The sequence below is a fragment of the Somniosus microcephalus genome, chromosome 2 (genome assembly GCF_052327205.1).
Source record: "Somniosus microcephalus isolate GS21.2 chromosome 2, FLI_Smic_1.0, whole genome shotgun sequence".
In the NCBI taxonomy this organism is placed as follows: Eukaryota; Metazoa; Chordata; class Chondrichthyes; order Squaliformes; family Somniosidae; genus Somniosus; species Somniosus microcephalus.
The window spans coordinates 40,527,463-40,671,641 of NC_140988.1; the positions used below are offsets into that span (position 1 = coordinate 40,527,463).

Sequence of the window (144,179 nt, forward strand, 5' to 3'; positions counted from 1 at the left end):
ATTTCAAATTCAGTTGGAGGGTGAGAAAGTTGTATCTCAAACCAGTGTCCTGATCTTAAACAAAGGCAATTACAGGTAGACTATCCTTTATCCGAAAACCTCGGGACCAGCCGTGTTTCGGTTTTCGGAGAATTTCGGATTTCGGAAAGTGGGTCGGCGGGGGTCCGCGGGGGGGTCGGCGGGGGGTCGTGTGCACGACCTCCCGCCGACCCCCCTGCGGACCCCCGCCGGCCCCGACCCCCATCGGCCCCGACCCCCCCGCGGACCCCCGCCGGCGCCGACCCCCCCGCGGACCCCTGCCGACCCCGACCCCCGCCGACTTACGGTCGGGGTCGGCGGGGGGGGGTCGGGGCCAGCAGGGGGGTCGGCGGGGGGTCGTGCGCACGACTTACGCTGACGCTCAGCGTAAGTCGGCGGGGGTCGGGTGTCCGCGGGGGGGTCGGCGGGGGTCGGGGCCGGCGGGGGTCCGCGGGGGGGTCGGGGCAGGCGGGGGTCCGCGGGGGGGTCCGGGCCGGCGGGGGTCCGCGGGGGGGGGGTCCGCGGGGGTCGGGGCCGGCGGGGGTCCGCGGGGGGTCGTGCGCACGACTTACGCTGGACTTACGCTGAACGAAAAAACTTTCGGTTTTTAGAGGGTTTCGGTTTTCGGAAGTTCGGATAAAGGGTAGTCTACCTGTACAATGGCATGAGGGCTGAACTGGCTAAAATGGACTGGAAAAATAAATTAAAGGGTAAGACAGTTGAAATGCAGTGGCGGACATTTAAGGAGATATTTCATAACTCTCAACAAAAATATATTCCAGTGAGAAAGAAAGATTTTAAGAGAAGGGAGCACCATCCGTGGCTAACTAAGGAAGTAAAGGATGGTATCAAATTGAAAATGAAGGCATACAGTGTTGCCAAGATTGGTGGGAGACCAGAGGATTAGGAAATTTTTAAAAACCAGCAAAGGATGACGAAAAAAATAATAGAGATCAATTATGAGAGTAAACTGGCAAGAAACATTAAAACAGATAGTAAGAGCTTCTACAGGTATATAAAAAGGAAGAGAGTAGCTAAAGTAAACGTTGGTCCCTTTAGAGGATGAGACTGGGGAATTAATAATGGGGAACGGGGAAATGGCAGGGACTCTGAACAAATATTTTGTATCTGTCTTCACAGTAGAAGACACTAACAACATCCCAATAATGGATAATCAAGGGGCCACAGGGAGGGGGAACTAAAGACAATCACTATCACTAAGGAAATAGTACTTGGTAAAATAATGGGACTAAAAGATGACAAGTCCCCTGGACCAGATGGCCTGCATCCCAGGGTCTTAAAAGAAGTGGCTGCAGAGATAGTGGATGCATTGGTTGCAATATACCAAAATTCCCTGGACTCTGGAGAGTCCCAGCGGATTGGAAAACCGCAAATGTAACACCCCTATTTAAGAAAGAAGGGAGACAGAAAGCAGGAAACTATAGACCAGTTAGCCTAGCATCTGTCGTTGGGAAAATGCTGGAGTCCTTCATTAAGGAAGCAGTAGCAGGGCATTTGGAAAATCATAATGCAGTCAAGCAGAGTCAGCATGGTTTTATGAAAAGGAAATCATATTTAACAAACTTGCTGGAGTTCTTTGAGGAGGTAACGAACAGGTTGGACAAAGGTGAACCAGTGGATGTGGTGTATTTGGATTTCCAGAAGGCATTCGATAAGGTGCCACATAAAAGGTTACTGCATAAGATAAGAGCTCATGGAATTGGGGGTAATACATTAGCATGGATAGAGAATTGGCTAACTAACAGAAAGCAGAGAGTCGGGGTAAATGGGTCATTTTCCAGTTGGCAAAAGGTAACTAGTGGGGTGCCACAGGGATCGGTGCTCGGGCCTCAGCTATTTACAATCTACATTAATGACTTGGATGAAGGGACAGAGTGTAATGTAGCCAAGTTTGCAGATGATACACAGATGGGTGGGAAAGCAAGTTGTGCAGAGGACTCAAAGAACCTGCAATGGGATATAGACAGGCTAGGTGAGTGGGCAAACATTTGGCAGATGGAGTATATGTGGGAAAGTGCAAGGTTATACACTTTGGCAGGAAAAATAAAAAAGCAAATTATTATTTAAATGGAGAGATCACAAAATGCTGCAGTTCAGAGGGACCTGGGGGTCCTTGTGCATGAAACACAAAAAGTTAGCATGCAGGTACTGCAAGTAATCAAAAAGGCAAATTTCAAAGGGGTTGGAGTATAAAAGCAGGGAAGTCCTGCTACAACTGTACAGGGTACTGGTGAGACCACACCTCGAGTACTGCATACAGTTTTGGTCTCCTTATTTAAGGAAGGATATACTTGCATTGGAGGCAGTTCAGAGACGATTCACTAGGTTAATTCCAGAGATGAGGGAGTTGACTTATGAGGAAAGGTTGAGCAGGCTGGGCCTATACTCATTGGAGTTTAGAAGAATGAGAGGTGATCTTATTGAAACATATAAGATACTGAGGGGGCTCGACAATGTAGATGCAGAGAGGATGTTTCCCCTCGTGGGGGAATCTAGAATGCGGGGGCACAGCTTTAGAATAAAGGGTCGCCCTTTTAGAACTGAGATGAGGAGGAATTTCTTCTCTCAGAGGGTTGTAAATCTGTGGAATTCTCTGCCCCAGAGAGCTGTGGAGGCTGGGCCATTAAATACATTTAAGGTGGAGATAAACAGATTTTTGCAAGAGAGTGAAGGGTTATGGGGAGTGGGCGGGGAAATGGCTTTGAGTCCAAGATCAGCCATGATCTTATTGAATGGCAGAGCAGGCTCGAGGGGCCAAGTGGCCTATTCCTGCTCCTATTTCTTATGTTAACACTCAAGTACATGTGGAGAAGAGGCTTCTGGGGGCGAGGGGGGGGGATCTCACAGTAGCAGGGGGATTTCGAGGCAGAGGTGGAAGTAAGCGGTCTTGGTAGTGGATAGAATGTAACATTGAAGAATATCTCTAGGTTGAACAGAAGAGAAAAATAGCCTAGTGGCCCCATAAAGGAAAGAAAAGGAAATAAACTTAGCTGAAGGGCCTATTCTGCTTCCCAATCCCTTTCACGCTTGTCTTCACCTGGCAGTAAAGCCACGGCTGCTTTCCCACTTGGGCTTAAGTTAAAATCGCTGTCGGGGCCTGATGATGTCATTGGGCCCCAATTAGCATATGTGAATTAGGACCCCATTGGCTTTGGGCAGGTGACTTAACTGCCTGTCCAGAAGCGTCCGTTGAAATCGGAAAGGTGTGGGATCCGGGTGCCTTTCCGGCAGGTAAGTTTCCAGGGCATTTTAACTGCCAACCCACCTGGTTTCTGCCAGGCAATTAAAGTTAACATCACCCACCCCCGTGTTTCCCAGCGAAAAAACTGTTACATAAACTCAAAGTTAATGATTTTCCTCTAAACAGAATGACAAGTATTTCGCCTAGACGTTCCTTTCAATATAACATAACTCAGTATGAGGATTACGGTATATCAGCTGGGTTCAACTTATAGTAGTCATCAATTTCAAAGATGCCAATATTTAATTGGCAAAGTTAACTTTTATAGTCTACATTGCAAGGTAGCATTGTTCGGCTTCCAGTATTAAGCCAGTTTTACACTGCCGCTATTTTAGTTTAGATTCTAAGAACCATGAATTGGCTCAGTTGCTTTCATTTACGCCGTTAGATCCAGGTCCCTTATCCTGGCAGATAACTGGTAGACAAAAACTGATTTAACACCAGGATCACGGAGCTAGATTTAGTAGTGTAGGTGCCAATAGCTGCCTCACAGAAGCTCCAAGAAGCTGAACTAAAGCAGCTTTAGAAATTGTAATTACCAAGTTTATTCTTCCTATATAAACCTCCTTACATCTGCACTTTCAGTGGGAGTATTTGTGGAATGGCAGACTGCTACTGATAGTTCGGTCTGAAGGATTTAATAATACATAATGCTATTGGCATAAGACTAGAGAAAGAAAACCCTCTACTTGGATTTATTGCTTTTTCATTCCTGTTCTAAGTACCATCTTAAGCGATGATTTAGCCTCAATTGAAAGAATTAATCCTTTATTTCAGCCCATAACAGCATCCACTTTCAACTGCGACTGTTAACTTTGAATTGTAGCATCTCAATCTTCTTAGTTTGGGTAAGTTTTGCTCGAGGTCTCTGTTCTCAGCAGGTTGCGTGTTGCTACTCTCATCCTGAAGGGGTTTGTTCACTGTTCCTCTGATTATTTGCGACTCCAACTCTTTCAAGTAAAATATCACAGCTACTGGATGCAGTATAACCTGATCTTTGCTATTGGAAGTTCAGTTGATTCTTCTGAGAGTGAATTATTCCAAGTCGTCTATCATGGGTGATAAATAATCCAGCATGGGTAAGGACTTCATTCTCAGCACAGTCCTCCAATTTAGTTGGTAAAGTTCCTTAGTCTTCTGTCCTGATCTTTGGCTCTTGATCACTCTGTATAAAAGGATAAGACTACTAATCAAAGAATCTATGCATTTATTATTAATGTTACTTCTGCTCCTGAGTCTATCAAGCCTTCACAGTCCATAACTCTGAATTTTTACCCTCACATGGAATCTCACTGCTCTTCATGATGTGAATTCCTCAATATTGTCTGCTTACATCCGTGTGATCATTTCTCATCTTCCTTCACTTTTCATTCATAACATATTCACCAAATGTCAATTATTCAGAAGCCTTATTAATATTCTCATCTGTTGAAAGCAGTTGGACCTGGATACCTGTCCTCACTTAAGCTCAAATCTTCAACTGTTAAGAGAGCATCTGGATCAATTCTACAGAAGAACTGGTCACTTGGGCATATAATTCATCAGTAGGTCAGCACACCTACCTGTCTGGGTAGGGTTGCCTGTGCTTAGTGATGCATTCGTGTTTGAATTTTGTGTACTTTGGGGAGGTGCCATTGCCTGCTGTGACCTTCGTTGTCCACTCATATAGAAACATAGGCACAGGAGCAGGCCATTCAGCCCCTCAAGCCTCTTCCGCCATTCAATTAGATCAAGGCTGATCAACTCCATTTATCTGCTTTTGTGGCTATATCCCTTGATACCCTTACCTAACAAAAATCTATTGATCTGTCTTGAAAATTTCAATTGACCCAGTATTCCACCAGAATGTTTCCTGCCCCACAAGAGGGAAGAACACATTGGATCAAGTCTACACGAGCATTGTAGACGCTTATAAGGCCATTCCCTGCCCCCACCTTGGGAAGTCTGACCACCTCTCCCTGTTTCTAGCCCCGGCATACAAACCGCTCATCAAAAGAGTGAGAACATCAGTGAGATCAGTGAAAGTATGGCCAGAGGGGGCAGTCTCGGAGCTTCAGGATTGCTTCGAACGCACTGATTGGGGCATGTTTGCCCATAATGACATCGAGGAATACGCATCCACAGTGCTATTCTACATTAACAGTTGCGTCGAGGTCGTCACGACTCATAAAAATATCAGGACATACCCCAACCAGAAACCCTGGATGAACGGAGAGGTCCGCTCACTGTTGAAAGCACGCGACGCAGCATTTAAATCTGGTGACGCGGCGGCTTACAGTGCAGCTAGGACCAACCTAAAAAAGAGTATCAGGACTGCCAAAAGGAAACAGACACTGCGGATAGAGGACCATTTCCACAACAACTCGGACCCCCGGCGCATGTGGCAAGGCATCCAGTCCATCACTGACTACAAGAGCAAAAACACCAGCCCCCCCGGTTAGCGATGCCTCCCTTCCGGAGGAGCTTAACAACTTCTACGCTCGCTTCGACAGGGACAACAGGGAGCCGGCTACCAAAGCCTTGCCACCCCCGGAAGACCAGGTGCTCACTCTGTCGACCTCCGATGTAAGGGGTGTTCTACGTGGAGTGAACACACGAAAGGCTGCTGGACCGGATAGCATCCCTGGACGGGTACTCAAGGAATGTGCTGATCAGCTGGCTGATGTCTTCACTGCCATCTTCAATCTGTCATTGGCCCAGGCAGTAGTCCCTACATGCTTCAAGACCGCTACCATTATTCCTGTGCCAAAACAAACGGCTGTGACGTGCCTGAACGACTATCGACCTGTCGCACTCACACCCATCATAATGAAGTGCTTCGAGAGACTGGTCCTGGCTCACATCAAAGCCAGTGTTCCCGCCTCTCTTGACCAACACCAGTTTGCCTATCGTGCAAACAGATCAACGGAGGATGCAATCACAACTGCTCTACACTCTGCACTGAATCACTTAGATGGTAAAGAGACCTACATCAGAATGCTGTTCATAGACTACAGCTCAGCATTCAACACTATCGTCCCCAACAAGCTGGCCACCAAACTCCACACTCTTGGCCTGAACACTTCCCTCTGCAACTGGACCCTGGACTTCCTAACAGACCCCAGTCTGTCAAATTAGGTAACCACACCTCCCCCCGCTGACCCTGAACACGGGGGCCCCACAAGGATGTGTGCTGAGCCCCCTCCTCTACTCCCTCTTCACCCACGACTGTGTGGCTGTTCATGGTTCCAACACCATCATCAAGTTTGCGGATGATACCACGGTAGTAGGCCAGATCACCAACAACGATGAGTCAGCCTACAGGGAGGAGGTCCAGCATCTCGTGAAGTGGTGCGCCGATAACAACCTGGCCCTTAACATCAAGAAAACCAAAGAAATCATTGTGGACTTCAGGAAGTCTAAAGGCGGAAGTCACACCCCCATCCATGTGGTGGAAAGGGTGGACAGCTTTAAGTTCCTCAGAGTCCACATCACGGAAGACCTCTCCTGGTCCCTCAATACCTCCTCTCTGGTGAAGAAGGCCCAGCAGCGTCTATATTTCCTAAGGAGGCTGAAGGGATGTAACCTGTCACCCCTGATCCTCTCTAACTTTTACCGCTGCACAATAGAGAGCATCCTGACGAACTGTATCACAGTATGGTATGGCAGCTGTAGCTACTATGACCGGAAAGCCCTGCAGCGGGTAGTCAAAACTGCCCAACGCATTACCGGCACCCGGCTACCGACCATAGAGCACATATACCAGAAACGCTGTTTACGGAGGTCACGGACCATCATCAAAGACCCTACCCACCCCAGCCACAGTCTGTTCGCCCTCCTGCCATCTGGGAGATGCTACAGATGCATTCGCACCCGTACGACCAGATTTAGGAACAGCTTCTTTCCCAGGGCTGTCATCCTACTGAACTCCACAAATAAACTCTAAAGCCTGCACATCTGCCAATGTACTTTATTATGGTTATGTTTATGTTAATGTATTACAAGCCAAATGTATGTTGAATGTTTAAATGTCTTAATCTAAATGTACACTCTCGGGAGCCGCAAGCCTACATTTCGTTGTACTGCACTTGTGCACTAACAATGACAATAAAGTTGATTATTATTATTATCTATAGCTTTTTGGGGAGCCCAAGTTCCAGATTTCCATTACTTTTTGTGTGAAAAAATGCTTCCTGATTTCACTTATAAATGACCTAGCTTTAATTTTAAGATTATGCCCGCATGTTCGAGATTCCCCCACCAGAGGAAGTAGTTTATTTGTATCTACCCTTTATCATTTTAAAGACTTAGATTGGTGCATTGTATAGTTTTTGATTAGAATGCATGCTTAAGTTTTATATGATGATATTCCCAGTTTTCTTTTTGTGCGACTGCATTTTTTAGTCGCATAGATTTGCGGGTTTGCAGGGAATTGCTGTCAGATGTGTCAGCAACTTGTACAATCGTTTCTCTGTCCACCCTATTGAATCACTCAATCATTGAATTGAGATATTTTAAATCATCCCTCAACCTTCTAAACTCATGGAATTATAAGCCACATTTATATAACCTGTCCTCATAATTTAACCCTTTAAGCCCTGGTATCATTCTGGTCAATCTGCGCTGTACCCCTTCCAAGGCCAATATACCTTTCCTGAGGTTTGGTGCCCAAAACTAAACACAGTGCTCCAGATGGGGTCTGACCAAGGCTCTGTACAGCTGAAGCATCAGATCCTCACTTTTGAATTGGGATCCTCTTGAGCTAAAGGCCAACATTCCACTTGCCTTTTTGATTACTTTTTGTACCTGAGCACTCCCTTTGCTCCTCCACAGCTCCTAGTCTGTCACCATTCAGAAAATATCCTGATTTGTCTTTCTCAGATCAGTGGATAACCTCACAATTCCCCACGTGGAACTCCATCTGCCATAGTTTTACCCACTCACTTAATCTGTCTATGTCCTTTTGTAACATCCTCCTCCCATTCACACAAATCACTATGCCTCCTAACTTAGTGAAATTTGCAGAATTAGATATACAACTCTCTATTCTTTCATCCAAATCATTAATATGATGTGGTGAAAAGATGAGGCCCCAGTACAGGTCCCTGGGGAACACCACTTGTCACATTCCACCAATCAGAGAACGAACCAGCGAACGACTTAGGACTTGTTATAATGTAACATCCTTCCTCTTTCCATTTTTCTCATTGCAGCCTGGTTATCTTGTAGTTGGTTCTAGTTTTTGCCTCTTCTCTTGATAAGAATTTATATTTTGGCACTACTGGCTTGCTTAGTTGAATTTCTATGGACTGTAACATCTATACCTCCTGAATTAAAATTCTTATTCCCAGCTCCAAGTATCCCCAAAATAGTATTCCAATCATTCTGATTTTCCTTGTAACCTGGGCTACTAAGAACTTTTTCATGGAAATTGCCCTGATACTGTGACTGATTATTTGAATTATCAATTGTACTACAACCCTGGTTATCCATATTGGCCGTTGATTGCAAAGGTTTTGGAACTCTGCCTCTCTCTATGTAATAATGCAGGTGCAACGGTAATGGTGTTTATGTCAACTGGTGGAATTATTTCCTGTTATTAAGTAGTTCCTATGAAAACCACACAGCAGCCACACTTCATGAGTTTCCCCATGATGGCATTGCTGGAGCAATCCTCACTGATTTGGAACAGGGTTTTTTTTTGTGAACATTGGAGAGCAGGTTATTGCGGAACACCCTAGCAAAATCCTTCTCCTCCTCCGCTCTGGCTATATGTCCCTTGCTGCAAAATATATGTGATCAAGTAAAAGGTTTATAGTTAAAGATGTTTGGGTAATCAATCCTGTTATGTTTTGTATAGATTGCTTTTAAGACTGCCTCATCCAACTATTAAATCCATTACATATTCCCTTTGCAGCAACTCGCATATCTCTGGATGTGTTTGCTATTTATGACTTGTTCTACCCATGATTGTGTCATAGAGGCCACATGGGAGATGAAAATCCTTAGTTTTCACAGATGTGAGTTAAATGTTCAGAAATAGAGTTTGTGAAATACTGTAGCATTAATATTTGGAGATCCCTTCCTTTCCACGGATCTTCTCTGTGAGGCAGGGATTATGCATCAGCTTCTGGAAGGTCATTTAATTTCCTTAATCTAAGCAGAACCATATAGACATCCATTTTGGGAATTAAAACCTCCTCACCCTCCTGCTGGACAGACAGGACATATGAGGCAGTCAAGGTAAGGTATTAATGTGGTAAATCTGATGCTTACATCATTGAGGTACATCTTAACCAGGTAGTTCACATCATTAATACAGAAGCAAAATACTGCGGATGCTGAAAATCTGAAACAAAAGCAGAAAATGCTGGAATTACTCAGCAGGTCAGGCAGCATCAGTGGAGAGAGAAACAGTTAATGTTTCAGGTCGAAGACCTTTCGTCAGAACTAGAAAAAGTTAGAGATATAACAGGCTTTAAGCAAGTACAGAGACAGCGAAAAGGGGTAAGGGAGGAAAGAACAAAAGGGAAGGTCTGTGATGGGAATTTCAGAATCATCACCAACAGCTGCCATCCCAAAAAATGGGGGCAGAGGTTCCACCTCCTACACTGTTCCAGTGAAGCTTAACTTAAGCTTGAGAAACAGCACCTCATCTTTCGATTAGGCCCTTTACAGCCTTCTGGACTCAACATTGATTTCAACTATTTCAGATCATAACCTCGACCCCTATTTGTTCGGATGGCAGCTGTTGGTGATGATTCTGCTATTTCTATTTACACCTTCTCTAGACCCATCTTTTGTTTCTTTACTTGTCCCATTACCATCTCCTTTTGTCTTGCACCATTATCCCTTTTGTCATTTAATCTCTCCTGCCTTCCACCCTATCACAGACGTTCCCTTTTGTTCTTTCCTCCCCTCCCCCCTTTCCCTGCCCCTGTACTTGCTTAAAATCAGTTACATCTCTAACTTTTCTAGTTCTGACAAAAGGTCATCGACCTGAAACGTTAACTCTGTTTCTCTCTCCACAGATGCTGAGTATTTCCCGCATTTTCTGTTTTTAGTTCACATCATTATGTTTGTTCATCGTGGAATGGGGACCTCCCAGTGAGCCTGATATTTATTTTGTCTCACTAAAACTAGAATAAACATTATCTGGCCTTTCTGGTGCTGTTGTGTTCTTGCAATATGGTCACGCTAGACTTTCTGGTGACCTTAAGTACATTTCAGATTCTTTAGTAGATAGCTAAAGTACTCAGAATATCCCTCCTCAGCCTGAGCTGATACTCTACCTACCACATTCTCATAATTGTCAGGGGAATTCCTTTTGCTCAACAGTAGTTGCAAGCTACAATATAGAACAAAAACAACTTGCATTTATATAGCATCTTTAACATAGGGAAACGTCCAACAGCACTTCACAGGAATGTAATAAGACAAAAATTGACACCAAGGCAAAAAAGAAGATATTAGGACAGGTGAGAAGAAGCTTCATCAAAGAGGTACATTTTAAGGAGGTCTTAAAGAAGGAGGTGGAGGCAGAGAGGTTTAGGAAGGGAATTCCAAAGCTTATGGTCTAGATGGCTGAGGGAATGGCCACTAATGGTAGGGCAATGGGAATGGCCAGCATGGGGGCCAGGAAGGGAAGTCGGGTGGTCAGCAGTTTAGTAGGAATAGGGTCGAGAGAGCAGGTGGCAGGTCTCATGGACAAGATGAGCTCAGCGAAGGCTTGATACAAGATAGGAGAGAAAGTAGAGAAAGATGTGAGTTCAGGGATAGGGCGGGGGAGGGGGAACTTGGCTTGGTGGGCTAAGGGAAGGGAGGGATGTGGTACAGGCAGCTGAATGGATGGTCTCAATCTTAGTGACAAAGAAGTCCATGAGTCTCTCACACTTGCTGTTGGAGGTGAGGGTGGAAAGGGCAGGGGAGAAGATTTTAAGGAGATGGTTTGTGGTGAAGAGAAGCTGGGTGTTACCTTTGAATTCCAGGATGATCCTGGAGTAGTGAGCAATTTTGGCAGAGGAGAGGAAGGTGATGGATGGCTAAACCAGTTGTGGTGTCATATACGTTGAAATCTGCGCCCCTAGGACTTAAGGGAGTGAAGATGGGGGTTGTACCAGGGGGAATGACCAGGGTTGGAGAGAATAAGGGTTTTGCTGGGGACAAGGGCATCAAAGGCTGAGGTGAGGGTGTGATTGAACAGATTTATAGTTGCAGAAGTATCATGGCGAATGGAGGGCCAAATGCTAGACAGTTGGGAGTTTGAAAGTGAAGTTGTGAGTGACTTGGGGAAGGGTTTTTGCAAGGGAGAATGCAGAAGGAAGTGCGGTTAGAAGGGGGATGTGAATGGTGAGGGATACAAGGAAGTGATCAGAGATGACCGTGTTGTGTTTGAGACGATGGGAATAGATAGGCCATATGAGATGGCAAGGTCGAGGGGGTAGCCATGGATAGGAGAGTTTATATGGAACAAAAGGTGGAGGACAGGGGGGTAGTGAACTCAGAGGAGCGAGGGCAAGGTGAGTTGAAATGGAGGTTGAAATCACCCAGGATGATTATATACTTCAACTAAAGTATATAATTATTTTCGGGAGGGATTGATTAACCTTTGATTTGATCAGGTCGTAGTTATTCCTTTTGTGCTGCAGTCAATGTCACAGCCGTTTCCTCCAATGGACTGTCGTTGGGTTCTACAACTGTTGAAGGACTTTCAGGTTGCTCGACACTGTCAGCAGCAGGGACTTCGACCTCTTCCGTCACTGACTCCAAGGCCTCTCCACTGACTTCAGCCACTTCAGGAGACTGGACATCATCTGATTCTAATCATAGTTCAACACAGCCACGTCAAAACATATCAAGACACAGAATGAGCCATGCTTAAAGAGAAATTTCACCCCAATCAGGATGATGCAGGGCTGCTTCTAGCAGAATCTACAGTAACACAAGGGAGTAGATTTTGATGTTGCGCGATAGTGTAAAATGGGTGATAGCGAATAGGCAGCCCATTTTACATCTCCACCGATTTTTATTTCCATTGAAGTCATTTTATATTATCGCATAAAGTCAAAATCTACCCTCAGCAGTTTATTCAAAAAATGAGGGCAATGCGCTGCATGGTCTGGTTCTAAACCATACAGGCCAGAGGTCCCATATTATCTGACCTCAGCCAAAGCAGTAGTTGGGCACAAAAATTGGCTTCAGCACCAGTGGGCCAAGAAGAGTAACAAATCATCCAGGGTTCTGATCCTAATCACTATCCAGTGAATCTTGCTGGGAACTGAATGTGTGTAGGTGTCAGGTGACCAAGGATCATAATGAGCAGGGATGCCCTCTACAATCTAACAGCCTATCACTATCCAGTCTACAGTCACACAAGAAGAATGGCCACTGGGGCAAGATGTCACAGGACACCATGTGTCAATGGAACTGTGTCCTAGCACGACTCAGCATCCAGAGGAGATGAGGGGAGCGGGCAAATGGCGGAGGGGGATACATTCAGCTTTCAAAAAAGCCTAAATGATATGCTTCTAATTCTTTACTCACAACTTTCATTTAAATGCTTTTGCTGAACAGATTTTCAAGCTCTTCCCCTATTGCAAATTAAAAAAAAAATTTTTTTTAAACATCATTGACCATAAGTAAACAGCCATTCAGGAAAAAATAATTCCCTATGGGACTGGAAGACAAAGACAAGAGGACTACCCCTGGCATCCAGTTTTGTAGATTGATTCTTGCCATTTTAACCTGGAAGGTGTGGGATAACAAACAAAATTAACAAAATTCTGAAAAGGAAATCAAAATTCTACATTTTTCATTGCATTTGCTGCTATGGTTAAAATCAATGATGGAGAATCCAAATACTGAAGCTACTAGTTAATATAAACACAGAGAGAGGAGAACATAGACAAGAAGGAAGAACGAGAAGGATTCACCCTCAAAGTGCCCAGCTTTGCTCAAACAAAATCAAGCAAGAGTTTAGCCCCGTTCTGAAGCACACTGGAGTCACACATTACCACAAATGCAGGGACGGGAGGAAAGAAGAAATGTAACAGGATTCAATCTGAACCTCCCAGTACAAGAAGAATGGAAGCACTTTACTGCTACTTTTCCTTTTCAAGTATAGGAAATATCTCTGTTATCTTTTTTGATCTGATTTGTTTGTAAATTTTCCAAATTTTAGATTTTTGTTCCATTAGATGGGTATTCTGCTGCTTCTCGATATCTGGATTCCAGACTAACCCACTGATATCCTGCATACATTAATATCTCAGTTCTGAAAGGTTCCTGTTGACAGTGGGAAAAGGAGGAATGCCAACAGGAGCATCGAAGAGGGACCATCACTTGTCAGGTGTTGCTGGTGCACTGACTGTGATTTCATGTGGAAGTACAACATGTATGTACTGTATTGTTGACCTGCATGTGTGTATCTATGTGTATACTTCAATGTGCATGTATATGTGTGTTTGTGCATGTTCATGGGGCTTGATTTTTTAGAACATTTGCAGCTTTGAAGGTAAAATTTCAAAAGCACATTTGTTCTAGCTTGCAGTATCTGTTTAGCTTTGAGCCCCGCAAAAAAGGCTTCTTTGTGAAATAGGTCAAATGTGGCATTTTATTCCTGAGTGCACCTCACTGCGCCCCCCACCCCCGCACACACAGCTTTGGCTCATCTACTCCCTGGAACATATGGATAAAGGAACCACTTATGTTCTTTTAGCGGCACATGAAATGACCTTGAATAACCTTGAATAAGATGTAACTGAAAGGACTAAGGAGTGTTTGGTGACCCAAACCTAAAGAAATATTCTTATATTTTTTCACCTCAAGTTATTTTTAATTTGAACATACTCCCAAAGGGAAGATGCTGGTCAACTGACAAAGTACTTGCCAGTGGAATGAATTTTGTTTCCTTCCTGTATTCTAGAAAAAACCCAGTGTTCTTCATCAATCCAATTCTTTTTTGGCCAATATACAGCATATTAAAGGAATCCACTATCGCACACCCCAGTTTCACTATCTGAGAATAGTAATCTCAGCTCCCAGCTAAAGCCATAAGATGGAACACCTTCGAGTGAGGATCAGTGCTTCATCACCAGAAAGAAGGAAAAGTTGTCAAATCCCCAGTCAACCCATTCACAAAGATGAAACCTCTTGTCAGACTCCCTCTGTGGGGAACTCTCTGATATCCCTGTTGGATTTATTGGTGACTATCTTATATTTATGGTCCCTAGTTTTGGTCTCTCCCACAAGTGGAAACATCTTCTCTACATTTACCCTATCAAACCCTTTCATAATCTTAAAGACCTCAATAAGTCACCCCCTCAGCCTTCTCTTTTCTAGAGAAAAGAGCCCCAGCCTGTTCAGCCTTTCCTGATACTGTAGTTATAACCTCTCAGTTCTGGTAGCATCCTTGTGAATCTTTCTTGCACCTTCTATATCCTTTTTATAATATGGAGACCAGAACTGTGCACGTTGAGGATAGGACTGGACCCTCCCACAGTCAAATAACTAAACTCACAAATGAATAATGGCATTGCAGAAAGTGTCATTTATTACACCATAGGGTGACACTGGGGTTACTTTCCAATTTCACCGCCCAGGCAGTAACCTGGTTGAGTGGATTGCCTGGCCTTTATATAATTTTAATGGAATGAAAACTGGATGGGTTCTACAATGGGCGGGCGATGCACTCTGCCACGTTATTGCCCAGGCGGCAAAGTTGAAAATTACCTCCACTGAGTGGAGATCAGGCGCGTTTCCATTGGGAAAGCGGAAAGATCAGAGAGAGAGAGAGCTATCCTGGGACAGCCATAATATGGCACTGGTAGACTTGGAAGTAGGTCTCCAACCTATCCTTCTAGTTGCACATGGAATGCAACAAGAGGAGAGAAAAATAAAAGAGCTACTTGCTGAAGTTACACCTCTCCCATGTGGTTTGTTTCTACTGACAATACTTGTTTTTCCTTCCAATTTACTCCCTTTCCCTCCTCTCCAGAAGGCATTATGTCCTTGATGAGGTATGGCTCCATGGGTACCGCTCACCCTCTGGTACTTCTAGTGGCCATTATTTATGTGTGGGTTGACAGATTATTTGGCCAAAGATTTTTCAGCTTCACAACCAAGCCTGATATGTCCTCTTTTGGTATCCATACACATGCACTTCCATAAGCGATTGCTGGATTGTGATCAAGAGTGATGACCCTGGGCAATTTTCCCCAGCCTAATGCTGCAGTACAAAGGACAGCTATAGCATTTCTACTGCTTTCTAACTAAAATCAGCTGATTCAGCATCATCATAGAATCATACAACACAGAAGGAGGCCATTCGGCCCATCATGCCTGTGCCGGCTCTTTGAAAGAGCTATCCAATTAGTCCCATTCCCCTGCTCTTTCCCTATAGCCCTGCAATTTTTTCCCCTTCGTGCATTTATCCAATTCCTTTTTGAAAGTTACTATCGAATCTGCTTCCACCACCCTTTCAGCCAGTGCATTCCAGATCACAACTCGCTGCGTAAAAAAAATTCTCCTCATCTCCCCTCTGGTTCTTTTGCCAATTATTTTAAATCTGTGTCCTCTGGTTACTGACCCTTCTGCCACTGAAAACCGTCTCTCCCTATTTACTCTATCAAAACCCTTCATAATTTTGAACACCTCTATTAAATCTCCCCTTAATCTTCTCTGCTCTAAGGAGAATAATCCCAGTTTCTCCAGTCTCTCCACATAACTGAAGTCCCTCATCCCTGGTACCATTCTAGTAAATCTCCTCTGCAACTTCTCCAAGGCCTTGACATCCTTCCTAAATTGTGGTGCCCAAAATTGGACACAATACACCAGCTGAGGCCTAACCAGTGATTTATAAAGGTTTAGCATAACTTCCTTGCTTTTATACTCTATGCCTCTGTTTATAAAGCTAAGGACCCCATATGCCTTTTTAACAGCCTTCTCAACTTGTCCTGCCACCTTCAAAGGTTTGTGTACATAAACCCCCAGGTCTCTCTGTTCCTGTTCCTGTATCCCCTTTAAAATTGTACCATTTAATCCCATGGGCCTCCATTTTGCTAACAGGCCTATTTTGTGGTACTTTATCAAACGCCTTTTGAACGTCCATGCACACAATCTTTCAATCCTCCTTGGATATGGGTGTGGTGCCAGAGGACTGGAGGGTTGAAAATGTTACAACCCTGGTTCAAAAAAGGGGAGAGGGGTACCCTCATCAACCCTCCGTTACTTCATCAAAGAACTCAATCAAGTTTGTCAGACATGATTTGCCTTTAACAAATCCGTGCTGGCTGTCATTTATTAATCCATATTTTTCCAACTGACAATTAATTTTGTCCCGGATTATCGTCTCTAAAAGTTTCCCCACACCGACGTTAGGCTGAGTGGCCTGTAGTTACCAGGTTTATCCCTCTCCCCTTTTTTGAACAGGGTTGTAACATTTTCAGCCCTCCAGTCCTCTAGCACCACTCCCATATCCAAGGAGGATTGAAAGATTGTGACTCGAACCTCCGCTATTTCCACCCTTACTTCCCTCAGCAACTTAGGATGCATCCCATCTGGACCGAGTGACTTTTCTACTTTGACCCTCTTGGAATCAAACATGGGCCCTTCCTGGTCTGTGTGACTCAGCAACTCACTGGAGAATTTCATTCAACTATTGAACTAGCTGCACTTTAAGCATTTTAATAGTTTGTGCAAGTATTTAACCTATTGACACTGAAGACATTTCTATGACTAACCTTCAAGTTACTGAATCATACCAATATCATGCACATCACATAACCTCTGAACTTCCTTCTTTGTATTATAAAACCAAGCTGCCAATATCGGCTGGGCTGAAAGGAGTGAAGGGAGCTCAGGCGGACAATATAGGGGTAACCTTATGAGTTCCCACTTCTCGTGGGGACCATTAAAATGCAAAACTGTGGGCAGTGCTTGCCGAATTTCAGATACGTGCTGCCGATGGGCAAGGGTCTCTGCAAGCAGCACAGACTCCTACAATTACCCTTATACACTGTCATTGTTCAGTTAGTTATCATTGTACCAAGAGAAGAAAATGTTGTGGATTCTGTGAACAACAGACACTGTTTCATGGATATCACTGGATCCATAAGATCATTCCTAATGTGAAACACTCTTTATTCTATTTAATGCGCTTGTAATACAGTTCCTTATTATAATCCCCATAATTTGCTCATTCTGTACATATCGTTACTCAGAACTGGGACCATGGAAATGCCATCTGTGAAATGTAACTGGGCATGTTTGAATATTGCAGTAATGTTAGATTTGATAGAATGGAGCTTTGCTCAACTGCCTTTGGTGGTTCGGGAAACATTTCACAGAACATTTGTTTAAGAGATTAAATAAATAAATTGTACGAGTCTATGATAGTGCAAATTGTACATGGTCTATGGAACGAGTTCAATAACAGGCCTTCCTTTGTCCCAGCTTTAGAACAGATTGACCACACCAGCTCATAATTTCAAATTTGAGGTTTTATTATTAATACTGGGCCATAATTTGCTGTAGCAGGGCATCTAGCGGCTGTTAGTTAGATTTGCCCCTGCACGTTTAGGTTTTTAAATTTTTTGTGTGACAAGTTGCTGAAAGTGCGAGCTGATAGTGTCGCAGCGAGGGAAACCGGGCATCTGGGACCTGAGTGAACAGGGCAAGCAACTGGGTATCTCCTTAACCAATCAGATTGAAGGATTGAGAAATAAACAGCGCAAGGACTGAGAAGGAAGAGTAAGTTAGAGTGGGTGAATTCAATGTTAAATCAGGTAAAGAAAGAGAAATAAAGAAAGAGAGGGAAAGAAAGATTGGATTAAGAGAGAGAAAAAAAGACTGAAAAGAAAAGTAAAAGTTAAAAAAAAACTACATTTTACATTTTTGAAATCTCCAACAATTAAAACCTGAAGGAATGAGACTCCACACTTAAAACAATTAATTTTCGGTGCCAGAGAGGTTGACTGGCAGTAATTAACACTTATCATGTTGTTAAAAGGGTACTTAGATTGGAAAGGACAAGACTTAGCTTTCTGTGGCGAGTTTAGTTCGTATCTACCGTGCAAATACAGCAACTTCACGCCATTCAATGCATTTCAATGGTGAGGTAGACAGTGAGGTGCCGTTTTTGCAAAGCTAATGGGACAGCAACTTTTGGATATTTGAGTTTAACCGCGCATCTACCCCTCGCCTGAAGTTGCTGTAGCATTTGCACATAAATAACGGCGAGAGCCATTAACCTCAACATTATTTTGACAGCAAAATCTGGGCTATTATTATTCTCCACACAATTATTATCATTATACAGTGCAGTTGTAACAATTTAAGGCTTATTGTCTTCTTGAACTATATGTACAGGATGATGAAACCCCATACACTGACATATGTAGGTAAATATTTTAACCGCCCAACATAAACAGCATTTCCATAGATCAAGAAAGCTACCAACAAATTCTGCATAAATTATATTTTTTATATTATATATGTTACATATACTGTATATTATATATATATATATCAATACTGAAATTAGGTTTTTAAATGTAATATTAAACTGGTTTGTGCAACAGGTGTGAAGGAGGGCATATTAACACATGCGGAAGACAGTTCAAATATCCAATTGGAAACTCTACACATGCTCACCCTGAAAGCCACAGATTGGTGAGTAAGGATTAATTCCTAAAGTGCTCAGTGTGTTAGTGCTCGTAATACAAGCTGAAGGTTATTAGTCTGTTATTGTAAAAGAATGCTAGCTAGGGAAATCTTCAGCGAAATCAAGAGAAGGTAAAATAAAGTACTGTTCTCCCATTGTCAGCCTACTATGGCTCCATTTCCAAAAATTGTTTAAAAAAAAAAGATCCACACAACGCACCCAGGATTTATCACATAATCGAGGAAAATGATCACACTTGCATTATAAATAATTTTCAAATGCAGCAGAGTAATTATGAAAATATACTGAAGTTTTGTTTTGCATTACAGGAAACTGTGTGCTATCCGGCACCGACGGGACCGAGCTGTTGCCGTTCTCTCAAAACTGCCGGACAATCCAGCGCTAATGTTGAAAGATACGGAAGCTTCTGAGCTCCGTATCTGTCAACAAACCCTGTTGCTTAGCAACAGCTTCTAAACAGTCCAAGCGTCTCTGTAGCGTCTCTGTAGCTTAGCAACAACTTCAGCAGACCTTGCAGAGCTTGACTGTTGAGGGAAAAAAGCAATGAGAAGAAAAAAAAACTAACGAAAACGGCACCTGATTTTTGCCGGTGGCTCGAGCATTCCGGACAGTTAGCCTCCGGATAACACAAAGTTTCCTGTATTTGTAAAATATTATTCCACAAACATATATGGTAATCGAACCGAGGTATTTTTCTGCGTTTATATCATAAGAATATAAATTGATTTCAAAATAATATTCCAAGTGCTGATACAATTACAATAGATCCTCACTGTTAATTATCCAGTCAGTTTGGCTTATGGATATTTTCCTGTTTCAGTTTTAGCCAATGGCATATCCTCTATTTCTTTGGCTACATTTATTTAGGACATCATAATATTTTGTTAAGTCTAAAATGTGTGGAAAAAATGTTGCATAAACTTATGCTTTAGGTAAATTCAACCTCCGTAGGCCGACAAAAGGGACATCCATCTATTGAAAGAGAGATAAGCCTATGATATACTTCTACTGAAGTATATGATTTCTGGCTGGAGAGGTTGGTTAACCTTTGGCTGAAGCAGGCGGTAGCAGAACTTCTATCACTTCCTCTTCCGTTGTAGCCTTTTCCTCCAATGGGCTCTCGTTGGGTTTTACGACTGCTGAAGGACTTTCAGGTTGCTCGACACTTTCAGCCGCAGGGACTTCGACCTCTTTGGTTGCTGACTCTATGGCCTCTCCACTAGTTTCAACCACTTCAGGAGACTGGACTTCATCTGATTCTAATAATAGTTCAACATAACCACGTCAAAACATATCCAGACTCAGTATTAGTTATGCTTAAAGAGGAACTTCACCCCAATCAGACTGATGCAGGGCTGCTTGCAGAATCTAAAGTAAAACACGCGGTTTATTCAAAAAATGAGGGCAGTGCGCTGCATGGTCTGGTACTAAACCATACAGACCAGAGGTCCCATCATGAAATCCCAATCTGTGCTGCATTATCTGACCTCAGTCAAAGCAGGAGTTGGGCCCAAAAATTGGTCTCAGCCCCAGTGGGCCAAGAAGGAGAAAAAATCAGCCAGGGTTCCAAACCTAATCGATATCCAGTGAATTTTGCTGGGAACTGAAGGTGTGTGGGTGTCAGGTGACCACAGGATCATAATGAGCAAGGATGCCCGCGACAGTCTAACAGCCCATCACTACCCAGTCTACACACACACAAGAAGAATGGCCACTGGGGCAAAGTGTGTCAATGGAACCATGTCCTAGCACGGCTCAGCATGTAGAGAAGGCGAGCAAATTGGAGAGGAGGAGGGAAATTCTGTTATACAGGTAGACTACCCTTTATCCGGACTTCCGAAAACCGAAACCCTCTAAAAACCGAAGGTTTTTTCGTTCAGCGTAAGTCGTGCGTACGACTTACGCTGAACGAAAAAACCTTCGGTTTTTAGAGGGTTCCGGTTTCGGAAGTTCGGATAAAGGGTAAGTCGTGCGCATGACCCCCTGCCGACCCCCCCCCCCCGCGGACCCCGCCGGCCCCGACAACCGCCGACCCCGCCGGCCCCGACAACCGCCGACCCCGCCAGCCCCGACAACCGCCGACCCCCCCGCGGACCCCGCCGGCCCCGACAACCGCCGACCCCGCCAGCCCCGACAACCGCCGACCCCCCCGCGGACCCCGCCAGCCCTGACAACCGCCGACCCCCCCGCGGACCCTGCCGGCCCCGACAACCGCCGACCCCCCCGCGGACCCCGCCAGCCGCCGACCCCCCAGCGGACCCCGCCGGCCCCGACAACCGCCGACCCCGCCAGCCCCGACAACCGTCAGCAGGACTTGGTGTTCTGATTTTGAATTTTGCGGATTATGCAACCCCACTAAACACAGATCCTTTGCAGAAATCTATTTACTCACTGAGTCACCTGGGTTACTCCAATCATTTTTCATCTCTAACACTGTTTGTGATGAGGACAAGAATTTGCAAGATCAGCGTACAGTTTTGAATGCACCACGGCCTCTCGGACAGTCAATTTCTCACATCAGGCATGACGTGCACTCCAAAGCTCAAGACTAATAGGATCCACCTTCCACAAAGATTTTACATTTAAACCAGATCTCCAGGACCACGGGCAAGTCATATACTCACAGTGTGTCAGAATGCTAGATTAAAAGGAAACCAACCGCCGGCCCCGACCCCCGCCGGCCCTGACTGACTTACGCTGAGCGTCAGCGTAAGTCGTGCGCACGACCCCCCGCCGACCCCCCCCAACCCCCCCCGCGGACCCCCGCCGACCCACCTTCCGAAATCCGAAATTCTCCTTTATCCGAAACTCGGCTGGTCCCGAGGTTTTCGGATAAAGGATAGTCTACCTGTACTAGAGATAGTCGTCCAAGGTTGGAGGACTTGTCCTGCAACACAATTAGGTGCTGAAGGAATGCCACACCTGAAAATCTCCATGGCAAACAGCACTGCATCACCAGACAATTTACACACAATGATGACTGGGGTGAAGTTTCCCATCAAAATCAAAAGCATGAAAAATATATCACTTATAAGCCTCCATACCAAATTAATTTGCCGTGCAAAAGGCATGCAATTTAGTTTTTAAAAAATAACGGATGGTCATTAGCCTAAACTTTAAACAGGAGTGGAAGAAGGAAAAGGCAAACAACAAAACTGACAGACAGTAATTCCCCTCTTTATAAAATGTCTCTGGGAGTTACATAAAGACTGTTATAGTTTGTGGCATGTTAACGGGACTGTGCTTTATATGGACTCTCCATTAGTGAGGGAGCCATGAATGATGCCTGCTGGTCTATCAGACAGCGTTATAGGGAGGGAATTACTGAATTAGAGATGGTAGCGGATGGATAAACATAAAAACTCATAAACACTGGCATGGAAAATATGATCAGCATTCAAAAAGGCCATCTGAATAAATGCAGTAATTATAAAAGAGGAGCTTCTAATTCTTTAGTCATGGCCACAAACACAAAATTTAATTTAAAGGCTTTTCAAGCTCTACCTCTGTTGCAAATTAACAAGTTTTTTTAAGCATCGTTGGCAGTAAGTAAGCAGTCATTCAGAAAAAAAAAAATCCCTATGGGACTGAGAAACAAACACAAGAGGACTACCCCTGGCATCCAATTATACATCCACATTTTGGACAGACGAATTCCTGGCATTTTACTCTGGAAAGTGTACAATAAAAAACAAAATTAACAAAATCCTGAAAAGGAAATCACAGTTCCACATTTATGATTAGTTGTAGTCTTCCTGTCATACCAAAAATTGAAATGGGCACATTTTGAGGCTCTGGTTAAGGTTAATGATGGAAAATCGATTGTAGCAAATGCTAAAGTTACTATTTAACATAAACACAGAGAGAGGAGAACATAGACAAGAGGGAAGAACGAGAAGGATTTACCCTCAAAGTGCCTGGCTTTGCTCAAACAAAATCAAGCAAGAGTTTAACCCCCATCCTGAAGCACACAGGAGTCACACATTACCACAAATACAGGGGAAGGGAGGGAAGAATAAATGCAACAGGATTCAATCTCCCAGCACAAGAAGAATGGAAGAAATTTACTACTACTTTTCCTTTTCAAGTACTGTAAAAATGACTTTTATCTTTTTTGATCTGATTTGTTTGTAAATTTTCCAAATTTAAGATTTTCTTTCCATTAGATTTGGTATTCTGCTCCTTCTTGATGTCTGGATTCCAGACTAACCCATTGATATCTCAGTTTTGAAAGGTTCTGTTTACAGCACGAAGGTCAATGTATTATTGGCAAGGGACCACTCCACGTTACTGGAGCTCTTGGGTTTGGGCATTTTATGTGCATGTACAAGATGTGTACTTGTTCATATCCAAGTTTGTATGTATGTGCAACGTGTGTATGCATACGTGTGTGCATGTATGTGTTGCATGTACATTAAGGCGCATATAATTTTGTATGTGTGGGTTTCCTTTTCTCTAACGTTTTAAAACATTGTGGCCTAGAAATTCAGTATAGCCACTTTTGGGGCGGAAAAGTCGGGCGGCCGCTAAAGTTTGCGCCCGGCGCAAAGTCGAGGCCACTTCGCCGATATTCAGTAGCTTCGCCCCAAGAGTTTGCTCGAGCGCTAAAACTGGCGTTCCACAACTATCTTTAGGCGCAAAGCCGGCGGTGCTGAGCGAAACCGCCGAGGCCGGGCGCAGCGCAGGTGCGGTCATTTCTTGATTGACAGCAGACACCCTGGCGCCGGCCAGCTCTTAAAGGGGGAAGGGTCGAGTTCGTCTGTTGCCACGCCCTGGACACTGCAGCCCTCCAGCTAGGCCTAAACACTGCTGCTGAACAGAAATAGCGCCGGGAAAGATGCAGAAGGCCCGTGAACGAGCGCAGCGCTTCTCTGGCCATGATTTGAAGCTGCTGGTTGGGGCTTTGGAGAGGAGACGCAAAGTCCTGTTCCCGGACAGTGGGAAGAAGCCTGCGACCAGCGTCTACAGGAAAGCCTGGAGGGAGGTTGCCATCAGGGTGACAGCCAACAGCGAGGTCCCCAGGAACTCTGTCCAATGCAGAAAAAAGTTCAATGACCTCACCAGGATTGTCAGGGTGAGTACCCTTTCCAGTGTCCTCCTCATCCTTGCATGTGCACCTCACATTATGGGCAAAGGGACCTGAAAGCCCTAATGGCCAGCCCTCATCCAGCAGCTATGGGACTGGCATGAACATCAATTGCACATTCTGCACTTTCCACACTGGCCAAGCTATTCGACCATGGGAGGCAGTGCACACCAGATCAGGGCTCCACACTGGCCAAGCTATTCGACCATGGGAGGCAGTGCACACCAGATCAGGGCTACACACTGTACTTAGAGGGCGTCCTTTCTCTTGCAGGCCAAGCTGGCCCACAATCAGAAGAGCCGGACTGAGACCGGGGGAGGCGGTCCCCAGATCCAGCAGCTCACTGACCTGGAAGAGCGCGTGGGTCGCCTCATGGGAGCCCGGGTGATTGGGCCCGTTGCCAGTGGAGATGCCGACCCTGTTCTGGGCACCAATGGTAAGGACATCACCTTTTGGACCTCTCTCGTCCCACTTGCGCATCAGATCTACATCCTTTGCCACTGTCCGACCAATTCGCTGAATGCCACCACTCATGCCTCCCTCGCTGACGCCCTCTCCTCAATCTAAAGCTACTCTTGTCCCTTCCTGCTTTCAGATGGTGAGGAGGAGGTCCCTGAAGCTGCCAGTGACAGCCCCTCGGAAGAGGAGGAGGAGGAGGAGGAGGAAGAGGAAGGCGGCCCATCAGGGGAACCCTCACCCGCGCCAGGGGATGCCAATGTAGGGGACACGTCTTCCCTGGAGGAGAGCCTGGGGGAAGTGTCGGAGGGGAGTGTCGCTCCTGGGACCAGTGGCGTGCAGCAACGCAGGGGGTGTGCGGTTGCTCAGCGGCCTTCTTCCCAGAGGGGTGTAGTTGCTGGGCCCAGTGGCATCCAGCAACGCGGGAAGGGTCGGCCAGCTCGGCGGCCTTCTCCCCAGAGGGAGAGTCCGGCCTCCAGTCCGGCGACGGTCAACTCCGAGGAGCTGCGCCTCCTCGATCAAATGTCCGTGGACTCGGAGCGCCGGCACACCGAGCTCATGGGGGTTGTGGCACGGATGCCTGAGACCATCGAGTCCCTGGCTCATAGTGTGGCCGAGTTCGGGGCCTCACAGGCCAGGAGTTTGGAGCAATTCGGGGCAGCACAGGCCGCGATTCGTGCCGAATTCGGGGCAGCACAGGCAGCGAGTTGGGTGGAATTCGGGGCAGCTCACGCAGCGAGTGGGCAGGTGATCAGTGGTGCCGTGCAGTCACTGGCTGGTCTGATGCGGTCACAGACCAGGGCAGCACGGGCACTCACTGCTGCCACACTCGCTGCGTCAGCCAGGCATCGCCAGGACACCCGCCGCGCTGTAGCAGCACAGCGGTCTGTCGTTCGGCACATTGCAGCGCATGCTGCAGTGCGGGCCCGGGCGAGTGCCAGTGTGTCACTTGACCAGCGGCCGCCTGCCATACGCCAGCTTGCCCCCATTCCTCCAGCCGCCACTGTCACTCCCCCAGTGGAGCTGCCACGAGATGCTGGTCCGACTGATGCTGGCCAGCCACAGCTGCAGCATTCACCAGCCGGCCCCTCGAGGCCCAGACCTCGCCTAGGCCGACCCCCAAGGGCATCTGCCGTGACGACATGTGCCCCTCAGGAGCCTTCCCCCAGCCTTGCAGCAGCCACTGGGCACGGTTTGAGGAGGAGCAGCAGGGCGGCCAGGGGCCGCCAAAGGCTGGACAAGGAATCGCCCTCGCGGGCCACAAAGTAGAGGGTCTGGACAAATGTTTTTTTATATTGGGATGGTTGTTTTGTTTCTGGGGATGGTTGTTTTGTTAAGGCCGAGGATGAAGGCCATTTTTGTTTAAATGTTTTGTTATTCCTCCCCAGGTTGTGGGAGTGAGTCATGTGTGTGACTGTTTTTTGGGGGGTGTTGTCTGTTTTTGGGTTTCATGTGGGAAGGGCCCTGAGTTTGTTCAATAAAGCATTTTATTTATTCATATTGTCCATGTTTGATCTTTGAAGTGTTTGTTGCCTTAAGCGGCTGAGGGCTTGCGGAGCGGCTGCATTCATGTTCTTTCATTGGCACAAGCCATTCCCTGACAGGGGGCCTAGAAGTGACGTTCAATAAGCCGCCGATGGGCGGCCCTTGGACCTTGTGCCTCCCTCCTGGCCTGGTACTCCTCCTCCTCCTCCTCCTCCTCCTCCTCATGCTCCTCCTCCTGAGGTGGTGCTCCAGCGTGAGGTGGCAGTGCCTGAGTCCTGCGGATAGCCAGGTTGTGCAGCATGCAGCAAATGACCACGAACTGGGAGACTCGCTCCGGCGAATACTGCAGAGATCCGCCGGAACGATCCAGGCAGCGGAACCGTTGCTTGAGGACGCCAATTGTTTGTTCTATGATGTTCCTAGTCGCTTGATGGCTCTCGTTGTATGCCTCTTCAGAAGGGGTCCTGGGCGCGCGGAGCCTTTGTCCCCGATAAGCCATCCTCTTGGGTGAGGCTGTGCCTGGAAGATGTCAGCCACAGTAGTCTGTCGCAGGATAAAGGCATCGTGGCTGCTGCCTGGAAAGCGGGCATTGACAGCTAGGATGCGCTGCCTGTGGTCACACACCAGCTGTACGTTGAGGGAATGGTAGCCCTTCCGGTTGCGGTAATCCTCGGGATGGTCCAGAGGTGCCCGCAAAGCCACATGCGTGCAGTCAATGGCGCCCTGCACCATGGGGAAGTCCGCGATTCTTGCAAATCCCACTGCACGCTGCTGCTGCCTCTCCAGGGTCATGGGGAAGGAAATGAATTGGCGTCTCCTTCTGAAAAGGGCATTGGTGACCTGGTGGATGCAGCAATGCACGGCGAACTGGGATATGTTAGCAATGTCCCCAGCAGCTGATTGGAAGGAGCCGGTGGCATAGAAGTTCAGAGCCACCGTCACCTTCACTTCCACCGACAGAGACGTCCTGCACCTCAGCTGTGGACGCAGATCTCTGTGAAGCAGATGGCAGATCTCTGCAACCACCTCCCTTCTGAATCGCAGCCTCCTTACACATTGCGCACCAGTCATGTTGAGATACGAGACCTGCTGGTGGTATTGCCTGAGTGGGTAAGGCCCATGTTGCCGACGCCTGTTGCCCCCTCTGCGTCTAGCCAGGGCTGCCCCTCTCACACAGCGTCTGCGAGCCCTTCCGACATAATCCTGAAACTCAGCATTGGCACCCCATGCAGTCCCAATAATATGCTGGCAAACAGCTGTGCACCGTTCCACTCCACAGTCGTTAGGGCCGCCCGGCGCACAATGGGCCGGCGCGACTGAAGTTCCGGTTTGGGGCGCACAAAGGGCGTTGCACGAGGAAATGACGTCATAATCTGCGCGCGCAGCAGGGCGCGCGCAAAGACTTTGCGCCGGCGCTAAATGTCTACTGAAGTTGGGGCGAGGCGCAGATCACGCTGCGCCCGGGCGCTAAGCGCCTAGCGCTCGAGATCTACTCCTCCTAAGGCGCTAACGGCTGGTGCAGCCAACTGAATTTCTAGGCCTGTGATCCCAAAAGTCCACATTCTTTCTGTTGGATTTGGGGAGCTATTGGGGCAAGTGGCGGCAGGGTTCGGGATAAGACCCATTTACGTTGGGTTTTCACTCCGTTATAGGAGTTGCTTTGGTTTCCTGGGGGGTGGGGGCTTGCATCCACCTCTGTGCAGCCTGACAACAGGAAGGGAGGCAGGACTGGCGGAATGATCTCACCCGCCAGAATTCCCACCAGTCCCATCTCCGGTACTGCCAATGTACTGTAAGTCTGAGGGAGGCAGGAGTACAGTGCTTTCCAGTGGCAGAACTGTGACCCACCAACGTGACAGGCTGCTGTAAGGAAAGCAACCTTCCTGGAATCAGGAACATTTTTTGTTTATTTCTGGCACCTTCTGCCAGACCTGCTGGCACGGGCGCCTTCCCACTATTTGCTAATTTCCTGACCCCAGGAATTCCGATTGGGTCAAGCATGGTGGAAGGGAAGTCCTGCTTCACTGCTGAAATGGGATTGTCAGTTTTTAGGCCCTGCATCGCTGTGGGAAGATTGTCAGAACGCATGCGTTCCACAAGTATTCCAGAACGCAGAGAAAAAAATATAATAAATGTTTGTGTTCGCCCCGATAATGCTGGGAATGATACAAATGATGCATATTTAATGGCATTGCCTGTCATTTAAATAAAATGTACCTCTTAGGGTGCACAAGTTCCAGTTTCTGTGTGAGTTTGCTAAAAGTGGTTCTTTTGTGGTGTGCATACTGCATTTATACACATATTCTCTTTTGGAAAAGGTTCTAGGCTTACACTAATTTGGACTTCACTGTTCCTTCATAATGGGATTTGTGCTTTTATCATATCCCAAACTAAAACTACATACATACTGTATAAGCCACAGTTTGTGTTACACAGATCTACATGTACCCAACTGCATATTAGTAAGAGATTCTCAAAATACCCATGTGTTAACACTGAAACAGATTTGGCATGGTAATTAGCTATACATACTTTATATTCACTCATGCACATGGTTCTAAAAGCGACACTTCAATGAAACCTTGAGAACACGGTTTGTTACTGATCTAGGCCAATTCACTATTTACTACTTACTATAAACATTAATATGTAATAAATTGCATATACTCACCATCTTCCTCTGTAAACATAAACAGGACAAACAAAGAAGAATAAAGAATTGGTTAATAAAACGCAAATAGTTGCAGTATCTTTCAGTTGTGGGGGCATGGATTTCATGAGAAAGTGTCAGGTGGATATCCCTCATTGGCCTCGTGAGTGAAAGTATCACCCAGTACAGCACTAAGAGCGGAATGTCCCAGGATTGATCCCTGCTCTGTGCTGAGTTCGCTGCTCTCAGCCAAGCAGCAACTGGGGTATGGCAATTGGCCTCAGCAGCCCTGGGCTAAGGAAGAGAAAAAATAGCTACAGCTCCTGCTCCTGACTCCTGTCCAGTAACCTGTGCTGAACCTGGTCATGTGTGGATACCAGCTGATGACAGGCTTTGCCTCAGCTCTTAGGTCCTCTACAGCTGAACAGCTCTTGACATTCGCTGCCTGGGCTCACACGTGAAAATGGCTAGTTGGGCGAGAAATGTGGACAACTGCCCAAGGATCCGTATCCCGGCAGGAGTCAACGCCTTCAGGAGAGGAGGAGGGGAGAAAATTGGGAAATAAGCAAAAGAAGTGACTGGAAAAACTTCACTTGTTAATAAACACATGTCACACATGCAATCAAGTATATTGCATAGAAAAGCATCACTGTGTCAAAACCTGCAATTAATTCCAGATTATTAAAGGGCGAAAAATAGGAGAAGATTTGGAATAGACAGTGTTACAGTAAAGGCAGAACTAGGTTAGATGTTTGGATGTGGTTCTTTTCCCAGAGAATAGTGGACCTGTGGAACAGAATACCGGCTCGTGCAGTGAACACTGATTGGCTGAATTCTCCCAATTGAGAGCAGGAGCTGTTTCTGACTGAGGCAGAGATCACCTCATACAGGAGGTAGGTACCGCATAACATTAGTCAGGGCCAGAGTGGTGTCCTGGACTAGGTTTGATCGCCTAAGGGGGTTGGAGAGGAATTTTCCAGATCTTTTTCCCTAATTGGCCTGGATTTTTATGTTTTTTCGTCTCTCCAATTAGATTACATTAGATTAAGTGTCAGTTGTGGATCAGTGGGTAGCACCCTCACCTCTGAGTCAGAAGGTTGTGGGTTCAAGTCCCACTCCAGGGACTTGAGCACATAAAGCTGGGCCGACACTCCAGTGCAGTGCTGAGGGAGTGCTGCACTGTTGGAGGTGCCGTCTTTCAGATGAGACGTTAAACCGAGGCCCCGTCTGCTCTCTCAGGTGGACATAAAAGATCCCAAGGCACTATTTTGAAGAAGAGCAGGGGAGTTATCCCCAGTGTCCTGGCCAATAGTTAGCCCTCAATCCACATAACAAAAACAGATTATCTGGTCATTATCACATTGCTGTTTGTGGGAGCTTGCTGTGCGCAAATTGGCTGCCGTGTTTCCCACATTACAACAGCGACTACACTCCAAAAGTACTTAATTGGCTGTAAAGCGCATTGAAATGTCTGGTGGTCATGAAAGGCGCTATATAAATGCAATTCTTTCTTTCTGGATGGGGTGGGGACTGTGTGTATTGTGATGCACAGAACATCACAACTGTATGGGACAGGCTAGATGGACCAGTAGGTCTTTTCCTCTCTGTCATTTTTGGTATGTCCGTATGTCACTCATGTGTAGCAGCACTATGACAAATGATACACATCTCTTCTCCCTCTTCCTCTAAAAAAAACAGGTTTTACCAAATACTTTTTCATCAAGGCAGTGCCCTAACAGGAGATGACTTGATTCGGAACAATGTTGTTTTATGTAGAGTTACACTGTGAAGCTAATTGCCGTAGTATTCATGGATTTTGTTTTCTGCTACCAGCTCCTGCTTTGTGGCATGCAATACCTGCCCTGAAGGGTCCCTCTCCAAGGTCATGAGACTGAAACAAATGACAAAGGCTGTTCAGCGCATCGAAGTTCATCTTTCAGGAAAAGCCTACAATACCCATCACAGCACCAGCTGTTTCCGAAATGATCCCAGTTTTTTTGTCTCCATTTCCCTACCTGGAAGTCAGTTCCAGGTGTTAATCACTCCTAATTTCCTGGGATGGCAGGAATGACGTATGAAGAGAGATTGGGTCGATTAGGCTTATATTCGCTCGAGTTTAGAAGAACGAGAGGGGATCTCATTGAAACTTATAAAATTCTAACAGGACTAGACAGGCTAGATGCAGGAAGGATGTTCCTGATGGCGGGGGAGTCCAGGGATCACAGTCTAAGGATAAGGGGTAAGCCATTTAGGACTGAGATGAAGAGGAATTTCTTCACCCAGAGAGTGGTGAACCTGTGAAATTCTCTACCACAGAAGGCAGTTGAGGCCAACTTATTAAATATATTCAAGAAGGAGTTAGATATATTTCTTAAGGCTAAAGGGATCAAGGGATATGGGGAGAAAGCAGGGACAGGGTACTGAATTTGGATGATCAGCCATGATCTCATTAAATGGCGGAACAGGCTCGAGGGGCCGAATGGCCTACTCCTGCTCCTATCTTCTATGTTTCTATGTTTCTATTGTGTGAAAAGGACTTCCTTCCAGTCCTAAATTTATCTTTTGCTAGTTTGACCCTGTGACCTCTTATCCTTCATGTCAATGTTTACTCAAATGAAAGAAACAAAGACAAATGCATTGCTGCCATGCATGCTTTCTGAACCTGGTTAAGATCCAGTAATTCCGACTGGAAAGTGTACATTTGTAAACGTAGGTTCAGGATAGGATCAGGCTTGGCTGCCTTGCCAACCCCTCCACACCCAATGCCCAGACTCACACATGGAGAATGGCCACTTGGGTGAGATACTGGAAGATTCTAAATAAAAGATGGGCAAAAGTTCAGGATTTGTATTGCTCCTCTGAAGAACTTTCTCATTAGTGATGTAAACATGTAATTTTAAAAAAATCTACATTTTTCTGTACAATTGGTAGAAGTGCTGTTTTACTTAGATTGGTGCTGTACTAAGTACAAATGGTTGGAGCACCAGTGTACTATGTCATGGGCTCTTGGAGCAGTGGGTTCATACCATGATTCCTCACCTCCTGGGTTTCCAGTTTCAGCTGTGTCACTGTGCAGAAATGACAAGCGGAAACCTGGATGAGGGAAAATCAAAGGAAGAATGATACCGTGCAACTTTCCAGCACTTCTGAACCAGTTTCAGACTAGATGGTGACTCATCTGTTCACTTAGCTAAAGAATGGTGTAGTGCATAGAATTACATAGTCTACAGCTCAGAAACACGCTGTTGGGCCCAAACGGTCTAGGCCGGCGTTTATGCTCTACACAAACCTCATCCCAACCCTCTTCATCTAACCCTATCAGCATATCCTTCTATTCCTTTCTTCCTCATGTGCTTATCTAGCTTCCCCTTAAATGCATCTATACTATTCGCCACAACCACTCCATGTGGTAGCGAGTTCCACATTCTCACCACTCTCTGGGTAAAGAAGTTTCTCCTGAATTCCCCATTGGATTTATTGGTGACTATCTTCTATTTATGGTCCCTAGTTTTGGTCTCCCCCACAAGTGGAAACATCTTCTCTACGTCTACCCTATCAAAATGCTTTCATTATCTTAAAAACCTCTATCAGGTTAACTCACAGCCTTCTCTTTTTTATAGAAAAGAGCCCCAGCCTGTTCAGCCTTTCCTAATAAGTATATCTTCTCAGTTCTGGTATCATCCTCGCGAATCTTTTTTGCACCTTCTCCAGTGACTCTATATCCTTTTTGGATGGGGAAACCAATATGGTAAATTTCACGATAGCAAAATACTGCAGATGCTGGAAATCCGAAATACCAACAGAAAACGCTGGAAAAAACGCAGCAGGCCAGGCAGCATCTGTGGAGAGAGAAACAGTTAACTGGCCTGCTGAATTTTTCCAGCGTTTTCTGCTGTTATATGGTAAATTTCACATTGGAAATTGTACTTTTATGATTCGCCCCATCTCCATCTTCATTCTCTGCACATAAAGAGCTGAACAGTTTGTGAAATAAAGTACAAGCAGTACAACTTCCCCCCAGGAAGCGGAGCAGGCCTTGAAGGGGTGCACTGAATTTGAACTTTTACTTCAGCCCTTTGAATACAAGTTATACAGGTAGAACATAACCAGTCACTTTAACGCAGCAAGAATGGACACTGCAGATAACTTGATGCTGCATTAGGGAACGAAAAATTAAGCAGGGCACGAGGCTTGAACATGTAGCACACTGGGAATGTTCCTGATTACCACGTAATCTTTACAGATTTATCATTAATCTCTCTGAGATGATGTTGCAAACAATTAGCATGTCACAGCCTTTTATCTCCAGATGCTCTCTTTACAAACATGAACAGAGGCTTTCTCTACCTACGAATACCTGCTGTTCCAGCCAGTCTAATCATTCGGCCTGACTAATTCACTCGCTAATATGTGATAATATTTTGCTAAGGAGTGATATGCAATTAAATCTGATTGCAGAATGGAATTGTAAAAGATGCAGGCCTAGAAATTCAGTTGGCTGCACCACCCGTTAGCGCCTTAAGAGGGCGCTAAGTGGGTCGCAAGCCACTGGCCACACCTCCCGCTAAATTCAGCGGGACGCTAGTGGTGGCGCTAGCCGTTAGCGCTGCGCCGCTACCGATGACGTCATCGGTGTGCGCAGCGCCCCGGCCGCGATATTTAGATGCGCCCCCCTGATTTAACGCCGGACGCTATGTGCGACCGGTTCAGGGGGGCCTACCTGCAGCAGTGGAGGCGCAATTTAAAGGAGAGGTGCGGGGCGGCCATTTTTGTTGCTGGCCGCCTGCCAGCACCTCTCTGCGCTGCCGTCCCCGGCCTCCTGTCTCCCCCCCCCCCCCGCCGCGGAGTGCCGACTGCGTTCCAAGAGCCCGGCACTTCTCCTCAGTGCCGGGCTCTTTTGCCGGCACTCGCGATCCTCGGGGGCCCAGCTGGGCCCCAGATCGCGCTGAACAAGGCCCCTCCCCTTTAAGTAGGGGAGGAAGGCCTGCAGTACCGCAGCGCGATGTGCTGCAGTGTGTGGCGCTGCGGCACGTTGCGCCACGATATTCAGTCGCAGCGCCCCAAGAGGGATGCGGGGCGCCTCCAGTAGCTCCGTGCTTCCCTTTGGGGCGCTCCAACTGAATTTCCGGTGGGCGGCCGCGAATGCTTCCGGGGCGCTACATTTAGCGCCCTGGTGAGGCTGGCGCCCCAAATGGGGCGCTACTGAATTTCTAGGCCGCAGTATTTAAATGCTTGCATTTTAGTGTAGAGCCTCTATTATCCACACTCTGCTGGAATTTTCATGGGACAAAGCCTTGCCTGAGACATTGGCTCATAAGGACACGTCAACCTCCTTCAAAATCCGTCTCATTGGGCTGGATATTAACTCGGAGGTGGGGAAGGAGCGGTGGGGGGGGGCAGCTTTGAGGTCGGGAAACCTGGAAGAGCGGGTTTCCCGCAGGTCCTGCCAAATTCAGGACTTGATTAGCATTTTTTAATCTCGTTTCCCGGCTGCAGCCAGACAGATTGAGAGGCTGGCTGGCTGTCGGGCGGGTAGGCCTTCGGCACCAGGCCGCAGCTGGGGAGCAGAGAGCAGGGAGAGAGGGATCAGAAAGGCCGGGGGGGAGGCGGGGGAAGATCGGTGGCCAGAAGGCAGAGCGGAGGCTGGAGCAGCGGGGCGATTGGAGGCCGGGGTCGGGGGATATTGGAAGCCTCGTGGAGGAGATCGGAAGGGTCAATGGGGAGATTAGGAGAGTCGGGGGGGTCCGAGCGCGGCGGGTGGGTGAAGCAGGTAAACTGGATCCAGCAGGTAAGTGGAAAAGCACTTTCCTCGTGGATCCAGCTGTCCTCGCCTCCCTTAGCCGACGGGTTTCACGAGGCCCGGGAAACCCTGCCAGCCAGCGTTAAATTTAAAATGGTGGTTAAATATGAGGAACGCAGCCTCATTATAATATTTAAATTGCCAGCCCGCCTCCTGGGAGCGGGTCAGTTGCCCGGTCCCTGTCCCACCTCTTTTAAAACTGGAAGTGGGTGGGTTGGAGGCGGGCTGGGGTCAGGATTCAGATTTTTAATACTTTAACCTCCCACCTGACCCAAGCCCGGCCGTTTTGGGGAGTTAAAATTCTCCCCGTTCTGCCTGACAGGCATTAACCACACAGTTGAAGATGAATTTATGCTATCTGGATTGTCCTTATCTTCATCCCTGTGCCAGGGGATTAATGCAGCAAATGTCTCAGGCCAAAATTTGGGAACTTTTGATTATCTGTCAATTTTCGTTGTCCAGAATGGGTGAAGGTTCCTTTCACTTTGCTAACAGGGAAACGGTATCCTGATGTCGGATATAATTTCCCGTAGAATGTCCTAAAGCATGGAAATGAGCTTAGAGCAGATAACTCTGAATTGAGAGCTACCACTGGCACAGACCCAACAGGCTGTATGGCCTCCCTCTGTACAACGATTTCTACAATTCTGTGATCGTAGGTGCTAAATTTGTGATCAAGCTGTTAAAACACTTTCTTCATTTCTCATTTGAATCACAAACATTTTGACAATAAAATATGTGCCGTTCCCTCTATACGTTAAATAGGCCCATGGATTTCAGAAATGGAATTTCTCCAACATGGGATAGTCCAGAAAAACACAGAATATCTGACAAAGGATTCAGGGGCATCTTTAATACTATAGCTCTATATTTTTGTTCCCCTCTGTTACAGGTGGGATACCATAGCCAGCATTAGCCTTCATAGTTGATTGTTCACTAACTGTATTAGCTTCAGCTGCAATTAATATATTTCAGATGGCTCCGTCTAAACTCCAGAGTTCTGCAGGTACAACTGGCATTGAAAGAATCATTAATCCTCCTCACTGAGAAAACTTCTCGGCAATCCTGCTATAATCTTATTTGTATCACCCAATATTTGGGGTATCAGTCCCAACGCTAGAGCTGAACCATCGCAATTCCCAACTCTGAATTACATTTACAGATGAGACCTGTTGGTCCTGGCATGTCTATTGTACATCCACTTTCTTACATAATTAATCAATCACAACATAATGAAAAATTTTCACATTGTAACATTTCATTCTTTCTGTCTTCATGTCAACCAAACATGTAAGATTAAACATCCTACTAAGAAATTTGACTACAAATCCTAATTCTATTAACACACAAAAGTTTGCCGGTGCTGTCTTTCTGGAAGCAGTACTCTCTCACATTGAAAGTACTTTCCACTCAGTCCTTCCCTTTTAATCGCTCAGCATATTTCCCTCCAGTGACTAAACAGGGTACAATGCTATGGAATGTAGTTTTACCTGCTCTCTCTCCTCATCGGGAAGCTAGATTAATACTTCCCAGGTCCTGTATTCTGGTGTGATTTTAACTTCAAGAGCAGTTTTCAACTTCCTTCAAAATCCTAATTGAATTCCTCTGACCCTCCCCAGCAGCACCACAATGACCCTTCGTCAGAACTGGAAAAAGTTGGAGATTTAACAGGTTTTTAAGCAAGTGCAAGGGCAGGGAGAGGGGGGAGGGGAGGAAAGAACAAAAGGGAAGGTCTGTGATAGGATGGAAGGCAGGAGAGATTAATAGACAAAAGGGATGATGGTGCAAGGCAAAAGGAGATGATAATGGGACAAGTTAAGAAACAAAAGATGACTCTAGATGAAGTATAAATGGCGATGGCCATTTTTTGGTTCTGACGAAGGGTCATCAACCTGAAACGTTAACTCTGTTTCTCTCTCCACAGATGCTGCCTGACCTGCTGAGTTTCTCCAGCATTTTCTGTTTCATTTCAGATTTCCAGCATCCGCAGTATTTTGCTTTTCTAATGATCATGCATTGCTCTTGCCAACCAAATATAAATAGAACGTATGGATTATGAAATTGAATTACTTTCTCTCCATTAGCTGTGATATACAAGCCATTATTATTATCATGATATTTGCTGATTGTGTTTATAACAGGTTTTATTAAAATAGTATTGAACACTAGAGTAGGAAGACATTGATGCTGACTAGAGGTTTTGCACTTAAATACACTGAGAGGTATCATAGTGCTAAATTTAATTATGTTGTTCCATAAATATAATTTCTGAGTTATCTGAGACAAATATGACAGAAACTATTTTTGATTTTCCTGGCTTTTAGAAGTTAGCAGACTTTTTTTAAGTCCTGCTTTGAGAAAACTGAGAGAGAGAGAGGGAGAATATATTGGCTTCCGGTCTGACAACGCCTCAATTTTAAAATTCTCATCCTTGTTTTCAAGTTCCTCCATGGCCTCGCCCCTCCCTATCTCTGTAACCTCCTCCAGCCCTACAAGCCTTCAAGAGCTCTGCGCTCCTCCAATTCTGGCCTCGTGTGCATCCCCGATTTTAATCACTCCACCACTGGCGGCCGTGCCTTCAGCTGCCTGGGCCCTAAGCTCTGGAATTCCCTCCCGAAACCTCTCCGCCTCTCGACCTCTCCTCATTTAAGACACCCCTTAAAACCTACCCCTTTGATCAAGCTTTTGATCATCTGTTCTGGTACCTCTTTATGTGTCAAATTTTGTTCAATAACACACTTGTGAAGCACCTTGGGATGTTTTACTATGTTAAAGGCACTATATAAAGGCAAGTTGTTGTTGCTATTGTAGGGGAAAGTAGTTTGTTAGTTTAGTTTGTGACACCTAATGGGCAGCTGTAGTCTTCTGGGAAACGTAGGGAGTCAAAGATGAATTTCCCTGTTTCTGTCTCTCTCAGGAGGTAACATTGCTAGAGAGTGAGTGTTCAGTGTACACCATCTATTGACAGGGCAACATTATGGGCCTGACAGTCTTTTATCCTCCTTCTTTTCATTTGTTTCTATGGGCTAAAAATTCAGTTTGGGGCGCCAAGCTCGCCTGGGCGCTGGAATTACCGCTGCGTGCGGAGCCACTTGCGCCATCCGGATATTCAGTTTCTGCAGCCCAAATGGAAGCGGGCCGCTAAACGAGGCTTCCCGCGCCCTGCTTGGGGTGCTGAAACTGAATATCGGCACGCTAAGGGCCGCAGCGCCACACGCTGTGGCACGGCACGCTGCGGTACTGCAGGCCTTCCTCCCACTGTTAACGGGGAGGTGCCTGCAACAGCGCGATCCCCGCTCGCGAGTGCCGGCAAATGAGCCCGGCACCAAGGAGAGGTGCCGGGCTCTCGGGAAACAGCCGGCAATGCCGTGGGGGGTGGGGTGTAGGAGGCCGGGGACGGAGGTGCGGGCAGGCGGGCGCCGAAAAAGCGTCCGGCCACACCTCCACCTTAACTAGCGCCACTACCGCCACAGGTAAGTCCCTGTGTACCGGTCGCTATTTGCGGCCGGCGCTGAGGAGGCGGGCGCGACCAAATATGGCCATCGGGGCGATAGCGGGGCGCTGCGCACACCGATGACGTCATCGGTGGCGGCGCAGCGCTACAGGCTAACGCCGCCATTAGCGCCCCGCTAAATATCGCGGTAGGTGTGGCCAGTGGCGCAAAAGCCACTGAGTGCCCTCTTTGGGCACAAACTGGTGGCACAGGCCACTGAATTTCTAGCCCTATGTGTTATAATTGTATCTATTACTGGGGACTTTAGCCCAATCTGCATTTGTAATTCTCCGAAGTTTCTTTTTGTAGAGAGTATTTTCTTTACAGATTGCTACCATTTGTGTTTATTTTGACAGGCACATTTTAGATTAGTCACAACAATCCAATGCCTAGTAACGCCAAACTTTCCCAGCCCACATAGTTCCAAACACTAATTACAACTGCTGACAAAAAGCTCCAGGCTGAGCCTAGTGCAACGGGTACATAATGATCTGAGGAGCCTTAAGCATTGTACGAAAATTAAAGAGAAGTAACTTACTCTTTGGTTGCCATTCCTTAGCCGTCCACTTACTCTTTGGGCGTTCCATTATCTCTGCAATTCTGTCATTGTACCTGGTTTTGTCCATGTAGATAATTTTGTATGTCTGTGTAAACACAGTCCAACATTAATTAGCTATTCTGAAAAATAACAGACATATGTGAATTTTCCCATAATTCTACACACAATTAAATGGAAAACAGATTAGTTTATTTTTCATCCTTTTCAGGTTCTCTCATTCCATACACTACTCTCTGCCTGGGAGGCCAGAAAGACAATCTGCACCTGGGTCCTTTCTAGTGCTGCTCTGTAACTGACCACTCAGACGTTCAAAAGAATCTCTTAAGTCAACAACCTCCCAATTTACCTTCCCTTTCACTGGGGAGCAGCTCGCCCCCACTCAACAGCCAAACTGAAATGGGGGGCTTAGTGCACAGGGAATCTCGGCTGTGAATCCGCATCCCGCAGCTCCAGGGAGAGGGACGGCACACTGTTCAAAGTCGAAGACTTAAACTGATTATCTGTGGGAGTGTGTTTAATTAAATTGGCTCTTACATATAGACTTCCGCCTGCAATCACTGCACCAACCATCAGAGCGTACAACGTGTTCTTGCTTGAGGAGCCTGGAAGACCACCAGAAGACATCTGGCGGATGGGTGCTGCAAAGTAATGTAAAGTCATTAGTGTAAGAAGATACAGAATCATTTAAAATTGAATTTGGATCTGGTCACTGCTGTCAACACTGGTGGGATAATTTGGCTGAAAATGGTTTACAAGACATCATAAACTCTGACAACAAAGCTTGACCGCCTGATGTATCTATTAGTATTTTCCCAACCAACTGTTACATTGTATAATATATTTAACCCAGCTTTATGATATCTCTAATAACCCATAGATTGGAGCATGTTACGAGGCACTAACACAGCGGGGTTGAGGTCATGTCCTAAATCACGAAAGCAACGTTCAAGTCATTTATTAATATTTCAAAGCTGGGGTCCATTAATTCTTGAAGTGCACGCCAGTCTATTATTCTTTAATATACAATAGTCAGGTCGAGTCCAGTGGGGCAGCTTTATTTGATTTGCAGCAAGTTTTCTTTTCCTCAGCCATTGGCATCATGGTGGACAGTAATGGACAGCAGACTCCTGTGAGCAAATTACAAAATCTGCATTAATATCACATTTTATTTTAGCACATGCTACAGAGCACTAGCATGCCCTGCCTATAATAAAACACGCTATTTCATTAATAGGGAACACATTTTTACAATCCCAGCCAAAAGGCCGCTGTAATTGACTAGCACGGAAGACTGCGGAAGCCGGAACAGTGGGAAACTGGGCTCACTGGAAATCGCAAATTCAGCTCATAAATGTCACCTAATTAAGCTTGCTGTACCACTGGTGGATTGTGCATAGGACATGACAACATTGGGGTGGGGTCTGGGTGGGGGGGCGGGGGGGAGGAAGTGCACAAGCAAGCAGCCCTTAAAGGACTTCTGCTCAAAGCTAAAGAGATTTGTTTTAACACTTCTGTCTTTCTTTCAAAAACCTCTCCAAAGCCTATCTCTTCACCACTTCCCTTAAGTCTTTTCCCAACTCCTGCTTGGTTTCCTCCCTCTTCCCTATTTGTAAAGTGCCTCAGGATGTTTCACTTGATTAAGTGAATGCCTTCTGGACATACGGGGAGGAAACTGAAGAATGGAGGGCAATATTAAAAAGGGAGGAAACAAGTCCATCAAATCTTCACTGCAGTACTCTCTAACATACTGTAATCTATAGATATATAAAAGTCATGTATCTGTCACTTACAAGTATTACACTTTGTTACAGATGCAAAACAATCTTTAAAAAGTACAAAAAAAAGGAAGAAACCCAGTCATTTTCTGCTGATTTTTCTGACGTTGATAACCTGGCCTCTCACTGAGGACAGAAGCCAAGATTTACACGCAGCTGCCAATCTACAGAAACGCCCCTCCGCAAGAAGTACATCAGTAGTGGCCTTAATGGGACAGGACAAGTTGCACAAAGCTCCATCTTAGCAGTTGAGTTTCACAGCCATGCTCCAGACCCTAGACTATTTATGATAAAGACCACAGGAGACTGGGTAGTCTCTACTAAAAGATGCATTGTTAATGGCTCCCTTACTACAAAGATATAACACCCTCGTGCTAACCCATTCAGTATGAATTTCCATTGGGATTCTCACGATCAGCCGCTGTAACATCAGAGGATGATCTGCGAAAACCTCAGTGAAACGGCATTTCTGGTGGAAGATCAGGAGAAGCCCCATGAAAATTCCACCCCATTGTGTTGCGTTCTGGAACGGGGAAAAGGAAGACAACCCATAACAGCCTGTGTGTACAGTACTGACGCTGCTGGCACAATTCCTTATTTTAACAGCAACAGAAGCTACACTCTCACTACCTACATTTGGCCACATTGTACCACCTCACTTATAGCTATCTGCTTGCATTCACACTGAATCAGAGCTGCAAGGGAGCCGACCTATTGTACTGAATAGAATACTGAGCTGGGTGTAGACGGGATATGCGGTCAACCAGGAACAGCCCTGGATGTCTCAACTCTTAAAAATTTGGTCAGAATTTGGCTTCACATGAACTGGATTTCCTTGGGTTTTTTTGAAGTCTGAATATAGGTACAGTCTTAATTGTTAATCTGCAATAACTCAAGACTAGATTGTGAGGAGCGGTCCACATGGTATAAGGTCTAACCAGAGACCAGAATAGGGTTTGTACCTTTACCCACATCCAAAATTGGACAGCGTGAGGGATAGGATCATGGCTTGAGTTCTGATGTTTACTTTGCTGCTGGTGAAAACTAATTGAATACTTTCATACCACGAGACATAAAAAGACTTGCATTTATATAGCGCTGTTCATGACCACCGGATGCCTCAAAGCGCTTTACAGCCAATGAAGTACTTTTGGCGTGTAGTCACTGTTGTAATGTGGGAATAGATACATAGATCATATAGATACATGATGGGAAAAATGGGTAGCTGTTTTAAAAGCAGTTTCGAGATTTTCAGACAGCCTGCTCTAATTTGGATTGGTCTGTCCAAAACCAGACAGTTGCAGAGTGAAGTTTGGACTTCCATGTTTGTGAGACTGTTGGAAGTACTGGTCCAGAGGTTAAGGTTAAATCATGCCTCCAGTACTCCGACGTCCCCGCCACCCACCAACTGAATCATTGAAACATACCTGCAATATGCATAAGTAAACTGGTGAAGGTTCATATAAATAGCTCAGTGATTGTACTTTTAAGATAAGTACATCTCAAGTAGGGTCGAGTGCAGCTGCTGTACACATACGAGTTCACTGGTATTTTACACACTATCATTGGTCACTGAACTTATTATGAGAATAATTTAAAATAACCCTTAATCACAATTAGACCCAATGATAGCTCTCGCAATGGCCCGGCAGCTAGGTACACTGCACAGTGTGGAACTCAGCCATGCAAACTAGAGAAGTTACCGGTTCAAAGCTCAGGTTGTGTTGAATTAGTTGACCTCAGCTGGAGCAGCAGTAGGACTCAGGAGTATTACAATAGATTTCATTGTCCCTGGGCTAGGGAGCGGGAAATAAATCAGCCAAAGGTCCAGCTACTAATATAAAAACAAAAAATGCTACAAATGCTCAGTGTTTGAGGCCCTGGACGGTGGGGAGGGAGGAGGTAAAATGGCAGGTGTTGCATCTCCTCTGCTTGTATGGGAAGGTGCCGTGGGAAGGAGAGGGGGTGACTGAAGAGTGAACCAGGGTGTCGCGGAGGGAACGGTCCCTTCGCACTACTGAAAGGGGAGGGGAGTTTTGTTGTGGCATCAGGCTGGAGGTGGCAGAAATGGCGGAGGATGGTCCACTGAATATGGAGGCTGGTGGGGTGGAAGGTCAGGACAATGGGAACCCTATCGTGGTCCAGCTACTAATCATTATCCAGTGGGTCCTGATAGAAAGCGTGCATCTCTGTTCATCAGACATCCCTGGGGTTGATATCTCAAATGGAGGGCAACTGGTATTAGAGGAATCACACCACAGCTTGAGTCCTGGCCTTCAAGAAACATGAGGAGATAACTAGAAATAAAAAGAATTAGACCCAATGACAAGTGGGATTTCAAAGATCAACTTATCGATTGAGACAGAGAGGGAATAAATGGAGAAAAGGGAATGGAATTCTTAAAATGTCTATAGCACTCCTTCCTCAAACAGTATGTTAGTAAAAAGAAAGACTTGTATTTCATGACCTCGGTGCATCTCTAAACACTTTACAGCCATTGAAGTACCGTCTCTGTTGTAATGTAGGAAACACAGCAGGCGTGAACCTTTAAGGTAGCACCTCTGTATGATAGACAATCGCACCCAGAAGGGTGGCTTTACTAACGGTTAGTCTTGACGATTCACCCAGCCGTCACTGATGGCTCCAAGTGCCACACCTCAGGACTTGCCTTGGTCGGCATGCTAAACTTAGTGAGAGTAACCAAGGTCGAACACTTGGCGAATTATAGACCTCTAAAACTGAATTAATTATGAATGATGAGAAAGACAATTCATGCCGGATCGGTTGTCGTCTGGATAAACAATGGCCGCACTCCCCATTCAGGAACGAGGTGAGAGCAAACAGTTGTTAATTGGTACAAAGCATAAGATATCGATAGGAACATGGAAATTTCAGGCTCCACATCATACTAGATCCCTGGAGTAATTAATTAATAAACTAAAGAGATACCAATGGGAAATAGTGGATTTATGCAATGATTTGGGCACGTTTCAAAAGTAGAAACAGCTAGATTACCTTACATGGCCCTGCATACTGAGGTACATGGAACAAGAAACTGAGGTTGGCTGAAGAAGCTCTGGATAGACAATGTCAAGAATGACTTGTGACAGAAGGGGATACAGATGACTGAAGCGGCCAAACTTGTTCAGAACCAATAACAGTGAAGTGAATTAATTTGTGAATTCATAACCATCGTTGCTGCTGAGCTGACGGATGGGAATTTAGTAGTTAGTAGTACAGAATAAGAGCATTCAATTAAAAAGGAAACTGCTCGTAGTTTTAGGGTGCCACAGGAGAAAGCAACAGCTGCCCAAAAAGTTGGGAAGGAGCATGAGAGGAGGGAAGTGTGCCTGATAATCCCCCCATTATTTAATCTCCGGCCCTTCCCTCCTCTCATGCTCCTTCCCAACTTTTTGAGCAGCTGTTGCTTTCTCCTGCAGCCTCTGGCTCTTTTTCACCTCCCCTTTGAACCTTCCCTGCAGTTTCAGCCTCTTCTTAGCTTAGGTTTGGGCCAAGGAGCTGCACCTTCTCCCTCCTTCTGCCCCTCACTAACCTTTCCCTTTCCATACAATGCCACCCCACTCCCCAGTTCCATGTCTCTGTCCCCCTCTAACTCCTCACTCCTCACTCTCGAGCTCTTCTGCAACCTCCTGTCCCTGCATAGGGGGAAAAATTGAGTCGCGAACTTCGCCGGGGCGCTACTCGAAAAAATGAGTGCCCCACAGCCAAAATTCATCGGTAGCGCCCCAAGAGGGAAGCGGGGTGCTACTAGAAGCGCCCTGCCTCCCTCTTGGGGTGCTGTGAGGGAATATCGCTGCGCTACGTGCCACGGTACTGCAGGCCTTCCTCCCCTTCTTAAAGGGGAGGGGCCTTGCGCAGCGCGACCCGGGGCCCAGCTGGGCCACCGGTGATCGGAGTGCCGGCGAAAGAGCCCGGCACTCAAGAGAAGTGCCGGGCTCACAGAGCGCAGCCAGCACTCTGCGGAGGTGGGGGGGTGGGCTGCAGAGGAGGCCGGGGACGGCAACGGGGGCAGGTGCTGGCAGGTAGCCAGCAACAAAAATGGCCGCCCTTTAATTAGCGCCGCCCCAGCCGCAGGTAGGCCCCCCTGACCCCGTCGGACATAGCGTCCGGCGGTAAGTCAGAGGGCGCTACCGATCTAGACAGCTTCTTACAAGATGGTCATGTCCAAGACAATAATAACAAACCTTCACCTTGTTATCATGCAGTACCCGGAAGTACTGCAATCCTTCCATTGTCTCAAATTTCATGCTATATGGCAATGACTTCGCCCCCTCTGGGAACCACACCTTTACATAACAGGTTCCATCTGTTACCCATGTTCCTAGATAGTATCTCCTCTTTATTGCCAAGCAAATTTTAATGTCCCACGACTCCAGCTTTTTTATTAGCACATCATCCTCAATATAAACTGGCAACTTTAAGAATGAGACCAGCACCTCTTCAGAATATAGCAGAGATACCTCCAAGAACTTATCTCCAACCTCCAAACTCAGTAAAAGTCTTTCCACCTCCTCTCGGCCACTGACCGTCACCTCGAACCCAACATTCGGCTTTGGTCGGCAGGCAAAGCAGCTTCCCTCACCGCAGTCCTCATGTACCGTCTGGATAATATCCCAAGCTCGTATCGCCTTATCCTCGCAATGAACCACCACCATGTTTTCTTTTCCATACCTCCTGGGGTCCCGGCCCAAATCTTTGGGCCTTTTTTTTCTCCCTTCCCCCAATATTTTCTCCCCTGATTAAATTCATCCTGAGAACATTGCCATCTGGCTGCTGTTTAAGGACCAAAAAGGCCCATAAACCTGGAAAAAAAAACACCAACTTTTTACAAGCTCACTCCAACTCCTTGCAGTAATCAAGCACCCAGCAGCACCTGCTCACTCCTAGCCCCTCCCACCTACAGAGTGCTACCCACTGAACCACAGCGAACATGGAGAGGAGGTCAATCCTGAAGTGATTGAGAGTGAGATGAGTGATATTATAATGGATAAAAGTAACACCTTAGATAAATTAGTAATGCTAAAGGAAAACAACGTGGGATACATCCCAGGATCCTGAGAGTGATGAGGCCTCAGAAATTATATTTCAGGGCTCCATTGAATGTGGATGTGTGCCAGAGGACTGAAGAGTGGCCAATGTAGTACCCATTTTTAAAAGGGGGGACAGTGCTAATCCAGGTAATCTGTGGTGGGGAAAATTTTAGTCTTTAATGAAGGATGAAATTAGCACAAAGGTAGATAAAAAGAAAATAATTAGAAGTAGCCTGCATGGATTTCAAAAGAGATGATCATGCTTAACAAATCTCATAGAATTCTTTGAAGAGGTGACAGATATGGAAGAGTAAAGGAATGCTGTGGATGCAGTGTACATGGACCTTTGTACAAGCTTTTGACAAGGTACCACATGGAAGACTACTAGAGAAGATTCAGGGGTATGAAATTAGGGGAAGGATAGTAAACTGGATTAAACATTGGTTAGAAGGATGAAAACAGAGAATAGAAGTTAAGGGCAGTTTTTCAGAAATGGGTAATGGTGTCCCATAGGGTTCAGTTCTGGGGCGACTTCTGTTCACTGTGTATATTAATTACTCAGATATAGGCCAAGAGGGAGTGGTGTTGAAATTAGCAGATGATACCAAATTAGAAAGTATAATTAACTCTTTAGACCAAAGGAAGCTAGAAACTTGCGCAGTATCTACGGTGCATGCCATTACTATTTCCAGGCAGTAATGGCGTGATTGACTCAGGCCATTACTTACGCCACACCAAAGTTTCCTGGGACCACCTGTGCCACTCTGCCATGAACTTCATCGAAACAGTGGGAATTAAATTCTCATAGCTCCGCCCCCTATGAAATCAATGGCAATGTCCAATTTGCTGGATTAACGCTGCTCTGATCACTGCTGTCATTTAGACTGAACCAGACAGCGCTGGTGATCTGGCAGCAGTGTGATTTATTGCTCCAAGATTGTTTTGTCTTAAACAAAGATGTCTTTTTACAGAGTTCTGATGATTTATTTTGCTAATGAAAAAATAATTATCTTTCGGACGTACTTGCTGTAAAGTTTCCTGTTCAATGGAATTGAAATCCTAAAAGCCATTTATTGTTTGTATCGATGCACTGATCTTATTTTATTTTAAAGACTGGTGTGTAATTAAGTTGAATCAATACTTTTTTCTCCTAAGTTCATTTCTTACACTTTTGCTTTTTCAACATTTTTAAAGAGTTTTTATATTTAATGATTTTCAAAACAAAGTACAGGGGATTTCACAAGGAAAGCCATTTTCCTACATTACAGCTGTGACTACACTTAAAAGTACTTCTTCATTGGCTGTCCTAAGGTCATGAAAATCCTTTCTTCTTTATTTTGCCTCCAAAATGCTTAAAATCCAAGAGCAGCCAGGGGCCTTTCCCACGAACCCCTTCTGGGGTTCTGCCCCTGGGCACCACTGGGCCCTTGGGCAAGGTCCCGATCCCTGGCAAGATTTGGAGAGGCTATCTCACTTATTTCAATACTTAAAGGTTGACATTTCTGTTGAAAATCCTGGTACAGGAAACTTTGAGCTATCCGGAAGTTGAATGTCCGGCAACTTTAATCTAACGGCAGAAATCAGCAGCCGTTTTGGTTAGGTGTTTTTTTTCCTCCTAGCATTCTTTTCACAGGCAGGCTCTGGAAAGCGTCTTTGTCGCTTAGCAACAGCTTCAGAGACGCTTCCAAGCTACTGGGCCGAGTGTTTACAAGCTGTTGCTGAGCAACAGTGTTTGTGGTCAGACGGCAGGCTCTAGAAAGCGTCTCTGTATCTTAGCAACAGCTTCAGAGATGCTTCCAAGCCACGGGCCGAGTGTTTACAAGCTGTTGCTGAGCAACAGTGTTTGTGGTCAGATACTGCGATGAAAAGCTCCTATCTGATAACATTGACGCTGGTCTATCCGGAGCTTTTAAAAAAACGGCAGTAGCTCGGTCCCATGGGTGCCGGATAGCACAAAGTTTCCTCTATGTGGTTGGTGCGAGGGATTGCTATGTTAATGAAGGATGGAATCACTGCAATAGTCAGAAATGATATTGGGTCAAAGGATCAGGATAGTGAAATAGTTTGGGTGGAGATAAGGAATAATAAGGGGAAAAAGTCACTAGTGGGCGTAGTCTATATGCCTCCTAACAGTTGCAACTCTGTTGGTCAGAGTATAAATCAGGAAATAGTTGGGGCTTGTAATAAGGGAACAGCTATAATCATGGTGGATTTTAACTTTCATATTGACTGGACTAATCAAATTGGGCATGGCAGCCTTGAAGAAGAGTTCATAGAGTGTATTAGGGACGGGTTCCTTGAGCAGTATGTAACTGAACCAACCAGGGGGTAGGCAATCTTAGATCTGGTCCTGTGTAATGAGACAGGATTCATAAAAAATGTCCTAGTAAAGGATCCCCTTGGAATGAGTGACCATAATATGGTTGAATTCCAAATTCAGTTTGAGGATGAGAGAGTTGGATCTCAAACCAGCGTACTGAGCTTAAATAAAGGAGACTGTGAAGGTATGAGAGTTGAATTGACTAAAGTGGACTGGGAAAACAGATTAAAGTGTAAGACGGTACAAGAGCAGTGGTCTACATTCAAGGAGATATTTCACATCTTTCAAGATAAATATATTCCACTGAGGAAAAAGGGGAATAAAAGAAAAGACAGCCATCCGTGGCTTAGTAAAGTAATAAAGGATAGTATCCGACTGAAAACAAGGGCATATAAAGTAGCCAAATCTTGTGGGAGGATAGAAGATTGGGAAGCATTTAAAAGCCAGCAAACAATAACTAAAAGGTTAATTAAGAAAGGGAAGATAGATTATGAAAGTAAACTAGCAAAAAATATAAAAACAGATAGCAAGAGTTTCTACAGCTATATAAAAAGAAAAAGGGTGGCTAAAGTGAACGTTGGTCCCTTAGAGGATGGGACCAGGAAACTAGTGGTAGGGAACATGGAGATGGCAAAGACGCTGAACAAATATTTTGTATCAGTCTTTACAGTAGAGGACACTAAAAATATCCCAACACTGGACAAACAGGGGGCAATGGGGGGGGGGGGAGGTGGAGGAGCTAAACATGATTAAAATCACTAAGGAGATGGTATTCAGTAAAATAATGGGACTTAAGGCGGATAAATCCCCCGGACCTGATGGCCTACATCCTAGGGTCTTGAGAGAAGTGGCGGTAGGGATTGTGGATGCATTGGTGATTATTTTCCAGAACTCCCTGGACTCAGGAAAGGTCCCGGCAGATTGGAAAACTGCTAATGTAACACCCTTATTTAAGAAGGGAAGTAGACAAAAAGCTGGAAACTATAGACCAGTTAGCCTAACATCTGTGGTTGGCAAAATGTTGGAGTCCATTATTAAGGAAACAGTAACAGAGCATTTGGATAAACATAATTTAATAGGACAGAGTCAGCATGGTTTTATGAAGGGGAAGTCATGTTTGACAAACTTGCTCGAATTCTTTGAGGATGTAACATACAGGGTGGATAAAGGGGAACCAGTGGATGTAGTGTATTTGGACTTCCAAAAGGCATTTGACAAGGTTCCACACAAAAGATTACTGATCAAAATAAGAAATCACGGGATTGGGGGTAATATACTGGCATGGGTGGAAGATTGGCTATCTAACAGAAAACAAAGAGTTAGGATAAATGGTTCATTCTTGGGCTGGCAATCAGTAACTAGTGGTGTTCCACAGGGGTCAGTGCTGGGACCCCAACTCTTTACAATCTATATTAACGATTTGGAGGAAGGGACCGAGTGCAACATATCCAAGTTTGCCGACGATACAAAGATGGGAGGGAAAGCAGTGAGTGAGGAGGACATAAAAAACCTGCAAAAGGACATAGACAGGCTAAGTGAGTGGGCAGAGATTTGGCAGATGCAATATAATGTTGGAAAGTGTGAGGTTATGCACTTTGGCAGAAAAAATCAAAGAGCAAGTTATTATCTAAATGGAGAGAAACTGCAAACTGCTACAGTACAAAGGGATCTGGGGGTCCTGGTGCATGAAACACAAAAAGTTAGTATGCAGGTGCAGCAGGTGATCAGGAAGGCCAATGGAATCTTGGCTTTTATAGCGAGGGGGATGGAGTATAAAAACAGGGAAGTCTTGCTGCAGTTATACAGGGTATTGGTGAGGCCACACCTGGAATATTGCGTACAGTTTTGGTTTCCATATTTAAGAAAAGATATACTTGCTCTCGAGGTGGTTCAGAGAAGGTTCACTCGGTTGATTCCGGAGATGAGGGGGTTGACGTATGAGGAAAGGTTGAGTAGGTTGGGACTCTACTCATTGGAGTTCAGAAGAATGAGAGGCGATCTTATCGAAAGATATAAGATTGTGAGGGGGCTTGATCGGGTGGATGCGGTGAGGATGTTTCCACTGATGGGGGAGACTAGAACTAGGGGGCATAATCTAAGAATAAGGGGCTGCCCTTTCAAAACTGAGATGAGGAGAAACTTCTTCACTCAGAGGGTAGTAAATCTATGGAATTTGCTACCCCAGAGAGCTGCGGAAGCTGCAACATTAAATAAATTTAAAATGGAGATAGACAGTTTCCTAGCAGATAAGGGAATTAGGGGTTACGGGGAGAGGGCAGGGAAGTGGACGTGAGTCTAGATTCGGATCAGCCATGATCCTATTGAATGGCGGAGCAGGCCCGAGGGGCTGTATGGCCTACTCCTGCTCCTACTTCTTATGTTCTTATTATTTAACACTATAATTCCTTTAAAGCCCTGGATCCTCCTGTTGATAGGTGTTGCCGTTACTCAGTGTCAGATACATAAACTGGGGGTTACTAAAAGCTTAGACACAAAGAGCCAAGATAAGGGAGCACTCAGGAACACCTCAGGTTCCAAGAAAAATGCAATACCTTGTACCAAAGCGCCGAACCTAGTATCCTGACCTGGCCTTATGCATAAGTCAGAGCAAAGATGGGCTGCAACTTGAGAGGATTACTGACTATGGTAACTGATGTAAGAAAACTACTAGGCACTTGGTCTAAGCGTTAAACAAAGCTTTAATCAACTGTTTTACAACATGGAGGTCTAGTTGTGTCCTTCACTAGTTCCTGTTAAGAATGTCCTGTGCAAGCTGGGCCCATGACCGAGTATTTATACTCTCCCTGGACAGCGCCACCCATAGGCCACTCAATATTATTTCATAAGTCTTTCATTCATGAATGACTGATTCATGTCAGTAATTCTTCTTATTTTATTGGAAAATGCTAGGTATTAAAAAAAAATGATAGACACAGAAGTTACACTTGTTGCACTGCTTTGGCATCTTTGCAGACAAATGGGAACATTGGAACAGGAGCCGGTCATTCAGCCCCTCAAGTGTGTTCTCTGAGATCATGGCAGATGTCTACCTCAATTCTATTTAGCTGCCTTTGCTCCATATCCCTTGATATCCTTACCTAACAAAAAATCTATTGAACTCAGTCTTGAAAATTTCAATTGTCCCAGTATCCACAGCCGTTTGGGGAAGAGTTCCAAATTTCCACTACCCTTTGTGTGGGAAAAAGTGCTCCTGATTTCACTCCTAAATTGCCCAGCTCTAATTTTAAGATTAAGCCCCCTTGTTCCGGATTCCAGAGGAAATAGTTTTTCTGTATCTACCCTTTATCATTTTAAAGACGAGAATTGGTACATTGTATAGTTTTGACTAGAATGCATGCTTTAGTTTTATATAATGATTATATTTACAATTTGCTTTTTGCGTGACTGTATTTTTTGATTGCATAGATTTGTGGGTTTGCAGGGAACTGCTGTCCGGTCCTTTGGAATAAACGGGTCTTTTTCTGAGTGGCAGGCAGTGACTAGTGGGGTACCGCAGGGATCAATCCTTGGACCCCAGCTATTCACAATATATATTAATGATCTAGACAAGGGAACTAGATGTAATATCTCCAAATTTGCAGACGACACAAAACTGGGTGGGCGTGTGTGCTGTGAGGAGGATGCCGAGAAACACAGGTTGGGTGATTGGGCAGAAGCATGGCAGATGCAATATAATGTGGATGAATGTGAGGTTATCCACTTTGGTGTCAAAAAAGGAAGGCAGATTATTATCTGAATGGCAATAGATTGGGAGAAGGGGAAGTGCAACGAGACCTGGGTGTCCTTGTGCACCAGTTGCTGAAGGTAAGCATGCAGGTGCAGCAAGCGGTTAAGAAGGCAAATGGTATGTTGGCCTTCATAGCGAGAGGGTTTGAGTACAGGAACAAGGATGTCTTGCTGCAGTTGTACAGGGCCTTGGTGAGACCACATCTTGAGTATTGTGTGCAGTTTTGGTCGCCTTATCTGAGGAAGGATATTCTTGCCATGGAAGGAGTTCAGTGAAGATTCACCAGGCTGATACCTGGGATGGCAGGAATGATGTATGAGGAGAGATTGGGTCAATTGGGCTTGTACTCGCTGGAGTTTAGAAGAATGAGAGGGGATCTCATTGAAACTTATAAAATTCTGATAGGACTGGACAGACTAGATGCAGGGAAGATGTTCCTGATGGTCGGGGATTCCAGAACCAGGGGTCACAGTCTAAGGATAAGTGGTAGGCCTTTTAGGACAGAAATTAGGAGGAATTTCTTCACCCAGAGAGTGGTGAACCTGTGGCATTCTCTACCACAGAAGGCAGTAGAGGCCAATTCATTAAATATATTCAAGAAGGAGTTGGATATATTTGTTAAGGCTAAAGGGATCAAGGGGTATGGGGAGAAAGCAGGGACCGGGTACTGAACTTGGATGATCAGCCATGATCGCATTGAATGGCGGAGCAGTCTCGAGGGGCCGAATGGCCTACTCCTGCTCCTATCTTCGATGTTTCTATGTTTGTACAACCTTGGGTTCTGGATTGGCACTAATAATTAATACTTTCGTATTTCTACTTGGGCACTTCACTTAAGTTCAGAATAAGTGTTTTAGTTCTGAAAGCCTGTTTATTTATTCAGCTGAAATTGCAGTGGATGATAATGGGAATATTAAATATTAAAGAAAGTCGCGAGTTGTGCTTCTTTGGTTATTTTTTATTGAAAATTTACCAGAAATTATAGAATTGCATGAGAGTATACACTGTAACATTGCCACATTTAATTTTTTTTTTGCAAAGGTTATTTTAGGGAACTATTCTGTCATTTGGCTTTTTATATTAAAATGGAGATTAAGATGAAATGCAAAAGGTTACTTTAACCAACCTATTCCCTGCTACCAGGAAATATGTATTCCATTTATTATTACATTTAAACAGGCCTATGTAACCTGAGCTTTTCCCATGTCCATTCACGTGCGCACTTTGGCTGCCGCCCCGGACCCGAGCCGTTCCACTTTTTCCCCCTATTTTCCTTTTCTCTCTATCCCTCCCTGAAAGCACTCTCCTTTCGTCATGCCTCCTTTCACCTCTCCTCTCTCGGATTCACTGCCCTCCCAAATCCATACCCCAATCCTTCATTACTCTTCGACCTTCCTACTCTCCTGCTGCTGTCCCAGGCTTGACTCCCTCTTAGATAAGTCTACAGCTTCTCTCTGTGCCTCTCTTGGCATCCTACAAAGGACCCATCGAGGCACTCGTTGCTGCCGCCTTACGAGCAGCAACCCCAACTGTCCCATCTTACTCTCTCGCCGACCTTCCCGCCCAGCGTGCCCACTGCGGGCAAATCTTGCCAACCTCCTCCTCATCTAACTCATCCACCACCGCCCCCCCACCCCCCCAGCGCTGACCCTGTGGATGCTGGCAGTGGGCAGCCATCACTGACCCTCTCCACATCTCCTTCCAGAATATCCGTTCACTTGCAAACAAGGCCCTTGCCATCCATGAGCTTATCGTGGATGACTGCATCGACATCATGGCCCTGACAGAAACTTGGCTGCGGGGTGATGACACCTTACCTTTAAATGAAGCCTCCCTGCCTGGCTGTACCTTCCACCACTTGCCCCGCCCAGACCGCTGTGGTGGCAGTGTGGCTCTCATCACCAAATCACACCTCAGTCTGTCCCCCTACTCCTCCGGCACTTTCTCCTCCTTTGAGCATCTCACCTTATTCCACCCCCTCACCTGTCATTTAAAATTCTTGTTCTCTACCGCACACCCAAGTACCATAAAAATGTTATTACTGAGATCTCTTTACTGTTCTCCTCCCTCAGCTTCTGCACCAAATGACTTCTCATCCTCGGTGATTTCAACCTCGATCTCAATTCATCATGCTCTCTCTCCTCTGAGTTCACTAGCCTCCTATCCTCCCTTAATCTCTCCCTCCATGTAAACTCCCCAAACCATATTCACGGCCACCCCCTCGACCTTGCCATCTCTTGTGGCCTCGCTATTCCCATCGTGTCAATTGCAGATACGGCCACATCTGACCATTTCCTCGTATCGCTCTCCACCCACGTGCCCCTTCCACCCACTGCCGCCAGCCCCCTCCCCCACCCATCCCCCCAACCCTACTTCCTTCTGTGTCCACCCCTGGAAAAAACTCTCTCCTAACTCTCTTACAACTGCACTTAAGAAATCCCACCTGTCTAACCTCTGGCCCTCCATTCACCATGACATTTCTGCAGCTACCGATCTGCTCAACCACACCCTCACATCTTTGATGCCCTAGTCCCTACTAAAACAATTACCCTCTCTCACCCTGGCCGTTCCCCCTGGTATGGCTCTCATCTTCGCTCCCTTAAGTCCAAGAGACGCAGACTCGAATGGATATGGCTGACAACTGATTTAGCCATTCACCGCCAGATCTGGCTGGACCACATAAAGCACTATCGTGTCCTGCTCTCGTCTGCCAAAATTGCTCACTATTCCAGAATCATTTTGGAATGCAAAGATAAACCCCGGCTCCTAGTTTCTACTGCTAACCGTCTTCTTAAAGCCCTCGCCCGTCTCCTCTACCCTCGCTTCCGATAATAAATGTGAGGAGTGTTATAAATCTCATCATTCATCAAGAAACTACTCATGAAATAACGCTGGATGGCCAGCTGGTGGCACCGTCCAAGAAGTATAAATACCCGGGCGTCGGCCCCAGCTGGCTCAGGGACATTTTGTAAGACAGGGAACTAGTGAAATACAACTAGACCTCCATGTTCTGAAACAAGTTGATTAAAGCCTTGCTTTATACTCAAACCAAGTGTGTAGTGAGGTTTATTACGTCAAGGAGCTCATGGACTTCTTTGTCTCTAAGATTGAGACCATCCGTTCAGCTGCCTCTGCCACTTCCCTTCCTTCCCCTAGCCCACTGAGCCAAACTTTCTCTCAGGTTCCCCCCTGCCCTAGCCCTGAACTCACATCTCTCTCCAGTTTCTCTCCAATCTCCCCTCATGACCTCTCTGTGCTCATCTTGTCGATGAGATACACCTCCTGTTACCTCGACCCTATTCCCACCAAACTGCTGACCACCCAACTTCCTTTTCTGGCTCCCATGTTAGTTGATATTGTTAATGGTTCTCTCTCCTCAGGTACTGTCTCCCTCTCCCTCAAATCTGCCGTCATCACCCCTCTCCTCAAAAATCCAAACCTTGATCCCTCCATCCTTGCAAACTAGCACCCCATCTCCAACATCCCTTTCCTCTCCAAAGTCCTTGAACGTGTTGTTGCCTCCCAAATCCGTGCCCATCTTTCCCGCAATTCCATGTTTGAATCCCTCCAATCAAGTTCCCGCCCTTGCCACAGTACCGAAATGGCTCTCATCAAAGTCACAAATGACATCCTTTGTGACTGTGACAAAAGTAAATTATCCCTCCTCATCCTTCTCCAACGCCTCTCCACCGTCGTTCAGCTGGGTGGGACTGCACTCGCTTGGTTCCATTCTTATCTATCTAATCATAGCCAGAGAATCACCTGCAACGGCTTCTCTTCCCGCTCCCGCATCGTTACCTCTGGTATCCCCCAAGGATCTATCCTTGGCCCCCTCCTATTTCTCATCTACATGTTGCCCCTTGGTGACATTGGCCCATATCTTCCGATGCCTACGGGAGTGTACGGGCTGTTTACACACCCGTAGGGTCATCGGAAATGCCGGTTACAGGCATGCGAAGCGCATGCGCTGAAAACTGCATTTCCGATCTGTCAAGAATGCTCTTGACAGATCGGATGCCTGCCCTGGAGAAGGGCCGCTGTGGGGGGAGAGTTCCGCTTTCTGCAGAACCTCTGCCTGCTGAAAACCCTTAGAAATCATACACCTGGTAAAAACTCATTTTAAAAACGTGATGGGTTTAATGTTTTAGTGTGTTTTTGGAGTGATCTCCATTCATATATTTGACAGGTCTATCTGTCCAAAGTATGAAGGGAGATTCCCTTCTCCTGTTGGCTGGCCTGACCCACGTGATCCCATGGATGCTTGCGAACTGTATGCGCCCCTGGGATACGTGGGCCTTGTGCTTTTCGACTTTGGAGAGGCCCAGGAGCGGAAGTGTCCGGACCTCAGGAGCCCTCAGGTAAGTTCGTAGATTTTTTTCCAATAGGAGGCATCTGCACGCAGGAAGCTTTCTATCGGAAATTAAGGGCCAATATCCAAAAACACAGTGTCAGTTTCCACATATACGCTGACGACACCCAGCTCTACCTCACTACTTCTTCTCTCGACCCCTCCACGGTGTCTAAATTGTCAGACTGCTTGTCCGACATCCAGTTCTGGATGAGCAAAATTTTCTCCAATTAAATATTGGGAAGACCGAAGCCATTGTTTTTGGTCCCCGACACAAACTCCGTTCCCTAGCCACTGACTCCATCCCTCTCCCTAACATCTGTCTGAGGCTGAGCCACACTGTTTGCAACCTTGGTGTCATATCTGACCCTGAAATGAGCTCCCGTCCACATATCTGTAGCATAACAAAGACCACCTACTTCCACCTCCGTAACATCACTCGTCTCCGCCCTTGCCTCAGCTCATCCGCTGCTGAAACCCTCATCCATGCCTTTGTTTCCTCTAGACTTGACTATTCCAACGCACTCCTGGCTGGCCTCCCACATTCCACCCTACGTAAACTTGAGGTCATACAAAACTCGGCTGCCCGTGTCCTAACTCGCACCAAGTCCCGTTCGCCCATCACCCCTGTGCTTGCTGACCTACATTGGCTCCCGGTTAAGCAGCACCTCGATTTCAAAATTCTCATCCTTGTTTTCAAATCCCTCCATGACCTCGCTCCTTCCTATCTCTGTAATCTCCTTCAGCCCCACAACCCCCCGAGATATCTGCGCTCCTCTAATTCTGCCCTCTTGAGGATCACTGGTTATAATCGCTCAACCTTTGGTGGCTGTGCCTTCTGTTGCCCTAAGCTCTGGAATTCCCTCCCTAAACCCCTCCAACTCTCTACCTCTCTTTCCTCCTTTAAGACACTCCTTAAAACCTACCTCTTTGATCAAGCTTTTGGTCACCTGCCCTAATTTATCCTTATGTGGATCGGTGTCAAATTTTTTGTCTTAAAATACTCCTGTGCAGCGCCGTGGGACGTTTCACTACGTTAAAGGCGCTATATAAATACAGGTTGTTGTTGTTGTAATGTTGTTTCGTACCAGATGCCTGTTTATCTTTTTGTTTTATATGTATTGGGAACCAACATGGTTAACTTATTTCTGTCGGCCAAACATGTGAGACTGGCTTCCATCGATCCTTTAAGAGATGATCCAGTTTTGTTTTTAATTCTGAACGATATTCTTTGCTTTCAGTTATAGTTCCAGAAAGTTGCTAACCTGTGCAACTTCAATGAAAGCACTAAAGACCTTGGTGCTAAAGAATGTGTGGTTTTCATAGATTGAAATATTTAGCAAATAACCCCTAAAAAGGAGATATTCTTTTAAAAAAATGATCCCAACACAACTAAATCTAAGATATAAGTTGGAAATCATGCAGCTTTGTTAGTAGAAACCTTTTCTTCATCACTATTAATGTTACTTGGCCTGGAATTTTCCCAAAAGTTAGACCTGAAACTGCACCCATTCTGCCGATGTCAAGTCATGTTCAAATTTCCTGCCAGTCTCATTAGAATATGCCCGAATGTAAAATGGGCATAAATTGGCATAAATCAGCATAAACAATCAGGGCCCAAGGAAAGTGCCAAACTCACACCATAAATGTTGTCTTTAAGTAAAAAAATTAAAATTTCAACTCATTCAATCATCATTCATGCACATCAGGCACAGCATGTTTAAGAGCCTGCAATCAGGGAAATGTTTCAATTTTTAATTTAACTTACATTATGCCATAAAAATCCATTTAAAGAAACAGAAAATACAGTTCAGGTCTCAGTGAGGATACATTTTGTTTTTAAACTTTCAGAAGACTGCAATAAAACACCAGAAAAATTACTTTGTTCCCTGCCACGCCTGAAAATCTGATCGTAATTTGAAGAGAGCCTGAGGAAGCAGGAAACCCGTGTACAGGAAACTTTGGTTTATCCGGAGGTTAACTGTCCGGAATGCTCGAGCCACCGGCAAAAATCAGGAGCCGTTTCGTTAGTTTTTTTTTCTTTTCGTTGCTTTTTTTTCACCAGTCAGGCTCTGCAAGGTCTCGCTGAAGCTGTTGCTAAGCTACAGAGACGCTTGCAAGGTACGGCAGACTGTTTAGAAGCTGTTGCTAAGCAACAGGGTTTGTTGCCAGATATGGAGCTCAAAATCTCCGTATGTTTCAACATTAGCGCTGGTTTGTCTGGCAGTTTTGATGGGATGGCAACAGCTCGGTCCCGTCGGTGCCGGATAGCACAAAGTTTCCTGTATAAGGCTATGTAACTTAGGGGCAGGGCCATTATTATGGACAGAGGGATCGATAGATGATCATAAAACATAGAGAGGATTTGGGGGTATTGTACTTAACTGCGTAACTCCTTACGCCCAAAATGTCGTTATCTTTTAGGCCGCTTATTTGATTTGCGCCCGGATTGCACCTCTCCGGGTGCAAATAGGCAGGAAATTCCCGGACCTTATTGTTTTGTTGGACTGAAAGACACATCTGCAACCCCGGTTCTTCAAATACCATGTATGGTTAGGAATTTGTGGTCAGCGGCTCACTACTGACCTCGTAGAAAGCTGCCCACAAAGATCTAGCACTCTCTCTGTCGTCGATTTCAGCTCTCCCGACCTTTGTTTGAATCTGGCGCCAAATCAAGCGAATCTCCAGAGTCCAGCAACAGTGATCTCATCAAGCTAGCCAATGAAGAATTCTCACAGACAGCAAACCAGGAAGTAAAATGCACAGATTCTAATTTACTTTTTAGAAATTTTACAGAGAGCAAAATAAAGATCGGGACATTGGAATATGGTAGAAGCTGAAATATAAGAACATAAGAAATAGGAGCAGGAGTAGGCCATTCGGCCCCTCGAGCCTGCTCCGCCATTCAATAGGATCATGGCTGATCTGATCTTGGCCTCAACTCCACATTTCTGCCTGTTCCCCATAACCCTTGACACCCCTGTAGTTCAAAAATCTGTCAGGGCATTCTGGAGGGGGAGGGTGAACAGCCAGTTGTCGTGGTGCATATAGGTACCAACGATATAGGTAAAAAACGGGATGAGGTCCTAAAAGCTGAATATAGGGAGTTAGGAGGTAAATTAAAAAACAGGACCTCAAAGGTAGTAATCTCAGGATTGCTACCAGTGCCACGTGCTAGTCAGAGTAGAAATAGAAGGATATTTCAGATGAATACGTAGTTAGAGGAATGGTGCTGGGGGAGGGATTCAAATTCCTGGGACATTGGAACCGGTTCTGGGGGAGGTGGGGCCAGTTCAAACCGGACGGTTTGCACCTGGGCAGGGCCGGGACCAATGTCCTAGGGGGAGTGTTTGCTAGTGCTCTGGGGGAGGGTTTAAACTAAAATGGCAGGGGGTTGGGAACCTGAGCGGGGAAACAGAGGAAAGGGAAACAAGGATAAAAGCAAAAGACAGGAAGGAGAAAAACAAAAGTGACAGGCAGAGAAATCAAGGGTTTAAATCAAACATGGCCACAGCAAATAATAATTCTAAAAGATCTAAGAGCGTTAAAAAAACAAGCCTCAAGGCTTTGTGTCTTAATGCGAGGAGCATTCGTAATAAGGTGAATGAATTAGCTGCGCAAATAGAGGTAAACGAATATGATATGATTGGGATTATGGAAATATGGCTCCAGGGTGGCCAAGGCTGGGAACTCAACATCCAGGGGTATTCAATATTCAGGAAAGATAGGCAGAAAGGAAAAGGAGGTGGGGTAGCATTGCTGGTTAAAGAGGGGATTAACACAATTGAAAGGAAGGATATTAGCTCTGATGATGTGGAATCTGTATGGGTAGAACTGAGAAATACCATGGGGCAGAAAACGTTAGTGGGAGTGGTATATAGACCTCCAAACAGTAATGCGGAGGTCGGGGATGGCATTAAACGGGAAATTAGAGAAGCGTGCAATAAAGGCACAGCAGTTATCATGGGTGACTTTAATCTACATATAGATTGGGCTAACCAAATTAGTAACAATACTGTGGAGGAGGAATTCCTGGAGTGTATATGGGATGGTTTCCTGGACCAATATGTCGAGGAACCAACTAGAGATCAGGCCATCTTAGACTGGGTATTATGTAATGAGAAAGGGTTAATTATCAATCTTGTTATGCGAGGCCCCTTGGGTCAGAGCGATCATAATATGATAGAATTCTTCATTAAGATGGAGAGTGAAATAGTTGACTCAGAGACTAGGGTCCTGAATTTAAATAAAGGAGACTACGATGGTATGAGGTGCAAGTTGGGTAGGATTGATTGGGGAATGTCACTCAAAGGGTTGACGGTGGATGGGCAATGGTAAACATTCAAAGATCGCATGGATGAACTACAGAATTTGTTCATCCCAGTTTGGCATAAAAATAAAACAAAAAGGTGACTCAACCATGGCTAACAAGGGAAATTAGGGATAGCATAAGATCCAAGGAGAGGACATATAAATTGGCCAGAAAAAGCAGTAAACCTGAGGATTGGGAGCAGTTTAGCATCCAACAAAGGAGGACAAAGGGATTAATTAAGAGGGGGAAAATAGAGTATGAGAGTAAGCTTGCAGGGAACATAAAAACTGACTGTAAAAGCTTTTATAGATATGTGAAGAGAAAAAGATTGGTGAAGTCAAGCGTAGGTCCCTTGCAGTCAGAATCAGGGGAATTTATAATGGGGAACAAAGAAATGGCAGATCAATTAAATACATACTTTGGTTCTGTCTTCACAAAGGAGGACACAAATAACCTCCCAAAGATGTCGGGGAACATAGGGCCCAATGAAAGGGAGGAGCTGATAGAAATCAGTATTTGTAGGGAAATGGTGTTAGGGAAATTGATGGGATTGAGGGCCGATAAATCGAAGTGGCCCTAGAAATAGTAGATGCATTGCTGGTCATCTTCCAAAGTTCGATAGGCTCTGGAACAGTACCCATGGATTGGCGGGTAGCTAATGTTACCCCACTGTTCAAAAAGGGTGGTAGAGAGAAAACGGGGAATTACAGACCGGTAAGCCTGACATCGGTAGTGGGGAAAATGCTAGAGTCCATTATAAAGGATGTAATAGCAGAGTACTTGGAAAAAAGTGACCGGATCGGACAAAGTCAACATGGCTTTACAAAAGGTAAATCGTGCTTGAATAATCTACTGGAATTTTTTGAGGATGTAACTGGTAAAATAGATAAGGGAGAACCAGTGGATGTGGTGTATTTGGATTTTCAAAAGGCTTTCGATAAGGTCCCGCATAAGAGATTAGCGTGTAAAATTAAGGCACATGGGATTGAGGGCAAGGTTTTGACTTGGATAGAGAACTGGTTGGCAGACAGAAAGCAAAGAGTTGGAATAAACGGCTCTTTTTCTGAGTGGCAGGCAGTGACTAGTGGGGTACCGCAGGGATCGGTCCTTGGACCCCAGCTATTCACAATATATATTAATGATCTGGACGAGGGAACAAGGTGTAATATCTCCAAGTTTGCAGACGACACAAAGCTGGGTGGGCGTGTGTGCTGTGAGGAGGATGCCAAGAAACTCCAGTATGATTTGGACAGGTTGGGTGATTGGGCAGAAGCATGGCAGATGCAATATAACGTGGATAAATGCAAGGTTATCCACTTTGGTGTCAAAAACAGGGAGGCAGATTATTATCTAAACGGCAATAGATTGGGAGAAGGGGAAGTGCAACGAGACCTGGGCGTCCTTGTGCACCAGTCACTGAAAGTAAGCATGCAGGTGCAGCAGGCGGTTAAGAAGGCAAATGGTATGTTGGCCTTCGTAGTGAGAGGATTTGAGTACAGGAACAAGGATGTCTTGCTGCAGTTGTACAGGGCCTTAGTGAAGCCACATCTTGAGTATTCTGTGCAGTTTTGGTCACCTTATCTGAGGAAGGGTGTTCTTGCCATGGAAGAAGTGCACTGAAGATTCACCAGGCTGATACCTGGGATGGTAGGAATGACGTACGAGGAGAGATTGGGTCGATTGGGCTTGTACTCGCTGGAGTTTAGAAGAATGAGAGGGGATCTCATCGAAACTTATAAAATTCTAACAGGACTGGACAGACTAGATGCTGGAAGGATGTTCCCGATGGTCGGGGAGTCCAGAACCAGGGGTCACAGTCTAAGGATAAGGGGTAAGCCATTTAGGACAGAGATGAGGAGGAATTTCTTCAGCCAGAGAGTGGTGGAATTCTGTGGAATTCTCTGCCAAAAAAGGCAGTAAGAGGCCAATTCGTTAAATATATTCAAGAAGGAGTTGGATATATTTCTTAAGGCTAAAGGAATCAAGGGATATGGAGAGAAGGCAGGAACAGGGTACTGAATTTGGATGATCAGCCATGATCTCATTGAATGGCGGAGCAGGCTCGAGGGGCCGAATCTTCTATGTTTCTATCTCAGCCCTGAATATATTCAATGACTCAGCCTCCACAGCTCTCTGGGGTAGAGAACTCCAAGGATTCACGACCCTCTGAGAGAAGAAATTCCTCCTCATCGCCATCTTAAATGGGCGGCCCCTTATTCTGAAACTATGCCCCCTAGTTCTAGATTCCCCCAGGAGGGGAAACATCCTCTCAGCATCTACCCTGTCAAGCCTCCTCAGAATCTTATATGTTTCAATAAGATCTCCTCTCATTCTTCTAATCTTCAATGAGTATAGGCCCAACCTGCTCAACCGTTCCTCATAAGACAACCCCTTCCTCCCAGGAATCAACCTAATGAACCTTCCCTGAACTGCCTCCAATGCAAGTATATCCCTCCTTAAATAAGGAGACCAAAACTGTAAACAGTACTCTAGGTGTGGTCTCACTAACTGTGCAGTTGTAGCAAGACTTCCCTACTTTTATACTCCATCCCCCTTGCAATAAAAGGTCAACATTCCATTTGCCTTCCTAATTATTTGCTGAACTTGCATGCTAACTTTTTGTGTTTTATGTACGAGAACACCCAGATCCCTCTGTACCGCAGCATTCTGTAGTCTCTCTCCATTTAAATAATATTTTGCTTTTCTATTCTTCCTACCAAAGTGGATAACCTCACATTTTCCCACATTATATTCCATCTGCCAAAATTTTGCCCACTCACTTAACCTATCTATATCCATTTGCAGACTTTTTGTGTCCTCCTCACAACTTGCTTTCCCACCTATCTTTGTATCATCAGCAAATTTGGCCACAGTACTCGGTCCCTTCATCCAAGTCATTAATATAGATTGTAAATAGTTGAGGCCCCAGCACTGATCACTGTGGCACCCCATTAGTCACAGTTTGCCAACCTGAAAATGACCCATTTATCCCGACTCTCTGTTTTCTCTTAATCAGCCAATTCTCTATTCATCATGCTAATATATTTCCCCCAACATCATGAGCTCTTATCTTGTGCAGTAACCTTTTATGTGGCACCTTATCGAATACCTTTTGGAAATCCAAATACACTACATCTACTGGTTCCCCTTTATCCACCCTGCTCGTTACATCCTCAAAGAACTCTAATAAATGTGTCAAACACGATTTCCCTTTCATAAAACCATGTTGACTCTGCTTGATTGTATTGTAGGAACTGGGGTTCCTAGCCGAAGAATTGAGATCGACTCAGAAAATCAAAAACAATAAAATTTAATGAACAAACGAAGCTGTACAGGAAACTGTAGGATACAATGCAAATAGGTCTGGTCTGCTTGAAAGCCTCTCTGGAAACTGCTAGAAGGTTCCGAGCGAAACTGCTAGAAGGTTCCGAGCTCAACTGCTAGCAGGTTCCGAGCTCAACTGCTAGAAGGTTCCGAGCTCTACTGCTAGAAGGTTTCGAGCTCTGACATCATGACGTCATCACGTTCTTCCCGCCGTTGAGAGATCACATGACGGACGGCATGACGTCATCGCGCGGAGTACAGGAAAGATGCCCTAGTACAGTTAACAGATACATTAAAGGTGCAGCCCCCAGCTGTACTACATTGTTGTAAAAGGAATTATATACAATTGTCCGTAATCCTCTGGTGGTTCCGCCACATGCGCCCCCCAAGAATTGCTTTTAACAGAGACGATAAGGTGAGAAGGGGGTCTGATGAGTCTGTCCGACCGACTGCGATACCCCGGCAGCTGGAACGGAGTGCTAGAAGATGAACTGGCCGTTGGCTGTGGTTGGGATGACGCCGCAGGCGGAGGAGAAGAAGAGGCCGGCTGTGGTCGACCCGGTGAGGCGGGCACTGGCGACTCGGCGGATGACTGTGGCTGTACTGGACCAGCAGTCGACGGTGGACGACCACGACGAGGCGGCTGAGCGGTGACGACTGGTTCGCTCAGATCCAGATGCGCCGGTTTCAACCGGTCGATGGAGATGTGGTCAGGCTTACCGCCGACGTCGACTGTGAAGGACTTGTCACCTGACGAGATGACGTGGAACGGACCTGTGTAAGGCGGTTTGAGCGGGTTTTTGCGAGCATCCTGCCGAATGAAGACGTATTCTGTGCTCTTAAGATCCACCGGGACATGGGAGCGCTGCAGGTCATGATGCGACGTAGGCACTGGGATGAAATTCCTAGCCACTTCCTGGTGGCTGACGAGCTGCTGAGCTGGGGACCAGGGTTCCGTGTGAGGAGGAAGAAAATCGCCAGGCACTCTGAGTGGTTGGCCGTAAACCAGCTCTGCTGAAGAAGAATGCAGGTCATCCTTAGGCGCCATGTGAAAACCTAGCAGCACCCAAGGGAGCCTGTCCACCCAACTAGGCCCACGGAGACTAGCACGCAGTGCGGCTTTAAGGGACCTGTGGAATCTTTCACACAGACCGTTCGCCTGTGGATGGTAGGCGGTGGTACGATGAAGCTTGGTGCCCAAACTTGAGCTACGGCGTTCCAAAGCTCAGAGGTAAATTGAGGCCCCCGGTCGCGGGAGATGTCAGCCAGTACCCTGAACCGAGCTACCCACGACGAGATGAAGGCTCTGGAGACGTCTGCCACTGTGGTGGCAACCAAAGGAATTGCCTCTGGCCACCTGGTGGTGCGGTCTACCACGGTGAGGAGGTGAGTGTACCTGCGAGAGGAAGGGAGAGGACCAACCAGGTCCACGTGCACATGGTCGAATCGACGCTCCGGAACCGGAAAAGTGGCGACTGGGGCCTTAACATGGCGTTGTATCTTGGACTTCTGGCAACTCACGCAGATATTGGTCCAGTCACGGACGTCGAGATGCATGCCCTTCCAGACGAATTTCTTTGCCATGATTCATTGTGACGCTCTCATGCCAGGGTGTGACAACCTGTGGATAGTGTCGAAAATTCTCCTGCGCCATTCGACTGGAACGATTGGACGTGGGACGCCCATTGAGATGTCACACAGGAGTGTGGTCCCTGCGGCCTGGAAACTGACATCAGCCACTTGTAAGCTGGAAGGTGCAGTCCGGTATGCCTGCACTTCAGGGTCTGCCTTCTGTTCTTTTGCCAAACCAACATAGTCGACTCCCAGGTGTACTGCGTGGAGCTGGGCGCAGGAGAGACAATCCGCCACCAGGTTGTCTTTGCCCGAGACATGTTGTATGTCGGTTGTAAATTCAGATATGTACGTAAGATGACGTTGTTGCCGTGCCGACCATGGTTCCGCTGTCTTGGCCATCGCAAAAGTAAGTGGCTTGCGGTCTACAAAAGCCGTGAATGGGCGTCCTTCCAGTAGGAAGCGAAAATGGCGGATGGCCAGAAACAATGCCAACAACTCCCTATCAAAAGTACTATACTTGCGTTCGTTCTTCCGCAATTGGCGGCTGAAGAAAGCCAGTGGTTGCCATGTGCCGTCGACCCACTGCTCCTGTACTGCCCCGATGGCATAATCAGATGCGTCGGTGGTAAGGGCAATGGTTGCGCCTGGAAGGGGATGTGCCAACATGGTCGCAGCAGCCAAAGCGTTCTTAGTGTCGAGGAAAGCCTGGTCCATCTGGGGTGTCCAATCGATAGGGTCTTTGCCCGATTTACCTCTGAGGGCCTCGTACAAAGGTTGCATCAACAATGCCACCTTGGGGACGAACCGATGATAAAAATTGACCATTCACAGAAATTCCTGGAGGGCCCTGATGGTCTGAGGAAGAAGGATCGAGGTAACTGCTTCCACCTTCGTGGCCAGCGGGACGGCGCCTTCTGAGGTGATTCTGTGTCCCAGGAAATCAATGCTGTGCAACCCAAACTGGCACTTGGCCGGGTTGATAATAAGGCCATGTTGGCTGAGACGAGAAAAAAGGGTACGCAAGTGCGTAATGTGTTCTTTCGTGCTGTTACTGGCAATAAGGATGTCGTCTAGGTAGACGAAGATGAACGGCAGATCGCGCAACACGGAATCCATGAGACGTTGGAAGGCTTGTGCTGCATTCTTCAGCCCAAACGGCATACGAAGGAACTCAAAGAGCCCGAAAGGTGTGATGACAGCAGTTTTGGGGAGATCCTGAGGATGCACGGGCACTTGATGATAGCCTCGGATGAGGTCTACTTTGGAAAAGATGGAATTTCCTGCCAGATGGGCCGAAAAATCCTGAATGTGAGGAATTGGGTACCGATCCAGTGTGGTAGCCTCATTCAGGCGTCTGCAGTCGCTGCATGGTCGCCATCCGCCGCCCGGCTTAGGAGCAATGTGTAATGGCGAGGACCAAGGACTATTCGAACGTCGAATAATACCCAGGTGTTCCATTGTATGGAACTCCGCCTTGGCGGCTGCGAGTTTACCGGATTCCAGCCTTCGAGCTCTCGCATAAACGGGGGATCCTGTCGTGGTAATGTGGTGCGCCACACCGTGCCTCGCGACTGAAGAAGAAAATGTGGACCTGGTGAGCTCAGGGAACTCACTGAGAAGACGAGAGAACTCATTTGGAGATGGGACTGCACAGGCAACTGACCAAGACATCGCGGTGCTTCGGTGGCAGGGGACCGAGTGAAAAGTGGAGGCACTGATTAGCCGGTAGTGTCGGACGTCGACAAGAAACCCGTTTGCGCAGAAGAAATCTGCCCCCAGGATGGCCTGTGAGACTTTCGCCGCGATGAACTCCCAAACAAAACGTTGGCCGCCAAAACTCAACTGGACCCTACGCTTTCCGAACGTGTAAAAGGCCGCACCTGTGGAATCGCTCGCACAGGCCGTTCGCCTGTGGATGATAGGTGGTGGTGCGATGTAGTTTGGTGCCGAGCCCCTGAGCCACAGCGTTCCAGAGCTCAGAGGAAAACTGCGGTCCACGATCGGAAGAGATGTCCGCCGGTACGCCGAAAAGAGCAACCCAAGAGGAGATGAAAGCTCTGGCCACGTCTGCCGAAGTGGTGGAAACCAAAGGAACTACCTCTGGCCATCTAGTGGTGCGGTCTACCATTGTGAGGATGTGTGTAAAACCTTGAGAAGGCAGAAGCGGCCCCACGAGATCCACAGTCACGTGGTCGAATCGACGCTCCGGAACAGCGAAAGAGGCCAATGGAGCTTTTACATGACGCTGTACCTTGGCCTTTTGGCAGACCACGCAGGTGTTGGCCCAGTCGTGGACATCCAGGTGCATACCTCTCCAGACAAATTTGGACGGCATCAGCCTTTGCGAGGCCCTCATGCCAGGGTGTGACAACCCGTGTATGGCGTCGAACACTTTTCGGCACCAGGCGACTGGAACTATAGGGCGGGGAACTCCCATGGAGACGTTGCAAAGTAGCGTGGTGCCTGCGGCATGGAACTTGACTTCGGCCGCTTGGAAGCTAGAGGGGCTGGTCCTGTATGCTTGGACCGCCGGGTCCGAGGCTTGATCTGCAGCCATGAGGGCATAGTCGATTCCGAGTTGGACTGCGTGCACAGTCGCGCGGGAGAGGCAATCCGCCACCAGGTTGTCTTTGCCGGACACATGCTGAATGTCCGTGGTGAATTCTGAAATGAACGTCAGGTGACGTTGTTGCCGAGCTGACCACGGTTCGGCGGTCTTGGCCATAGCGAACGTTAGTGGCTTGTGGTCCACATAAGCCGTGAACGGACGTCCCTCTACTAAGAACCGGAAATGGCGGATGGCTAGGAAAAGGGCCAGCAACTCCCGGTCGAAAGCGCTGTACTTTCTTTCGTTTCGCCGTAGTTGACGGCTGAAAAATGCAAGAGGTTGCCACGTCCCATTCACCCACTGTTCCTGCACTGCGCCGATTGCGTAGTCCGACGCGTCGGTGGTAAGGGCAATGGTGGCACCTGGAAGCGGGGGCGCCAACATGGTTGCGTTGGACAGGGCGCCTTTGGTGTCGACGAACGCCCGGTCCATCTCGGCCGTCCAGCTGATCGGATCCTTACTGGACTTGGCCTTGAGGGCCTCGTACAAGGGCTGCACAAGCAGAGCCGCCTTAGGGACGAACCGGTGATGGAAATTAACAATCCCGAGGAACTCCTGTAGGGTCTTGACGGTCTGCGGGCGCGGGAAAGATGTAACCGCCTCGACCTTCGTCTGTAAGGGAATTGCGCCGTCTGATGTAATGCGGTGGCCCAAGAAATCAATCCGCTGCAGGCCGAACTGGCACTTGGCCGGGTTGACAATCAAACCGTGTTGACTGAGGCGTGTGAAGAGGGTACGCAAATGGCGGAAGTGCTCCTCTTTGCTAGGGCTGGCGATGAGGATGTCGTCGAGGTAGACGAAGAGGAATTTTAGATCCCGCGGCACGGAGTCCATTAAGCGCTGGAAAGCCTGTGCAGCGTTCTTTAAGCCAAACGGCATTCGCAGAAATTCGAACAGGCCGAATGGGGTGATGACTGCGGTTTTTGGGACGTCTTGCGGGTGCACGGGGACCTGGTGGTAACCGCGGACGAGGTCGACTTTCGAAAAAAAAGTATTTCCCGCCAAATGGGCCGAGAAATCTTGGATATGCGGGATCGGGTACCGATCAGGAGTAGTGGCGTCATTCAGGCGTCGGTAGTCGCCGCATGGCCGCCATCCGCCGCCAGGTTTCGGAACAATGTGGAGAGGCGAAGACCAGGGACTATTCGACCGGCGAATAATCCCCAGCCGCTCCATCGTGTCGAACTCCGCTTTCGCAGCCGCGAGCTTGCCGGGTTCGAGGCGTCGGGCCCGTGCATAAACCGGGGGGCCAGTGGTGGTGATGTGATGTTCCACACCATGTTTAGTAGCCGAGGAGGAGAAAGTGGGCCTGGTCAGATCTGGGAATTCTCCGAGGAGCCGAGTGAAGTCGTCTGGAGGTGGGACCGCACAGAAGACAGTGCGCGGCACGGCGTTACCGCGGTGGCATGGGATGGAGTGGAACGTGGCCGCATTGATCAACCGGCGGTGCCTGACACTGACCAGGAGGCCGTTGGCGCACAAAAAATCCGCCCCAAGGATGGCCTGAGTGACTTTGGCCATGATGAATTCCCAGTGGAAACGCTGACCGCCGAAACACACCTGGACCCGCCCCCTTCCGAAGGTCCGAACGGCTGCGCCATTAACCGCCGCGAGGGCGAGGCCGTGGGCCCCAGCTAGTATATCGAGATTTGATGCAGGTAGGATGCTACACTGCACCCCGGTGTCGCAAAGGAAACGTCGACCAGATAGGGAGTCGGTGATGAAGAGAAGCTTCCCTGAGTCTCCGATGGCCATTGCTGCCGCGGGGCGCTCGTTAGACCCGGTCCTCTTTCGCCAGAGTGTCTGTAGATTTTTTTTTTGTGCGAAAAGCTGCAGGGAGGGCGGCAGCATCTTGCTTTCACGCCAAAATGGGCGTGGTAAAAGCACAACCCCGCTGATTGAGGAGCTGGAGCAGCGTCTGTGGGGGATGGGCACCTTGTGGCTGCGCAGTGCTGTTGTGTCACCGCGAAGATCTTGTCCGCTTCGGCAGCAAGCTCCGCGCAGTCTGTGACTTCGGACCTGGCTAGGGCAGCCTGAACTTGCTCCGGGAGTAGGCTGAGGAACAGCTCCCTGAAGAGGAAGCATTCTGGCTTGGACCCGAGGAGCGTGAGCATCTGGCTCATGAGCTCGGACGGCTTGGAGTCCCTGAGGCCGGGCATAGCGAGCAGCCGGTGGGCGCGCTCCGACTTCGTGAGCCCGTAGACCTGCATCAACCGCGCCTTTAAGGTGTCATACTTACGATCAGTAGGCGGACTACCGAGTAGGCTGATGATCCGCGAGGCTGTGGCGCTGTCGAGGGCGGAGACCACGTAATAACGGGTCTGATCCGCAACGATGTCCCTGATGGCGAACTGGGCTTCAGCCTGGATGAACCACGCGGCTGGTTGTTGCTCCCAGAACTGCGGTAGCTTCAAGGTAACGGCGTTCGTTTCCATGTTGATTATCTTCTGCGAAAACCGTTCGCAAAAGTCGGGGTCACCAATGTAGGAATGTCTAATTCCTATCCAAAGACTGAGGTCCACTCAGGCGCTTAAACAAAACGAAGTTTAATGGAAACTAACAGGTTTAAACAAGTAACTGCAGGAGAACATCGAGTGTAGGTCTATTCAGTTCGGAGGCTCCACGAGGACTGCTGGCTGGTCCCGTGGTTGACGTCATGACATCATCACGTTCTTCCCGCCAGTGGGGGATCACGTGATGTATAGCGTGACGTCATTGCGTTTACCCACGCTGTTAAAGTAATCACGCTCTATACAAGTAAACAGTATAAATAAAGATACAGACTCAGGCTGTAGCTAACATGTTGTTAAAGGGAATCATATACAAACGGTCTGAGTCCTTTAGTGACTCCGCCACAATTCCACTGATTGCTGGCTCTCGGGAGTTCCACGGCGCAACCTGTGGCGGAGCAGCAACTGACTGCAACTTCAGGATTTCCGTGTTTATCGGCGCATGCACTAAATCCCGAGGTTATGGTCAGTTTCAGAGGGGTAATGATGGCGAACGCTGGCGGTTTCGCCATGATTACCACCGCAAAATCCGGGCCCATGTATATTGGGCATCATTTGAGCTAGTTAGGCAAGATCATATTGGGCTGGTTTTGGGCTAGTAGTTGGTTGACTTGGGGCTACAAACATATTTTAATTTCTGGCAACCGGGCTCCTGCATTCAGGGAGAGAGAGCAACTACATCGAGCACACGCAGTCCCCCTCTCTAAAATACATACAGTGCCACGACCTGGACGGTCTATTTATCTACCTCTCTCCGTTTTACTATTAATCAAACGTTTGCAAGAGCGGGCAATAATCTTACAGGCACATTCATTCATTCAATACCTGCACGAATGGCAATCTGATCAATTTCGAGACGCCCGGATGAGATAACAAAATGATAATCCTTCATGCAAAACTTCAGCTCAACCTTGCGCCGAGATGTTAAACCGGGTTGTTAGGGGCGGGGTGGCGAGCGTTCCTTTCTGGTACATCGCTGATGCATCAAAGCAGCGCACAGCGCTTGGGGCTGAATGGTTTCATAACAAGCCCCCAAAAAAACACACGCTCGCGCGAGTGGGTGCGGATCCAGTTGTATCTGCTCTTACATAAAACCCGCAGCGGATATTTAAAAAAACCCGCCTGCGTCTCTCCTTTTCCAAAAGCCATTCCCTGTTGTGAATCAAAATCAGCCTTTGGAATGGAGTGAGTGACCTTGGAGTCTCTTTTTGTCGGACAGCGAGTTCATTGCAGCTTTACTGACCCAACAGACTGATCTGATCAATATCTGAGCACCCCAATTCCTCACAAAAGCAAAACAACTTCTGTCCCTTTAAAACAGAATAAATAGTCCATCGCAAATCGTTGAAATGCTTATATTTTACACAAGACGGCGATTGTTATGATACAATTATTATTTATTTTACTTGAAACCGTTGAGCAGCAATGACTGAAACCTCTCTGGGGCTCTGCCAGCTCCTTTATTGTATAATTATTTTTTAAATAAATCAAAAGGACTCAGAGAAGCAGCTGCGCCCCTCTATGCAGCACTCACCGTTTCTGTACACGTTCCTGATGAATCGTGAGGAGGACGAGATCCTTGCCAAGGGCACCAGGTTGTGGCAGGCGGCCCTGCAGAGATACATTGTGCCCGCTTGACACCGCCAGTCAATCGGTGCGGCGGAGACCTGCAGCACTCGGTGCTGTCCCGACTGAAGCGGAGATTCCCGTCTCTCCCCGCTTGCCTGCTCCAACCACTCACGGCGTCACGTCGACCACAAGCGTCAAGTATATGCAGGCAGCATGGCCCAGAGGTCACTCCTGTCGTGTGGAGACAGTATTAGCTCGCCGCGGCAACAACAAAAAAAGCCTGAATAATTATTAAACAACCAACCAAACAGCGGCTTTCCCACGTTGCAGCTCCAGTGTGCTGGAACCAAATCCTGTTTACTGGCACACACTGTTTGCCAAACTGCACAGTACAACAACTTTCTACTTCTATGGCGCATTAACCTAGAAAAAACGTCCCAATGCGCTTCACAGGAGCGTTATCAAACAAAATTTGACACCAAGCCACAAAAGGAGAAATTAGGGCAGATGACCAAAAGCTTGGTCAAAGAGAGAGGTTTTAAGGTAGAGAGGAAAAGAGGTTTAGGGAGGAAATTCCAGAGCTTAGGGTCTCTGCAGCAAAAGGCACAGCCCCCAATGGTTATAGTCAGGGATGCTCGAGGGCAGAATTAGAGGAGTGCAGATATCTCGGAGTTGGGGGGGGGGGGGAGGGTTGTGGGGCTGGAAGAGATTACAGGGATAGGGAGGGGCGAGGCCCTGGAGGGATTTGAAAACAAGGATGAGAATTTTAAAATCGAGGCGTTGCTTAACCGGGAGCCAATGTAGGTTAGCGAACAGATTTCAACAATATTGGAGATATGGCACGATCTTTTTGTGCAGCTGAATCCACAATGCACATTACACAGGTAGTATCTCCACTTTCTAACAACATTTTTGTTCTGATTTTCTTTCAAAACTGAGATGAGGAGAAACTTCTTCACTCAGAGGGTGGTAGGTTTGTGGAATTTGCTGCCCCAGAAAGCTGTGGAAGCTACATCATTAAATAAATTTAAAACAGAAATAGATAGTTTCCTAGAAGTAAAGGGAATTAAGGGTTACGGGGAGCGGGCAGGAAATTGGACATGAGTCTAGGTTTGGAATGGTCATGGCCCTGTGGGTAGTGGAGCGGGCCCAGGGGCCGTGTAGCCTGGTTCTGCTCCTACTTCTTGTGTTCTAATTCTGTTAGATTTCAGGAGATGGTTTTATTCCTGTTCCTGGCTGGGGTGGAGATCGCCTTTACAGAAGGTAAGTACTGTAGAAAATATAGGGACAGAGTGATCTCCTGGAAGAGTTTCGATCGCCTAGATGGGTCGGAGAGGAATTTCCCAGATTTTTTCTCCCAAGTTGGCCATTGGGTTTTTTATCTGGTTTTTCGCCTCTCCTGGGAGATCACATGGGTTCGGGTGGGATGGAGAGTGATAGAAGATTTGAGGTTAGGATCAGATCAGCCATGATCTTATTGAATGGTGGAGCAGGCTCGAGGGGCCGATTGGCCTACTCCTGCTCCTATTTCTTATGTTCTCACCGTACCTCTATTTCCTGAAGGCACTAACTCACTACGGAATATAATTTCTGGGACATGAATGTCCATGTTTTTGTCTTCATTGGCTGCAAATGTCTGTACCATGGAGCCTTGCAGCAACATCAAGCTTGTTCGCATTAATTTCTATATATCTTAAGTTGCTAATACTGGGAAATCTTGGTGGTCTAATTTAGAATTGACTTGTCAACAGCGCTAAGAGCAGCCCAGTCCAAACCTCCCAGGCTTCCAAAATTCAAACAGGACAAACCAGCAAATAAGAAAATAAGTGCAAAAAGGATTGAGGTGCCTTGGCTTCAAGGGCCAGATTTCATGTGCTTGGGGTAGGGGTCACCGTCACCGGACCCATCGCAGTTTGAACACCCTGCAGGGTGGCAGGCTATTTAACCATGAGGGATCACAGCCAAGCCCAGTCGTGTTGCTACCCAAAACCCACAAATTCACTTCTAGCCGGAATCAAAAAGCAGTAGTAACCTTGACTGAAGTTTGCTCTCCCTAGGCCAGAAATACTGAGCCCCGACTCAGGCTGAGCTAACTTAATACCCATCCTTTTTTTTGCATGGACTGTCTGGAAATTTATACAAAGTAAATTAACACGTCTCATCTGTTTTTCTGAAATAGAAGTCAGTTTTTTCCACTAGTATTTGTGTCTTATGATGTGGAGGCATTATTATTGAGGTTTTCAATTAATTTGCATTAGCATCAAAGAAATCTGAAACCATGATCATAACCCCCTGATCAGTTTTTGACTTGCCAGAAGGTGGCAACTCTAGGATCAAACCTGGGATCTTGCTGATCTGTATTCCTCAGTGCCATGTCACATGATTCATTTACATTAGGACAGCTACCTTTTCAGGTAACATTAAAAAATCTACACTGCAGTAACTGCTGACGTGATGTACCCATTTTATCCTGATGAGTCACTTTCTGTGTGAACAAAATCACCAGTCAATCTAATCAGGAACCCCACCGCAGGAATCAAAACCAAATAAAGTGAATGGTCACTTAAACGTGCATTGGTCTCAGTGTATGTATAGCTGTATCAACAAACTCAAGTCTTCTCTAAGGACCCTGCAATCAAAATGTGCTTTCCAAAACAAGTCTGTAAACGTGAAAAAAATGAAGTATTTAAAAAAAATGAAAAACATAAAGCTGTAACACTTAAGTTAAAATAAATAAGATGGCTTCTTTGACCTACGCCTTTAGAATTTGACCCTAAAATGATCTCATTGGGACAGCCCATAACTTGGATGGATTGTTCACTTTGTTAAATGGCTCACTGCCTGCTGTAGAACAGAGCTACAATATACATGAAGAAAATCCCAAGTCTGTGCCGTTAGTTGATCTCAGGTAAGGCAGTGGTTAGAATGCTATAATTGGCCTCACTACCTCTTAACTAGGGAAGAAAAAAATCAGCCAGTCACTTCTGCTGGACTGTGCAGGTGTGTGGACATCAGATTCAGCGCATTCACTGTATTGGCTCACGGGAAGAATGAGCACTTGGGCAAAGTACTAGAGGGTGCCAGCATGCATACGTCCAATCCTCTGCACAGCTTGCATGAGATGAGGGGAGAAAGCTGGAAGGGGGAAGTATTTTTTTGTTAAAAAAAATCATACAATATGATCCACATGACGAATGAAGAAGATTGAGATAAAGAGATTCAGCTACAATTATCCTCTGTTTGAACTAAAATCTTATGCATATAGCAGTTTCAAAATGTACAACATTAAAAACTAGAGGTCTGCAACTATGTCAAGTTCTGCTTCCAAGAGGGAAAGGGCTAGCCTGTTCACCCATTGACAACCGACCTCTTAAGATTTAAGTATAAGGGATAAAATAAATCCTGCTCGTGTCCCCTAATGGATAAGCAGCTAAATGCACCACTTGGGGTAGCCCGAAGTCATAAGAAAGTCCTGTGTCTTGTGTTGAGTCAGGTAATCTAGACTATGGTAATGGCAGTGGTGCTACAGTTGGTCTGTGCCCCTTTCCTTTAACAAGAGGGAAGTTCAGCCAAGTTTCTGATCAAGTAATGTATGTTGGAATGTGTGTGGGCATCACAGGAGGGTGGGATTGGGCTTGCTTTTCATAGCCTCCATGGTAAATTAACTCACCACTACTCACCATCCAGAATCACACATTAAGTATAGCCATTTGGTTAAGGTAACCAAAAAGCTGCTTGGCAACACAAAATATCCCACCGTGAGGTATAGTGTAAATAGACTCAGTCAAGTCTTTGTTTTGCACTTTAAAGATTTTTTTGTGAATTTTTGTCATCCTTAGTGAGAAATAGAACATTCTTCAAGCGCTTCCATATTGGATACAGCACAGAAAGATAAAGTACAGCTGTGCTTCCAGAATAAATCCCTGGTTTGTGTTAAACTGATTTTAGCTCCTAACCCCAGCCAAGGTGCCGGTAAGAGCACCAAAAGTGACCTCTGTCTGCATGGGTTATGGATGATGAAGTCCATCATTAAGGAAGTGATAGCAGGACATTTAGAAAATCATAATATAGTGAGAGTCAGCATGGTTTTATGAAAGGGAAATAATTGACAAATTTGCTGGAGTTCTTTGAGGATGTAACGAGCAGCGTGGATAAAGAGGAACAAGTAGATGTTGTGTATTTGGATTTCCAGAAGGCATTCGATATGGTGCCACATAAAAGGTTACTACACAAGAGCTCACGGGGTTGGGGGTAATATATTAGCATGGATAGAGGATTGGCTAACTAACAGAAAGTCGGGATAAATGGGTCTTTTTCATATTGGCAAACTGTAACTACTGGGGTGCCGCAAGGATCGGTGCTGGGGCCTCAACTATTTACAATCTATATTAATGACTTGGATGAAGGGACCGAGTGCAATGTAGCCAAATTTGCTGATGATACAAAGATAGGTGGGAAAGTAAATTGTGTGGAGGACGCAAAGAATCTCCAAAGGGATATAGATGGGCTAAGTGAGTGGGCAAAAATCTGGCAGATGGAGTTTAATGTGGGAAAATGCGAGGTTATCCACTTTGGTAGGAAAAATAAAAAAACAATTATTTAAATGGGGAGATTACAAAATGCTGAGGTACAGAGGGATCTGGGGGTCCTTGTGCATGAATCACACAAAGTTAGCATGTAGGTACAGCAAATAATTAGGAAGGCAAATGGAATGTTGGCCTTTATTGCAAAGGGAATGGAGTATAAAAGTAGGGAAGTCCTGTTACAACTGTACAGGGTGTTGGTGAGACCACACCTGGAGTACTGCGTACAGTTTTGGTCTCCTTATTTAAGGAGGGATATATTTGCATTGGAGGCAGTTCAGAGAAGGTTCACGAGGTTGATTCCAGAGATGAAGGGGTTATCTTATGAAGAAAGGTTGAGCAGGCTGGGCCTATACTCATTGGAGTTCAGAAGAATGAGAGGGGATCTTATTGAAACATATAAGAGTCTGAAGGGGCTCGACAGGGTAGATGCAGAGAGGATGTTTCCCCTCGTGGGGGAATCTAGAACTAGGGGGCATAATCTCAGAATAAGGGGGCACCCTTTTAAATCTGAAATGAGGAGGAATTTCTTCTGAGAGGGTCGTGAATCTTTGGAATTCTCTTCCCCAGAGAGCTGTGGAGGCTGGGTCATTGAATATATTTAAGGTGAAGATCGAGAGATTTTTGAACGATAAGGGAGTGAAGGGTTGTGGGGAGCAGGCAGGGAAGTGGAGTCGAGGCCAAGATCAGATCAGCCATGATCTTATTGAATGGTGGAGCAGGCTCGAGGGGCCAAATTACCTACTCCTGCTCCTACGTTTTATGTTATGTTCTTATGATGGAGGAAGAAAACTGGTCAGGGTTCCCACTCCTGATCATTATCCAGTGGCTCCTATCTGAAGACGTGCATGTGTGGGTGGCAGATGAAGGCAGCATCAGGCTTCGTTATTACCCTGTAATCAAATAACCTGCCACAACTTACTGGTGGTAATTTTCAACTTTGCTGCCTGGGCAATAACCTGGCAGAGTGGATCAGACGCTCATTGTCGAAGCTGTCCGATGTACATCGATCAACGGGATGTGTAACGGGCAGGTGATCCGCTCCGCTAGGTTATTGCCCAAAGTTGAAAATTAGCACCACTGTCTTGTCTCAAACATGAAGAATGGCCAATTGAACGAGGTATCAGAAGAGATAAAATACATGATGCTCAACCAATGTACTTTAATTTGCTGCCTGGAAGGCCAGGTGTACTGAAGATGCTGCAGCACAAACATCTATACTGTCAGTTCAACCCTCATAAGAGTCCCCGATTTCAGCCAGGCTGCTCTTGGGACAAGGAATTTACATTAAAAAAAAAAGACAAGGCAGCAGCCAGTTAATATTGGGAACAAACTGCAAACAGGTCTCTGTCCCTGTTTGATTGTGGAACACACATCATGTCGGGAGCTAGGAGGTAAGAGCTATGGGGGTAATAAAAATTACAAAATGGAGAAGGGAAAACTATTAGGAGCCCGAGGGCAACATGTATCTCCAAAAATAGGATTAATTTATAAAAATGATCAGGTGTAGCACTGAGTGAGATCTTCCATTGCATTTATTATTTACCACAGGAACATTTCATTTAGCAACAGATGGCTCCTTCCACCATTTTCACAATAGTTGTTACAATATTGACAGCGTGTGAGGAACAGGACAAACAAACGCAGACTTTTTCTCTTCATTTATTCCAGAATGAATCTGTTTTTATTAATGACTAGTCAAAAGAATCACAAGCGTCAATCCAAGCTGTTCTGTTTGTTGGATAGTTTCCTTCGCCTGCCGCTTCATGTTCTGACAGTCTCTGTTCAAACACCAGGGCATTCCTTCAATTAATTATTTGTACAAACTGCAGAGAGAAAAATGGAAGTAGTTTATAATTTCAACTTTTTTTTTTTAAATTGAAGATTTCTCCCAAGGACTCAGTGGGTAAATGACCATGTGGCCCAGTATTGACCGATACCAGCCAGCAATGCCCCAAGTCCCATTCCTGTTCTGTATTAAGTTCTCAGGGAAATCATCCCCATTTTGTGTCTCATTTTAAGACAGTCAGAGACATTAAAGCCTTCAGTGCAACTGAAATATCAAACTAAAAACAGTGGGGGGCAGTAAAGCTAAGGTTACTAATCCTGACTGCATATATTTTAAACAAGGACAGTACTAAGTTTGACTCTTGTCCCATGGTCAAATAGCCCACCAACAGTCATTGTCCAGACTCAATCATCACCCCTTAGGCAAGGTACCCGAGGACTTTTGGCACTCAACTACAATCCAACACGAGCCGCATTCAATCACAGAAATCACAGAAACCCCACAGTGCAGATAGAGGCCATTTCGGCCCATCGAGCCTGCACCGACACATATCCCACCCTATCCCCGTAACCCCACGTATTTAATCCCCCTAACACTAAGGGTCAATTTATCATAGCCAATCAACCTAACCCGCACATCTTTGGATAAAAGAGAAAGAAAAACAGAGCCAGGAAATACACAAAATATCGTGAATGAGGACGAGGAAGGCCATTCGGCCTATCTTAATTCATCCAACAACAACTTGGATTTATAGAGCAGGTAAATGGAGTTAGGATACATATCAGCCGTGATCTAATTTAATGGCGGAACAGACTCGAGGGGCTGAATGGCCTACTCCTGTTCCTATGTAATATGAGGATGAGAATTTAAAATGGAGGTATTCGGGGACTGGGAGCCAATGTAGGTCAGCGAGCACAGAGGGTGATGGGTGAATGGGACTTGATGAGAGTTAGGATACAAGCAGCAGAGTTTTGGATGAGGGTTAGAGGGTGGAAGATGGGACAGGAGAACATTGGTATAGTCGAGTTTGGAGGTAACAAAAGCATGGATGAGGGTTTCAGCAGAAGATGGGCTGAGGTGGGGTGGAGACGGGCGATATTACAGGAGGTGGAGGTATGTGTTCTTTGTGATGGAGAGGATGTGGGGGTCAGACGCTCAGCTCACGGTCAAATAGAATGACGAGGTTGCAAACAATCTGGTGCAGCCTGAGACAATGGCCAGGGAGGGGGTGGAATCGGTGGCTGGAATCAGTGGCTAAGGAACGGAAGGACCCTGCAGTCTCCCACTGCTGCATCCAACCATTTGTTAAGTGATTCTAGGATTTTTGCCTACACCGCACTATCTGGAAGTCCATCCTTTGTGTGAAGAACTTCCCAAGATCAGTCTTAAATTTACATTTTACTAGTTTAAAGGTGTGTCTCCTTGTCCAACTCTCAATTTAGTTTATAGTAGTATTCCAGATTCACCTTTTCCTTTCCCTTAATTATCTTGTATACAATGTTCCTGCTAAGCTGCGCGCATGCGCTACTGCGCAGTCATCTGTAAGGTCCGGCGCAGGCCGCTCACTGGCTTTTACATTGTAAATACCGCGCAGGCGCAGAAATTTAAAGGGACCGCGCATTAAAAAAAACAGGCCACGCAAAACAAAGCACAGCTTACAGGGAACATTGCTTGTATACCTCTATATGGTCTAATGAGGGCAAGGAATTTAACGTAATTAATAAGTAGAGAAAATGTACTAGAGAAAGTAATGGGACTAAAATCTGACAAATCCTCTGGACCGGACGGCCTACATCCTAGGGTTCTAAAAGAGGTGGCTGAAGAGATAGTGGATGCATTGGTTTTGATCTTCCAAAATTCCCTAGATTCTAGAATGGTCCTAACGGATTGGAAGATCGCAAATGTTAACACCGCTATTCAAGAAAGGAGGGAGAGAAAAAAAAAAAACAGGGAACGACAGGCCAGTTAGCCTGACATCAGTCGTCGGGAAAATGCTGGAATCCATTGTTAAGGAAGCGGTATCAGGGCACTTTGCCGAATCATGTTATGATTTTGAGTCAACATGGTTTTAGGAAAGGGAAATCGTGTTTGACAAATTTATTAGAGTTTTGAGGATGTAACTAGCAGGGTAGATAAAGGGAAACCAGTGGGTGTAGTATATTTGGATTTCCAAAAGGCATTCGATAAGGTGCCACATAAAAGGTTATTACACAAGATTAGGGCTCATGGGATTGGGGGTAATATAGTAGCATGGATAGAGGATTGGACAGAAAACAGAGAGTAGGGATAAACAGATCTTTTTCAGGTTGGCAGGCTGTAACTAGTGGGGTGCTGCAAGGATCAGTGTTGGGGCCTCAGCTATTTACAATCTACATTAATGACCTAGATGAAGGGACCGAGTGTAATGTATCCAAGTTTGCTGATGATACAAAGCTAGGTGGGACAGTAAGCTGTGAGGAGAACACAAGAGTCTGCAAAGGGATATAGATAGACTAAGTGAGTGGGCAGTAAGGTGGCAGATGGAGTATAATGTAGGGAAATGTGAGGTTATTCACTTTGGTAGGAAGAATAGAAAAACAGAATATTTTTTAAATGGTGAGAAACTTTCAAATGTTGGTGTTCAGAGAGATTTGGGTGTCCTCGTGCAAGAAACACAGAAAGCTAGCATGCAGGTACAGCAAGCAATAAGGAAGGCAAATGGCATGTTGGCCTTTATTGCAAGGGGGTTGGAGTATAAGAGTAAGTAAGTCTTGCTACAATTGTACAGGGCCTTGGTGAGACCACACCTGGAGTACTGTGCAGAGTTTTGGTCTCCTTATCTAAGGAAGGATATACTTGCTTTGGAGGCGGTGCAACAAAGGTTCACTAGATTGATTCCTGGGATGAGAGGGCTGTCCTATGGAGAGAGATTGTGTAGAATGGGCCTATACTCTCTGGAATTTAGAAGAACGAGGTGATCTCATTGAAACGTACAAGATTCTGAAGGGGATTGACTGGGTAGATGCTGAGAGGTTGTTTCCCCTGGCTGGAGTGTCCAGAACTAGGGGGCATAGTCTCAGGATAAGGGGTAGGCCACTTAAGAACAAGATGAGGAGGAATTTCTTCACTCAGAGGGTTGTGAATCTTTGGAATTCTCTGCCCCAGAGGGCTGTGAATGCTGAGTCTTTGAGTATATTCAAGGCTGAGATAGAGAGATAGATTTTTGGACTCTAGGGGAATCAAGCGATATGGAGATTGGGCGGGAAAGTGGAGTTGAGGTCGATGATCAGCCATGATCTTATTGAATGGCGGAGCAGGCTCGGGGGGGCCTTATGGCCTACTCCTGCTCTTATTTCTTATGTTCTTATCATCTCTTAGGTACCTCCTTTTCAGCCTATCCTCCTAACTCAGACCCCTGACAGTAGGATCAACGTTGTGGCTTTTCTCCAGCAACTGAAGGCCTTCCTGGTGTCTCAGCAACCAGAAGTGAACGCAGTACTCAAGGTACGGTCTGTCCAGTGCACTGTACAGTTTTATCATGACTTCTTCAAATAAAAGATAGCTTTGAGCAACTTCTTAAACAGTGACAATGGCCTGGAATTTGTGGCTGTAATGTCAGCGAAACTGGCAGCGCTCACCGTCATTACAGTGTGAAACTGACAGCAAATTCTGGCGTCCGCACATGCGCAGTTAAACGCGGAAATCCAGAAGTTGCTATCAGTGATTCCCCGCTCCTCCACAGGGTGCGCTGTTGCAGTCTTCACAGATGCAATCAACACAGAATCAGTGATTTGATGTGAACTTCAACATTTTACGCACTATTCTCGCTGTAAAACCCATTGAAACTGTTAAGCCTTGTTGAATGAGGTGTAACTCAATTTTTAATGGCATACTAAGTCATAATTACTACTGAACAACCTCTCTGGCCCTGAAAAACGAATTCATAGAATCATAGAATGATTACAGCATGGAAGGTGGCCATGCCGGCTCTCTGCAAGGGCACCTCAGTTAGTCCCACTACCCTGTCCTTTCCCCGTAGCCTTGCAAATTTTTTTCTTTCAGGTACTTATCCAACTCCCTTTTGAAAGCCGTGATTGAGTCTTCCTCCACCACCCTTTCGGGCAGTGCATTCCAGATCCTAACCACTCGCTGCGTAAGAAAGCTTTTTCTTGTGTTGCCTTTGGTTCTTTTGCGAATCACCTTAAATCCGTGTGCTCTGGTTCTCGATCCTTCTGACAATGGGAACAGTTTCCCTCTATCCAGACCCCTCATGATTTTGAACACCTCTATCAAATCTCCTCTTAATCTTCTCTGCTCGAAGGAGAACCACCCCAGCTTTTCCAGTCTATTCACGTAACTGAAGTCCCTCATCCCTGGAATCATTCTCGTAAATCTTTTCTGCACCCTCTCCAAGGCCTTCACATTCTTCCTAAAGTGCGGTGCCCAGAATTGGACACAATACTCCAGTTGAGGCCGAACCAGAGTTTTATAAAGGTTCATCATAACTTCCTTGTTTTTGTACCCTATGCCTCTAATTATGAAACCCAGGATCCCGTAAGCCTTTTAAAGTGCTTTCTCAACCTGCCCTGCCACCTTGAACGATTTGTGCACATATACTCCCAGGTGTCTCTGTTCCTGCACCCCTGTTAGAATTGTACCCTTTAGTTTATATTGCCCCTCCTCATTCTTCCTACCAAAATGTATCACTTCGCACTTTTCTGCGTTAAATTTCATCTGCCACGTGTCCACCCATTCCACCAGCCTGTCTATGTCCGCTTGAAGTCTATTACTATCCTCCTCACTGTTCACTATACTTCCAAGCTTTGTGTCATCTGCAAATTTTGAAATTGTGGCATGTACACCCACATCCAAGTCATTAATATATATCAAGAAAAGCAGTGGTCCTAGAACCGACCACTAGGGAACACAACTGTATACCTCCCTTCAGTCTGAAAAACAACCGTTCACCACTACTCTCTGTTTCCGGTCACTTAGCCAATTTCATATCCATGCAGCCACTGTCCCTTTTATTCCATGGGCTTCAACTTTGCTGGCAAGCCTATTATGAGGCACTTTGCCAAAAGCCTTTTGGAAGTCCATGTACACACATCAGCCGCATTGCTCTCATCAACCCTCTCTGTTACCTCATCAAAAAACTCAATCAAGTTGGTTAAACACGATTTGCCTTTAACAAGTCCATGCTGGCTTTCCTTAATTAATCCACACTTGTCCAAGCGACTGTTAATTTTGTCCCTGATTATTGTTTCTAAAAGCTTCCCCACTACCGAGGTTAAACTGACTGGCCTATAGTTGCTGGGTTTATCTTTACATCTTTTTTGAACAAGGGTGTAACATTTGCAATTCTCCAGTCCTCTGGCACCACCCCTGTTTCTAAAGGAGGATTGGAAGATTATGGCCAGTACCTCCATGATTTCTTCCTTCACTTCCTTCAGCTTCCTAGGATGCATCCCATCTGGTCCTGGAGACTTATCTATTTGAAGTACAGCCAGCCTTTCTAGTACCTCATCTATATCAATTCTTATCCCATCCAGTATCTCCTCCACCTCCTCTTTCACTATGTCTATGGCAGCATCTTCTTCCTTGGTGAATACAGATGCAAAGTACTCATTTAGTACCTCAGCCATACCCTCTGCCTCCATGCTTAGGTCTCCTTTTTGGTCCCTAATCAGCCCCACTCCTCCTCTTACTACCGGTTTTACTATTTATATGCCTAAGTTTAAAAGTGTGGAGTGTCATTCCCTCAAAATAACATTTAAAAATTCCATGGTTTTTAACATAATTTTTTTTTTTAATGTTTGATATTTCAGCTTATACCTTGATCCCATGTGTATATCCCTACCTTTATTTCGCTTTCTGTAAAATTATTAAAAGATGAATTATAATCTGTGCTTTTTATTTCCTGGTTTACTGTCTGAGAATTCTTCAATCTGATTGGCTGATCAGCCTACTTGATGACTTCACTGTTGCTGGATGCCACGGATCTCCTATAGATGGCGCCAGATTCAAAGTCACATCGGCATAGGGGAAATTGATGCTCCAGAGCCCACTAGATCTTTGTGGGCAGGTTTATTTGAGGTGAGCGGCGAGCGCCGTCCCTTCACTGCTGACTGAAAAATCCAGGCCAATATGTGGCAAATTCCTTGCTGTATTATTCTAATTCTTAACATATAATTAATAACACTTGAAACATTTGTACTCACTGTACACAGACTGGCAGCTGGTCAGTTACTGGATTCCATGATGTGTTTTGTATTCTTGGACATCCTGATCATGCTGCTTGAAGAGCTGAACATTTAACAGAATAAGTGCACAACAAACACATAGTCTACCTGTATTACATATTACAGGAAACTCTCGATTTACCGACACCTAAATACAGGAAACTTTGTGTTAGCCGGAGGCTAAATGTCCAGCAAGCTCGAGCCACCGGCAAAAATCAGGAGCCGTTTTGTTAGGTTTTTTTTCTTCGAGGTTTTTTTTCTTCTCGTGGCTTTTTTTCCCCAACAGTCAGGCTCTGCAAAGTCTCTCTGAAGCTGTTGCTAAGCGACAGAGACGCTTCCAAGGTACGGATGACTGTTTAGAAGCTGTTGCTAAGCAACAGTGTTTGTTGCCAGATACGGAGCTGAAAAGCTCCGCATGCTTCAACATTAACGCTGGTTTGTCCGGCAGTTTTGAGGGAACGGCAACAGCTCGGTCCCGTCGGTGCCGGATAGCACAAAGTTTCCTGTAACTGGAAATCTCTGTTAACCGGCAAAATTCAGGAGTAGGTTCAGGTAAGTTTTACTTCATATTAGTGGCCGTTCCTGGATCTGTGGCCGTGTAACCGGTTTTCCTGCACCTGTGGCTGTGCAACAGGGACGCTTGGTCTGTGGCCGGGGTTCCTGCACCTGTTGCCATGCAACAGGGACACCTGGATCTGTGGCCGTGTACAGGGCTCTCGTACCTTTTACTATAGCTCTCTGTAATCCGGGCTTTTTGATAAACCGGCACCACGCCGGTGCCGGATATAAAGGAGTTTCCTGTATTAAAAATGTCTTGTGCACAGTTGAATTAATCAACCACGAATGAATAAACTAGCTGTTAGAGTGTCATAAACAAGCTTTACTTTCTGTAAACACCCAATTGCACTTTCAGCTGTCAGGTTAGATCACAATCTCTGCAGGTGACTAAGTGAATAAATGCACCACATAATGTGACACTGAGGCACATGAAGCAGAAAGGTCCAGGCTTTAATCTCTGGTCTGTATTGTTAATTCAAACGCTGCTAGGGCAGCAGCCAGAGCACTATAATATGCTTCAATGCTCCTGGACTAGGGAAGGAGAAAGAAAGACAGATCCCCAATTCTGATCACTATCCAGTAGTCCCTGCCGGACAGTGCTGCTGGGACTGTCCATATCTCATCATGAGTTACAGCTTTTAATGGAGAAGATGGACAGAGAGAAAAAAATTAAATCTGAAAGGGGAAAAAGAAACAGCAGCATCTCGAACAAAAATAATAAAAACTGCCATCTTGCTGGTGGGAAAATTATTGGAAAAAATTCTGAGTGACAGGATAAATCTTTATTTAGAAAGACATGGATTAATCAAGGACAGTCAACATGGATTTGTTAAGGGAAGGTCGTGTCTGACTAACTTGATTGAATTTTTTGAGGAGGTAACAAGGAGGGTAGATGAGGGTAGTGCGTTTGATGTAGTGTATATGGATTTTAGCAAGGCTTTTGATAAGGTCCCGCATGGCAGACTGGTCATGACAGTAAAAGCCCATGGGAGCCAAAGCAAAGTAGCAAGTTGGATCCAAAATTGGCTCAGAGGCAAGAAACAAAGGGTAATGGTCGGAGGGTGTTTTTGTGACTGGAAGGCTGTTTCCAGTGGGGTTCTGCAGGGCTCAGTACTGGGTCCTTTGCTTTTTGTGGTATATATCAATGATTTGGACTTGAATGTAGGAAGTATGATTAAGAAGTTTGCAGATGATACAAAAATTAGCCGTGTGGTTGATAATGAAGAAGAAAGCTGCAGACTGCAGGAAGATATCAATGGACTGGTCAGGTGGGCAGATCAGTGGTAAATGGAATTCAATCTGGAGAAGTGTGAGGTAATGCATTTGGAGAGGGCTAACAAAGCAAGGGAATACACAATAAATGGTAGGACACTGAGAAGTGGAGAGGATCAGAGGGACCTTGGAGTGCATGTCCACAGATCCCTGAAGGGAACAGGACAGGTAGATAAGGTGGTTAAGATGGCATACTGGATACTTGCCTTTATTAACCGAGGCGCCTTTATTAACCGAGGCATAAAATATAAGAGCAGGGAGGTTATGCTTGAACTGTATAAAACACTAGTTAGGCCGCAGCTAGAATATTGTGCGCAGTTCTGGTCAACGCATTACAGGAAGTGATTACACCAGTGGGGTTGCAGAGGAGATTTACGAGGCTGTTGCCTGGGCTGAAGAATTTTAGCTATGAGGAAAGATTGGATAGGCTGGGGTTGTTTTCTTTGGAACAGAGGAAGCTGAGGGGAGACCTAATTGAGGTGTATAAAATTATGAGGGGCCTAGGTAGAGCGGATAGGAAGGACCTATTTCCCTTAGCAGAAGGGTCAATAACCATGGGGCATAGATTTAAAGTAATTGGTCGGAGGTTTAGAGGGGATTTGAGGAGAATTTTTTTAACCCAGAGGGTGGTGGGGGTCTAGAACGCACTGCCTGAAAGGGTGGTAGAGGCAGAAACCCTCATCACATTTAAAAAGTACTTGGAGATGCACTTGAAGTGCCGTAACCTACAAGGATACAGACCAAGTGCTAGAAAGTGGGATTAGGGTGGATAGCTCTTTGTCGGCTGGCATGGACAAGATGGGCCGAATGGCCGCCTTCTGTGTTGTAAATTTCTATGATTCTATGATCTTAGATACGTTAGTTTTTAAATCTCTGGGTCAGGAGTGTTGGGAAAAGATAATTCAGGTATGTTTCCTGCTTACTGTCCAGTAACCTTTGATCAGGTGAGATTAAGATTAGACTCTGTTTAGCTAACCTCCCGTCCACTTCCCAATACTTACACATGAAGGATGGCCATTGGATGCCTGTGGAACTGTACCCTACCACTGTCACTGAATACACAGGGTTGGGGGGGGGGGGGGTGTGCATATACGTGACACTGTGGTGTAGGCCATAGTCTTACGGTAGTGATGCCTTACATAATGAGCTTCTTTTCTTATGTATGACATACATGGGTTGGGGGGGGAGGGAGAGAGGGGGTAGAAATTTTACTGTATGGCAGAGGCCAGATAATGGACTCCACTGTGGAATGGTGCAGGCTACAGTAATCCTAATATTTCTATATTTTTGTCCTAACAGTCAAAATGGTACACTATCAATAATCCTTTTTTAAAAATCAGCTGAGCAGCGATCACTCATTGTAGTATATTGCACTGATGGTATATGCACCATCTTGTATAACAGGAGTAGATCGATACTGAAAAAGGCATCCGAGAGGTGGGATGTGTGTATGAACGTTCCCTACTTCTGTAGCAAAGCTAGTCTGTCGTTGGGTCGTGCTAGTTATATGCTATCAGCCTTTATCAATTTATTCAATGCGTGGGTCTGACCTAAATGTATTTTTGTAGCCGTTTCATATCCATGATTGTCTAGCCAGAACACAGCCATTGTCTCTTTACATGTCATCATCCACAGGGTTAGTTTTGTGAATTCATCTGAGGGATTGCCATTTAAAAATGTAATTTCCTCAATTACGAGAGATTAAAAACCAGTCTTGCGTGGAGGAAATGACTACTACTGAGAGCAGACAGGATTTCTAGGTCATTAACTCTGTTTACGGTGATGCTTGGATCCTGTTTGTTAAAGACAATCTTTAAAGAGGGAAAGACTTCTTTATGACCTAGAGGCTTCTCTGTGGCATTCAGTCATCTATTTGCCAAGTCTCTACACATGGAAGGGACAATTAAGTTCCATAAGAATAATCATATGTATGAGTGACAGAAACAGAGCTTCATCATTTGTCAAATCAGGAAACTTTATTTTTATATGACTTTAGATAGATAGGGTAATTTTTTTTTTAAATTAGCGCCAATCAGCAGTATGTCTAAAGGGACCTTACTGTTGTGCTAGCATGAGGACCGCAATGTGATTATCTAAACCATGCTCCAGGAGTTTTCAAGCTCGAGCTAAATCAAATTACTTATTCTTTAAAGGACTGTGCATATTTTACTTGTAGATTCCAATCAGAGGCATGATTTTGATTGTTGATAGGTGTCAGAGTGCGAGCTTATAGGCAAGGTGTAGAACTACTGACTAACAGGAAATGTTTGAATCTCCTATCGGAATGTGATTGATTGACAGCTCTTTATTCAGAGTTCTGGGGTGAGCTGGAAATATATATTGCAACCTATCCTCAACATTTTTCTGTTGAGTCTGAAGTGACAGCTGGACTCTGCATTGGGCAGGAATATCACCTCAACCATATAGAAACATCACATTGTGAAGTCTATCAAAAACTGCTTTTCATCAACTTACAGATCATCAGACTGTGCAAGTTAAAGATATTTGAAACTTCTGTGGACAAGTCAGTCTTTATTATTTTATATGCGTGCAATCGGTAACTTGCTCTGCTTCTATGCAATTACTTTATTTGTAAATAAATCTGTTAGTTTTAATCGTAATAGTGTGATAGTATGGTATTAAGCACCTTTTGCAGTCCCAAGGTCAGTGTGTTGTGAATCGCATGTGGCCTCTGGTTCATTATACCACAATAAAAGGGTCAATGTTAATCCTGTGGCATGCGATCTCATTCATGGCATGCATGATGTGCACGTTCCCCACCGAGACTAAATCTGCTTCTGGAAACCACCCTTTTTACCATGAATACATGTTGAGAAAGCCTGAATCAAACAGTATATATTAATCGGTGGCTGTGTGTTTCCAAGAACTTACTGAGGGGAGCTGCAAGAACTTATGCTGCTGTCTTTTTAACCAAGCAATCCAGTTATGAATAGTGTACATAGAATATACGGCACAGAAACAGGCCATTCGGCCCAGCCAGTCCAGGCCGGCATTTATGCTCCACTTGAGTCTCCTCCCTTCCTTCCTCATCTTAACTATCAGCATAGCCCTCGATTCCCTTCTCCCTCATATGCTTATCTAGCCTCCCCTTAAATGCATCTATACTATTCGCCTCAACCACTCCCTGTGGTAGCGAGTTCCACATTCTGACCACTCTCTGGGTAAAGAAGTTTCTTCTGAATTCCCTATTTGACTTCTTGGTGACTATCTTATATTGATGGCCTCTAGTTTTGCTCTTCCCCACAAGTGGAAATACTCGCTCTGTGTTTAATCTATCAAGATCTTTCATAATTTTAAAGACCTCTATTAGGTCACCCCTCAGCCTTCTCTTCATAGTTTGATTACTATGATGCATTTATCTTGCCTTTACTTTTGTTTGTGTGTTATTTTGCCTAGAGTAAATCTAAGCAAATAGTTTTAACCTGTTCACAGGTGCGGTATTTTCCATATTCCTAGCAGACCAGACAACCATCTATGCTACAGTAAGTGATTTACTGCAATTTGTGGTTAATTGTAAAATAAAGACACAGGTTTTGATTCATTCGTCACTCGAGCTGCTTATGGAAAAGGTTGCCCATCTGTAAACAGAAGGGCGTTGGGGGGAGAAAGCACTACCCGGAACAAGAATGTTATTAGGTATAAAGCTAAAGTTGTTCCATTCTCCAGCAGTGTCATTCCTTACCTCAACAAGCAAAAATAATAGAAAAGATAAATCTGAGTCAGTGTAACAGCCATTAGCATACTCCTAATTATTATACAAGATGGATAATTTCAGAATAAATTAACAACTCATTTGAACTACAGGAAACTCTTTTTTTTTTATCCGGCACCGACGGGACCGGCGTGGTGCCGGTTTATCAAAAAGTCCGGATTACAGAGAGGTATAGTTAAAAGGTACGAGAGCTCCATACACAGCAACAAATCCAGGCTTCCCTGTTGCTTAGCAACAGGTGCAAGAAGCCCGACCAAGCGTCCCTGTTAGCAACAGGTGCAAGAAGCCCGGCCACAGACCAAGCGTCCCTGTTGCTTAGCAACAAGTGCAGGAACCCCGCTTACACAGCCACAGATCCAGGAACGGCAACTAATATGAAGTAAAACTTACCTGAACCTACTCCTGAATTTTGCCGGTTAAGAGATTTCCGGTTATTTAGGTGCCGGTAAATCGAGAGTTTCCTGTACTGCCATATATTACGTAGAATAATGGATAACTGGTAGTAACATTAAGTCTGCAGCTTCAAGGAGGAGTTTAGATTATACTGATTAACTCTTCGGGCCTTGTCACCACAGTTTAAATCACCTGAAGCATTCGAGAAGATTATATCCTAAAATATATCTGATAGCTGTTCCAAGTCCAGATAATTTGTATTTAACAAAAAACAATCAATCAAGGTGACGAATGGAACAATTTCAACTTTGTACCCAATAACAATACATACAGGAAAATACTATAAAAATGAATAGTAAAGGTGAGAGGTAGAAGTTATGAATGAAACAATATTTATTTGTGGGCACAGCAGACAAACCTGAGCCAAAAAGTCTAGTCAATTGGAACATTGGAATGAACAGACATTACTTTATTTAAAAAGAACTTAACAGTCTTGTACACACTATGTAAAATAACAGTTGGCCAGGAGTGCCGTGTTTCTGTCTGTAATAATCTCAGTTTGACAACTACTGTACATAAATCACGCAAACAAAATTAGAACTTCTAGATTTGTGTAAAAAATATTGGGTGTGTGAGTGGATAAAAAAGTATGAAAAAATCAACAGAAATAAAAAAGTTAAGTCAAATCTTACATTTTTCCAAAAGGGCTACTGACAGCAAGGCTCATCCCTTGAGTTAAAAAGTTTTGCTCGTCTCACAAAGTGGAAAATATTGTTCCCAATTTGCCACACAACTGCAATGCCATGTTTACTTTGCAGTTTAACACTCTAGTTAGGCTATTACGCAAAGGTAAAGTGCCGACGCTTGTAATAATTGACCCTGTGTTTTTCTTTAGATATTTCCACAGAACGGCTTACCAGAGTCCATAGTGCTACCGTGCTTCCCAATGCCAGACTGACGCGCAGCCAGTTGGGATTTGTGTAGTCAGGTTTCCTTGCAGTGAAAGCAGAACGAGTCAGCACTGAAAACAGAAAACATGCTTGCTTACTAAACTGGCCAAACCATTCCTGCAGCAACGTTCTGTTCATTTTACTAAGAAATAGAGTTCTTCCATAATTATATACTTCTGTACCTTTGGTGCGTATTGTGTATTCTGGGCTGAAATTCAGGAAAAACTCTTTTTTTTGCATGCAATTACATAATTTTACATTGCAATTGTGAAATACATGCAAAAATGTTTAAGATAGAAAAAGTGTGCATGCATGAAAAATTCTGTGGCTATATTGAATATCTTTGTAATTGACCTCCGCACCCATCCGGGCTCGGGGAAAACAAAGTTAGTCATTTTCCCCAACTTCAACTGCTGTCCAGTGACCCGTGCTGGAAAATGTAGACGCCCAGACATTGAGCATGATCAGTCTTGGCTACAATGGCCTCCAAGATTGAATAGACTGACTGGACTCGCATGAAAACAGATGACTGGGAAAAGGTTCGTGAAATCATAGCTCAACACAAGTCACTAACTTCAGGAGAGAAAAAAGTGGGTGTCATGGAGAGAAAGGAAGCTTAAAAAGGAATATTTTCAAACCTCACTTCTTTGTAAAATATTCCACAGCTGGCCGGGACATATATTAATTTAGATTTCATAAGTGAAGGCGACTAGAAAACTCAAGTTATGGAAAAGTTCAAGGAGATTATTAGGCTAGTATGGAGCTTTGTGCCAAACAATTTATTTTGGTTGTTTCAGTTGTAGATGTATATGGGTCTGATGGCTACTAAAGTACATATGGAACCAAAAACACACAAGATTATTTTTAAAGCTGCATTGCACTCTGTACTTAAAAAATGTGAATGTTATTTGTGGGAAAATATCTTGTTTTAATGTGGCTCATTGTTAATGTTTTCAGCATATTTCTATTTCTTATCAACACTCTTAAAAGTTTTCCCCCTAAGAGTGGATAGAATCAGATCATCTTTGCAATACAAAGTTGCTTCAACTCTGGAATTATTCAGACCAGCATTTAAATAAATGATACAGCATGGTAAAAATACAAATTCCAATCTGACATTTTAAGTGAGCACGCTAGGCTGTTTGATGTGATTCTATTAATGATTTCTGTTATTTTTCCTTGGAGATCGGACTGTACTGCTTTCATGGAGTCAAGTCCATCTGAAAACTAACAAAACAAGTCCAGCAGAGGTGAACAAATGTAGGATAGTGTCCCATGGCAGGCTAAATAGCTTAGCATAAGCATTAAGCATGATGGGATAGTTAGCATATAAAGTGAGGAAGCAAAGGGTTTGCATGCAGAGTGGTATGGAGAATTAGAATCAAAGAGGCTGAGATAACACAGCACAAGGGCAGTTAGTGTGAAGTTTAGTACAGATAATAAGTATGGAATGATTCAGCAGCCTTAAGGACTAGTATAGATAAAGCATTGGGCCCCTCATCTCTCAGCTTTGTACCGAAACCAGTCATGTGACATCTGCTCAGTCAATATGAGTGACAGTTGCAGATCAAGGAAAAGTAGCAGTAGGTGTTTCAAAAAAGCTATAAATGCGTAATGAAAATCAGGTGAACTGTTTTAGGAAAACCTTGACTGGTGAGCTCTTAGCCCCCGATGACTTTCCTAGGAGCGAGTGTGTAGATGTATAGCTTGCTTGTATTAATCATGTGTGCTTTTCAATAAAATCTGTCAAGTTAATGTCTCCTGGGTTTCGAACCTTTATTCGCGGAGTGTGGATCACTGCGATAACAAGGAAAATTAAGTGACAGGCAGCCCAGGAACCAAAGATTTCCTGGTTACGTGTGATGCAGTCAACTGCTTGAGCGAGCAATCTGCCCAACAGTCTGCTAGTCTTCCTGGTGGTCAGGTTATCAGATTTTTCCTAGATACATCAGAGACATGCGGGGGAGCGAGGTTCAGTTTTCCACTGTTGAATTACAATCTCGGCTGTATCACTGTGGGTAGTTGCGAATGCGAGAGATGGTTGTGCCGAGGCCGCTCTTACATGTCACAAAGTGGCCCTGAATGTTTTGCGCTGAAACAGCCATCACAACAACAGCCGGATCATCAATAGTCCTCCGTGAACAAAACATAGTAAGAAAAAATTTCAGCCAAACATCAAAGGGACTCTGTCACCATAAAAGGTGTTTGGTAAATATTTTTATCCACTTGTTTATATACAATGCAATAATTAAATCACTTGCTTGTGCTGTCATTAAGATATGGCATGCAGTCCTTTATTCCCTGACTTCCATAAAAAGCAGTGACATGAATCTGTCATTCATGTGGAAATGACTTATGAAGTAATACTGGGCGGCCTGCTCGTGGCACTGTCCAGGGAGAGTATAAATACTCAGGCACAGGCCCAGCTTGTGCAGGACATTCTTCAACAGGAACTAGTGAAAGACACAACTAGATCTCCATGTTGTAAACCAGTTGATTAAAGCCTTGTTTAATACTCAGACCAAGTGCCTAGTAGTTTTCTTACATCAAGCAGTATGCTGAATATATGTTTATGAAGACAGTGCTCCTTTAACTAGCCAAGCCAAAGTTGTGGGCCTGCATTTTATCCCACGAGCATGCCACTCATCCCCAGATTTGTTGTGTCACCATATTTTGAGGGCTGGAGCAAGTTTAAAAAAAAAAAGTTACCCTTGCCTTTGCATCTTAACTGTTAAACATAAATTCACTTCTCAGAACAAACTTCGATCTGATGGTTCTCAGCAATGTTTTGACATTGGAAAGAATGAATTGCCAGCATTCAACTTAATTCCAGAAGATATTTTTTATTTGGTTTATGGCACATTTTTTGTCAAAAGTCAGCAGTAACCAGACAATGTAAACTGCACCGTGCCACCAAAATGATTGCATGGTCCCAAAGGAGGAAGCAATTCTGCAATATAAATGCAACATTAATAACTGAAGTGGCAATATAAACACATACATATACACACACACCACACCCCTTTGACCATTTAAAAGTGGCAGAGTAGGCTTATAGCAAATCAAAGGGAACTGGCAGTTTTGTGGGAGGGGAACCGAGGTGCAGTTTTCTTTTGTAGCAGACTTGAGGCAGTACTTCAGAAAATAATCCAGGTTTAAATGTTTTAAAACTCTCTGTACAATGAATTACAATGCCCGTTATATAAGCAAGTACAGCCCCATTCAGCACATGATCCCAAAACAGCTAGTTTCTTGGCCGCATTTGTTCTGGGAGGAGAGTCAGCCAGGACACCAGGAGAACTCCCCGCTCTGAATACCATGGGATCTTTTACATCCAAGGTGAACTAGCAGACAGGCCTCAGTTCAGCACCTCTGACAAGGCAGCTTAGAAGTTAAGAATAATGACCTGGACAAAATATGTAAGTGGGCAGAACAATGGTGGATGACATTTAAGAGACAAATCTTGTATTGCACACAGGAAGTTAAAATGGGCAACACATGTACTCCATGAATGGTGTGGAAATGGCTAATGATGGAGTTCAGAAAGACCAAGGAGTCTTTGTAGATTCAACACTCAATGTTCAACCAATGCAGAGCAGCAATCAAAGAAACCAGTAAGATGTCAGAGGAATGTGTGATCAAATTGTAGTGTTCTGGTCAGACCACACCTTGAGTAATGTCCAGTTCTGGTCACAGAGACACAAGGGAGGCAGTGCAAGAGAGCCATAAGGATCATCACCTGTCTTAGAGGGCTAAGTTATGTGGAACAACTAGAGAGACTTGGGCTTTCCAGCATTGAAAGAAGTTAGAATCATAGAATCTTACAGCACAGAAGGCGGCCAGTCAGCCCATTGAGCCTTTGCCAGCTCTTTGATGAAAGATCTCCAACTAGTATCACTTCCCTGCATTTTTTTCCTTTGCAAGTATTCCCTTTTGAAAGTTACTATTGAATTTGCTACCCCACCATTTCAGGCAGCACATTCCAGATCATAACTGGCTTTGTAAAAACAAATCACATTACTGCTCTGGAAGTTATCAGAGAGGTAAGCTTATAGAGGCATTATAAAAAAACTATGGAAAAGGCAAGTGTAGAAATTAAATCAAATCGCAAGCGTAGGACAAGGGGACACAGGTTGACACTAGTAAAGGATAGGGTGACCATACATCCCCATTTTTGAGGGGCAGTCCCCAGAAGAGGTACTGTGTCCCCAGGCAAACAATGTCCCTGGTTCACGAAACTTGTCCCCGAATAAACTAGAGCCATATTCATTGGAATATATGCATAGCATACCGTTAGACATAATCACAGCTTCAAGTCAATGGACTGAACAGTGTTATTGAATTATTTATAAAGTGTCTGAATATGCTTCAACAGTGTGAGGTCACATCCGCAGTAATTCTATGCACATTTGTTTTACCTCCGTAACATCGCCCGTCTCCGCCCTTGCCTCAGCTCATTCGCTGCTGAAACCCTCATCCATGCTTTTGTTACCTCTAGACTTGACTATTCCAAAGCACTCCTGGCTGGCCTCCCACATTCTACCCTACGTAAACTTGAAGTCATCCAAAGCTCGGCTGCCCGTGTCCTAATTCGCACCAAGTCCCGTTCACCCATCACCCCTGTGCTCGCCGGCCTACATTGGCTCCCGGTTAAGCCTTACCCCTCCCTATATCTGCAATCTCCTTCAACCCCACAACGCCCCCTCCTCCCCGGCGATATCTGCGCGCCTCTAATTCTGCCCTCTTGAGCATCCCCGATTATAATTGTACAACCATTGGTGGCAGTGCCTTGTTGCCTAGGCCCTGACCTCTGGAATTCCCTGCCTAAACCTCTCTGCCTCGCTACCTCTCTTGCCTGCTTTAAGATGCTCCTTAAGACCTCTCTCTTTGACCAAGCTTTTGGTCACCTGCCCTAATATCTCCTTATGTGGCTCGGTCAAAACATTTTTTGTCTTTTAATACTCCTGTGAAGTGCCTTGGGACGCTTTACTACATTAAAGGATTAAAGGCGCTATTGTACGAGTCTACGTACTCCTAACAAAAAATACTGAACTCGGAGAGGTTCAACAGAAAAGGTTTAATTGTTGAGGCTGCATGCTGAACACAAAATGGAGTCAGAGACTACACAAAGTACGACTGCCTTTCATCAGTGCACAGCTTCGACTGCTCCTCCCCCGCTCTGGGCTTAACTATGTTGCAGATCGAGTTTCTTAAAGGTGTGATCCTTCTTAAAGGCATGACGCCTGATTTATAGTCTACGGACCGGAAAGCGGATTGTGTCCTTTCTGTGATCGGTACGCCACACTATATAAATAAAAGTTGTCATTTGTAACGTATATGTGCAACTGTTAAAATTTCAGCTGCTAAAAAAAATTGCCTTGCTACACTGCGCAACCTACATTTCCCATCCTCTGCTCCCATCCAGAGTCCCTGGATTTGGTTTAGAAAATATGGTCACCCTAGTAAAAAGGACAAATTTAGGATCACTATCAGCAAGTTGTACAAAAAAAATTAACAATACATGGAACAGGCACCCAGATAGAGGAGTGGAAGACAAGAACTGAAATTACTGAAAAACCAACTGGATTCTGCAAAGGCTGGGTTTGGGGGGGGGGGGTGGGGGAAAAGAGGGGGAAGGAAAGTGGGAAACCTTAAGGTCTTTGGGGATAGACGAATGGAGATGGGCTGAATGGCCAGGACCTTTCGACAATACAGCACTCAACTCCCACCCACCCACCATTCATTCATCAGAGTGCAAGTGAAGAGGCAGCTTAGATTAGGTGGTCATATCCCAAGGTGGGAGTTGGGCCCGAGAAGGTGAGATTGGCACTGACGCGGGCCAACCCGTCTCCAATAACAATGTCACGAGGGGGGGGGGGCGGGCCTCCTCTTCCCTCAACAGCAGCACTGGCCGCGGGCACTTATCCCCCGTCCGGTCCGGTCTCCGCGTTACGTGCGCCTCACTCACCTCGACAAACATTGGCCGACCTCAGGAAAACGCGAGACGCCGACATTTTATATCGAACAAACCCAACTGCTCGGGCTCCAGCCTTCCAACCGCGCGGAGACCCGAGCAATCGAGTCACCGAGGCTCGGCCAGTGGGCGGGGATTCGTCCCGCCACTCAGCCCTGTCACGTGATCGTGCGGAGGCCCAGCCTGAGCCCATCCGGGCACATGTGAGCAAGTGACACATTACACAGACCAGTTGAACTGGTAGGGCAGCCTGCTCTTTTTTTTGGTGCCATCAAGAAACCAAAAAAAACCTGCAACTTCACAAAAATACATCAAATGAATGAAACTTAACGAATTCAATTAAAATTTGGTTTCTGGGAGGGTGATGAAGCACTCCAGTCCCTGCGGTGCCCACCGGTGGCGGAAGGCCTCGAGCATGCCGGCAGACACCGCGTGCTCCATCTCCAGGGCCACCCGGGTGTGAGTGATGCCGCGGAAGAGAGGCAGGGGTGGGGCAGTCTGATTAGGTGACCTTTTTAATTATGAACCGTTCCATCTGACACAGTTTGCATACAAAAGCAAAATACTTCGGGTGCTGGAAATCTGAAATAAAAACAGAAAATGCTGGGAGAGCTAATGTTACTAAGCTGAGATGTAATTTAGCCAAAGTGGACTGGAGGCAGAAACTTGAAGGTAAATCAGTGTCAGGGCAGTGGGAGGCATTCAAGGAGGAGATAGTGAGGGTTCAGAGCAAGTATGTTCCCTTAAAGAAAAAGGGTGGGACTAACACATGTAGAGCTTCCTGGATGTCAAGGGGCATACAGGGAAGGATAAAGAAAAAAAGGGAAGTTTATGACAGATACCGAGGGCCCAATACTGCAGAAACCCGAGAGGAGTATAGAAAGTGCAGGGGGGAAATTAAAAAGGAAATTAGGAAAGCAAAGAGGGCATGAAAAAATATTGGCAAGTAAAAAAAGGAAAACCCAAAGATGTTTTATAAATACATTAAGAGCAAAGGGATAACTAAAGTAGGAGTAGGGACTATTAGGGACCATAAAGGTAACCTGTGTGTGGAGGCGGAAGACATGGATATGGTTCTCAATTAATATTTTGCGTCTGTTTTCACAAAAGTGAGGGACGATGTAGAAATTGCAATCAGGGGGGAGGAGTGTGAAATATTAGATGAAATAAGCATAGTGAAAGAGAAAGTATTAAGTGTTTAGCATTTTTGAAAGTGGATAAATCCCCAGGCCCAGATGAAATGTGTCCCAGACTGTTAAGAGAAGTAAGAGAGGAAATAGCAGAGGCTCTGATCATCATTTTCCAATCCTCTCTGGCTACAGGTGTGGTACCAGAGGAGTGGAGGACTGCTAATGTGGTACCATTGTTTAAAAAGGGAGAAAAAGATAGACCAAATAATTACAGGCCAGTCAGCCTAACCTTGGTGGTGGGAAAATTATTGGAAAAAATTCTGAGGGACAGGATAAATTTTCATTTAGAAAGACACAGATTAATCAGCGACAGCATGGATTTGTTAAGGGAAGTTCATGTCTGATGAAGTTGATTGAATTTTTTGAGGAGGTAACAAGGAGGGTTGATGAGGGTAGTTTATTTGATGTAGTCTATATGGATTTTAGCAAGGCTTTTGATAAGGTCCCGCATGGCAGACTGGTCACAAAAATAAAAGCCCATGGGATCCAAGGCAAAGTGACAAGTTGGATCCAAAATTGACTCAGAGGCAGGAAACAAAGGGTAATGGTCGAAGGGTGTTTTTGTGACTGGAAGGCTGTTCCCAGTGGGGTTCCGCAGGGCTCAGTACTGGGTCCTTTGCTTTTTGTGGTATATATCAATGATTTGGACTTGACTGTAGGAAGTATGATTAAGAAGTTTGCAGATGATACATTAAATTGGCCGTGTGGTTGACAATGAAGAAGGAAACTGTAGCCTGCAGGAAGATATCAGTGAACTGGTCAGGTGGGCAGAACAGTGGTAAATGGAATTCAATCTGGAGAAGTGTGAGGTAATGCATTTGGGGAGGGCTAACAACGCAAGGGAATACACAATAAATGGTAGGACACTGAGAAGTGCAGAGGATCAGAGGCACCTTGGAGTACATGTCCACAGATCCCTGAAGGTAGCAGGACAGGTAGATAAGGTGGTTAAGAAGGCATACAGGATACTTGCCTCTATTAGCCAAGGCATAGAATATAAGAGCAGGGAGGTTATGCTTGAACTGTATAAAACACTAGTTAGGCTGCAGCTAGAATACTGCGTGCAGTTCTGGTCACCACATTACAGGAAGGATGTGATTGCACTGGAGAGGGTGCAGAGGAGATTTACAAGGATGTTGCCTGGGCTGGGGAATTTTAGCTATGAGGAAAGATTGGATAGGCTGGGGTTGTTTTCTTTGGAACAGAGGAGGCTGAGGGGAGACCTAATTGAGGTGTATAAAATTATGAGGGGCCTAGATAGAGTGGATAGGAAGGACCTAAATTCCCTTAGCAGAAGGGTCAATAACCAGGGGGCATAGATTTAAAGTAATTGGTAGAAGGTTTGGAGGGGATTTGAGGAGAATCTTTTTCACCCGGAGGGTGATGGGGGTCTGGAACTCACTGCCTGAAAGGGTGGTAGAGGCAGAAACCCTCATCACATTTAAAAAGTACTTGGAGATGCACTTGAAGTGCCATAACCTACAAGGATACGGACCAAGTGCTGGAAAGTGGGATTAGGCTGGATAGCTCTTTGTCGGCAAGCATGGACAAGATGGTCCAAATGGCCTACTTCTGTGCTGTACATTTCTATGATTCTATGAAACACTCAGCCGGTCAGGATCACCTGTGGAGGGAGAAACAGAGTTAACGGGCAGGATTTTCATTGGGCCGTGGAGGCGGGATTGGAGGCGTGTGGGGGGTTAAAATCTCGAAATCGGGGGGCACGAACCCATCCCGCCCCCAACCGCCTCCATGCCAGTTTCAAAGGAGGTGGATACCCGACCTGTGCTGGGACCCGCCTCCCTGAGGCGGGAAGGGGATTAGTGCCAATTAACTGCCTGTTAACAGGTAGTTAACAGGCAGTTTTTAGCCTAATCACTATTTTTATTGCTGAAGTGTGGGATTCCCGATGGCTCCAAACCACGCCAAGTTAGCGAGGTGGACCGTCGGGCTGAAGGGCTTGGAGGGTTCGAGATGTCCGGTGTTCAGGTGAGTGATGGGTGCATGAGTTCAGAGGTAAGTGTGTTTGGTGTGTATAAAGTGTTTAAAGAAGTTTTACTTACATTTACTTACCTTTACAGCCTTCCTTCCTTCAGGTCTCGGGAGTCCCTCATCTCACTGGCACAGAAAGCAGAATGGCTGCGAGCTGTCAAAAGTTGCAGCATTCAGCTTTCTGTTCTGGAGAGATCTCTAAATCAGCCTGAGAGGAGTACAGATTGTCAGTGTTTGACAGCTCCAAACAGCTGTCAAACGCTGATATTTCATCTGTCAAAACCTTTTGACAGATGAAATGTCAATCCGTGATGTCACCTGTTGCCGGGTGGCCCTTAATTGACCTGCTGAGCCCGCTGGCCAGGCTCAACAAGGTCAGTCAAGTGAAAATCGCATGGGTTGGCCACAACTCGATGGAGGCGGGACTACAACTCCGAAAGTTGTAGTCCTGCCTCCTACACGCCTCCTCAATCAAAATCCAGCCCGTTATATCGCTAACTTTTTCCAGTTCTGATGAAAAGTAATCGACCTGAAACGTTGGGCTGGCTGTGTCCTCAAAGTGAAGGCACCTCACAATTGGTTTAAATAATCAAATCATTCTTTGCATTTGGCAAGCAAAGACTTCCTTCATAGACCCATTTGAAATCTAGAAAGAATCACCCAAAATATTCCCCCTAACCCATACAGGAACTGTCTAGTTCCCCACCCCCCTCCCCTCCCCCGCCCCCAAGTATTAGCTACAACGTGGACTGAAAAATTTGGTGCAAATAAAAATAAATGGATAAAGCAAACATTTCATTAAATACCATTTAGAACATAAGAAATTATGAAATAAAGGGCCACTTGCCCATAAGCCCATTCCCTCCACAAACAATTTACTCTACGGATTCTACCCAACTTATGTTGAAAACAGCAGTGGTTAACAACAAGAAAACCGCCCAAAAGATAAAGTTCTGTATAACATCTTCCCGAGTCTCAAGATAATCAAGCAAAATTAAAATTACATCCTACATTTTTGAAGCCTGGTCAATTGCATTCCACAGCTGATAGTTCTGTGACTCTAAAAACACCAGAAAACATTGTCTTTGTGGAACGCTTTATTCTTTTCGCCTTCAATTCCATTTGGAGCCAGATACTTATTTCAACTTTTTTATAGAAAGTAATTGACACACACTATTCACTTTTACTGTCAGTTTGTTCCACATATCAGCCAATCTGTGGGGGAAAACACTCTACTCTGTGGCATTGTTTGAAGTTTGTTGGTTTTATACTCATACCCTTTAGTCTTGGTATCACAGCTTAAGTTGTCTATTTATACCTACGTTATCCAGTTCCTTTATCATTTCCTGTCACAATTTTCTTTGCTCTAATAAAAATAGAATGAGTTCTATGAGTCCCATCACAATTGAAAAAATGCCATGAATCATCAAAGCTCATGCATCTAGTGCATTAACTCTCCCGCTGCGGCACCTGTTTCACGCTATAAGCAAATGCTCTTGAGATGCATATTTAATTAGCCTTGTTGATAACATTTTCCATGTTTTTTAAAATTTTTGTTTTACTCATTCATAGGATATGGGCGTCGCTGGTGATGCCAGCATTTATTGCCCATCCCTAATTGCCCTTGAGAAGGTGGTGGTGAGCTGCCTTGAACCACTGCAGTCCTTGTGGTGAAAATACTCCCGCAGTGCTGTGAGGTAGGGAGATCCAGGATTTTGACCTAGCGACGATGAAGGAACGGCAATATATTTCCAAGCCAGGATGGTATGTGACTTGGAGGGGAACTTGGAGGTGGTGGGGTTCCCATGCGCCTGCTGCCCTTGTCCTTCTAGGTGGTAGAGGTCGCAGGTTTGGGAGGTGATGTCGAAGAAGCCTTGGCGAGTTGCTGCAGTGCATCTTGTAGATGGTACACACTGCAGACACGGTATGCCGGTGGTGGAGGGAGTGAATGTTTAAGGTGGTGGATGGGGTCAATCAAGCGGACTGCTTTGTCCTGGATGGTGTTGAGCTTCTTGAGTGTTGTTGGAGCTGCACTCATCCAGGCAAGTGGAGAGTGTGATGAAATATATGCCTTCATCACCCCTGTGTTTTGCCTGCTTTGTATTGTGTGTGTACCGCCCCCTTTTTCCTATTGTGTGTATTGGCTACGCCCCTGTCTTTTGCCATATAAAGGTCTCAAGAGCTGTATGAGTCATTCTAGCAGGCGAACCCGATGTGTAAAGACCTGCAAAGTTCTTAGTGATTAAAAGCCTTAGTTGAATCCTTTAAACTCCTTGTCTTTGAGTCATCGATGGCACATCAATTTTAATCACTAAAACAACAAGATGGATCGACTCCTGAAACCAGAGCGCTTGGATCTGGACCCCCATGCCTCAGACGCAGCCACACAGTTCGGACACTGGTTCCAATGCTTCAAATTTTTCATTGCAAACTCATCCACCGCCATAGCAGCCGCCACCGGAGACGTGAAACTGGGAATCCTGCGAAACTGGGTGAGCCATCGGGTCTCCCCTCTCATCCAAGACGCCACCAGCTACGGGGATGCCTGCACCATTCTGAAGGCCCACTACGTGCGGCCAATAAACGAGGTGTACGCCAGGCATCTTCTGACTACTCGCACGCAGCGGCATGGTGAGTCACTAGAGGACTTTATGCTAAGCCTAAAAGTACTGGGCAGAGACTGTAACTGTAAGGCCGTGTCTGCCACCGTGTACACGGAGGAGCTGATCCAAGACTCCTTTATTGCGGGCCTCAGCTCAAATTACATTCGGCAGAAGCTGTTTGAAAAGGAGGGACTGGAGTTAAAACAGGCTATGGGTATAGCGCGATCGCTGGATATGGCCCAGAGGAACTCTGAATCCTGTTCCCCAGGCCACGCGGCCCACTCCACCTCGTGCGCGCCGTGGGGGCCGCCATCTTGGAAGCCATCTTCACCTCCCAGGTCTCAGGCCAGCCCAGCACCATCGGAGCCCCAGCCCCCACCCAGGAGCCCCACTACTGCCGCGATGCATCGGGGCCCGAAATGCTACTTCTGCGGCCAGGACAAACACTCCAGGCATCTGTGCCCAGCGAAGGGCACCACCTGTTTTAAATGCGGGAAGAAAGGACATTTCAGCAAAGTCTGCAGAGGGAACCCCGCCTCCAACTCCACCACCGCCGCGTGCGCGCCGTGGGAGCGGCCATCTTGGAAGCCATCTTGTCCACCCTCATGGAATCCACCATCTTGCCCCGACTACACGGACCTCCAGGACCCACTGGTGGCCTTGATCACAGTGGATCAATCCAGGCCGCACCCGTTGTCTAAATCGATGATGGACATAGAGGTAAATGGGAACAAGGTTAAATGCTTGATTGACTGCGGGAGCACCGAAAGCTTTATTCATCCTAGCCTGGTAAAACGACTTTCACTAACGATAGTCCCCATACAGGGCAAAATTGCCATGGCCGATAAGACTCATACCTCAAAAATCACAGGTTTCTGCGCGGTTATGCTGTCGGTAAAAGGCACTGAGTACAGAGATTTTAAACTATTGATAATGCCAGATCTCTGTGTGAGCGTGATCTTGGGTCTGGACTTCCAGTGCCACCACCAAAGTATCACGCTTACCTACGGTGGGTCCCAGCCGCCCCTCACAGTGTGCGGTCTGGCTACCCTGAAGGTCAAGCCCCCCTCTCTGTTCGCCAACCTCGCACCCAACTGTCGACCCATAGCGACCAAGAGTAGGCGGTACAGCTGGGAGGATAGACGGTTCATTGCGTCGTAAGTAGAAAGACTCAAGCGGGAGGGTATCATCGAATGCAGTACCAGCCCATGGCGCGCCCAGGTAGTAGTAGTTAAGGGTAGCGAAAAGAAGCGGATGGTGATAGATTAGCCAGACGGTTAATCTATACACCCAGCTAGACGCCTACCCTCTGCCCCGCATAGCGGATATGGTTAACCAAATCGCGCAATACCGGGTGTTTTCCACCATCGACCTAAAATCGGCATACCACCAGCTCCCCATTAGGCCGGAGGACCGTCCATACACCGCCTTCGAGGCGAACGGACGCCTCTATCACTTCCTCAGAGTCCCCTTTGGGGTGACGAACGGGGTCTCGGTCTTCCAGCGGGAGATGGACTGCATGGTCGATGAGAACCAGCTAACAGCCACCTACCCATACCTAGACAACGTCACCATCTGCGGCCACGACCAGCAAGACCACGACTCGAACCTCGCGAGATTTCTGAAAACCGCCCTCAGACTCAATCTCACCTACAACGAGGATAAGTGTGTCTTTAGCACCACGCGCCTCTGTATCCTGGGCTGCGTGGTGGAAAACGGGGAAATCGGTCCGGACCCCGACCGATTGCGCCTCCTACGGGAGCTACCCCTACGAAACACTCCCAAGGCCCTGAAAAGGTGCCTGGGGTTCTTCTCCTATTACGCCCAATGGGTCCCCAATTATTCCGACAAGGCCCGTCCCCTCCTGAAATCAACGTCCTTCCTGCTCACGGCCGAGGCCCACGCCGCCTTCAACAGCATTAAACATGACATTGAGAAGGCCGCGCTGCGGGCAGTGGACGAAAACATCCCTTTCCAGGTCGAAAGCGATGCGTCCGACTTCGCTTTAGCAGCCACCCTCAACCAGGATGGGCGGCCCGTAGCCTTTTTCTCAAGAACCCTCCAAGGGCCCGAGATCAGGCACTCCTCGGTAGAGAAGGAGGCCCAGGCCACAGTGGAGGCAGTGCGGCACTGGAGGCACTACCTAGCCGGCAAACGCTTCACCCTGCTTACCGACCAGCGGTCGGTAGCCTTCATGTTTAACACCAAACAGAGGGGGAAGATCAAGAACGACAAAATTCTCAGGTGGCGGATCGAACTCTCCACGTTTGAGTACGACATAATATATAGGCCAGGGGCCCTCAACGAATCCCCCGAAGCCCTATCACGAGGGATGTGTGCCAGCATCCAGGGGGACAGGCTACGGGGCCTCCACAATGGCCTCTGCCACCCGGGGGTCACCCGGCTGTTCCACTTTATAAAATCCCGTAACCTCCCCTATTCTATCAAGGAGGTCCGGTCTATGACCAGGGACTGCCGCACCTGTGCGGAATGCAAGCCCCGTTTTTTTCAGGCCCGACCGAGCCCACCTGGTCAAAGCTACACGGCCATTCGAGCGCCTGAGCTTAGATTTCAAGGGACCACTCCCCTCCACCGACCGCAATGTGTACTTTCTCAACATTGTGGACGAGTACTCCCGCTTCCCATTCACCTACCCCTGCCCAGACATGACCAGTGCCACGGTCATCAAGTGCCTCGGCAACCTGTTTTGCACGTTCGGCATGCCCAACTACATCCACACTGACAGGGGGGCGTCGTTCATGAGCGACGAACTGCGCCAATACCTGCTGTCGAAGGGGATAGCCATGAGTCGGACCACTAGTTATAACCCCTGGGGTAATTGGCAAGTGGAGAGGGAGAACGCGACAGTGTGGAAGGCGGTCACCTTAGCACTAAGGTCTAAAGGCCTCCCCACCTCCCGCTGGCAAGAGGTCCTCCCAGACGTGCTCCACTCGATAAGGTCGCTACTGTGTACTGCTACCAACGCCACTCCTCACGAGAAGATGTTTGTTTTTCCCCGCAAATCAACCTCAGGAGTGTCCCTACCCTCGTGGCTCTCCACCCCAGGGACCGTCCTATTACGAAAGCATGTGAGGGGCCACAAAACGGATCCACTCGTGGAGGCAGTACACCTACTCCACGCAAACCCACAGTATGCGTACGTCAAGCACGCCGATGGGCGTGAGGACACCGTGTCCATAAAGGACCTCGCCTCGGCAGGAAGCGACGACGACCCATCACTACCACCCCCAGAAGAACCACCACCACCCCCAGGCTTACCACCCCCAGAAGTACCTGCAACACCCCCAACACATGGGTATGCCAAGGAGGGCACCACGGACTCCCGGTCGGAACCCGAGGTACTGTTGCGACGTTCAGGAAGGACTATCACACCCCCGGACAGACTAAATCTGTAGAAGGGGTGAATGTGATGAAATATATGCCTTCATCACCCCTGTGTTTTGCCTGCTTTGTATTGTGTGTGTACCGCCCCCTTTTTCCTATTGTGTGTATTGGCTACGCCCCTGTCTTTTGCCATATAAAGGTCTCAAGAGCTGTATGAGTCATTCTAGCAGGCGAACCCGATGTGTAAAGACCTGCAAAGTTCTTAGTGATTAAAAGCCTTAGTTGAATCCTTTAAACTCCTTGTCTTTGAGTCATCGATGGCACATCAGAGAGTATTCCATCACACTCCTGACTTGTGCCTTGTAGATGGTGGAAAGGCTTTGGGGGGTCAGAAGGTGAGTCACTCGCCACAGAATACCCAGCCTCTGACCTGCTCTTGTAGCCACAGTATTTATGTGGCTGGTCCAGTTAAGTTTCTGGTTAATGGTGACCCCCAGAATGTTGATGGTGCGGGATTCGGCGATGGTAATGCCATAGAATGTTAAGGGGAGGTGGTTAGATTTTCTCTTGTTGGAGCTGGTCATTGTTTGGCACTTGTATGGCGTGAATGTTACTTGCCACTTATCAGTCCAAGTCTGAATGTTGTCCAGGTTGTGAAGGAATAGCCATATTCAGTAATTATCCCTTCAAGGTCTTGCTGCATGCGGGCACCGACTGCTTCATTATCTGAGGAGTTGTGAACGGAACTGAACACTGTGCAATCATCAGCGAACATCCCCACTTCTGACCTTATGATGGAGGGAAGGTCATTGATGAATCAGCTGAAGATGGTTGGGCCTAGGACACTGCCCTGAGGAACTCCTGCAGCGATGTCCTGGGGCTGTGATGATTGGCCTCCAACAACCACAACCATCTTCCTTTGTGCGAGCTATGACTCCAGCCAGTGGAGATGTTATGTTGATAATCATACATAGGTCCAGTCTTTCCTCTTTCCACCTTTGCTAGTGGACATCTGTTCATTCTGTACACATTAGTCCTGGTACTTACAACAACACTGGTGCCCTCTTTTAAGCAAATACTTGATGAGTGGCTATTTTTGTTAAGTTGATAGAAATAGGAAAGTTAACATAAAAGAGATTTAAAAAGAGGAGGGGAAAATTAAAATTAAAATTTGAAAGAAAATACCAGAAATGCTGTGATTTGTGCTGTTGTTGCTAATTGAAAATATCCCATAAACTTCGAAGGCCTCTTTGCATATCAGGTTCTAAATCCAAAGGGTATCTGGAGACTGACTTATTACTTCCACTAAAGCTCAAAGTTGTAAGCTAGAATGTAGTGAGGGGGAGAATTTCTTAGCTATGTGCAAGGCAGTGTCACATAACTTCAAAATCCTCGCTTCTGAATTGCTGCCCTGAGCATTTTAAATCAGGTGACGGTTAAAGAGCAGAACACACAGGCTGGTCGGCTAGTCGCAGTGGTTGAGTGCTTGACTTCCAACAGAAAGGTAGTGGGTAGGAATCACGCATCTTCCTCAGCTGAGCTCATTTAGTCAGATCATAACTGTGCTGCCAGGAGGAGAGGAGAAAATGTAAAATAAGAGAAAAAAAACGAGTAAGAAGACAAACGGAGCTTGGAAGCACAATAGCTGCTTTGGGATTTTTTTAAGGCTCTTACTACTGAAAGGGAATTGGTTTATCCTGACACTTTTTAATAATGCAACCAGAAAAGCAACTGATACTACAGCATAGTAATTGCGGTCCTGCAGGTGGTGTTTTTGTGTGCTATTATGAGGAGGTGCCCAGATGCTTCCTCTCAGAAGGAAGCACCCCAAGCTATTCTTCCGCACCATGTACCTACTGCTCAAAGAGGAAAGAACGTGAAGAAAGAGTACTTTTCGTGCAAAGTACTCTCCTTTTTTATATAAGAAAATGACACTCACTAGGTACTTCTTCAATGTTTTATAAATGTAAATTTTAGTGCCCACTAATGCAACCCTTAAGTAGCCTGTACCTTTTGAGATCAGTTACACAGAGCATCCTGAAGTGACTCGATTGCAAACAGCAAGGGGGCAACTTCAAACGAGCTTGATGTCCACTCCGCAAGCATCTGACCTGAGAAACCAGGTTATAAGCTTGGACTGCAAATTTCCCAGGGTGCAGTGTAGTTTCCCAGCATTGTCCAGCTCCAGAGATACACTTAGGCCAGTCTGAAGTCTCTGTCCAGGGTCAGGCTTTTTCCTAAAGCCTTCTTTTCATGTAATTGGTTTGGTAATGGTTTTCACAAGCAGCTCTTATGATCCAAAACCTTCACCTTTATTCTTTGCCCTGTTTAGGTTAGTTTAGCTCTAGTAATGAGCCCTGATCATGGTAAACTGCTTTCTGGAGAATATGTAGGATGCCTGCTACGCCTTCTATCACTTTGGACAGCGAATCATTTTGCACCACTAAATTATTTTGTACCAGGTAAACTATTGTCTGAATTTCTTTACAAATAAAATAAAACACAGATGCAGAAAGACATAGGTAAAATACTAAACAGTCCAATGCTTAGATGAGAGAACCTAGGATTAAGATGTTCTTTTCAGAAAGCTGCCTCTTACATTTTCTTGGATGTAATAATTCCTTTGGATGAATCAGCTGATCTTTCTCTTTCCTTGGTACACAGCTTTCCGAATGAAATGTTCTACATGGAATATATGAGCAACAAGCGCCGCCACAGAATACAAGAACTAAATGCTAATATTAATCTCTAGGATATATCCACCATGGGTCTTGGCATAAAGCCACTTCCTTTGAGGTAATCAAGGAAACAAAAATGTTAACAGTAATCTCACCTTATTAAACAAAGGAATAATGGCTTCTGATAGTTCTCCACTTGTAATCGACTGTTTTGACACCTGACAGTAACTGGTTTGACAAAGTACCACATAAAAGACTTGTTAGCAGAATTAAAGCCCATGGGAATTAATGGGACAGTGGCAACGTGGATACAAAATTGGCTAAGGGAGAAAGCAAAGAGTAGCGGTGAACGGTTGTTTTTCAGACTGGAGGGACATATAAGGTGCTGATCCCCAGGGGTCGGTATTAGGACTGACGTAAGAAAACTACTAGGTACTTGGTCTAAGCGTTAAACAAAGCTTTAATCAACTGTTTTACAACATAGAGGTTTAGTTGTGTCCTTCACTAGTTCCTGTTAAGAATGTCCTGCGCAAGCTGGGCCCGTGCCCGAGTATTTATACTCTCCCTGGACAGCGCCACCTGCAGGCCGCTCAGTATTATTTCATAAGTCTTTCTTTCATGAATGACTGATTCATGTCAAGGACCACTGCTATTTTTGATATATATTAATGAGCTGGACTTGGGTATAAAGGGCATAATTTCAAAGTTTGCAGATGACACTAAACCCAGATAAGTAGTAAACAATGAGGAGGATAGTAACAGACTTCAGGAGGACATAGACAGACTTGTAAAATGGGCAGACACATGGCAGATGAAATTTATCGCAGAGAAGTTTGGTACATTTTGGTAGGAAGAACAAGGAGAACCAATATAAAATGGTACACTTTTAAAGGGGGTGCAGGAACAGAGCGATCTGGGGGTGTATGTACACAAATCATTGAAGGTGGCAGGACAAATTGAGAAGGCTGTTTAAAAAAAGCATACGGGATCCTTGGCTTTATAAATAGAGGCACAGAGTACAAAAGCAAGGACGTTATACTAAACCTTTATAAAACACTGGTTAGGCCTCATCTGGAGTATTGTGTTCAATTCTGGACACCACACTTTAGGAAGGATGCCTTAGAGAGGGTGCAGAAGAGATTTACTAGAATGGCACTTCAGTTATGTGGATAGACTGGAGAAGCTGGGGTTGTTCTCCTTAGAGCAGAGAAGGTTAAGAGGAGATTTGATAGAGGTGTTCAAAATCATGAATGGTTTTGATAGGGTAAATAAGGAGAAACTGTTTCCAGTGGCAGAATGGCCAGTGACCAGAGGACAGAGATTTAAGGTGATTGGTAAAAGAACCAGAGGGGAAATTAGGACTTTTTTTTTACGCAGCGAGTTGTTATGATCTGGAATGCACTGCCAGAAAGGGTGGTGGAAGCAGATTCAACAGTAACTTTCAAAAGGGAATTGGATAAATACTTGAAGGGAAAACAATTACAGGACTATGAGGAAAGATCAGGGGAGTGGGACTAAATAGGTAGCTCTTTCAAAGAGCCGGCACAGGCACGATGGGCTGAATGGGCTCCTTCTGTGCTGTATCGTTCTATGATTCTATCTAATAAAATATTGCATTCTTTAGCATTTTATATATGCTGTCCCAGCCATCAAAGGGAATACAGTGTCAGTTAGTTACCTGCTTCACATCGACAGTGTTTCTGTCTTCCACTTTGTATCTAGCTAAGAAAGATGTGCCTCCATTTTAACTCTAGCTGAAATTGAAGATACAAATTCCTATTTGGGGCATATGAGGAGGCTCCTCATAATTGGTGCCATTGGAGTAACCTAGCCGAGAGAGAGACCCTGCTCAATAATAGAGCTAATTTTTTCTTTAGTTTAAATAAATACCTGGTGAATCATTTTCTTCTATTAAAATGGAGAGCACTTTTGGGGACAAAAGTACTTTCTTTCTCTTTAAATATCAACAATGTAGAACTATGGGAGCAGGTTTTAACCTGCCCTTTCATCTAAGGGAGTTGCATGCATAGGAAGACTTTGAGAAGGAGGCATAGTGGATAAGAATTGAAAGGTTCCTCAGTAGTTTGGTAGGTGAATGCCCTGCATGGTGTCCTATTGAACCAAACAAGCAAAGTTCAATCCTCTGATTTTGCTTATCTCAGCCACAGCGCTGATTATGGCACTATTGGCAGCAATGCTTTTGGGCTAGAGAAGGGAAAAACCATCCAGGGTTGCTGTTCTTGATCACTATCGAGTGATCCCTGTTGGAAAGTGTTATGTAAAAATGTTGAGGGAGGTTAAAATCAGGCTAGGTTGTGATATCATTCAGAACAACAACTTGCTTTCATATACTGTAGCACCACTTACACTTTTAAAGGCAGACTAAGGTTCCTATGTTCTGTATCCTTTATGCATGTGTTATGTTGAGTACTGTGCTACAAGTCTAACAATTATCCCTTACCTGTGGCATATCACACAGGAGACCCCATTGTCTTGTCTATTCCAAAAAGACTGTTTATACCACATTATCAGGCCATTCTGTTAAGACTAAAACTCACCATCCTGACTTAGAAGTATATCGCCGATCCTTCATCGTCGCTGGGTCAAAATCCTGGAACTCCCTCCCTAACAGCACTGTGGGAGTACCATCACCACATGGACTGCAGCGGTTCAAGAAGGCGGCTCACCACCACCTTCTTGAGGGCAACTAGGGATGGGCAATAAATGTTGGCATTGCCAGCGACGCTCTGATCCCATAAACGAATAAAAAAAATACAATAATCTGTAAGACTTTTGGAGGAAATAGTCTTTCACAGACTTCTAGATGTGGTGGTTATATGTGGGTGAGACGATGATGTAGAAATCGAAACTCATTACAGGCCAATTTCGGGGACCAATGTCTTGCACCCCAAGGACCCCTTTTTTTATTTGATTCCTGGGATGTGGGCGTCGCTGGCAAGGCCAGCATTTATTGCCCATCCCTAATTGCCCTTGAGACTGTGATGGTGAGCCGCCTTCTTGAACCACTGCAATCCTTGTGGTGAAGGTACTCCCATAGTGCTGTTCGGGAGAGAGTTCCAGGATTTTGACCCACTGACTATGAAGGAAAGGTGATATATTTCCAAGTCAGGATGATGTGTGACTTGGAGGGGAACTTGGAGGTGATGGTGTTCACATACGCCTGCTGCCCTTGTTCTTCTAGGTGGCAGATCTCGTTGGTTTGGGAGGTGCTGTCGAAGAAGCCTTGGCAAGTTGCTGCAGTGCATCTTGTAGATGGTACACACTGCAGCCATGGTGTGCCGGTGGTGGAGGGAGTGAATGTTGAAGGTGGTGGATGGGGTGCCAATCAAACGGGCTGCTTTGTCATGGATGGTGTAGCGCTTCTTGAGTGTTGTTGGAGCTGTACTCATCCAGGCAAGCGGAGTCAAGAGGTGGGACACTCTCCGCAGAATACCCAGCCTCTGACCTGCTCTTGTTGCCACAGTATTTATGTGGCTGATCCAGTTAAGTTTCTGGTCAATGGTGACCCCCGGGATATTGATGGTGGGGGATTTGATGATGGTAATGCCATTGAATGTCAAGGGGAGGTGGTTAGGTGCTCTCTTCTTGGAGATAGTCATTGCCTGGCACTTGTGTAGCGTGAATGGTACTTGCCACTTATCAGCCCATGCCTGAATGTTGTCCAGGTCTTGCTGCATGCGGGCATAGACTGCTTCATTATCTGAGGATTTGTGAATGGAACCGAACACTGTGCAATCATCAGCGAACATCCCCACTTCTGTCCTTATGATGGAGGGAAGATCATTGATGAAGCAGCTGAAGATGGTTGGACCTAGGACACTACCCTGAGGAATTCCTGCAGCGATGTCCTGGGGCTGTGATGATTGACCTCCAACCACCACAACCATATTTCTTTGTGCTAGGTTTAACTCCAGCCAGTGGAAAGTTTTTCCCTGATTCCCATTGACTTCAGTTTTATTAGGGCTCTTTGATGCCACACTCAGTCAAATGCTGCCTTGATGTCAAGGGCAGTCACTCTCACCTCACCTCTGGAATTCTCATCTGAAAGACATCGAACCCGAAATTGGGTCAGACAATTTTTCAGGTGCCTGTTTTAGAAACCCCCCTGCAGCCGCCCGCCTGCAGCCAAATTGGGCAGCATGGAACAGAGTAGGCGCTACCACCTGTTTGAGGCCCCCACTGCAAGATTCTTTTGCACTGAGGCAGCCGGCGCCAGATGCACTCAGGAAAACCATGCCTTGGGGCCGCCTGTTACCAACAAGGTCATTTTTTGAAATATACTTATCTGATTGTGGAGCCAGGAGGAGCAGGAATGCTCTTCCCAGGCCCACATTTAAAGAACGTGGGCCACCTCTCTCCATGCCCCCCGCACCCCCAATCACCGTTGCTCTCCCCCACCCGGCTTCAGAAGTTCCTCCCCCCAGTCTCAGTTTCTCTCTTCACAACCTCCATTTCCCCCCCGCTCTTTGCACCGCGCCAGTTTGATGGAAATGAGGCCCAAGGTCCAGTATCGGGGGGTCTTGAGCCTCACCATTCAGGCACAGGGATGCTGCCCTGCGCACCCGAGAATGCCCGTGCACAAATTTCTACCCCTATCTATATATATAAATCGGTCCTTCTGTCTGTCCTTCTTTCTGTCCGTCCTTCTGTCTGTCTGCAGGTGCGCGTCTGGGCGGCTATGCGCTCGAAAGTTACAGGGCGTACCTACGCGTGCGTTACGTCGAAAGAAAGCTTACCTTTCCAAAACGGTTTTAAGCGTATTTACGTTTCGGCCGGGCTAAAATCGCGCCCGCGGTATCCGAAAAACCTTAACGTACCGCTCATTAGCATCTCATTATCCGCTCATTAGCGACAGAGTGACCTCGAGCTCGACCAATCGTACGCCGGGTTGCTGGCGTGTGCCGCCGGGCCAATCGGTGCGTGTGTGGGCGGGCCTTATCGTTCTGAACCGAGGTGAGTAGCTGCCATCTTGCTTCCATTCTTTTTCCTGCTTTCTGCGTCTTTCTTTTCAAATATACATTTCCAGCAAAATAAAATTGAATTTATTAAATTGTTTTTTAAAAAATCACTCATTTGTAAATATTTTCTCTAACCTGAAGATTCTTTTTCCTACCTTTCCCCGTTTTTTTCTTAGGCCTGAAAGCCTGGGCCTTTCTTGCCCAGCCAGGCCCGAGCTAGGTGATTGGGCTTCTGCTAAGCTCCTCACACCCCCCCCCCAGTGTCACGTTACCCAGGGCAACGGCGTCAGCCACGAGGGTCAGGGTGCGCGCGCAGCAGGAGCAGGTGAGACGCGGCGTCTCTGTTCCGCGCTCGGCTCGGGTGGGGGGGGGCGGGGCTCTCGACAGTGCTCTCGGCCTTGGTGAGTGTTCCGCGCTCGGCTCGGGCGGGGCACTCGACAGTGCTCTCGGCCTTGGTGAGTGTTCCGCGCTCGGCTCGGGCGGAGGGGGGGTGCGGGGCTCTCGACAGTGCTCTCGGCCTTGGTGAGTGTTCCGCGCTCGGCTCGGGCGGGGCGGGGCGGGGCTCGGACAGCGGGGCGGCTGGGGCTTGGAGAGCAGGGCTCTTGAGAGTGCGGGGCAGGGGCTCCGAGAGTGGCCCCTTCCCCCCCGCCCCCCTTCCCCCCCGCCGCCCCCCCCGCCCCCCTTCCCCCCGCCTCCCCCTTCCCCCCCGCCCCCCCTTCCCCTCTGCCCCCCCTTCCCCCCTCCCTTCCCCCCCGCCCTCCCTTCCCCTCCCTTCCCCCCACCCGCCCTCCCTTCCCCCCACCCGCTCTCTCTCTTCCCCCCAGTCGCTCTTTCTCTTCCCCCCAGTCGCTCTCTCTCTTCCCCCCAGTCGCTCTCTCTCTTCCCCCCAGTCGCTCTCTCTCTCTCTTCCAACAACAACATGCCCTCGAAAAAGCCTCAGCACCGCCGGGCACTTCAGCTAGTAGGTAATAAATCAATAATATAACATTAAAACCTATCTGCCAGTCAAAAATATATTGAAGAAAATAAAACAAAAAAATGTGTTGTAACAATCCTGCTACCCTAATGGGACTGTTATTTGAATGTAGCTAGAGCAAGCAGAGGAGAACTATGTATTGCTGACCTCCTACATTGTGCACTAGCAATGAGTAGTAAAGCTTGCATATCTGATAGGTTCACCTTTGTGTCTGTCATACCAGCTGCTGTGGAGAGCAGTAGGACTGACTGGGTTAGGAATGCACTTGAGAAACCATCCATTAAAAAAAACTGTATCCTCTAGAAGGGTATGGATGCATTATTGCTCTCAACATAAATAAATAAAGATAACTTTTTTCAAAAGAACACTTAAGGGAGAGCTGACAAAAATTGTTTCCCAGTTTATGATCGAATTATTTTGTTTACCTTAAAAATAATAACAGTTGCATTTAGACAAGATCTTATCACATTGTAATGTCTCAGCCTGCTTCACACAATGAATTATTTTTGAAATGCAGTGACTGTATGTAAGCAAACACATCTCAGTACAATGTCAAACAGAATGATTGCAGACAATAGCTTGTTCCTGTGCCCATCTTTGGAGCCCTGCCGTGCTTGAAATGATGCAGGGCCATGGTGGCAGTGCCAGATGTTCAGTCTCCAGCTTCGTTGCTAAATAGTCCTTTAAGTATGTTTAGCTGCTGTAATTTATTTGTGTTTGGAGCAATCCAACATGTTCACATCTTTGATTTAGATTATCCCAACACAGATAATCTTGCTAACTTTCAGTAGTTTGTTTAAAATTTACAACAGCCTAAATGAATCTTTGTCAATTATTTTGGGGCATTATGTATTTTGTTATTTGCCGAGGCCTTATTTTGCTTGCTTGGTTACACACATGCACATGTCGCTTATATTTCTATAACTTAATTATTTTTTATTTCTAGACTCTACTACATCTAACTAGCACATCCCTGTGCATGTTTTCTGCTGCTGAGAAACTGCTCATAGCCCTAAATATTTGTCTGGTGTGACTGTATTTAATCATTGGCGCCTTAAGTACTTGCAGCATTTTAATAGCAGTAAATATACTTTGACAGGCAGTCTACAGCACAGTCCTGCATATGTGGCTCCAAACATGGTCCCATAAATAATACATGACTAAGTTGGAACTGTAGGAACGGAAGTTCCTATTCGAATAACGAAGTCCAACGCAGTGAAACGAAATAATTAAACTTTAATAAACAAAATACTTTAACTGATAACTACAAGAGCAGAGGTCAGCAGGTCTGTCCAGGTCCCCAGCCTTTCTCAGACTGCCCTTAAATACTGGAAACCGATGTCATGACGTCATCACGTTTTCCGCGCCAACTGGGGGTCACGTGATCGGCGTCATGACGTCATCACGTGGAAATACAAGCACCTACACACAGCTTAAAGGTGTAGTCCACAACTGCACTACAGAGTGGTTAAAGGAATGATTACAGATTGTTCAGTGTTTCTTGGTGGCTCCGCCACAGGCGCCCCCCCAGAATTCTCTTTAACAGACAGCATCAAACGTGCAGGAGGTTTAATTATTCTGCCCGAATGACTACGAACTTCAGACGCTGGATCGTTAGAAGATGAGCCAACATTTGGCTGTGTCTGAAGCGGTACATCTGGGGTGGAGGAAACCGTAGCAGAAGGTGTAGACGAGGATGAAGCCGAAGCAGGCAATTTAATAGTAGACTGCTGCATAATTGGTCTAGTAGCCAATGGTGGTCGTCCACGGCGAGGTGGCTGAGCAACAACCACCGGTTCACTCCGATCCAGATGGGCTGGTTTAAGTCGGTCGATGGAGATGGTATCCGATTTACCTCCCATTTCGACCGTAAAATATTTCTCTCCCGCTGCAATAACACGAAACGGTCCATCATAAGGTGGTCTGAGTGTATCTCTATGAGCATCCTGCCGAATAAAAACATAATCGGAACTCATAAGTTCTGCCGGAACATGAGGCTTCTGTAGATTGTGATGCGAAGTTGGAATAGGCAGGAAATTCTTTGCCACCTCTTGATGCTGAAGAAGCTGCTGAGCAGGCGACCATGATTCTGTATGTGGAGGGAGAAAATCCCCTGGTACTTGAAGCGCTTGACTGTAGACTAACTCAGCCGATGAAGCCTGGAGGTCATCTTTGGGGGCTGTACGGAGGCTTAGCATCACCCAAGGGAGTCTATCCACCCAGTTGGAACCACGCAAGCTGGCACGGAGGGACGCCTTTAAAGACCGATGAAATCTTTCACATAAGCCATTTGCTTGCGGATGGTAAGCGGTGGTACGATGCAGCTTGGTACCCAAGCCCTGTGCAACTGCATTCCACAACTCTGACGTAAATTGTGGACCACGGTCAGAGGAGATATCAGATGGCACTCCAAACCGGGCCACCCACGACGAAATAAATGCCCTGGATACGTCCGCTGTGGTAGTAGCAACCAAAGGAATCGCCTCTGGCCACCTGGTAGTACGGTCCACTATTGTCAGGAGATGCATAAAACCCCGCAAAATGGGGAGAGGGCCCACTAAGTCCACATGTACATGGTCGAACCGGCGTTCAGGCACTGGAAAGATGGCCATTGGAGCCTTCACGTGACGATGAACCTTTGATTTTTGACAGTCCACGCAATTGTTTGTCCAGTCCCGAACGTCTAAACGCATTCCCTTCCAAACAAACTTACGGGACATAAGTCGTTGTGAAGCTCGCATCCCCGGGTGTGATAAGCCATGTATAATCTGAAAAATCTTCTTACGCCATTCAACTGGCACAATGGGCTGGGGCACTCCCATGGATATGTCACACAAAAGCGTGGTTCCTGCTGATTGGAACATAACATCGGCTACCTGCAAGCTAGAAGGCATGGTCCGATACGCCTGAACTTCAGGATCCGCCAGCTGTTCTCTTGCCAACCCGATGTAATCGATTCCCAGGTGAATTGTCTGGACTGGGGCACGCGACAGGCAATCAGCCACAAGATTATCTTTGCCAGACACATGTCGCAAATCCATTGTAAATTCCGATATAAATGTAAGGTGGCGCTGTTGCCGGGCTGACCACGGCTCTGCCGTTTTGGCCATTGCAAAAGTGAGCGGTTTATGGTCCACAAATGCAGTAAACGGGCGCCCTTCTAGAAGAAAATGAAAATGCCGGATGGCCAAAAACAAGGCCAGCAACTCCCTATCAAAAGTGCTATATTTTCGCTCATTTCTACGCAGTTGGCGGCTAAAAAAGGCCAATGGCTGCCAAGTCCCGTCAACCCATTGTTCCTGCACTGCCCCGATGGCGTAATCGGAGGCGTCAGTAGTAAGGGCGATGGTCGCGCCCGGGAGTGTGTGTGCAAGCATAGTTGCATCTGCCAATGCCGCCTTGGTGTCCAGGAATGCTTGGTCCATCTGTGGTGTCCAAATGATAACATCTTTACCCGACTTCCCTTTAAGTGCTTCGTACAGCGGCTGCATTAATTGGGCTGCCTTGGGGACAAAACGGTGATAAAAATTCACCATCCCCAGGAACTCCTGAAGAGATTTAAGTATATGCGGCCGTGGGAATGCCATAACTGCCTCTACCTTAGTGGCCAGTGGGATGGCGCCTTCCGAGGTGATCCTATGCCCTAGAAAGTCAATGCTGGTTAACCCAAACTGGCATTTGGCTAGATTTATAATGAGGCCATGTTGGCTGAGACGGGCAAAGAGTGTACGTAAATGAGCCATATGCTCTTCCTTATCTTTACTAGCAATGAGAATATCATCCAAGTAAATGAAAATGAAAGGAAGGTCCCGTAACACAGAGTCCATAAGTCGCTGAAAAGCCTGAGCTGCATTTTTCAATCCAAACGGCATGCGAAGGAACTCAAAAAGGCCAAACGGTGTGATGACCGCCGTTTTGGGGATGTCTTGAGGGTACACAGGAACTTGATGATATCCACGGACGAGATCTACTTTGGAAAATATTGTTTTGCCGGCCAAATGAGCCGAAAAATCCTGTATATGCGGTATTGGTTACCTATCCGGCATAGTGGCTTCATTAAGGCGTCTGTAATCCCCACAAGGCCTCCATCCGCCACCTGGTTTGGGTACAATGTGTAATGGGGAAGACCAAGGACTGCCGGAGCGTTGGACAATCCCAAGGCACTCCATAATCCGAAACTCTGCCTTTGCGGCTATAAGCTTTCCGGGCTCCAATCTTCGTGCCCGGGTGTAAACAGGTGATCCCGTTGTGGTAATATAATGCACCACACCGTGCTTCGCAACTGCTGCTGAGAATGTAGGCCTGGTGAGCCCCGGGAATTCGCCAAGTAGGCGCCTAAACCCTTCCTGCGATGGAACCGCACAGGCAACCGACCAGGAGACAGCAGTACTGCGGTGACAAGGCACCGCATGGAAGGTAGACGCATTAATGAGTCGACAATGTTGGACGTCGACCAGAAAACCATAGGCACAAAAAAAATCAGCCCCCAGGATGGCCTGTGATACTTTAGCTGTTATAAATTCCCATACAAAACGTTGACCTCCAAGAGTTAAGTTAACTGTCCGTTTACCGAACGTGCGAATGGCCGCACCATTGGCTGCCTCAAGGGAAGGGCCGTGACCGCCGGATTGTAGATCCAGCTTTGAGACTGGCAAAATACTGCACTGAGAACCAGTATCACACAAGAATCGTCGCCCTGTTCCGGAATCAGTAATATAGAGGAGTTTTCCTGCTGAACCGACTGCCATGGTGAACTGGGTGTTTTTGTCAGCCCCTGTCTTCTTCGAAGTTTGTGAGTCTGCTGGAGACTTTTTTTCAACCCAACTGCAGGGTGGACGGCAGCGTCGAGCCTTGGCGCCAAAACGGGCGTGGTACATACACAAGCCTGATGGAGGAGGGCTGGACTTTGCTCGTGTAGGGGAAAGACGCCTCGTAGCTGCGCAACTCTGCTGTATGACCATAAAAGACTTATCTGCCTCCGCAGCCAGCTCGGCACAGTCCGTAATCGTAGAACTGGCCAAGACTGCCTGAACTGGCTCGGGTAGCTGGCAGAGGAAAAGCTTGTGATGAAATATATTCCATTCATCACTGCCTGTGACTGTGGTCGGTTTCAGTGTCATTTCCCTTCCCCCAGTCCTCATTGTATTATGTATTGGAATGTGCTGGAATGTGCTGTGTGTAGGGCTCCGCCCATACCTGGCCCCTTTTGTAAGCTGGCTCAGTGTGGCCTCAGCCTCCAGAAGGAAGACATCTCTCTCTTTTACGTGTTACTTTCTAAGTTAATAAAAGCCTTATTTTGTTTCACTAACATCGAGTCTCGGAACTTATTGAGGCACATCAATTTTATTAACTTATTTTTCAACACTATGGACCAACTCCTGAAACCCAAACGTTTGGATTTGGATCAACATGCTCCGGACGCATCAGCACGCTTCGGACACTGGTTTGAGTGTATGGAATTCTTCCTGGACAATTCCGCAGCCGTCAAAGACGCTACGGACGCTGCGAGGATGAGACTCGGAATTCTGCGGAATTGGGTAAGCCACCGGGTTTACCCCCTCATCCAAGACGCCGATACGTACCTGGCCGCCTGCGACATCTTAAAGGCGCATTACCAGCAGCCTACGAATGAGGTGTATGCTAGGCATCTACTCGCTACTCGCGCACAGCGACCTGGGGAATCGGTGGAGGAGTTCCTAAGCATCCTGAAAATGCTTGGCAAAGACTGTAAGTGCCGAGATGTAAAAGCCGCAGTGTACACCGACGAGCTTGTTCGCGATGCCTTTATCACAGGCCTCAGCTCCACTTACATCCGGCAAAGACTGCTGGAAAAAACGGGGTTGGACCTGAAACAGGCTGCGGACACCGCGCGGTCCCTGGATGTGGCCCAGAGAAACTCGGACGCCTACTCTTCAGCCCGCACCGTCCACGCCGCCACGTGCGCACCGAGGGCGCCGCCATCTTGGAAGGCATCTTCCCCGCCCGGCAGCCCAACACCGGCGGGGCCCAGCTCTCCCCCCAGAAGCCCTACGACAGCCGCGACGCGTCAGGGACCCAACTGCTACTTCTGCGGGCAGCCAAAGCACACCAGAAACCTGTGCCCGGCGAAAGGCACCACCTGCTTTAAGTGCGGTAAGAAGGGGCACTTTGAGAAGGTGTGCAGAGGGAACCCCGCCGGAAAACCAACCGCCGGAAAACCCGCAACCGCCGCGTGTGCGCCGTGGGAGCGGCCATCTTGGACGCCATCTTGCCCGACCTCGTGGGGTCCGCCATCTTATGAGCAGACAGCGTGGACGCCATCTTGTATCGATCAGGGCCCTACAGTGGCATCGGTCACAGTGGACCAGACCAGGCCGCACCCGCTATCCAAATCAATGGTGGACATCGAGGTAAACGGGTGCTGGGTTAAATGCCTAATTGACAGTGGAAGCACGGAGAGTTTTATCCACCCTGAACTGGCACAGCAACTCTCCCTAAAGGTGGTCCCTACTCAGGGTACCATCTCTATGGCTGATAAAACCCAGACATCGACCATTCTGGGTTACTGCACGGTACAATTGGGCGTTAACGGAACTGTATACGATAATTTTAAAGTGTTAATCATGAAGAACCTATGTGCGAGCGTGATCTTGGGCCTGGATTTCCAGTGCAACCACCAAAGCATCACGCTCAAGTACGGTGGGTCCCAGCCGCCCCTCACAGTGTGCGGTCTGGCTACCCTGAAGGTAAAGCCACCTTCGCTATTCGCGAACCTTACCCCTAACTGCCGGCCAATAGCGACCAAAAGCAGGAGGTACAGCTGGGAGGACAGGCGGTTTATCGCGACCGAGGTAGACAGGCTCCTGAAAGAGCGCATTATTGAACGCAGCAACAGCCCGTGGCGCGCCCAAGTGGTAGTGGTAAGGGGTAGCGAGAAGAAACGGATGGTGATCGACTATAGTCAAACGATCAACAGGTACACCCAACTAGACGCCTACCCGCTACCCCGCATATCAGAACTGGTGAACCAAATCGCCCAATACCGGGTGTTCTCCACCATCGACCTCAAGTCAGCGTACCACCAGCTCCCTATCAGACCAGAGGACCGCCCGTACACCGCCTTCGAGGCGAACGGACGAATCTACCAATTCCTCAGAGTCCCCTTTGGGGTGACGAATGGGGTCTCGGTCTTTCAGAGGGAGATGGACCGCATGGTCGATGACCACCACTTGCAGGCAACCTTCCCCTACCTCGACAACGTCACCATCTGCGGCCACAATCAGCAGGATCACGACTCGAACCTCGAGAGGTTCCTGGAAACCGCACAAAAACTCAACCTCACCTACAACGAGGACAAGTGCGTTTTCAACACCACGCGCCTCTGCATACTAGGCAGCGTGGTGGAGAATGGGGAAATCGGACCAGACCCCGACAGATTGCGCCCCCTACGGGAGCTGCCCCTGCCCAACACTCCCAAAGCCCTGAAAAGGTGCCTGGGGTTATTTTCTTATTATTCCCAATGGGTCCCCAACTACTCCGACAAAGCCCGCCCCCTCTTGAAAGCATCCTCTTTTCCGCTCTCTGCTGAGGCCCACGCCGCCTTCAAAAGCATTAAGCAGGATATTGAGCGGGCCACGCTACAGGCAGTGGACGAGAACACTCCATTTCAAGTGGAAAGTGATGCGTCTGACTTCGCCTTGGCGGCCACCCTCAACCAGGCGGGGCGGCCCGTAGCTTTCTTCTCGAGGACCCTCCAAGGGCCCGAGATCAGACACTCCTCCGTGGAAAAGGAGGCCCAAGCCATCGTGGAGGCAGTGCGCCACTGGCGCCACTACCTAGCCGGCAAACGCTTCACCCTACTTACCGACCAGCGGTCGGTAGCGTTTATGTTCAACAATAAACAGAGGGGGAAGATTAAAAATGATAAGATTCTTAGGTGGCGGATCGAGTTCTCCACCTTCGAGTACGACATCATTTACCGGCCAGGGGCCCTTAACGAATCCCCTGACGCCCTCTCACGAGGGATGTGTGCCAGCGCCACCGGGGATCGGCTACAGACCCTCCACAACGACCTCTGCCACCCAGGGGTCACGCGGCTGTTCCACTTCATAAAGTCCCGTAACTTACCCTACTCGATTGAGGAAGTTCGGTCTCTGACCAGGAACTGCCGCACTTGCGCTGAGTGCAAGCCTCGGTTCTACCGCCCAGATAGAGCCCACTTAATCAAAGCTACACGGCCCTTTGAGCGGCTCAGCTTAGATTTCAAGGGCCCCCTCCCGTCCGTCGACCACAATGTTTACTTCCTGAACATTGTGGACGAATACTCCCGGTTCCCATTCGCCTTCCCCTGCCCAGACATGACCAGCGCCACGGTCATTAAATGCCTCAACAGCCTGTTCTGCCTGTTCGGTATGCCGAGCTACATCCATACGGATAGGGGGGCGTCCTTCATGAGTGAAGAGCTACGCCAGTACATGCTGTCCAAGGGGATCGCCACGAGCCGTACCACCAGCTACAACCCCCGGGGTAACGGCCAGGTGGAGCGAGAGAACGGGACAGTGTGGAAAGCAGTCACTCTAGCTCTAAGGACCAAGGGCCTCCCTATCTCCCGCTGGCAGGAAGTCCTCTTGGATGTGCTCCATTCGATACGGTCGCTATTGTGTATGGCCACTAATGCCACGCCTCATGAACGTATGTTTGTCTTTCCCCGGAAATCCACCTCAGGTGTATCCATGCCGTCATGGCTCTCCACCCCAGGCCCGGTACTCGTGCGAAGGCATGTGAGGGGCCACAAGACGGACCCTCTCGTGGAGCCAGTACACCTACTCCACGCCAACCCCCAATACGCATATGTCCGGCACGCCGACGGAAGGGAGGACACCGTGTCCATAAAAGACGTCGTCCCAGCCGGCATCGACAACAACCACAGCAATAGCAGCGACAACGATCACAGCAATTCTTACCCACCCACTACTCTTTTCAACGATCACAGCAACCCTTACCCACCCACTACTCTTTCATCACCCCCGGAAGAACATCGACCAACGGCACCCCCACCAACTACCCCTTCAACAACCCTGGCGGCACCCCCGGCAGAGACCCAGGAGGCTACCGGGGACACCCAGCCGACACCCGCGGCACCATGTCGGTCGCAGAGGACTATCAAACCCCCGAACAGACTAAATCTATAGAAGGGGTGAATGTGATGAAATATATTCCATTCATCACTGCCTGTGACTGTGGTCGGTTTCAGTGTCATTTCCCTTCCCCCAGTCCTCATTGTATTATGTATTGGAATGTGCTGGAATGTGCTGTGTGTAGGGCTCCGCCCATACCTGGCCCCTTTTGTAAGCTGGCTCAGTGTGGACTCAGCCTCCAGAAGGAAGACATCTCTCTCTTTTATGTGTTACTTTCTAAGTTAATAAAAGCCTTATTTTGTTTCGCTAACATCGAGTCTCAGAACTTATTGAGGCACATCAAAGCTCTCGAAATAAAAAACATTGGGGCTCTGAACCCAAAAGCGTGAGCATTTGGCTCATCAATTCTGATGGTTTTGAGTCCCCAAGACCCGGCATTGCGATAAGCTTGCGTGCACGCTCTGACTTAGTTAGACCATACACTTGTAGTAAACGCTCTTTTGAAGCTGAATACTTGCCCTCTGCCGGTGGATTCCCCAGGATGCTGATGACCCGTGAAGCCGTGGCGCTGTCCAGAGCGGAAACCACGTAATAATAACGGGTTGAATCCGCTGTAATGTCCCGGATAGCAAACTGCTTGGAAAAACCATGCTTCTGGTTGCTGTTCCCAGAACTGCGGCAATTTAAGGGCAACGGCGTTTGTGTTCATTATGAATATCTCGAAGAAAGTTGTCCAACGAGCTCGGGGTCACCAATGTAGGAACGGAAGTTCCTATCCGAATAACGAAGTCCAACGCAGTGAAACGAAATAATTAAACTTTAATAAACAAAATACTTTAACTGATAACTACAAGAGCAGAGGTCAGCAGGTCTGTTCAGCTCCCCAGCCTTTCTCAGACTGCCCTTAAATACTGGAAACCGACGTCATGATGTCATCACGTTTTCCGCGCCAACTGGGGGTCACGTGATCGGCGTCATGACGTCATCACGTGGAAATACAAGCACCTACACACAGCTTAAAGGTGCAGTCCACAACTGCACTACAGAGTGGTTAAAGGAATGATTATAGATTGTTCAGTGTCTCTTGGTGGCTCCGCCACAGAACCCTGTTTAGTGGATGGCAGTCTGAGAACCGAACACAAAAATTCACAATAGAAGATTGACAATTCGATACAATTAACAAAGATGTGACATAGCCTTACTTCAACAAACATACCTTGTTCCCCTGATGACTAATTGGGTGTATGCACCATATCCTGTGATATTGAGCTAAGCTGGAAGGTTCCAGGTTCAATCCCTGGTCAGTGCTAAATTAGCTGATCTCGGCTGGTTTGGCAGTGATGACGGTACAATGTATTCAATTTTTGGGATAAAATTGCAGCTCTCCCATGTGCTTATAAATCTGTGCTGAGGACCCCAACAGAACTATTAACAGTCCACACAATGTAAATTCCCCACAGCAAGTAGAATTAGGCACTCAAGAAAAATCCCTCTCCCACACATGTGCACAACTGCAAGAACCAATTTGCTGGGCTTTTTTTATGTGGGTCTATTAAAGAAACATAGCCTGGATTTCCCGTCAAGGATCATCTGATTTTCGGGCAGTTTTTGGGCAGGCAGGGACAGGAAGTGAGTCCAGGACTGTTATGATGGTTCGGTGCTCATTTGATGGACCAACTCATTTTCTGCCATTATTTCCAGCAGATGGCATATTTGGAAAGGCACATTCAAATGAGGCAGTAATGATGTATGATGTCATCTGTCCCTAGTTTCTATCACTCCTGCTTCATTTTCGATTAAGTGACAATCACGCCCGTATAAAACAGGCATCCAGGAATACCAGGCACTGGGGAAAAGGCAGAAGTAAATTTAAAGCACAGATATTTCAAAGCTTTGCAGAATCTTTGACCCCGATATTTATTGAGGTGCGCATTCCAGGTTTTCCGCCTGAAAGGCTGGCTGCCTGTCTTGAGGGAAAGCCTGAAGTAGAAGAACGCAGTGGAGGAGCAGATAGGTCTAGTGGTGGAGGGGGTATATTGCGGGGGATGCGAGCTGGTGGTTGTGGGGGGATGCTAGAGCATGCGAGATCGATGGGGGACGAGGTGGTGGTCGTGGAGGGGGTGAGATGGCGGTCGCGGGGGGTGAGACGGCAGTCGTGGGGGGCTGAGACAGTGGTCGCGGGGAGTAATTTGTGGTCAGGGGGGTGAGATGGTGGTCATGGGGGGGCGAGGTCGCGGGGGGTCGGAGATCGTGGAGTTGGGGCTTGGACAGATCATGGGAGGGTCAGTGATTGGAGGGTGGGGGGGGAGATCAGGATTTGGGAATCATGGAGTTGAGGGTGGGTCAGACAGATCGTGGGGTCTGTAAAGAGGTTTGCTTGTTGGGCCAGGAGGGCACACTCCTGCTACTCCTGGCCCACAAGCAGTGCTGGAAAGGCACTTACCTTATGATTGCAGCCATTCCTGCCTCCTTTTACTGCCAGGTTTCCTGAGGTCAGAGAAACACGGCCGATGTGAGTTAAAAATATAAAGCACTCAGCCCCCTTAAAAGTTTTCAATGACTGATCTACCTCCTGAGAGTGGATTGGTCGCCCATCCCGCCTCTATTAAAACCAGAAGTGGGCAGGTTCGAAGCGTGTTGGGTTCGGGTTTGAAATTTAAAAATTTTAACTCCCCACCCAACTCAAACCTACCTGTTTGTGGCTGCCACTGGTAGGTTGAGTGACAGGCTGGTCAGCTGTTGGTTCACTATCTGGAAGCAGGGAGGTACAAGAGCGGCTTTAGTGTCAGGACAGGGGGGCAGTAAGGGAGCAAGGACTGGAGACATTTAGTAAGTTGGATTGAAAGTGTAAAAGGCTGGTGTTGTGAGGGGCAAGTGGAATGAGAGAGGAGAGAAAGCTGATGAACATACCATTGCTGTCCCCAAGGGTGTCGACCTCTCCAGCGGCCACGGCACCAATGACCTGGCTGGCAAAGACCCTGTGCACGCGCGCCTCCAAATCGCTGAGGGAGTGTAGGTCAGCCAGTCCTCCTCCCATGCGTTGCTGCTGCCGCCTGTTATGAGAGAGCTTGGCCTGCAAGAAAAATGACAGCATCTGAGTGAATGTGCAGCCATGTGCTTGCTTGAAGTGCCTCCCATAGTTGAATAGCCCTTAATGTATGCAGCCATGTGCTTGCCTGATGTGCCTCCCATAGTTCAATAGCCCTTAATGTATGCAGCCATGTGCTTGCCTGATGTGCCTCCCATAGTTCAATAGCCCTTAATGTATGCAGCCATGTGCTTGCCTGATGTGCCTCCCATAGTTCAATAGCCCTTAATGTATGCAGCCATGTGCTTGCCTGATGTGCCTCCCATAGTTCAATAGCCCTTAATGTATGCAAGGTGTGGAATGTGCGTGTGTTTTATGAGATGGCCATAGGTCTTGGATGAGTGTTGGGAATTTTGAGTTTTTAAACCTTCTGGGCACAGAGTGAAGTTGAGATGGAGGGATGTAGAGGTATTGAAAAGCAGACCCTCACCCTGACCACCCGAGTGAGGTCGTTGAACTTCTTCCGACATTGGGTGTGGGTTCTCGGCCCCAGGCTCCTCGAGGAGATGTGCTGAGCCACCTCCCTCCAGACTCTTCTGTATTCACAGGGCAATGGCCTCCTGCCACTCTGTGGGTACAGCACTGCCCGACGCCGCTCCACAGCGCCAACCAGAGCCACCAAGGCCCAGTCGCTGAAGCGCTGAGCTCTTTCCCTGGGCCTATCCATTGGTGGTTCCAGCACAATTGATTTACAGGTCTCTCCAGGCCGAGATTCAAGGCTGCAATGAGCAGGGTGTGGCTGGACAGCAACATCGGCCCTCCCCTTTAAGAGCTGGCCGGCGCCAGTTGTCTGTGTTCCATTGCAAACTGACATCACCTGAGCTTCACCAGCGCTCTGAGGTAGCGCCTCGCTCCTCGATGTTAGCACCTTAAGACAGGCGTGCAGCGCTTGATTTAGCGCTCAAATCACCTCCAGGGGCGATAGAGGCGAAGTTTGCAGTCGGAGGTGATAATTAGCACCGGGCGCTAAACTTTGTGCCCGGCCAATAATAGCGCCCCAAATGGGGCGATATCGAATTTCTCCCCCCATGTACCTTATTTCATTTGTTTGATTTACCGTCCTCTCACAAAACCTCTTTTTCTACGTTATTTACATGATTATCAAAGATTTTTTCTCCTCTCCCTTACAGCTGCAATGAATTTTTAGTCTTGCTGAAGCTGCCACTGGTGTATCATTGCCCAGGCAGGTTTTTTCTATTGTCAAGTCTCCAATAATCAGTACTTGAACCCATAGGCCTCGATTTTAACTGACCCATGGAGTCGGGATTGGAGGCGTGGGGGGTGGGGTTAAAGCCCCGAATTCGGGGGTCCCGACACCATCCCGCCCCCAACCCGCCTCCATGTAAGTTTCAAAGGAGGTGGGTACCCGCCCCACACTGGGACCCGCCTACCTGAGGCGGGAAGGGATTAGTGACAGATAGTTAACAGGCAGTTTTTAGCTTAATCCCTATTTTTAATCTTGAACTGTGGGATTCCCGACGGCTCCAAACCATGCCAAGTTAGAGGAGTCGGGCCGTCGGGTTGAAGGACTTGGAGGGGTCAAGATGTCGGTGTTCAGGTGAGTGATGGGTGCATGAGTGCAAAGGTAAGTGTGTTTGGTGTGTCTAAAGTGTGTAAAGAAGTTTGAATTACCTGTACTTACCTTTTCAGCCTTCCTTCCTCTAGGTTTCGGGAGTCCATCATCTAACCGGCACAGAAAGCAGAACGGTTGCGGACTGTCAAAAGTGACAGCCTGCAGCTTTCTGTGCCGGAGAGATTTTTAACTGAGTCTGTGGAGAAGGACTCAGGTTAGAAGTAAGACTGTCAGTGTTTGGCAGCTTCAAACAGCTGTGAAACACTGATATTTCATCTGTCAAAACATCTTGACAGATGAAATTTCAGTCTGTGACATCACCTGTTGCTGGGTGACTCTTAATTGGCCTGCTGAGCCCGCTGGGCGGGCTCAACAAGGTCAATCAAGTTAAAATCGCGTGGATTGGCCGCATCTCCATGGAGGCGGGACTACAACCGCGAAAGTTGCAGCCCTGCCTCCTTCCTGACTTCTGAGTGAAAATCACCCCCATTGTCTGGTGCTGATTGACAAGAATGGAAAGATGGGCATACACAACATGCTGGTACTGAAGCAAAGTGTTTAGTAATATGAACAATCCGTACAACTAAAGGAACTGAAATATAAACAGAAAATGCTGGAATTACTCAGCAGGTCAGGCAGCAACTGTGGCGAGAGAAACAGAGTTAACAAGGGGAATTTTAGCCACAAAGAATGGGTGGGTTTGGATCGGGTGGGATATACAAATTTCTAAAATCTCAAACCCGAACCCAACCTGCCTCGAACACGCCAACTTCCGGTTTTAACGGCGGGGGGACAGGGTGCGGGCACCAACCCGCTCCCAGGAGGCAGGTTGCTCATTTAAATATTTTAATGAGGCTGCAAACCACAGATTTTATCTCCATTTTAAATTTAAGTTTGGCCGGCCGGGTTATCCAAACCTCGGGAAACCTGGCAGCTAAAGGGAGGTGAGGACTGCTGCGTGGGAGAGGTAACTGCCTTTCCAGCACTGTTTGTGGGCCAGGAGGAGCAGAAGTGCTTCTTCCCAGCCCCCAAGCTAACCTGCTTCCTTCCCCGCGATTGGACCCCCCCATGATCAGACCCCCTCTATGATATCACTGACACCACGCCCCCCCATGACCTGTCTCCGACCCCCACAATCACCCCCATCCCCGCCCCCCAACCCTGCAAGCCACTCTATATCCACCCTCTACTCTTCGCGATCTGTAAGCAGCATGACCTTACCTGCTCCTGGGCTGCAGCATTCCCTGCCCGACAAGGAGCCAAGCCTGTTGAACAGGCTTGCTTCCGGGTGGGGATCCTGTTTTAAATAAAACCACGCCGCTGTGGAGTCAAAACTCCAGAGACCAGACCTCGCTTCGAAATCCCACCCCAGTAAACATCGGGGCTAACATTTCAGGTCAGTGAGCTTTCTTCAGAACTGGAAAATGTTACAGATGCAACAGATTTTAAGCAAGTATTGAAGCAGGGAAAGGTGATGGGGGGGAAGAAAGAACTAAAGGGATGGTCTATAACAGGGTGGAAGGCAAGAGTGAGAAAATGACTAAAGGAACTGTGTGCCTTCACAGACAATACGGGCAATAAATCAGTAATATAATAATAATATAACTAATTCTGTCGCTGACCTGAGTGAAACATAGAAACATAGAAGATAGGAGCAGGAGTAGGCCATTCGGCCCCTTGAGCCTGCTCCGCCATTCAATGAGATCATGGCTGATCTTCCAAACTCTGTCCCTGCCTTCTCTCCATATCCCTTGATTCCTTTAGCCTTAAGAAATATATCTAACTCCTTCTTGAATATATTTAATGAATTGGCCTCAACTGCCTTCTGTGGTAGAGAATTCCACAGGTTCACCACTCTCTGGGTGAAGAAATTCCTCCTCATCTCTGTCCTAAATGGCTTACCCCTTATCCTTAGACTGTGACCCCTGGTTCTGGACTCCCCCGCCTTCGGGAACATCCTACCTGCATCTAGTCTGTCTAGTCCTGTTAGAATTTTATAAGTTTCAATGCGATCCCCTCTCATTCTTCTAAACTCCAGTGAGTGTAAGCCCAATCAACCCAATCTCTCCTCATACATCATTCCTGCCATCCCAGGTATCAGTCTGGTGAATCTTCGCTGCACTCCCTCCGTGGCAAGAACATCCTTCCTCAGAAAAGGCGACCAAAACTGCACACAATACTCAAGGTGTGGTCTCACCAAGACCCTGTACAACTGCAGCAAGACATCCTTGTTCCTGTACTCAAACCCTCTTGCTACGAAGGCCAACATACCATTTGCCTTCTTAACCACCTGCTGCACCTGCATGCTTAACCTCAGTGACTGGTGCACAAGGACACCCAGGTCTCGTTGCACTTCCCCTTCTCCCAATCTATTGCCGTTCAGATAATCATCTGCCTTCCTGTTTTTGCCACCAAAGTGGATAAACTCGCATTTATCCACATTATACTGCATCTGCCATATATCTGCCCAATCACCCAACATGTCCAAATCATACTGGAGTTTCTCGGCATCCTCCTCACAGCAAACACGCCCACCCAGCTTTGTGTCATCTGCAAACTTGGAGATATTACATCTAGTTCCCTCGTCTAGATCATTAATATATATAGTGAATAGCTGGGGTCCTAGCACCGATCCCTGCGGTACCCCACTAGTCACTGCCTGCCACTCGGAAAAAGAGCTGTTTATTCCAACTCTTTGCTTCCGGTCTGCCAGCCAGTTCTCTATCCAAGTCAGTACCTTGCTCCCAATCCCATGTGCTTTAACTTTACACGCTAATCTCTTATGCGGGACCTTATCGAAAGCCTTCTGAAAGTCCAAATACAACACATCCACTGGTTCTCCCTTATCTATTCTACCAGTTACATCATCAAAAAATTCCAGTAGATTAGTCAAGCATGATTTACCTTTTGTAAATCCATGTTGACTTTGTCCGATCCTGTCACTGTTTTCCAAGTGCTCTGCTATTACATCTTTTATAATGGACTCTAGCATTTTCCCCACTACCGATGTCAGGCTTACAATTCCCCGTTTTCTCTCTACCACCTTTTTTGAATAGTGGGGTAACATTAGCTACCCTCCAATCCATGGGAACTGTTCCAGAATCTATAGAATTTTGGAAGATGACCAGCAATGCATCTACTATTTCTAGGGCCACTTCCTTAAGTACCCTGGGATGTAGATTATCAGGCCCTGGGGATTTATCGGCCTTCAATCCCGTCAATTTCCTTAACACCATTTCCCTACAAATACTGATTTCATTCAGTTTCTCCCTCTCATTAGACCCTATGTTCCCCGACATCTCTGGGAGGTTATTTGTGTCCTCCTTTGTGAAGACAGAACAAAAGTATGTATTTAATTGGGCTGCCATTTCTTTGTTCCCCATTATAAATTCCCCTGATTCTGACTGCAAGGGACCTACACTTGACTTCACCAATCTTTTTCTCTTTACATATCTATAAAAGCTTTTACAGTCAGTTTTTATGTTCCCTGAAAGCTTACTCTCATACTCTATTTTCCCCCTCTTAATTAATCCCTTTGTCCACCTTTGCTGAATCCTAAACTGCTCCCAATCCTCAGGTTTGCTGCTTTTTCTGGCCAATTTATATGTCCTCTCCTTGGATCTTTTGCTATCCCTAATTTCCCTTGTTAGCCACGGTTGAGTCACCTTTTTTGTTTTATTTTTATGCCAAACAGGGATGAACAAATTCTGTAATTCATCCATGCGATCTTTGAATGTTTGCTATTGCCTATCCACCGTCCACCCTTTAAGTAACATTCCCCAATCCATCCTACCCAACCCGTGCCTCATACCATCGTAGTTTCCTTTATTTAAATTCAGGACCCTAGTCTCTGAGTCAAATACTTTACTCTCCATCCTAATGAAGAATTCTATCATATTATGATCGCTCCGCCCCAAGGGGCCTCGCACAACAAGATTGCTAATTAATCCTTTCTCATTACATAATACCCAGTCTAAGATGGCCTGATCTCTAGTTGGTCCCTCGACATATTGGTCCAGGAAACCATCCCGTATACACTCCAGGAATTCCTCCTCCACAGTATTGTTACTAATTTGGTTAGCCCAATCTATATGTAGATTAATGTCACCCATGATAACTGCTGTGCCCTTAATGCACGCGTCTCTAATTTCCCATTTAATGCCATCCCCAACCTCGGCATTACTGTTTGGGGGTCTGTATACAACTCCCACTAACGTTTTCTGCCCCTTGGTATTTCTCAGCTCTACCCATACAGATTCCACATCATCAGAGCTAATATCCTTCCTTACTATTGTGTTAATCTCCTCTTTAACCAGCAATGCTACCCCACCTCCTTTTCCTTTTTGCCTGTCTTTCCTGAATATTGAATACCCCTGGATGTTGAGTTCTCAGCCTTGGTCACCCTGGAGCCATGTTTCCGTAATCCCAATCATATCATATCCATTTACATCTATTTGTGCAGCTAAATCATCCACCTTATTATGAATGCTCCTCGCATTAAGACACAAAGCCTTCAGGCTTGTTTTTTTAACACTCTTAGGCCTTTTAGAACTATTATTTACTGTGGCCATGTTTGATTTAAACCCTTGACTTCTCTGCCTGCCACTTTTGCTTTTTTCCTTCCTGTCTTTTGCTTCTATCCTTGTTTCCCATTCCTCTGTCTCCCTGCACAGGTTCCCAACCCCCTGCCATTTTAGTTTAAACCCTCCCCAACAGCACTAGCAAACACTCCCGCTAGGACATCGGTCCCGCTCCTGCCCAGGTGCAAACCGTCCAGTTTGTACTGGTCCCACCTCCCCCAGAACCCCTTCCAATGTCCCAGGAATTTGAATCCCTCCCCCTTGCACCATTCCTCTAGCCACGTATTCATCTGAAATATCCTTCTATTTCTTGGGGAGGCCACATCTTGAGGATTGTGTGCAGTTTTGGTCGCCTTATCTGAGGAAGGATGTTCTTGCCATGGAAGGAGTGCAGCGAAGATTCACCAGGCTGATATCTGGGATGGCAGGAATGACGTATGAGGAGAGATTGGGTCGATTGGTCTTGTACTCGCTGGAGTTTAGAAGAATGAGAGGGGATCTCATCGAAACTTATAAAATTCTAACAGGACTAGACAGACTAGATGCTGGAAGGATGTTCCTGATGGTCGGGGAGTCCAGAACCATGGGTCACAGTCTAAGGATAAGGGGTAAGCCATTTAGGACAGGGATGAGGAGGAATTTCTTCACCTAGAGAGTGGTGAACCTGTGGAATTCTCTGCCAAAGAAGGCAGTAGAGGCCAATTCATTAAATATATTCAAGAAGGAGTTGGATATATTTCTTAAGGCTAAAGGGATCAAGGGATATGGAGAGAAGGCAGGGACAGAGTTTGGAAGATCAGCCATGATCTCATTGAATGGCGGAGCAGGCTTGAGGGGCCGAATGGCCTACTCCTGCTCCTATCTTCTATGTTTCTATGTTTCTATGTTTCTATGGTTCTACTCTGACTAGCACGTGGCACTGGTAGCAATCCTGAGATTATCTCCTAACTCCCTATATTCAGCTTTTAGGACCTCGTCCCGATTTTTACCTATATTGTTGGTACCTATATGCACCACGACAACTGGCTGCTCACCCTCCCCCTCCAGAATGCTCTGCAGCCGCTCCGAGACATCCTTGACCCTTGCACCAGGGAGGCAACATACCATCCTGGAGTCTCGTTTGCAGCTGCAGAAACGCCTATCTATTCCCCTTACAATAGAATCCCCTATTACTATAGCTCTCCCACTCTTTTTCCTCCTGTCCTGTGCAGCAGAACCACCCATGGTGCCAGGAAGTTGGCTGCTGCTGTCTTCCCCCGATAAGCCATCCCCCCAACAATATCCAAAGCGGTATATCTGTTTGAGAGGGGGATGGCCACAGGGGACCCCTGCACTACCTGCCTGCGCCTACTACTGTGCCTGGCGGTCACCCATTCCCTTCCTGCCTGTGCAGCCTTTACCTGTGGTTTGACCAACTCCCTAAACATGCTTTCCACGACATCCTCAGCATCGCGAATTCTCCAGTATGTATCCATTCGCAGCTCCAGCGTCGCAATGCGGTCTGCCAGTAGCTGCAGCTGGATACACTTCCCGCACACATGGTTGTCAGAGACACAGGAAGTGTCCCTGATTTCCCACATAGTGCAGGAGGAGCATACCACGGCACTGAGCTGTCCTGCCATGACTTACCCTTCAATTAATTTAAATCAAAACAATACCACCAGTTACACTACAATTAAATAATATACTCAAGGGCCCAATGAAGGAAAATGGTGGTTGAAAACAGTATGGAGAAATTATTTCAGCAACTTAATTGATCCTGTCTGCCGCTTGCCAATTCAGGGTTCGTAGCTTTGATAAAAAAAGTGATTTGATGCTCAGTTTTCTGGCTGAACTGAACTGCTTATGATTCGTTTGTATTTAGTCAATTGGATATTTGATTATTAACTTAACAGATAAGTGCTCATTTCAGCCAATCGCCATTTTTTGACTCTTTGAACTATGGTGCCATGAAATGTGTAGTTTTTGAGCTGTTGCACCTTTGATACCACGAGTTCAAGTGTGATGTCTTTGAAAGGTGTGAAGTGACAAATTTATACCAGATAGAAAATTTTTAGTTATATAGATATAGGAAGAATTTAATTTGATTTGCAAGCATATTAACCCTTGGATGAGGCACAGTAAGTTTTCTCTGCTTCTGCAGAAAGATTTAAGGATATGAAACACTTCTTGTTTCTCTAAGTGTGGGTAGATCAGCTTAACTATAAACTCAACTATAAATTGAAGTGTTACAAATCAATAAGATCAAATGCCCATGCACTAATATTTATGCAGTTGGCGAGCTTCGTCATGCGGGACATTGCTATAAATAAAGGTGTTGCTGCATCAGCAGTATGGAGCTTACATTCTCAAATATACATTCTTTGCAACAGCTTCCAAGAGTGAATATAAGAGTAAATTTAATGCTGCCTCATTCCCAGTCTGGGCTGTGTTTGAAGGGAGTGTCGGTGAGAGATCGGGCTATTTTTTTGACCCATGTTTCCTTTGAGCACGGCTCCCCACTGGAAGCACATGAGTACTAAATTGACTCTATAGTGTAGATAAGAGGTATAGGGCGTGCAATTGGGATCTTTAGCGCCCATTTTTAACGTGCTACGAGTGTCCTTAGAACTCCAAAATGCCGTCCGCGGCGCGTGCACTACTCCCCCGGGGCAACGCCTCAACAATCCTAGTAATCTGCTGTGACACCCTGCAAGCCCCTTTGAACACTATAATTCACAGCATTAATGATTGGACTTTGCACTATCTTGCAATTCATATCAAAAGCAGAGAGAAAGTAAAAAGTCCTCTCCCTCGTTTCCATCATTGTGACTCATGCACATTCAACCAATAATACAAAATCAATAAATTAATGAAATTGTGAGCGTTGGCAGCAATGGAGGTGAATAATTGGAGGTAAAATTTCCCAGATGCTTTTCTGTTAAGTCCAAAATATAATGGCCAGTATTTTCCGATCGGATGCTTCCTGCATGCAGAGGCCACCGATCTGGAAAAAATTTACGCCTTTACCTGAGGGCTCCGGAGGTCCGGACATTTCCGCTCCTGGGCCTCTCCACGACGAAATGCGCAGGGCCCACGTATCCAGGGGCGCATGCGGTTTGCAAGCGTCCCTGTGATCACATGGGCCATGGGGAACCAATGGGAGAAGGGAATCTCCCTTCATACTTTTGACAGCTTAGGTCTGTCAAAAGTATGAATGGAAATAACTCCAAAAACATATCAAAACATTAAATAAATTTTTTTTAAATCACATTTTTAAAATTAGTTAAAATTATATTAAATTAAATATTTTAAACAAAAATTAAATTTTTTGAAAAAAAATTAAAAGTTTTTTATGGGGCTAAAAATAAACTTACCTTTTTTAAAAGTATTTTTAAATTATACATTTTTAAAACTCTTATGCTGGTAAAAGCAGGCCTTATGCCTGCTTTTACCAGGCGTAAGATTTTTAAGGGATTTCAGCGGATGGAGGTTCTGCAGAAAGCAGAACTCTCCACCCGCAGAGGCCCTTCTCCAGGGCAGGCGTGTGATCTGTCAAGAGGATTCTTGACAGATCGGAAATGCTGGTTTTCAGCGCATGCGCTTCGCATGCCTGAAACCGGCACTTGCGAGATCCCATTTTCAGGTGCGCCTGGTGCTGCTCCTGGCATGCTCTTCTACACTCCTCATTGAACCAGGGTTGGTTGTCTGGCTTGATGGTGATGGAGGAGTGAGGAATATACATAGATGTATAGATTGTAAATGATGCAAACCACCTCATTCTGCATGTCAGTGCATGCTACCGAGGAAACAAACCTGATTCCTTTGTGCTCAGGCAATCCAGGATACTTGCATTACTCAGCCAGAGCAATGTGTCAGGATGGCTGATAGGAGACCTGAATACCTCTATCATCAAGGACATTTCCATACCTTCTTCACCAAATAAGAAAGAGAACAAGAGGCTTCCATTAAAATAATACAAACACACCAATCTACCAGAGATTGTTTCTTCATTATGTCCTAGTGTGGCGGAGCCACTAAGGGACTCTGATCAAATGTATATAATTCCCTTTAACAATATGTTAACTACAGCCTGAGTCTGTATCTTTGTATATACTGTTTGCATGTACAGAGCGCGGTCCCTTTAAGAGCGCGGGCAAACGTGATGACATCATGACGCCAGCCACGGGACCGTCCAAGCAGTCCTCGTGGAGCTTCCAAACTGACTTGACCTGTATTTGTAGTTTTCTTGCATCTGTTTGTTAAACTCAATTAGTTTCACATTAAACATCGTTTGTTTGATCGCCTGAGTCGACCTCAGTCTCTTGATAGGAACTAGACATTCCTACATTGGTGACCCCGACTTTTGCGAACAGTTTTCGCAGAAGGAACGAAGCATGGAAACGAACGCCGTTGCATTGAAGCTACCGCAATTCTGGGAGCAACAAGCGACCGCCTGGTTCATCCAGGTCGAAGCCCAGTTTGCATTACGGAACATCGTTGCGGATCAGACCCGATATTTTTACGTGGTCTCCGCACTCGACAGCTCCACCGCGTCGCAGATCGTCAGCCTGCTTGAGAACCCCCCGGACGACCGCAAGTATGAAACAATCAAGGCGCGGTTGTTATAGGTCTTCGGGCTCACGAAGTCGGAGTGCGCCCGCCGACTGCTCGCTATGCCCGGCCTCGGGGTCTCCAAGCCGTCTGAGCTCATGAGCCAAATGCTCACGCTCCTTGGCTCCAAACCAGAATGCTTCCTCTTTAGGGAGCTCTTCCTCAGTCAGTTACCGGAGCAAATACAAGCTGCCCTGGCCAGGTCCGAAGTCTCAGACTGCGCAGCACTTGCTGCCGAAGTGGACAAGATTTTCGCGGTGACGCAGCAGTACTGCGCTGCCACGAGGCGCCCATCCCCCACAGACGCCACCCCGGCTCCTGAACCTTCGGGGCTGTGCTCCTACCACGCGCGGTTTGGCATGAAAGCCAGATGTTGCTGCCCTCCCTGCAGCTTCTCTCCCAAAAAAAAACCAACTGCAACCCCGGCAAAAGAAGAATGGGTCTGACGGGTGCCCTGCGGCTGCGATGGCAATCGGAAATTCTGACAAGCTGTTGTTCATCATCGATTCCATCTCTGGTCGGCGATTCCTATGCGACACCGGCGCACAGTGCAGCATTATATCCGTGTCCGCTATTGATGTTCAAGCTGGGCGGCACGGCCTCTCACTCGAAGCGGCTAATGGCGGAGCTATCCGGACCTTCGGCAAACGGCGGGTCCAGGTGTGCTTTGGCGGCCAGCGATTTGTTTGGGAATTTGTTACGACCAGGGTTTCACAAGCCATCCTCGGCGCAGATTTCCTGTGCGCCAACGGCCTCCTGGTCGATGTGAGGAACCGGTGGCTGATCAACACGGCCACGTTTCACTCTGTTCCTTGCCACCGTGGTACCACCATGTCGCGCACCGTCTCCTGCGCTTTCCCAACTCCGGACGAGTTCGCTCGCCTGCTCGGTGAATTTCCGGACCTGACCAGACCTACGTTCTCCTCTACAGCCACGAAGCATGGTGTGGAACACCACATCACTACCAGTGGCCCCCCGGTCCACGCTCGGGCCCGGAGCCTCGAACCCGGCAAGCTGGCGGTCGCGAAGGCGGAGTTTGCTACAATGGAACGCCTGGGGATTATTTGCCGGTCCAATAGTCCCTGGTCTTTGCCTCTCCACATAGTACCGAAACCTGGTGGCGGATGGCGGCCATGCGGCGACTATCAGCGACTTAACGACGCTACCACTCCTGATCGATACCTGATCCCCCACATTCAGGATTTCTCTGCCCATTTGGCTGGGGACACCATGTTTTCCAAGGTGGATCTGGTCCGAGGCTACCACCAGGTCCTGGTACACCCGCAGGACGTGCAGAAGACCGCAGTCATCACCCCATTCGGCCTTTTTGAATTTCTGAGGATGCCTTTTGGGTTGAAGAATGCTGCCCAGGCCTTCCAGCGCCTCATGGGCTCCGTGCTGCGGGACCACAAGTTCCTTTTCTTCTATTTAGACGACATCCTCGTGACCAGTCGAAATAAGGAGGAACACATCGTGCACCTACGCACCCTCTTTCGTCGCCTCAGCCAACACGGCCTGATTCTCAACCCAGCCAAGTGTCAGTTTGGTCTGCCCCACATTGATTTCCTGGGATATCGCATTACTTCGGAGGGAGCGGTGCCTTTGCAAGCTAAGGTAGAGGCGGTGACATCATTTCCGCGTCCGCAGACCATCAAGGCCCCGCAGGAGTTCCTTGGGATGGTAAATTTTACCACCGCTTCGTGCCTAAGGCAGCTCTGCTCATGCAGCCCCTGTACGAGGCCCTCAAGGGCAAGTCTGGCAAGGACCCGGTAAGCTGGACGGTCGACATGGGCCGGGCGTTCGTTGACACAAAAAGCGCCTTCGCCAACGCGACCATGCTGGCGCACCTGCTGTCAAGTGCCACCATCGCCCTCACCACCAACGCGTCAGACTACGCCATCGGCGCAGTGCAGGAACAGTGGGTAAATGGAACGTTCTTCAGCCGTCAACTACGGCGAAACGAGCGGAAGTACAGTACCTTCGACCGGGAGTTGCTGGCTCTTTTTCTGGCCATCCGCCATTTCCGGTTCTTGCTGGAAGGACGTCCTTTCACTGCTTTTGTAGACCATAAGCCACTAACGTTCGCTATGGCCAAGACTGCCGAACCGTGGTCAGCCCGACAACAGCGTCAGTTAACGTTTATCTCTGAATTCACTACTGATATTCAGCATGTGGCCGGTAAAGACAACCTGGTGGCGGATTGCCTCTCCCGCGCGACCGTTCAGGCAGTCCAGCTCGGCATCGACTATGCCCTCATGACTGCGGATCAAGCCTCGGATCCAGAGGTGCAAGCTTACCGAACCAGCCCCTCTAGCCTCCAAGCGGCCGACGTCAAATTCCATGCCGCAGGCACCACGCTACTTTGTGACGTCTCCGTAGGAGATCCTCGCCCTATCGTGCCGGTCGCCTGGCGCCGAAAAGTGTTTGACGCCATACACGGGTTGTCACACCCTGGCATGAAGGCCTCGCAAAGGCTGATGTCATCCAAGTTCGTTTGACGGGGCATGCATATGGATGTCTGCGACTGGGCCAACACCTGCGTGGTCTGCCAAAAGGCCAAGGTGCAGCGTCACGTCAAAGCTCCATTGGCCACCTTCGCTGTTCCGGAGCGACGGTTCGATCATGTGAATGTGGACTTGGTGGGGCCACTTCCAACTTCTCATGGGTTTACACATATCCTTACGATGGTAGACCGCACCACTAGATGGCCAGAGGCAGTTCCCTTGTCATCCATCACTTTGGCAGACGTAGCCAGGGCATTCATCTCCTCTTGGGTCGCCCGTTTCGGGGTACTGGCGGACATCTCTTCTGATCGTGGACCGCAAATTTCCTGAGCTCTGGAATGCAGTGGCTCAGGGGCTCAGCATCAAGCTACATCGCACCACAGCCTACCATCCACAGGCAAACGGCCTGTGCGAACGGTTTCACAGGTCGCTCAAAGCCGCACTGAGGGCCAGCCTCCAAGGCGCTGGGTGGGTGGACAGGCTACCATGGGTCCTGTTGGGTCTTTGCACGGCACCCAAGGAAGATCTTCGCTCGTCCTCAGCAGAGCTCGTCTATGGCCAGCCGCTACGCGTACCAGGGGATTTCCTTCCGACTCCAACAGAGCCATGGTCCGCATCCAATCAACTCATCAGCCACCAGGAGGCAGCCAGGTGTTTTGCACCAGTACCAACGTTGCATCATGGCTTTCAGAGCTCCCACATCCCAGTAGAGCTGAAGAACGCTGAATATGTGTTCATCCGCCACGACGCTCATCGGGATCCGCTCAAGGCCCCTTACACTGGTCCTTTCCACGTGCTAGAGCCGGGAGACAAAACTTTCTCGGTGGATATCGGAGGTAAACCGGACCACATTTCGGTTGACCGGTTGAAGCCGGCACACTTGGACCTTGACCGCCCGGTCGAGACCGCACAGCCGCCAAAACGTGGGCGACCGCCCACAGTCGCCGTGCCAGATCAAGCGCCACCGCCCGCCAGCCGTCCAGCAGCTTCCACTCCAACTATACAGAAGTCGCTCTGACAGGCTTGTCAGACCTCCTCGCCGTTTCACTTTTTCTGTTAAAGACAATTCTGGGGGGGCGCATGTGGCGGAGCCACTAAGGGACTCCGATCAAATGTATATAATTCCCTTTAACAATATGTTAACTGCAGCCTGAGTCTGTATCTTTGTATATACTGTTTGCATGTACAGAGCGCGGTCCCTTTAAGAGCGCGGGCAAACGTGATGTTGTCACGCCGTTCATCACGTGATCCCCATCGGCGGGAAAAACGTGATGATGTCATGATGCCAGCCACGGGACCATCCAAGCAGTCCTCGTGGAGCTTCCAAACTGACTAGACCTGTATTCGTAGTTTTCTTGCATCTGTTTGTTAAACTCAATTAGTTTCACATTAAACATCGTTTGTTTGATCGCCTGAGTCAACCTCAGTCTCTTGATAGGAACTAGACATTCCTACACTAGTACCATTTCTTATCACATCTATCCCTTGTGCCTAAAACCTTTCACAAATGAACCTAGCCTCTTATTCTTGTGTGGATTTACCTCTGTCTCAGGAGGTTGTGAGGTTGATGGCTGGGATTGTACTGATGGAGTCTTCAAGGACTGAAGTGGCACTTGTCTCGGTGATGCTAATCTCCTTGCAGAATCTGCTTGTGGTGTCATGCTGTTTCTGTGTCCAATGCCTACTAGGCCCATACCAGAAGCTCCTTCCTGTGCTGGCATTGGAAGTGACTGGATTGATGCAGCTGTGTACGGGCTCAGTTTGACTAATGGTGTGCATGAGGAGAGACCAATTAATTGTCGAAAGCCCTGATTTATGGTGCTCTTAAGGGTGACACAAAAGGAATCTATAAAGCAGTATTGCTGCCACTCCAGAAGTAAGAATCACCGATAGAATCTCCTCCTGGTGTCTTGTTGTCACAGAAATCTCCTGGATTGCCACATTCACCAGGGTGTTCTGTACGCCTTAACACACCTCCTGCATTGTGTTGCAGATGTGGGTTGTGGACCATGGTGACTATCAGCGCACTATTTGACCATTGGCAAACCACAGCCGAGCCTAATCCTGTGCCCACCTGATGTGCATTTCCATCATAGATCAGTGGATAATAATAAACCCAAACCTAGAAATGCCAACTTGTCTGTTTTCTCCACAGATGCTGCCTGACCTGCTGGGTATTTCCAACACTTTTTGTTTTTGTTTCCCATCCCCCCCCTTAACCTAGGGGAATTGAGGCTAATTGTTCCACTTCCACTGCTGCCTTTACTGAGATCAATTAACTCACTAATGACCTGTGTTAAAGCATGGGACCTTCCTGATCTCAGGCTTGGCAACTCAATGAGCCACCAGGGAGTTCTGATTGCCTGTATATACTGCAACGTTCAACACATTGGTGATGTTGTTTTGAGAATGCTCTAGGATTGTTGCATTCTATCTGGATGTTACATAGGTAATCTTCACACTTTGTCTAAATAAAACTAGAGAGAATGGGATTAAACCATGAATGCACAGAAACATGAAGTAAAAGATTCTAAATTCGGTTGATTTGCACCTCCCGTTAGTGCTCTAAGAGACTTCCCGCCGGACGCTATGTCCGCCGGGGTCAGGGGGGGCCTACCTGCGGCCGGGGCGGAGCTAGTTAAAGGGGAGGTGGTGGGCGGCCATTTTTGTTGCTGGCCGCCTGCCAGCACCTGCCCCCGTTGCTGTCCCCGGCCCCCGTGAAGCCCCCCCCCGCGGGGTACCGGCTGCTCTCCGTGAGCCCGGCACTCCTCTTGAGTGCTGGGCTCATTTGCCAGCACTCCTGATCCCTGGTGGCCCAACTGGGTGCCAGGATGCGCTGCGCCAGGCCCCTCCCCTTTAATATAGCGCTGCGATATTGGCTCTTGGGGTGCTACCTGGGAAAATCGGCCGCGGGGGCACTAACTTTTAGTGCCCCGGCGAAGGTAGTGCCCCCAATTTTTACCCCTCAGCCTCTCTGAATTACAGCTTCTGTTTATTTCTTTATTAACATAGCTCCATAAAAGATACACACACACCACATTTACTTAACCTAAGATAATTTAATCTGATCCCATTCTTAATCAGAGAGTCATTCATCTTTTTAAAGGAGTTTATTGACATAGCATTAAGTACATTTGATGTAAATCTGTAGATGGCAAACAAATGACCTCTGTCTCTGCTTAAGGGTTACACATCTGTATCCTCCAATAATGTGAACACAGCTTAGATAAATAACCTTTTTAAGCCTATGTAACTCTTTCTTTCAGTATTTTAAAAACAAGAATTAAGTCATCTCTCAACCTATTTCCAGTTATTATATTTTACACATCTTCTATAACTCGTAAGATGCGTGACTGCCAAGGAATGTTTATAATCTGGGTGGAGTACAGATATGACTACTGTACATAAGATGCAGAAATATGTATGTCCTCCACCACCTTCCTTTTTTTTGGTAATTTTTTTCTCCTTTTTATACGTCTGCCTTCCATCTTACCATCATACTTGCCATTGGTGCCAGTGCGTGAAGTGTGAACTCTTAACTCTAATCTGATGCTGCTCATAATGGCTGCCTGGATGCAAGAGTGGCTGGCTGCTGTATGTGAATATATGAGTTTCTTGGGACTGAGGTGGCCCTCGTTTCACAGCAGCTAAGTCCTGCTGTGTGATGAATCTCTTGTGCGGCAGCATGGTCAGCCTGGCCAAGCTTCTTATCTGCCACATATGCAGGCATCTGAGGGATCTTGTGGGAGGGCTTACATCTGCTGCTATCCTGAGAGACAGCTCCTTCATGTGAACGTATTCCTGCCATGCTACTGGAAACTGGGCATTGGCTCTGCATAGCCCCATATCTGCTGGAAAGCAGACTTAATGATACCAATT

The 144,179-nt window shown here is 46.7% G+C and overlaps 2 protein-coding genes across 3 annotated transcripts; both read right to left on the reverse strand.

Moving 5' to 3' along the window:
• Positions 1 to 824: 824 nt before the first annotated feature.
• mgarpa (mitochondria localized glutamic acid rich protein a) lies at positions 825 to 71,986 on the reverse strand. Of its 2 annotated transcripts, XM_086008545.1 has the most exons (6): positions 71,576 to 71,986; positions 39,005 to 39,108; positions 38,450 to 38,555; positions 19,988 to 20,200; positions 11,866 to 12,078; positions 825 to 4,445 (listed from the first exon to the last, which is right to left on the reverse strand). In XM_086008545.1, exons 1-5 carry the CDS (start codon positions 71,664 to 71,666, stop codon positions 11,888 to 11,890), a joined length of 705 nt encoding a protein of 234 aa, XP_085864671.1. In that variant the 5' UTR covers positions 71,667 to 71,986; the 3' UTR covers positions 825 to 4,445; positions 11,866 to 11,887. The 2 variants fall into 2 exon arrangements, 1 of the variants encoding a protein (XP_085864671.1); XR_015081299.1 differs by lacking the exons at positions 825 to 4,445; positions 11,866 to 12,078; positions 38,450 to 38,555; positions 39,005 to 39,108; positions 71,576 to 71,986 and adding an exon at positions 22,555 to 30,975 and having other exon boundaries at positions 20,117 to 20,200.
• Positions 71,987 to 77,839: 5,853 nt separating this feature from the next.
• On the reverse strand, positions 77,840 to 97,235 carry ndufc1 (NADH:ubiquinone oxidoreductase subunit C1). Its single transcript, XM_086008557.1, has 4 exons — positions 97,078 to 97,235; positions 91,077 to 91,180; positions 84,183 to 84,267; positions 77,840 to 78,019 (listed from the first exon to the last, which is right to left on the reverse strand). Exons 1-3 carry the CDS (start codon positions 97,121 to 97,123, stop codon positions 84,208 to 84,210), a joined length of 210 nt encoding a protein of 69 aa, XP_085864683.1. The 5' UTR covers positions 97,124 to 97,235; the 3' UTR covers positions 77,840 to 78,019; positions 84,183 to 84,207.
• Between the last annotated feature and the right edge of the window lie 46,944 nt (positions 97,236 to 144,179).

What these genes read in the sequence shown, in the direction of transcription:
- mgarpa (XM_086008545.1), bottom strand. Translation starts at nt 71,666, where the DNA reads ATGTATCTCTGCAGGGCCGCCTGCCACAACCTGGTGCCCTTGGCAAGG. An exon ending in TTGCAGGCGGAAGTCTATAT is followed by an intron (nt 38,556 to 39,004) that starts GTAAGAGCCAAT and finishes GTGTTTACACAG; the next exon opens with ACATACAAAATTATCTACAT. An exon ending in ACCGCCTGCTTCAGCCAAAG is followed by an intron (nt 12,079 to 19,987) that starts GTTAACCAACCT and finishes AACTATGATTAG; the next exon opens with AATCAGATGATGTCCAGTCT.
- ndufc1 (XM_086008557.1), bottom strand. Translation starts at nt 97,123, where the DNA reads ATGTCGGCGTCTCGCGTTTTCCTGAGGTCGGCCAATGTTTGTCGAG. An exon ending in GTCGGCCAATGTTTGTCGAG is followed by an intron (nt 91,181 to 97,077) that starts GTGAGTGAGGCG and finishes TTCTGTTTTCAG; the next exon opens with TGCTGACTCGTTCTGCTTTC. An exon ending in CGGTAGCACTATGGACTCTG is followed by an intron (nt 84,268 to 91,076) that starts GTAAGCCGTTCT and finishes TTAAATGTTCAG; the next exon opens with CTCTTCAAGCAGCATGATCA.